The sequence below is a fragment of the Hypomesus nipponensis genome, chromosome 13 (genome assembly GCF_054491055.1).
Source record: "Hypomesus nipponensis isolate SF chromosome 13, ASM5449105v1, whole genome shotgun sequence".
NCBI lineage: Eukaryota > Metazoa > Chordata > Actinopteri > Osmeriformes > Osmeridae > Hypomesus > Hypomesus nipponensis.
This window is the reverse complement of record NC_140373.1, coordinates 15587872-15718243: the sequence shown is the minus strand read 5'-3', so window position 1 is coordinate 15718243 and position 130372 is coordinate 15587872. Positions and strand designations below refer to the sequence as shown.

The following is a 130372-nucleotide window of genomic DNA, read 5'->3' as shown; positions in this document are numbered from 1 at the left end:
TGCCAGTAATGGACCTACAGGTGGCCCAAACACAGGCTGAACTCCAAGACCTTGAGGAGCGCCTTAAGGTGCTGGAGTTCCGAAAGAGGTAGGTGTTTTGAGGTGCTGTGAACTATGGCTTACACGCAGTGTTCAACGTTCAAATTGGTGCTAACAATAAGTTCATGACTTCTAATTGCAGATGCTGTGATGAAGTGGAAGACGGGATTAGGAGAGAAGGCTGTGGAGCTCCTCACAGTGTAGACACTCAAACACGCCCCGGCAGCCCATTCAAAACAATCCAGGTGAATGAATGATGATGGCAGCTTCCCAATCCAACTTTTCACATGGCTATGTGACCAAAAACTAGAATCCCATAATATTTTTTGATGATGTATATTATTCTAGATGTGATTTTTTTATGACTTGTATAGCCCCTTTCATCTGTGCAATTATGTTGATAGGACACTAACTTATTTTGTGCTTCATTGTCAGGGCCAACAGACAGGACCTGTAGCGGGGACTGGCAGAAGATTTTCATTCACTGTTTGGCACTTTGTTTGAAATAAAATGACTGAATTTTACATGGAAATGTTGCCTTGTTTATGATTAGCTTGAGTTAGGCTACACACCACACAAACAAAGTCCTCCTGAAGTTGGCTATGTAGCCTATTATACAAGAACAAGTAGCATTTGGGGCAATGAGGTCTGCATATGAACCACCCCAATATAAGCAATAGAATTGACAAAAATATAGGTTAGTAATTAACGTCGCAGTTACGGACTGGCAACGTCGGAAAATGACGTTGCGACGACGTCGCGGTTACGGACTGCCAAAGTCGGAAAGTTACGTTGCTAGGAGGTTGCGGTTACGGACTGGCAACGTCGGAAAATAACGTTGCCACGACGTTGCGGTTACGGACTGGCAACGTCACAAGATGACGTTGCGGCAACCTACTGGCGCCCCACAGATGCACGGTCCCGCAACGTCGTCAAAGACGTTTCGGCAACGTATGTTTGGTCAACGAGTGACGTTGCGGCAACGTAAGGGCAACGTAACTGTGTTTGCTGGGACGGCGACACTTTGATGCAGAAGGATGATGGTGCACGTTTTGTCCGTTGACCATACAACGATTAATAAAAAGAATCATGTAGACGTGTTTGAGTAATCGCATTACTAATTACACATGTAAACCGAGTAATCGTAATATTGGCATAAACTGACAATGGCTATCAGGTTTCTCATGGACGAGTGAACGCACTCAGTGGCGTAGTAGAACAAAACAGTAGCATTAGCATAGTCGTTAGCTAAAGAGATATTAGCAGCATCTGCAGAATGAGTAGTGTGGCATAAGATATAGCAGTATCGGTAGTGGTTGTGGTGCTCTTAAGTCTTTTAATGAGACGAATTGACTGAATAGCTTGTCTTGTGTCTCCACTAATCAGGTAATACCTATCACCTGTGTAAGAGACTGGCGCTTCCCAGCTAACACAGTTACGTTGCCGCAACGTCACTCGTTGAGCCAACATACGTTGCCGCAACGTCTTTGGCGACGTCATCTTGTGACGTTGCCACTCCGTAACCGCGACCTCCTAGCACCGTAATTTTGTGACGTTGCTAGTACGTAACTGCGACGTTAATTACTAACCTATATTTCTCAATTTTATTGCTTATATTGGGGCGGTTCATATGCAGACCTCATTTTCCCCAAATGCTACTTGTTCTTGTATAATAGGCTACATAGCCAACTTCAGGAGGACTATGTTTGTGTGGTGTGTAGCCTAACTCAAGCTAATCATAAACAAGGCAGCATTTCCATGTAACATTCAATAATTTTATTTCAAACAAAGTGCCAAACAGTGAATGAAAATCTTCTGCCAGTCCCCGCTACAGGTCCCGTCTGTTGGCCCTGACAATGAAGCACAAAATAAGTTAGTGTCCTATCAACATAATTGCACGTATGAAAGGGGCTATAAAAGTCATTAAAAAAATCACATCTAGAATAATATACATCATCAAAAAAATATTATGGGATTCTAGTTTTTGGTCACATAGCCATGTGAAAGGTTGGATTGTGAAGGATTTAAATTGTTTGTGTCTAATCCAATATGTAATGATGGTATTCAATGACACAAATATGTGTTCTAGAAAGAGTGGTCTGGAGTCGCAGAGGTCCGATAATATCAGCTTTAATGCAGCAGTTGGAAATCAACAAGTACAGAGCTCTGGAGCTGTCTACGTTTTCCTACCCGCAACAGAGTTTGGGTTGGTTCACGAAGTCCAACTGGCTATCTGTCCCTGCCCCAGCATATATTATACAGTGCACTTGAAACAGAAATATCAAAAAGGGTTGAGCTTGTTCTCTCATGTATCAGGGAGTTTGTTCTTCCCCACGCATCCCACCTGCTCGGGTGCTATCTCAGCCCGGATTCAAGGTTGCTTCTGAAATGGAGAGATAACAACACAAAATACAGCCTGTTTCCCACACCCTGTGTGAGACACAATGCTTTAAGCCTGAGCACAGTTCTAAGTTCATAAGACATACATTTAATAAGCACAATACATAACTTTAATACATGCATCCTTTATAAAGTCTTACGAGCATTGTTCCCGTTGCTATATAGTGCACAGTGCCCATGATGCATTTGGTGATTAAGTTGCCACAAATATTAATAACTGGAATTATAGACAGTGCCATGCCCGTGATACAGCTAATGATTATAGTTCTAGAATTGTACTGTAATGTATTATAAATTCTTTAATTGGGAAGCTGCAATCATCATTCATCATTCACCTGGCTTGTTTTGAATGGGCTGCCGGGGCGTGTTTGAGTGTCTACGCTGTGAGGAGCTCTTTCCTAGTCCCGTCTTCCACTTCATCACTGCATCTGCAATTAAAAGTCGTGAACTTATTGTTAGCACCAATTTGAACGTTGAACGCTGCGTGTAAGCCATAGTTCACAGCATCTCGAAACACCTACCACTCTTTCGTAACTCCAGCACCTTAAGGCGCTCCTCAAGGTCTTGGAGTTCAGCCTGTGTTTGGGCCACCTGTAGGTCCATCACTGGCACCTCGCTGTCAGCGTGTTTGCCCTCATTGCCTGAATAGGAGAGCCTCTCGCTGGTTCTCCTCCAATGTCTCCATCTTCTGGAACATAACCTGTAATGTGTCTGTCAGTAAAGACAAGTAAAACAAGTTTACAAGAGTTAACATGATTGACACACACTGTGGTTCTTCTAGATTAGCTGTAACATTGATGTAAATAACACATAATACCTTGAATGGTTGTATACAAAGCATTAGTAAGACAACATTTGTTGTTTTGACAAATATATATTCCCCTGCCACGATCAGAACAACTTAAGTATGCCTTACAATGAGTTGGCAATGCTATTGAGAAGCTTTGAGTGTCTTATATTTGCACTTGCCTGGCTGCAAGCTGTTTTCCTGGACCCCATATGGGTTCTCCTCCACCAGACCAGAGTTGATACCTAGGGGTCTGGTGATGCAAAGGTTTTCAGTCATGCTTTTGCTTCAAAACATAGCCTTTAGGGTTGCCATGGTTCATACAATTATTGTCACTGTTAAAAACGGTCATTCGTTACTTTACCATAATTTCCCAGGGACACAGTGCTCGGCCATGTGACGGTGGTAGGATACTCTGTACAGAAATGAAAGTGGAATGTAGTTTAATTACATAGTATTAGCATTTTGATTTAAATATAAAAGGATCAGCATTGCACATGTGTGATCGTTCGAAAGCAGGGCCCCACAGCGTAGCGTCGCACATGTGTGATTCTGAACATTACAACCGACTATTTTCCGATAGACAAACAATGTGACAAACGCTATAGTATGGCTTCAAAATGTACAATTAGTAGGCTAACAAGTAACACTAGCAGGTAGAAGCATAGCTACAAGTATTATGCTAGGTTGCTAGGTAACGGAAGCTAATAAAAGCTACCTAGCTGCCGTTTTGGAAAAAACTCACTCGTGGAAGCATCGGAAATGTTTAGAACTCAAGCATCTTACTGTTAAAACGAATAAACTTATCCAAAAACAGATGTCATGTACAAATCGGAAGAATTAGTGTCCTGACCATCCCGCTGGTGACAAACAGTCGTGCGGTTGGGACAAGGAGGTCACTAGGCAACTGACCTACAAATGACAGGGGCTCTAAAAAACAAGAGGGAAGAATGTACCCTAATTGCTGATGGCAGGTTTTATGGACAAGTCTCATTGAACCCGCAAGGATTCGTACCGCAGGACCTTTCTGAACTCTAGCCAAGCCCACCCGGCCCGTCTCCAAAGTCTGTTCTAGATGTTGACACATGGTGAGAGTGTTGAATAAAGGGGGACTGGAACAATGCGTGGCCATGCTCAAAAAATAATTCACGATAGCATTCACCAATGATGTTCATGCCGAGGAGGCCAGGGACTCGCTCCCGTCGAGATTGCATGGCTGGGTCAGTGGAATCCTTAAGAACTAGGATGCCCATGTTAGGTAATGTCTTTCCAAAAATACTTGTGTGGTTTCCAGGTATCCCAGATACGGGATATCTAAGCCATTGGCAGCCTTAAGCTTAAGCCAGTGAAAGGGCTGAAGTTGAAACTGGGGCTGCAACTGCTGCTCAAAAAATGTTTTAGTGACTGTAGTCACCATCGATCCAGTGTCTAGTAGACAGGCTATCGGCACTTCACCCATACGAATCTCCACCACGGGACATATCCTAATAAGTTGGGGTGCTATTGGGAAGCTAGAGCCCGAAGATTACCCACCCGACGATTGGGCCATAACGTCGGAGGGGGTTAGTTTTCCGCCCACTGGGTAGCGGGGACAGAGGGGACCTTACAAAACCGTGCAATGTGGCCAGGCTGACTGCAGCGCAAACAAATAGGTCTACCATCAGCGTGAAAACGATATCGAGAACCACGTGCCAGAGCTCCAGAGGTTGGGGGAGCAAGCACCCTAGAATGTGCTGCCTCTGCTAAAAAACTAGGTGCATCGAGACGCTTCAAGATGGTATCTAGCTGAGCTTGTTGTTTACGAAGACTTTCCTTTACCTCGGCTAACTCTTTAGTGGATGTTAATGACACCGTTTGCGAGTCAACAGATAACTCTGTGATGCTATTGGTACTACATGACTGTGCCTGAGGACGCTGGGCACCAGAGTGTTCACCCTCTTCTAGCCAACGGATTGCTTCCCGTCGGATATCCAAGAAACCAAGTCTGGGGTTAAGCCTAGTGTGACGGCATAACTCCCGACGCGGCATACTATCTCGCACAAATTCTATGAATTGGTCACGTAAAACAATGTCTGGATTACAAAAACAATCTGGATCATTGCGATTTACAATCTCTATCAGGGACATAAGAGCATGGGAGTACTCCCGCAACGACTCTCCCTCTAGTTGCCTTCGCTGAAAGAACTGCTTTTGAAGGTAGACATTACTAAGGATGGTAAATATTTTCTCTGGGTCATCTCTGTCCACAGCAGGACGAAACTTTATCTATGTTCTAGCCTCACCATCCAACAAATAAAAAATGGCTAGGGCTTGTTCGGAAGTGGCCATAGGCCGTAAGGACAGGTGGTTGCGGGCCTCCTCAACCCAATCTTCCACAGTTAAAGAGTCTTGTGACAGCTTTCCTGAAAACCTTGGACACTTGCGCTCTCTTGGAACATAGACAAAACGCTTCACTGTCCCACTAGGGGCAGTGACTACCGTGTTACTCCGTGCGCTAGTGTTAGGGTGGCTGGGTGGTGAATTTACTGGTATATGGGGTGAAGGGGCTGATGATACCTCTGCTCTAAGCTTGATCCTATGCCGCAGAGTTCCTCCAGCGACAGACAATACGCGCCAAACAATTCAAATGATTTGCTCAGTCGGGCGGAAACAAAGTATATATACACCCCACCTTTGGGGGGCGTGCCCAATGCACTGCAAATCAGCCCTACCACATACACCCCTGGCTTAAAGTTCACCGTCCCGGTGAACAGTAAAGGTTTACCTATTGCCAAGGCCTAAAGGGAGTGAGGGTCATGTCAGCGTCGGAAATACACGAGGGCAAAGGGCAAAACTGCCCCCAAGAAATATCATTTTGATATCACTAGGAGAGGGGCAAAAAATGCCCCCAAAATTTCCTCTAATAATAATGATAATTTAATTAACTTGTCAAAAACATTGTGACCTGGTCCAGTTGCTATATAATGCTTTTGAGTTTCACCATGACTAATGTGCGTGTGCGTAAAGAACCCAACGTTCAAAAAAATGGAGCGCTTCTTAATCAGACCTGTGAGTGACTGCGAGTGTGAGGAGAACTGATGAAGCAGTAAACACAGTCTCCGTCACCATCTCAGGTTCCAAAGATGAAATTCACTCGCAGCGACCATGGAAAAATGGAAGCTAGATTGTCTTGGAGTGGACCCGATTTTTTGCGAAGCATGTTGAACTTGTGGACAACGAGTTGCCAAAGTTGTTGTCAATCCGGCACAGGCGAGTTTTTCTGCTGAATCTAGTTGAGCTAAAACATTAAGTGGCCTTTCGTCACCAGCGACCAAGCAACACGCCATCGGCTACGGTGATAATTAGTAGTAATTATTTGTTAATTATTTAGTTCGCTTTAGCTAATTTAACGTTAGTAAGCTAACGTTAGCCAGCGCTGATAGTGCGTTAGTCACAAAGGCTTGCTTGCAAGTTAGCATAGCTAACTTGGCTAACGTTAGACAGAGTGCAGTCTGTCAATGATTTTCTCCCCATCCTCATAAGTAACTGTCATCTTGTACTTGACAACCAATCCTCTATTTGGGGAAAGTTGAGTGTGCAGTTGAAAAAAAGTAAAAAAAAAATGAATGTAATAATAACAATTAATAACCACAGAGAAATAAGATAAAATTGAATATGATGGTCTGATTTATGTTTTCTGTTCAAAAGAAATAGAAGAAAACAATTTGAATCTGTAGACTACTGCTTACCGTAATAGTAATATTATTGCCATTTGATGAAAATTGCTCATACTGTAAGCCTAAATAAGCACATTTATAATCTTGAACAAAGGTTAAATGTCGTATTATTACATTTAGTAGACGCTCTTATCCAGAGCGACTTACAGTGAGTACAGGAACATTCCCCTGAGGCAAGTAGGGTGAAACGCCTTGCCCAAGGACACATCATTTTTCACGGCCGGGAATTTAATTGGCAACCTTCTGATTACTAACCCAATTCCCTAAACCGCTCAGCCACCTGACTCCCTCTGGATAAAAGCATCTGCTTAATGACTAAATGTTGTTTCAAAAAGCCCCCAATTAAAAAAAAATGCCCCTGGATTTCAGTCAGTGGGGGCAAAAATTGCCCTCTAAAAAATATGTAAATTTCCTACCCTGGGTCATGTTCACTTCAGCCACATTGACAGATAGTGCTTGGGTGACAGCCTGTGGCAGGCGGAAGGGATTTGGATGTTGTCCAGCTGTGCTGCGGGTGGTATGTCTGGGGGATGGAATGGGGTCAAAACCCAGATCCAACTCACCAGGGGGCTGTACTGTGGGGGTGTCGGCACCCGGTATACTCTGGGCCAGCCCTGGTCCTGTAATGGGGGCAGTGCTCACTGGTGTTGTGCCCGTGGGTTCCGTATTGTTTGTGGGGGGATGGGTGCCCAAAGCCTTTTCTGAGCGAGCAGGGGTCTGTGGGTTAGGTGCGGAGCCTGGGGGATTCATCTCTGCAGGGCCAGCGACCAGACACTATACAAAGCTACTGAATATTACTGCCTCTGACTGTGGACCCTACTCGCAGCGCCATTAACACACTACAAATCACTCCATTTAAGTGGACTAACAGAATCCAGAACAATGAGTCGATGCTAAAACACACTCCACACAATAGTGTTAGAGGGATCTCAAACACACAATGTCGGACAGTAAATTCACTGGACCTAATATATCCAGAGGGTGGTAACACCCAGGTGGCAGTCAACCAAAAAGGACACGCATACATACAAACAAACGGGAAACAAAAACCCAAAAGAACTATGTTGGTGGTTCTCTCACAACCTAATCAATCCAAACAAATTAATGTCAGGGAAAACAATGGTCAACCACTTCGCTATGAGCGTCTTTCCTGCTAAAACACAAAAGACATCAGGTTCGGACTGATCTGATACACATTACACAATCTTTACCATAACAACCTTTACATAATTTAGAAAGAAATACACAACTAAAACCATATACCTTAGTCAGGCTTCCCGCACACAAACCTCAGCCAATGCGCCAGCACACAAGCAACGCGCAGTCTGCAATGACAAGATTTAAACGTTGCGTTAAAAAAGCGCATTTGTAAGCGCTACATAAAAGATAAATTGAAACCTACCAGTGTTCTTCCAGCGACACAGAACCACAGACAACATGCGCCTAACAATTCAAAACGACTTAGGCGGAAACGGCGTATTTATACACCCCACCCCTAAGAGGGCGTATAGACGCCATTTCTGTGCATGCCATGACCGACTGATCAAAACGTGATCAGCCACGAGCTAGCTCCACAGTCTGAAAATCCAGGGCTAAATAAACTATTTTCTGATCGTTTATTTTCACTGATTCTTTTGTGGTTGATTTGTGAGACGCTAAACTTTGTATGTATTTTCAGTATTTAACTTTCTGGAGGGTTTAGCCTTAACTCTACAGTACCTTATACTAGCTTTACTACTAGCTAGTAGCTAGCGAAATCCTAACGTAAACAATGTTAATCTGAAACAGATAACACGGTTTAACAGCGTAAATTTCAAACTTATACGTAATAGCATGTTCCATCCAATTTCAGAAAATATGTTTATATATATCTATTTCTGTAAAGAAACTCAACTTTGAAGTAGCTAATTTCCAGTTGAAATCCATGAGTTCAAGACGTTAGAATCCCTGCAAACTCTTTTTTGAAATCCCAGTTTCAGAGATTCATTGAAAAGGGCATGCGCAAAGTTGTTGCTCAGGAGCAGACTGAGGGGCAGCTAGGTTTGCTAAGGAAGAATTGTAATATTCTGTGATGACTTTGGAAATAAAACGTAAGAATCGCTTGCCTTTTGGTCACATTTAACAATTTTGTATTACAAAATTATTGCAGCTCAAGGCTAAGAATATAAGAATTATATTCCAAATTCAGTCTTTTATTTCTACTTTTATTTTATGTTCCTGCATATGAGAAAATTGATGACCATGCTGGGGCTGAGCTGCACATGAATTACATACATTGTGTACATTGATACATGCTGGGTGCAACATTTAATATTGTGTGATTGAAATTCATGTAGACAGGCTACATTATAAAAGTGTCAGAACTGAGAGCAGTCCAGTGTGATCTCTCCATGGATAAACCACTGCACTCGAGATCCGTTGTCCTGCGACCAAAGAGCGACTAAACGGCAACTTAACCCATGGTACCAAAATGAATGTATCCAGCCGACCAAGGGACAACGTCACGGCAACGTTGTCCACGGGACCAAAATAACAGTATCCAACCGACCAAGGTACGACGTCGCAGCAACGTTGTCCATGGGACCAAAATTAACGTAACCAGCCGACCAAGGTACAACGTTGCGGCAACGTTGTCCATGGGACCAAAAAATAACTTAACCAGCCGACCAAGGTACAACGTCGCGGCAACGTTGCCCACAGGTCTAAAAATAACGTAACCAGCCAACCAAGGTACGACGTCGTGGCAACGTTGTCCATGGGACCAACTGGCAACATTCCCTTCATAACGTTGCTACGACGTTGCCAGAAGGTAACGTCGCGGGTTACCAACTGAGCACCTACTGGCAACGTTGCCGCAACGTCATGTGTTAGCTGGGTTGTTTGTGTGGTTGCCACGGTGATGGTGCAGCTATGGCTGCTAATGCGCTGAGGGCAGAGAATACCAGAAATTTTGCAAGAATCCACACCTCAAACAAGTTAACGTAGACGCAAAACTATACGTCCAATCCAAAAAATAAAGATACTAAAATAAAGACTCTGCCGAAACCAGAGATGTCCTTTATATGTCTGTGCGTTCAGAAATACGACTATAACCGCAGTTTCTAAATCTTGTTGTTTTTTGGTTTCTGTGACGAATTTGTCACCACATTTGCATTGGACTCTATGGGGCGAGAGTTGGACTTTGTCTCGCTTTCGTGGGGCTCTGAACAAATGTGTAAGTCTTTTGGATTCCACAGACAACTGTCTACGACCAGCACAAATTAGCTATTGATCCAAAAACGAAGCATGAAGAGCGAAATTGTGGCAATGCTGGCAAACTAGAAATATGTTTTCAACGACATCCGAAGCTCCCCTCCGCTCTAAGCGATTCGGTCTACACTCTGGGCTTTCTCGTAAACACCCATATAAATCTCAGAAACGGTTTGAAAAAGTCTCGTCTCGTCTCGTCATCTTCCGCTTGTCCGGGGATCGGGTCGCGGGGGCAACGACCTAAGCAGGGAGGCCCAGGCTTCCCTCTCCCCGGCCACTTCCACCACCTCTTCCTGGGGGACCCCGAGGCGTTCCCAGGCCAGCCGAGTGACATAGTCCCTCCAGCGTGTCCTGGGTCTTCCCCGGGGCCTCTTCCCAGTGGGACGTGCCCGGAACACCTCACCAGGGAGGCGTCCAGGAGGCATCCTAATCAGATGCCCGAGCCACCTCAGCTGGCTCCTCTCGACGCGGAGGAGCAGCGGTTCTACTCTGAGCCCCTCCCGGATGACCGAGCTTCTCACCCTATCTCTAAGGGAGAGCCCGGACACCCTGCGGAGAAAGCTCATTTCGGCCGCTTGTATTCGCGATCTCGTTCTTTCGGTCACTACCCATAGTTCGTGACCATAGGTGAGGGTAGGAACGTAGATCGACTGGTAAATAGAGAGCTTCGCCTTTCGACTCAGCTCCTTCTTCACCACGACGGACCGATGCAGAGCCCGCATCACTGCGGACGCCGCACCGATCCGCCTGTCGACCTCGCGCTCCATTCTTCCCTCACTCGTGAACAAGACCCCGAGATACTTGAACTCCTCCACTTGGTTCAGGATCTCCTCCCCGACCCGGAGATGGCACTCCACCCTTTTCCGGTCGATAACCATGGCCTCAGATTTGGAGGTGCTGATTCGCATCCCAGCCGCTTCACATTCGGTTGCGAACCGCTCCAGTGAGAGCTGAAGGTCACGGCCCGATGAAGCCAACAGGACCACATCATCTGCAAAAAGCAGCGACCCGATCCTGAGGTCACCAAACCGGACCCCCTCAACACCCTGGCTGCGCCTAGAAATCCTGTCCATATAGGTAATGAACAGAATCGGTGACATAGGGCAGCCCTGGCGGAGTCCAACCCTCACCGGAAACAAGTTCGACTTACTACCGGCAATGCGGACCAAACTCTGGCACCGGTCGTACAGGGACCGGACAGCCCCGATCAGGGAATCCGGTACCCCGTACTCTCGGAGCACCCCCCACATGAGCCCCCGAGGGACACGGTCGAACGCCTTTTCCAAATCCACAAAACATGTGTAGACTGGTTGGGCGAACTCCCATGTACCCTCCAGGACTCCGCGGAGGGTATAGAGCTGGTCCACTGTTCCACGGCCAGGACGAAAACCACATTGCTCCTCCTGAATCCGAGGTTCGACAATCCGGCGGACCCTCCTCTCCAGGACCCCCGAATAGACTTTCCCAGGGAGGCTGAGGAGTGTGATCCCCCTAAAGTTGGAGCACACCCTCCGGTCCCCCTTTTTAAAGAGGGGAACCACCACCCCGGTCTGCCAGTCCAGAGGCACTGTCCCCGATGTCCACGCGATGTTGCAGAGTCGTGTCAACCAAGACAGCCCTACAACATCCAGAGCCTTAAGGAACTCCGGGCGGACCTCGTCCACCCCAGGGGCCCTGCCACCGCGGAGCTTTTCAACCACCTCGGCGACCTCGGCCCCAGAGATAGGAGGGCCCCCCCCGATGTCCCTAGACTCTGCCTCCACGTCGGAAAACGTGTTGGTGGAATTAAGGAGGTCTTCAAAGTATTCCTTCCACCGATCCAGGACGTCCCCCGTCGAAGTCAGCAGCGCACCGTCCCCACCGTATACAGTGTTGACAGAGCACTGCTTCCCCCTCCTGAGTCGCCGGATGGTGGTCCAGAACCTTTTTGAAGCCGTTCGGAAGTCATTCTCCATGGCCTCGCCGAACTCCTCCCATGCCCGGGTTTTTGCATCCGCGACCGCCAGAGCCGCGTTCCGCTTGGCCTGCCGGTACACATCAGCTGCCTCAGGAGTCCTACCAGCCAATAAAGCCCGATAGGCCTCCTTCTTCAGCTTGACGGCATCCCTCACCTCCGGAGTCCACCACCGGGTCCGAGGGTTACCGCCGCGACATGCACCGACCGCCTTGCGGCCGCAGCTCCGGTCAGCCGCTTCAACAATGGAGGCCCGGAACATGGCCCATTCGGACTCGATGTCCCCGGCCCCCCCCGAGACATGATCGAAGCTCTCCCGGAGGTGGGAGTTGAAGCTCCTTCTGACAGAGGGTTCCGCCAGCCGTTCCCAGCAGACCCTCACATTACGTTTGGGCCTGCCAGGCCTGACCGGCGTCCTCCCCCACCATCGGAGCCAACTCACCACCAGGTGGTGATCAGTTGACAGCTCCGCCCCTCTCCTCACCCGAGTGTCCAAGACATGCGGCCTCAAGTCCGACGACACGACTACGAAGTCGATCATCGAACTGAGACCTCGGGTGTCCTGGTGCCAGGTGCACATATGGACACCCTTATGCTTGAACATGGTGTTCGTTATGGACAAGCCGTGTTTAGCACAGAAGTCCAACAACAGAACACCACTCGGGTTCAGATCGGGGGGGCCGTTCCTCCCAATCACGCCCCTCCAGGTCTCACTGTCATTGCCCACATGAGCATTGAAGTCCCCCAGGAGGACGAGGGAATCCCCGGGAGGAGCGCTTTCCAGCACCCCCTCCAGAGACTCCAAAAAGGGTGGGTACTCTGAGCTGCCGTTTGGTGCATAAGCACAAACGACAGTGAGGACCCGTCCCCCCACCCGAAGGCGGAGGGAGGCTACCCTCTCATCCACCGGGGTGAACCCCAATGTACAGGCACCGAACCGAGGGGAAACAAGTATTCCCACCCCAGCTCGACGCCTCTCACCAAGGGCAACTCCAGAGTGGAAGAGAGTCCAGCCCCTCTCAAGGAGACTGGTTCCGGAGCCCGTGCTGTGCGTCGAGGCGAGGCCGACTATATCTAGCCGGAAACTCTCTACCTCGCGCACCAGCTCAGGCTCCTTTCCCGCCAGCGAGGTGACGTTCCACGTCCCTAAAGCTAGCTTCTGCAGCCGAGGATCAGACCGCCAAGGCCCCCGCCTTCGGCCGCCGCCCGTCTCACACTGCACCCGACCCCCATGACCCCTCCTGCGGATGGTGAGCCCACTGGAAGAGGGTCCCACGTTGTCTCTTCGGGCTGTGCCCGACCGGGCCCCATGGGAAAAGGCCCGGCCACCAGGCGCTCGCCATCGAGCCCCACCCCCGGGCCTGGCTCCAGGGGGGGGCCCCGGTGACCCGCTTCCGGGCAGGGGCAACTGGGAACCATTGTTGTGTTTCTTCATGGTTGGTTTTTTGAGCCACGCTTTGTCTGGTCTTTCACCTGGAACCTGTTTGCCTTGGGAGACCCTACCAGGGGCATAAAGCCCCCGACAACATAGCTTCCAGGATCACTAGGACACGCAAACCCCTCCACCGCGGTAAGGTGGTGACTCACGGAGGGGGTTTGAAAAAGTCATGAAACATAATCAGTGATATAAAAAAAATTAATAGATAGATATCAAAAAGCTGAATTATATGAAAACAGTTTAGGGTTTTGTCAACGTTTTAAAGTTTAAATGGTGGCTGTAGCTGAAAGATTGAGGAAGAAGAAGGATTTGGAAGTTGAAGAAGTTTTAAGAAGTTTGAATTGGAAACCCATGTTAAAAATATTATGAATATTGATTTATATTAATTCAACCATAAGAGGTACAAAGCTGAAAAGTCACAGCCCCTATGGCCAGAAACTGCTGAATTTTTTGATAGTTGAACGGTTTTATTAGCTGAAGATTTGAAGGCGCTGAAAGCAGTAGCGGCCGGCTCATAGAGGGCGCTAGGGCGCCGCCCCACCACTGCTGCATCACATTCCGACCTGAAACTTAATTTAATAAGACTTAAAAATAAATAAAAACATGTCTAATGAGTAAAGTCAATATTATATAGCTAATAGAATATTGAATCTGCAAAACATGTGGAAGAAATCTAAATCTACGTATAGCTGAGTTCGCTCCTCTCCATGCCAAGAGATAAGACCTCGCCGGGGCGCAGAACACCTGCGCCCCAAACTGCTGATTTACTAGAGTACTTATCAAATACATTACGATAGGGCCCGTTATGTCTGTCACATCCAATCACATCACTCAACACATTTAAGAAGTTGTTTATTTACGTTGTCATGGTGTTCTCAAGCTTGGTTAATGAAATCCGAGATGCTTTCTATCTTCAGCAGGCTTGTATCTACGATAGGCAGTCCTCCCTGACGTTTCTGGTGTATAATGGAGTGAAGTACAACATTGTGTACACTGCCAGTGAGTGACTAGTCTGACTGAGGCTAACGTCAAAAACAGTGTAATGGGGACAGTCTCACTCAGATTGCCAGTTTAAACAAATCACAAAAATAATCGGACCAGCTGGCTAAAAGCAGAATTCCAATCTCTTGAAAGCTGCCCTGCTCGACTTTTTAGATGTAGAATTGACGGTAAAACTGTCAAATTATGAACTTTGGGACATGACGTAAAGACATGGCTGCCGCTCGATGCGGTCTGTACCGGGCAACATTCTCACTCAAATGTCAAGACTTTCGTGACCCAAATCAAAATTTTGATGCGACAGATCAATGGGGAATCGCTTTCTCTCTTAAAGGCTGTCCGCCTCGACTTTTTTGGTCTTTTAAAATCTAACTATTTGTATTATCCTTGTGGTCCTTTTGCCGTTTTAAATGCTATCCCCTCCCAGTTTTCTGCAGCCATATTGCACGCGCATCCCGGATGTTTACAAACTAAAAATTGGTCTATTAATTCAGCAACAGTCGAATGACAGGGGAAGACAATTATACACTAGGTCGTTTTCATCACTTCAATTGACAAATTAGTAGGAATGCACCAAAATACTGCTTTCTGGTGTTGAGATAGCATTTTTTTTTCCCGGGGGGGGCATACCCCCGGACCCCCCTAGCAAGGCGAGATATAGCCTAAATATACTTGTAGCCCCCCCTGGAAATAAATGCACCAGCCGCCACTGGCTGAAGCAGCATTCCAACAATAAAGATTCAAAGAACAATACTTGGAATGCTGAAGCAGCATTCCAACAACAAAGATTCAAAGAACAATACTTGGAATGCTGAAGCAGCATTCAGCAACAATAAAGAGAAACAGGAAAACAATAGTAATAATATATATGTGAGAGAACAAAGGTTGTGCCCTTGCCGAAGGCAAAGCACACCCAATAATACTACCAATTACAATAGGTGCCTCGCAGCTTCGCTGCTTGGCCCCTAAATATAGTTGCAAGCAGCGATGCGGGTTCCTCCGCAAAATATTATCAAAATATACATTGTAGAAGATGGACAACAAGAGAGCAAAACTACTTCATGTTTGGCCAACAAAATAGGCTGCTGGGGATTTGAACTCATGAGCATTAGGTTACAAGTCAGTCTCTCTATCCTCTCTGCTACACATCAACTTTTATGTTTTTAAGAATAGAAAGGGCAGAGTATTAGCTTTGGTCAGTTTTGGGACAAAGGTTAAAGGGAGTCACTTGCAATCTGAAAGCCTCCATTTAATTACAACACACAGGAAATTCCCTGGTGAATGGAAGAGGTGCTGATAAGGGTCTGAGCCCAAGTGATAACAGTTCTGAAACCGGAGCCAGTCCACAAAATTGACTTATCATAAAAGGGCCCATCTGCAAGTCTGACCATCTGATTGTGCTGCCAACCTGATTCATAATTAATATAGTATTTATCAAGTTATCACTGAAAAAACCCGGCTGCTAGGTCTGGACTTCTTAACAGCGGTCAGATTCATTCCGGTGACTCTGTTTACTGCTAATAACGGTCCTGTCAGTGTAATGGGCCCAGGAGGGGGCAGGTGTCCTCTGAGCCCATGACAGATCAAGTGCTCCTCTGTGTAGAAATGATATGGGGAATTTGGAAGGGTTTGGGGGAGGGGGGACGACGACATGACAACAGCTTTCTTTGTTTGGAAAACCTGAATTAGGTATCTGCTGGAAATAGTTAGGATTCCTCCATAGGGAGGAAACCTATTGTTATTATTAGTTTTATTCTTTTTCTTTTTTTATTCTTGCACCATGTGGAAGTCAATGGCAGCCCCTCGAACCCTTCGATAACTTTTTGTGAAATTGGCACACTCATTAAGGACAGTTCCTTCTATACCTACACGCAACTTTTGAACCTTATGACTGATTTTCAAAAAATGAGGTACCATTGGATTCCTTGGATAAAGCCGAGTTCAACTCACACCATGGTGTCAATTTCCGGTTATATACATTTTCAGCTATTTCCGGTTTTATCAAAAACCTTTGAAAGCCAACTCCTCCTAAAAAATTTTTCCAATCTTCCCCAGAATTGGCACACATCCTCGTCAGAGCAAGCCTCACTCAGGCCTTATAAAGATATTTGATATTCAAAACTGTTTGTCCGGTACAGCCAATCAAATTCAGCAACAAAGCATCCTAATAGGAAATTGGATGAAATCTTGGCAAATCTTTCAGATGTCAACACCAAACTTCGTAAGATGACTCGGAACCCTCTTCTGAGGATGTCCACACTATTTGGTGTCATGTGATCACCGGGTGTGGCTGCAGGATGCAAAAGTGTGTTTTGGCCAATAACTATTGATTTGTTTGCCTTGATTAAGTGATTCCTTTGTCTTATGATATCTTGGGACATCCCGTGTGTGACTCATAAAAGTGTGTGATAATAGCCAAATTGATGTGGCCGCCATTTTGAATTGATTGAAAAAGTTGTTTTCTCTACTCCTCCTACACATGTTGTCCAATCTTCACCAAATTTGGCAGAGATTATCTTCAGACCAAGCCTCACAAAAGCTATCACATGGTTTTTTGATTTTCGAAATCGTTTGCCTGCTACAGGCAATCAAAATGTGCTGCTCAGCCAGCAAACAGGAAGTTGGGTTGTATCTCAGCAAATCTTTGATGGATTCACACCAAACTTGTAATTTTTAACTCGTTCATGATTTTTTTTTTGAAGAATGCCATTGCCTCTGTGATCTCAATAAGCTAGCTCTGTTAAGATTAATAACTACTTACTAACCTTGACCGTTCAGTCATGCCGGGAAATATCAAACCTTGGCTTTGCCGTATCGATACGGCAAAGCCGAGGTTTGATATTTCCCACCATGACTGAACGGTCGAGGTTAGTAAGTAGTTTATTATATGGCAATTTTAGGTTATTTTCATTTTGTAAACGAAAATAAATGGTACCTCTAGGCTAATTGTAGGTTGGAGGCTAGCTCTCAAGTCTTCTCACGGTGTGTTTCATATGTTGCCTAGCAACTCATTACTTTTGATAGAAAGCGGACAACATGGTTCTGCTAAAAAGGCTTTAATTTCAACACAAAATAACGACACAAGTGATTCAAAGAGTCTAGTCTTCATCCTCACTTTCGATGACAAATCTTTTCAGCATCATCTGGATAGTAAAACTCAGCAGCTTACTCGTCGATATCGCTCATTTTGAAGCTGACGTCAGAGGGCAATACGGATCCGTATTGACCGGCAAGGAGGGCAATACGCGGCTGCCATGATTACCCATTAGCCAATCACAAAGCTTGTACCGTCGTTGCCATATAATATTTAATGTTAATGGAATCTGTATCTATTTATGTAAAGTAGCTTTGGAAAAGTATTACCAACATTATTTCATGTTAACTCACTAAATAAGCAGAGGTAAATTCCATGTTGAATACCAAAACAACATCAGTCTTCTACTGTGGGCTCCATGACCTCCTTCAAGGGGATGAATGGTGCTCATTGAGGGGTAAAATGTATCTTTTTCACCAGTTTAAATGGTCCACCCAGTTTACCATATTGCCTCTATAAAGGCATAACCTCCTTTCAGAGGACCCATAGAGGGCACCATAGCTCACACACATCAGAGGACAGGACATGCAATCCTGGTGAGCCCCCTTTAGGGCCCCTGGAAAAGAAAAGGTGGGGGGTCTCCCTTCCTGCCTCCCTCCTGAATCTTTGACAAGACCTCCATTCATGTCAACCTCCCTTCCCTCCATTCCCATCTAGCCTAAAACGATGTCCCTTTAATCTGACCAAATGTACTACAAGCTGTTTGAACAGCTCAAGAGTCATGTAAGCTCCATGGGGGTCTACTGTAACCAGAGGTAACAAGAATACCTGACCTCCATACTGTCCAGGTTGTTTATTTGAAAGAGCGTCAGGAAAAATGTGTCAGTTATTTATGTAAATTACTCCTACAAGGAGAGGGTGTATGGAGTTCAATCAGTCTTTTATGCTTCAAAAAACTAACTCTGACACGGTGTACTTATTTAACCCTAGTTGAATAATTAGAAGTCTTTAGCATTGCACCTGCTGGTGATCCACTGCTTTTCCAACCATACTAGGTCAAAATGAGATCACAGAATTACATTTCCCACAGCTTTATAGAGTAATGCTTAACAACATTTAATGTTTTTGTTTTCTCATTGAGCTCAGTTATATCTTTTTGCAGCTTTTGCTTGATTACTGCTTCTAGAGGGTGGGCCTTTCACCTCTTTTGCCAAAAGATCAAATTGGGCACTGAAAACATATGGATAGAATAGGACATAGGATAAATGGGGCAAGTAGAACTTTGTACACCAAAACACAATCGGGTTCTTAGAAAGGCATGAAATTAATTGTATTGGTCATCATCCCGGGTCCTCAGAAACTGATTCTGTGGCTGATGATAAAAGTCTGTATTACACAGTGTTTCTTATCCTGACAGCTGCAAGAGACTAGGGATGGTGAAACATTGGGGGACTCATTTATTGGTCTCCAACACATCACTAATCCCTCAACAATAAACCTTAAAGCCTGCTTTGCCACTCTATTTTTCATAACAAGCTATAGTTAATCACTTTGCCTATATAACCACAGTCCTTCTTCAGTTGATTACTTCTGATTACTGGTTTGGTATGAATCAATATAAATTCCATTTGGCACCAAGCAAAATTGTATTCAGTTGTTTCTTTAGGAAAGCCATCTTTGAAAGAAACAGAATAATGTCCCAGCATTATAACAAATGCGTAATGAGTAATTACGCAATGCAAAGTTTGAATTGGACAAACAAGCAATAGGAATTCATAGCTACATTAACATTCTAAACTGTTTGTACTGAAAAACACCAGACCCAGAAATCTTGGTAAATCAATCTTAAATCAATCTTAAGTTGTGATATACATGTCAAGAATCTCTTAATTGATACAAGAGTATGATAGTTTATTATGAAATAACATTATTCACAAGCTCATTTAAATTCCTTACTGAATCCTCCACACAATTACCTTGTATGTTATTATCTTGAGAAAAACTACATTTGTGAACATAGAAAGGTGCCAATGCATAGGTCTCATTATCAAGAGGTGGAATGAGCTGTCGTAAATATGTGGTCAGTGTGAATTATGTTGGGCTAAGAATAAGTCACTGGTATGTCTCATTTAACCCTAGTCTCCTGGCTGCAGTCAAGATTGGAGTGTAATTCCTATCTGAATTTAATTGACCAGGCTCTTTAGGAAGATGAAAGAGAATCCCACAAAGAGACATGAAATAGCAGTCCTTGTCTCTATCTGAACCTGGGAGATCAATTAAGAGAGTTGAAAGTAGTATGACTGAACTTAATATTTATTAAGTGAATAGCATTGTGGGCATGAGGAATGCCGTTTAGCATAAACTTTTTTTCAGGTTTTTGTGGGGCTTCAACAAGAGGGGAGTGAAAGCAGGTTCCATGGCTGAGTGTAGAGAGGGGTTGCAATTTACCGCAAACAACTGATCCAGGCTGTTAAGCGCATACTTTTCAATAGGGTCTGTCTGCACTGGTAACAACTTTGTGAGAAGGACCTCTCTCTAATTGCAGACCAGACCATTACAACTAATGGTGGTGGTGGTGGTGGTGTGGGGGGGGGGGGGGGCGGGGAGGTTCAACATTATTTTCAAACAATGTGAAATGGCAGCAAGACATCCTGTCAATGTAAAATGCTAATTGAACAATTAAACTTCAGCATGCCAATTACCTCTTTACTATTCCCGACTGTATAACTAATTACTGTAGCAAGCCTGTTAAATGAAAGGTACCCATGATTGCCCCTCTTCAGTTAATATAACTGCTGCTTTTTAACAGTCCTTTGGCATCTGTGAATTTCGTATCTGTTCTGTTTTTGTTTCAGGGTGTCAATCGGGCTACCTGTGTGTTTGTCTGGAAGGCTACCTCTTAGGAGTTAGGAGACATAATCCAACCTCTCAGGTTGGCCAGCCGCAACCCTAATTACCTTAATTGATTAAACATAATTTAATAAGTCAATCTATTTGGTTGCCCCAGTTAAGCTACTTATACTCTTCACTATATGATGGGAATAAACATATTCACCTCCTCTTGGAACATATGGTGAATATCACTCATATTAATTATTAAGGGAAATCTTTTCTGCGATCTGTGTGCAATTCAGCGATGTGACAGCGCTATGAATTTAACAAACATTTACCTTTAGTAGTAAGGTAAAAGCCTTCCAAAATATCCCTCAATTTTGTTAAATACTCTGATGGATACTTTTCTGTCATTATGTTATTAGTCGTAAGTTTTGATCAGTTACTAAATGTGTATATTCTGTTTCTGTGTATCTTTAGTTAGGAACATTCATAGACCAAACAGGGATATGATATACACACATTTGCAGAACGTTACCAATATTTGGATCAATTTCCTTTGTCCTTCTTACTGCTTAGTAAGTGTAAATAGCCCTGCAAGCAGAGAAGCTTCACAAGCTATCTTCTGATTACACCACAGAGGACACCCTCTAGGCCACACTGTACGGACAGATATTTAAGAGGGCTCTCCAGGGTGCATTAGGAGGAAATGACCTAACCCTAGACAATAGTAGGCTACAGGCTTCAGCTGCCACAGAGGGCTTGAAATCACTGTTTTTTCATTTAATCCGCAAAACAAGGCTAGAATAAGGGGAAAGGCACGGGATAGCCATAGGCAATGTTTCAATGTTAACCTTATTCCCAATATCAGTTGTTGACTATAAAAGGCATAGAGAGGACATTATTATTTTACGTTGCAGGATGACAAGAGATGAGGCCAAAGTTGAAATCACGCTTAGAAACCCTCTTCATTTCCGCAACTCAATTCCATGTGAGAAATAACTTATGTAATTAAAGACACAGTAGAAAGTCAAAGACAAGAAAGATTGTAATTTGATACAGAATTCAACTGAAAGGACAAACTAGGAACTGAGATATGAATGTGGCTCAATGCAAGTAATTTACAAGTTCCAATAAAAGGTGATTTTGGGTGTTGATAAGAAGGCTGGGAGATGAGGATGATTGTATATGTATTATGAGGTGATTGGAGTCAATATTACATCTCACAAAGAAGCTATTTTTAATTATTTTATTATTTTACACCATTATTGGAATTTTATTGAGGTTTTGCCTGCTTTATCAACCCCATCTCAACCAGAAGTGAAGGCCATGAGAGCCAGTGCTTCTGTTTATTGACTTTCATTGAGTCAATATGAGCTGATTTGGCTATCTGCTTTTGATACTAAGCCCTTTCACATCATTTTGAGAATTCTGGATATTGTGTATCACCATTTTGAGACATTCCCTGTACTTATGGAAGAATTAGGTATTCTGCATCCTTTTTCCAATATCCTCTTTTAGAACTCATGTAGTAATGGCAATGTTTGAGATATTCTTATTGTATGTCCTTGTGTGTCAGCAAACAGAGCAAATTATACACCCTACACTCTTTGTGTTTTGTGTTTGTCTCATAAAAATCTTACTGTTAATGGCCGGGTTTCCCAGATTCGTTAAGAAGCTCTTAACACTAAGAGCTTCTTAGGAGCGTTTTAAGAGCGTTCTAAAGCGCTCTTAGGACCTTCTTAAGAAGCTCTTAGCGTTAAGAGCTTCTTAACAAATCTGGGAAACCCGGCCAATGTTAATACCTCAAAACCAACTTGTTTTGAGGTATTGCATATTCATATTCTTATTTTCTATATATTTATTTTATTTTATAATTTACATTTTAAATTGTTTTCTGTTTTGATTGTTAGTTCTTAGGATTAGTTGAACTACTGTACTTCTCGACTTTTTGATTGAAGATCGATATATATATATATATATATATATATATATATATATATATTATTATTTGCACCATTCGGCTACAGTCAATTCTGTGTTTGTGTAAACCTACAGGTACAGTACATGGCGAATAAAACCAGATTCAGATTTAGGCCAGAACTTTACATTAAAAGTTCCGGTTTATTCAGTGTATGAATGAGAGGGTGGAGCAACATGCTGTTTCAAGAGTGTGTTCTTAGGATGCTTTTAATACATATCAGTCAGTGGTTGTTCATACCACATTTGTCAAGGTAGGCTATACAATGTATTCAAATAAAACATATAAACGTGAAATTATTCACACAAACATACTCATGCCTTTTCTTATGGATCATTGTTTTACACAGCAACGTGATTATTTTTCACAAATACGTATCATGTTTGTTGATAACTATATAGATATATTTAGATCCAAACAGCAAAGTAAATTAATTAAAAGGGTATCTCACTGCATGTGTGAAATGCATGGGTGAAATCTGATGCTCCACGTGGTGTGTTGTTTACTTCTTCCAGGAACACTCCGTTAGTAGAGATTTGTGATTGTGAAAGAGCGTTCCAGTTTATGATTTCATAGCTCAGCTGCTCAAACACAAAAATATATTTTGCCGAAACTGAGACTCCACAACGTAAGAACTTAATATTCGTGCGCCTTTTGTTCTAGAGAGCTATTGCTAGCATTTTATCTTCCGAGTTTCCTCCAATTTACTTTGTCTTGCGCTTTGAAGCATTGTTATGTTTAAATAGATACTCGACGGCTGTTGTCAAAACAAAGATATTCGACTGTAATCGTACAGAGAAAGTATAAATTATAGTAGTTAGCTACTGTTAGTAATACAGTTAGGTAATCAAATTAGGTGTCACAAATGTTTGTCAGGTTTGAATCTTGTAAAATATAGTTTAAGCAAACAGCCCACTTGGCGTAGGGACGTTGTTACAAACTGTAGTGGAGATATTTTATTTCGTATGTCATTCAACTGACTTGTTTGGATTTTGGAACAGCCTTTTTTGCTCGCAGTGTGCCTCACTTGAAGTGACTAATAATCAAACTATTTGTTCTTTCAGACACTGTACAAAAATGTTTACACTTGGAAGCAGGCTAGCTCAGTTTCACATTTCCTCAGGTACAACTGCATCAGAGGATACCAAAGAAGAAAACCCCCAACCTACTCAAACATTTAATGAATTTCTACAGTACGTCAGGTAGGTTATAAACACAGAATACCATAACTTAATATCCACTGTTTTCACTAATAGATAAACATAGGCATTGGACTAGAATGTCTTCAAATAAATTTCACAATTTGTGAGGTATGTTTCACAATTTGTGAGGTATGTTTCACAATTTGTGAGGTATGTTTCACGACTCAATAATCCCTACTTCCTAGGCAAATTGGTGGGTTGAAAAAAGAAGACATTTTCTGCAACCTTCGTATCTCAAACTCCAACCATCCATCCAAAGATGACATCAGCGTCATCATCCTCACAGGTGCTCATTCATGCACAAAATGATGTATGGCTACTGTAACTTCAACTGCCAATGCAACACAGACCTACACAGTAACAATTATGAAACACAATTGTTTTCTTTAACATGATGACCCTATGATTGCCTGATGTTTTACTGACACAATAATTACATAATGCAAATGGTCATAGATATTCCAGACACTTACAACCCTCTTTCACAAAGGCCATGGTGTGTTCTGCATTGACGTGAAACTCTGGAGGGGAACTGTGTCTGCACAGAACCAAAACTGGCACGTTCAACTCAAAGAAGATGACCAAAACTTAACTAACACCTGCATAGAGCGTGTGGAAGACCCCCTCAAAGCTATCATGGTAAATTGATACATTAGGTCCCAGGGTGAATCTCACTCTGAAATTGCTACGCCTCACTCATATACATGCATCCAGAAAAATTTCACAGCGCTTCACTTTTTCCACATTTTATGTTACAGCCTTATTCCAAAATGGATTCAATAAACACTTTCTCAAAATTCAACACACAATACCCCATAATGACAAAGTGAAAAAGGTTTCTTTAATATTAATAGATTTGGCCAAAATTAAGAACGAAAATTTATGAAGAAAGTGTTTTGTCCGTTTCTTCATAAACGGAGTGACTAAGTTCAGTTGAGTTTTGGATTTTAATAAGTATTTATCAATCTGCAGATTGGGAGAGAAAACCAGACCTCTGACAATAAATGACAACACCAGGTTTAGGTCTCAATCATGTCTCTCTCTGCTCTGAAGGCCGGAGGACCATCTTTTATAGGGCACAAGAATGTAAACAGATAGTGACAGTCAGGCAGTAATGACGTTACAACAGTCTCAGAGAAAGAGATTCACAGCTCCCAACACATGACCACCCAGACTGAAGAGTTCATAGTTGGAGCTCTCCTTGTAGTCATGACAAGGAACATTTAGCCAGTACTTTCTCCTGATCTCAAACATCTATTAACTGTGTTTATCCAATGACTAGTTCTCTTGATTAGTGAATAATGTAAGCACACAGGAAATTAAATTTCTTCCACAAAATACATGTACATAAGTATTCACAGCCTTTGCGCCATACTTTATTGAAACAGCTTTGGCAGCAACTAAAGCGACTTTAGCAGTTTTCATTAGTTTTTATTTTCATTTCGTTAAGACTTTTTGTTTTCAAATTCAGTTAAGTTTTAATAATTTTTTGAAGCGGGTTTTCTAGTTTAGTTTAGTGTCTATTTTTTGAAAAAGCTTAGTTTAGTTTTTATTAGTTTTAGTGTTAGTTTTAGTCTTTTTTATTAACATATTAACCAACGCTTCCTCCTTATTTGCTCTATGAAAGACATCGACAAAGACGAAAACTAAGGACATTTACTCAATAATTGTATTCTATTTTAGTTAGTTTTGTGACCAGAAAATACAGGTATAATTTTCATTTTTACATTTAGCAGACGCTTTTATCCAAAGCAACTTACAGTAAGTACAGGGACATTCCCCCTTAGGCAAGTAGGGTGAAGTGCCTTGCCCAAGGACACAACGTAATTTGGCACGGCCGGGAATTGATCTGGCAACCTTCAGATTACTAGCCCGATTCCTTGACCGATTCCCTAACCGCTCAGCCATCTGACTCCCTAGTTTGTTGTCATTTTTGTAATGCCTTGTTTTTATTTTTATTTCAGTTAGACAATGTTTTTTACCATTTAGTTTTCGTTATTTTGTTCGTTTTCGTTACTGATTATACCTTGGTTGTATGGGGAGTGTTGGGGCACAGCCATTTTCAGATCTCTCCAGAGATGTTCAATCGGGTTTAAGTCTGGGTTCTGGCTGGGACACTCGAGTACATTCACAGACTTGTCCCAAATACACTACTTTGTTATCTTGGCTATATGCTTAGGGTCGTTGTCCTGTTGGAAGATGAAAAATGAGTTTAATCCATTTTGGAATACGGCTGTAACAAAAAGAGCTGTGAATACTTTCCGGATGCACTGCATATTTTATTATCGAATGTTCCACAAAATTGTCTTGAGTCATCATATGTGGTGGTTACTCAACTAAATGTCTGGTTGATAAAATAGAATATAGATTTCTATGTAACCCGATTTCTATTTCCCCATCCTACAGGACAAGACAGCCCACCTGTGGCAGTACATGAAGAGGAATGGAGTTTCAGTACGCCAGAACCTCTTTTTCCACAGAGTGGTCTTTCTGGCCTCAGACTGTGAGCTGGATGAAGAACTCGGGAAGAAGAAAGAGATGGTTTCCCACAGCCAAATGGATGCTTTCTTCCGTTCTTTCAGAGAGGGATATGTGGCCTGGATATCAGATGCAATGACTCCCTCATGGCTGACTGGTGTGTGGGCCCCTAGTGATTTTAGAGGGGATAATAGTGTTTTAGAAAGTCCATATGTACCCCTGTAGTTTTGGAATGAGATGTACAAGAAACTCCTATTAGGTGTGATGCATTTGTGGTGTGACACACACATGCACTCAAGCACACACACAGATCAAGTTAAAATAATGTAATATTCAATTGTACTTGTCATTCATTGATAAAAATGTGCGTGTGTGTACCTGCAGGCCACCTGTCGTACAGACAAATGGGGGAGCTGAGGGAGGCTCTGAGGAGGGTGGGGACCTGGGACCTAGTGAAGCTACACTGTGGAGAGCAGCTTAGGGGAGACTACAAGGGATGCCAGTACATCGCTCTCAACCGCCAGGACACTGACATGTTGGAGTTCTCCAGGGTCAAGACCCTGTCTGCTGACTCACTGTGGGCCCTTCTGGGGCATGCCCCTCAGGTCAGTACACTGCAACCATGACAGACACCACAAAACATGACCAGTGAGGGATTCACTTAGGGCTGCAGCTAACGATTATTTTAATAATCGATTAATCGATGAATCGGATAAAAATTGGGCTCAAGCCTTCGGCGAGCACAACCATTGTTTTCTCTCATATACTGTATATTTATTATTATTATTTTCCCACACCAAAGGATCCCTCAATATCTGGACTCCATAGACGTCGTTGTCAAAATGTTCGTCTTGGTCTCGATTGCGTTGCTTGTATGGGGATTTACGTTCCGTTGCATGGTTTAGGCTGAAATGAAGTTTTTGTGGCGAAAAGTGCCTTGTGTGGCATAAGGGACCTCAGTGCTAGCCTAACATCACAATTTCAGCACCTGTTAGCAACAACGCATAGATACGCGTTTTAGTAAGACAGACAGCTTTATCAGCGAGCCCTCAGCTTTCCAAGTCTTGGAAAGTTTGGCGTCATCGAGCCGACCAGCTAAATATTTATTTAGCGCTAGCGTTGCTACCTGCATATAGATGGTAGCTGTGCTCCATTTTGCTCCTAGATTCAGACCTAGCCCCGGTAAATTGTAGAGCTAGCTACTACACTTCTGTTGTGTGGGAATCACAGCAGCTAACCAGTCGAAGGACGTACAAAAATACAGGAGCACACCCCACAATGTCCCCAATTTCCCTAGAAATTGTACACTCTCTAGTTTAGTGTGAAATGCTAGCACACCTTGGATGACTTAGGTCATACTGATTTCTCTGCCTCCGCCATGTGTTTCAGAACAACGTTACGGGTCTCTCCGATGGTCTTTCCTCTACCTCAGCTCTTTTTTTGTTTTCTTCTTTCTGCTCTGCTCTCAACTTTTTTTTGTTATACTCAAACATCTCCGCGACTTATTGAGTGGTATGGTAGTAGTCGTGCGACACAACAAATCAATAAGGACATTTGTTGCAGACTCTTTTAATAATCAAATAATATCTATTTTATCGTTTCGTTGTTGCAGCCCGAGATTCACTTTTACTCATATTGCATAATTTAGTAAGAACACCCTTTGAAACAAGGAACCCCCTTTGAAACAAGCTACTGTTACGGTGCGTGTGCACTACAGCGGAGCGGAGCAGCGCGGAGCGAACGGGGCGGGGCGTCGACGCTCGCGTAGGGTTTGGTGGGAAGGCGAGCGGGGCGTCCAAAGTTGGATTTTCTCAACTTTATATAAATGAGGAGCGTGAAAAGGCTAGAGTTGGCCAATCAGGTTGGTTTCTTGTTTCTTGTAATGTAGCAACTGTTTGTCATGGTAAACATTTCGAGGTTTGACAATTTGAAGATGGAAGAGCAACTCATCGTATGTGTGTCTACATACTCAGTCTTGTTTTATACTCCTCTGTACGATTAAAGAGACGTTAACAAAAAATGTTTATTAGGGAAATGGGTTTGCTTTTTATTATGTTTGAAGATATAGACCAATATACTAGATGGGCACCCCTGGCCATCATTGCAACGGTGGTTTGAGCCATTCAATGTTATGAAGAAAATTGGGACATCATGTGACACTCTATTCTTAAGAAATAATATTGCGTTTCAGTCATTATGTTCCCTATTATATGACTACATGCTATGGTGAATATTTATCAAATGTGAGGAAAGAAATGCAAATGTATGCTAACGTATGCAGTACCCGCATATAACTTGGCGATACGTAATGTCCTCAGAATACTGTTTATCGGCAAGCTGAAGAGTAACAAGAAACCAGTAGATGGCAGTAATGCTACAAGGTTTCTGAAAAGCTTCTGTACTGTGTGTGACTTGCACAGTATACACCACGTTTGGGATAAAAATATGTGATTTTTGCTGTTTAAAAGACTTGTATTTTTGTTTGTGTCTTAGAAACCACATTCAGGAGTATCCTGAGCAGTGAAACATCTTGAGTCATGCTTGTCCTACTATCACTTTTTTTATCTGATAGCCCCCTCCTCCTCGTGGTTCTCCCTAGCCACCTCGCTCTTCACTGAGTCAATAATTTCTCTGTTCACTTCCATTAACATTGGCATGCTGAGCACTAATTATTCATTCAGTGTTCAGGGCTGTTAGTGTCTCGTTGAGGTATAAGCATTGCTGCCCGCTCGCAAGATGCTCATTAACTAAATGCAGCTAATTGTTTTAAAAGGTATTAGCTCAAGGTATTTGATTGATTTATCTAATTACTAGTGCTGTCAGTTTAACTAGTTATTAACCGCGCGCTATTAACGGCGTTATTAACGGCGTTATCGCAAACCCAAATTAACGGCGTACATTTTTTTATCGTGCGATTAACGCTCTTTTTGGCCTAGCAAACTTTGTTGTTTTTTTCACATGCTGTTGCAACAACTGCCGACGTTAGAAAAACTACAACACCACACTGGATCTAGATAGACCGGAAACAAAACAACAGGCACGCCACACACACTTGTTTGGCTTGCGAGCCGGCTAAAGAGTAGTAGCAGAGCCAGTTTACGGATATTTACATTTACATTTAGTCATTTAGCAGACGCTCTTATCCAGAGCGACTTACAGTAAGTACAGGGACATTCCCCCCCGAGGCAAGTTGGGTGAAGTGCCTTGCCCAAGGACACAACGTCATTTTGGCACTGATTACTAGCCCGACTCCCTCACCGCTCAGCCATCTGACCATCTGACATGATATTAGACATTCTCTGGTAGTAGGCTAACGTTACGTCTTGAGTGGATGGCGAGCGTCACTGAATGGATTCTGAATGGAAAGTTTACTTTTCAAAAGTTGCCAAATGGTTCCATTGACAAGACAAAAGTGATCTGTGTGTTTTGTCGTTGTAAACTGAGCTATCAACGCAGCACGTCCAGTCTGAAATACCACTTGGTGGCCAAGCACACAGCTGATGCAATTCATGCGAATTCTCCGCCTCCTCGTCAAAGCCAGGCAATTGCAATGTTGTTTACAATTAAAAAATATTTGCACGAAGCAATCCAAACCACCTTTCCATGTTGATAAGAGCATTAAAATTTGAAAAAAGAATGGGACAAAAAGAAATCAAGGGACATTTAGAATAGATAAAAATGTGCGATTCATTGTGATTAATCGCAAGTTAACTATGACAGTAATGCGATTAATTGCGATTAAATATTTTTATCGTTTGACAGCACTACTACTAATTACATAAATGTCCTTGTAATTAAATACTTCTACCATCTATGAAATTCAGGAATTGTGGGCAGCCACATCAGCAGCACCTGGGGGCCAAGTCCAAGTGCTCACCGATGTCCTGGCCAGGGACATGGCGGGAAACTCTTGGTTTAGTTTTTGTCTGTGAAACTGTAAAAAAGTTGGGAGGGTTTATGCACATTTGGGTCTCCCATACCACTTTGATTATGTAGAATGTTGATCATTTCTATGTGGAAAGAAAGCCCAGCTCTTTGTTAGTTTGCAGCTGCTGTTCTGAAGAGACTTGAGTGTAAAACACCTTGAGCTGCATTTTTGTATGAAATGTGCTATATAAATAAAGTCTTACTTACTTACTTGAGTGTAGCACAGATTCTCGAAGGCTCCCCAGGCACATTTTCAACTCCCAAGAATAAAATGTGCCTTTAATTTGTTACCTTTGTGTAAACACATAGGCAAGAGGATCTCAATATGACCTGGATTTTTACTCTGGCATCTTTTTGGGTGGAGGGATTGCAACAGATGCATTCACAAAGCTACCACAGTTTTTGTGTGTTCTCTCAATCCATTCCATTATTTGTAGGAGAATTAGAGAACTTGCCAGTCCCCAAAGTAGACAATGATGGAGTGGAGTGGTTGTAATTTATTAATTATGGTCTATGTTCTTAGGCCGCTGTTCTGGCCTCATTCAATTTATATACATTTAATGGTAATTGCTTTGGGCATCCTGTGTGATTTTGTGGGTGATGTTTACTTGCTCATAATGACATGGATTAGGAAATAAGAAAGGTTCTTAGCAAGTTTAGAGACAGTGCTCTGAAATTTGGCATGTTCATAGACATTTTATTTTTTAGACATTTATGTTTTCAGTTTACTGTTTTGCTATTGGCCTGATTATATAACTACCATATTTTTCGACTATAAGTCGCATCAGTCAAAAAATGCATCATGAAGAGGAAAGAAACATATAAATCGCACTGGACTTTAATTTAGTCGCATGTATTTAGAAATGTATTTCACAAAATCCAAGACCAAGAACAGACTGGAAATTTAATCTGGAAAGGCAATTTATAAGTAAGAACATACCTGGGAGGCTGAATAGGTTTAATTAACATAACAAGCTAGCGAGTTTAACAAGCAAGTTACCGGTAAACTAGTTTACCAAGCTCCCAATCTCATTCCACATCACTGAATCTGTTGAACTCGTTGGTTCATGTCAGTCAGTATGAATGAACATTTTAAAACATGATGTATATTTTGATATATAAGTGGCACCTGAATATAAGTCGTAGTAATTTTTCCAACTTATAGTCCGGAAAAAACGATAGGTCAGTCTGGTAGCGGTAGAAGACACTCTTAGCTGAAGCAGTCCAATAGTAACAGTGAGGTCTGAATCACAACTATGGCTAATTGCGTATCTGAAGTGCAGCAGTGTAGGTCCTTGGGCTGTCCCCAGACTGCATCTCTCCGCCGTTCTGATTAATGAAGCCAAAGCCATGGGGCTAAAAACTGGTAATTCATCAAAGGTTTTTCAAGAAGAAAGCCGCTAGGGGAATGGAAGAAATAATCAGACAACCGTTGACAGAGATGCATCTCATTTCCAATGACGGGCCTTAGATTCCATGCAAATTTAGCTCGGTAATGCAACTCTCCACTGACATTCCTCTCAGCGATGCTTGTTTCCTGGGCAGCACGAGCCACAGACCTGAAGCAGACAAGGCCGCGTGAAGAGTGTTAAACTCAGAAAAGGCATAATCGAGAAGCATCAAGCGCTTTGTACTGTTAACAAATGGAGGTGCACAAAAAGTCATAACTGTGGCAGTGAAGCCTGCTCCTCATAGATCATATTGGCAGGCAACATAATTTTGGGATTTCTTTGTACTTGAGAAAGATTGAGCTATTTTGTGCAACAGCATAACCTTTATAGGATACTATCATCTATAAATCATCACACTATACATGTAAGCATGTGAATGCATTGGTCTGTCATTATGCTTTGAGGTGAGCACCTATATGTTCTAATTAGGGGTGGAACGGTACACTGAAGTCGCGGTTCGGTTCATACCATGGTTCAGACATCACGGTTTGGTACGAGTTCAGTACAACGGCGGGAAAAGCAAAACAAACCAGGTTCCTCTACGAGTGAATACGAGTTGAAGATGACATGTACATTCCGATTGCATCAGTAATTCTTTTGGCCCTATTTGTATGTGTATCATATGGCTGGTTAAGCACTGTAGGGAGAAGTTTACCTATTTTTTTTTTTGTTGTCCTTCCAGTGATTGGCATGCCTGGGTGATGGCGTCGGATATTTTTTGTCATTTAGCATACGCCAGATGCGTTATATGCGTTTGCATGTTAGATGTATTTATACTCACATACCCCACAACCAGTGACGTGCGGTGATGTCAGTAAGAGGCTAGGCACTTGAATGGGAACATGTGTCCAAACTTTTGACTGGTACTGTACATATTGAAGAATACAGGATCGAAGTGCGCAAGTGAGTTTTTCGCTTGTCGTCCGCAGTGAACGGACAGTAAAAGCACTGCTTAGTCTACATTTCTTTTTGTATTTGATTATGCGGGCCATGACCTTCAGCTCTCACTGGAGCGGTTCGCAACCGAATGTGAAGCGGCTGGGATGCGAATCAGCACCTCCAAATCTGAGGCCATGGTTATCGACCGGAAAAGGGTGGAGTGCCATCTCCGGGTCGGGAAGGAGATACTGAACCAAGCGGAGGAGTTCAAGTATCTCGGGGGCTTGTTCACGAGTGAGGGAAGAATGGAGCGCGAGGTCGACAGGCGGATCGGTGCAGCGTCCGCAGTGATGCGGGAGCTGAGTCGAAAGGCGAAGCTCTCTATTTACCAGTCGATCTATGTTCTTACCCTCACCTATGGTCACGAACTATGGGTAGTGACCGAAAGAACGAGATCGCGAATACAAGCGGCCGAAATGAGCTTTCTCCGCAGGGTGTCCGGGCTCTCCCTTAGAGATAGGGTGAGAAGCTCGGTCATCCGGGAGGGGCTCAGAGTAGAACCGCTGCTCCTCCACGTCGAGAGGAGCCAGCTGAGGTGGCTCAGGTATCTGATTAGGATGCCTCCTGGACGCCTCCCTGGTGAGGTGTTCCGGGCACGTCCCACTGGGAAGAGCCAGGACACGCTGGAGGGATGTCTCTCGGCTGGCCTGGGAACGCCTCTCGGGGTCCCCCAGGAAGAGGTGGTGGAAGTGGCCGGGGTGAGGGAAGCCTGGGCCTCCCTGCTTAGGTCGCTGCCCCCGCGACCCGATCCCCGGACAAGCGGCAGATGACGGACGGACGGATTATGCGTAACTGCTACATTCGTCATCGTAACGTCTAAACAATTGAAATAACACACATATTCCATATATAAATCCCAAGAATAAACAGTAAAAATACAAATACAAGTTTATTAAATAAAATGGCAAGGCAGTGCCTACCTTGCCTACCCAGACTGCACGTCACTGCCCACAACTGCTGAACAACGCAGACACACAATGCTTGTCTTATCCACCACTCTCTCGTCTGTACTACTGTAACTGAATGGGAAACCGAAGTTTTCCCAAACTTGCAATCTTAAAAAGGCCGGCGGGTCTTCTATTTCTCGTGGGTCGCCACCACTCGCCATACTCGTCCTTAGTGCTGCTACCTAGCCTATCTCTGACTCACGGCGGCGCAATCAGAGCTTCAGAGCTACAGATTAGATGTCCCTAAAGATTTATTTTTATACCGTGTATTCTCCGTGTAAATTCATACACCAAACCGCAATGTCCGAACCGTACGGTTCGGTACGAATACATGTACCTTTCCACCCCTAGTTCTAATGTTCAATTCTTAGCTTTAAATACATTCTATGTTACACTAAAATAGTATCATATCATATAGTAATATGATATTCACTTGTTTAGCATTTTTTTATATTGCTTTTTCAAATTTAGGCAGCAGAAAACTGTTCTTCAGTCATCTGTTTCAAAGAGGCCAGGTTAATAACACTGGCTTCCAGTACAGGAGATTGCTGTAAATTATCTGTGGTACCCAACAAAATTTGATAAGATATTTCCTCTACTACTGTTCTTTCAAAAAGTTTTCAGAAGACTTCCGGAATAATGCCCATCCATTTGTTTAAATATAGGCTGTTTTCAAGGGAGGAAAATTGAGAAAATTACCATAGTTTTCAGGTTTCTGTAATTGGAACAGCTCTTGAAAGGAAAATGTGATTGGGAATAATTTTCTCCAGAGCATGTGTATGAAGCTACTGAGACAGCAACTATGCCCTTACAAAGGACGAGGGTACTGCAGAATGCAAGGGTCTGTAATGAACTAGTTAAGACACTACGCATTTACGCACTTGTATGGCAGGAAGCAATGCCTTGAATTGGGATTAATTAAACTTTGTACTTGTATTTTCTCTCTGTGGCTCCAAGTCACGATGAAGAGTTACATGGAGTGATTTTATGTCCATCATTATGGAGATGACTTCATGTATTTTCTCAAAATTCACCCATCGGCTGTTCATTTTCAAGAGTTTCAAGTACTTTAATTTAGTTAAACATCAACACATGGCTTTACTGTTTTACATTAGGCTCAAGGGTCGAAGATGAGTACAGTACCGGTTGTAATTAGAATCAAGTGCCAATACATTTGAATACATGTTTAAAAATGCTTCTGGCAGTGGTTTAACGTTCATTACGAAACAAAGTTTTGCAGATTGAGTTATCGATTATAGACAATGATTAATGTCTAGGATATATGTAGTACCCATGTACCATATATGCAGATTTTCTGTTAATAGTTCATTGCTGGCCATATTTTTTTACTGGGATTATGTTTTTGTCTATGTACTAACGCCATATAAACAGGCTCAATAGACGAGTGCACCTGCACACCATGCCGTGTCCTTCCTTTGTCTTTTACAAACTCTTTGGCTACCACTTTAATCTGTTCAAGAGAATTGTTGTTCAGACCCCTAATTGAGATTTAAATGAGTTATTTGTTCTTGTCTCACATTGATTTCCTTTCTTTGAAAATATAACTGTAAAAAAAGGAGCTTCTGGTTTCCATGCTGGACAGCAGCTGTTATGCAACAGTGAAGAGCATAATCTGCAAGTGGAAGTGCTGACTAATTGGTCACATATATAAAAATTACTTTTCCATCAATAAGTAGTAAATGGTGTTAACATGATTCTGCTGAAATGGGGCAACATATTTGTTTCTGGGCTTTTCAGCATGTTACAGTAAAGGCACTGATGGGCAATAGGTTTGTGTCAAACATTAGCCAAACATTTAATTGCAATTTAAGAACACGGTTGCTTTAATTCGGAGGAATGAAAATGTTGAAGAAGCGAGAGTAGTAGAATTAGCATATCTATCAATAATTCCTTTCTGTTAATCTATGGCATGACCACTACACATGATTGATTAGCATGTCAAAAATGAGTTGGACATTCATCAGTTTTTGTGTTGCAGCAGGGGGTGCATGTGTGTTTTTAATGATCTAGGAGAGCAGTGTTTGATGTATTTAAATTACCTCAGTCGCAAATATTTAATTAATTCTGTCAATGCACTGTAAATTCTGGCAAAGCAGAAAGCTGCATTGCACAGTTCACTCTGACTCATGAATTGTAACTCACTAGCCTGCCATCTGTTCTAGTTCTGTGAAATTATAGATAAACTAGTTAGCAGACACTTTGCCCCATTGTCTGTTGTTTTGATAATCATCCTTAATAACGCACGGCATCAATATGGTCTTTAAACCAGTTTAGAACTTAATGGAGTAAGATAGGGGCAGTCATTGGATGTTCAGGGGTAACATCATTAGAGATGTTTGTGAAGAGCAAATAAAATCAGCCATAGATTGTGCTCTCTCAAGTCAACCAGACAACCAGACCCATTCAACAGGGGGAAAAACGGGGGATTCATATTTTAACGTCTCACAAAAAATGCACTTACATGGATAGAAGTAAAGTCAGGGACTCGAATGGATGTTATATTGCTGTAGCTCTAATAGCTTCCTTTTAACAGGGTTGGAGAAGCAGAAGCTGAGCCATTTTAAAGTCAACTGCTGGTTTCTAGTCATGGCTTCAAAGCAAACTAAATTATTGAGCTCTGTTATTAATGTTTAAAATGTTATGATGGCCAAAGTGTAGTACCATTATCATATGATATGTCACAGAAGGCCTGTATGACATTGCAAAATATTATTGCGGTCATAGAATACAATGCCATACCCAATTGTTAGCAATATCCTATTTTTTTCCTGAAATACTTGCGCCGGTGCTATGCACGCCAACGAGGAATTCTGCTGGTCATGTTATTGAGTGTGTCCGTGAGCAATTTTCTATCTGCTTCTGGTTTGACATAAGGTGGCAGTAAAGAAGCAGTTGTCTCTGCCTAGTATGACTTTACACATACTTACGTGTTCACCTGAAACATGGCAACCATGGCTCCAAGTAACACTGCTACCTACCTGACCCCCCCCCCCCCCCCCCCCCCCCCAAGGATTCTCTCACTAAATCAGGGGAAGACTTTGTATTTTCCAGTGTTTCCCACAGATTAGAAAGCTATTTGTGGCGGGGGGGTGGGTCGAAGTAATTCATTTGTTAATAATTTGTTACACTTTATTATATTAAATATTAATCCAAAATGATTCACACCTTCACAATCTCAACAACAACAAACAAATCATTTCTGCATATGCAGGTAGCTACGCTAGTGCTAAATAACTATTTAAAGCTAGCTCCTGAGACTTCTCACCAAAAGAATGAAGGGGAACCTTTGATTAAGACATGTTCGTAGGTACCTAGCGAAAAGTAGCCTCAACTTTTCTAGATCTTTAGCTATGGCACTAATGCTGAAGGCTCGCTGATATAGCAGTCGGTCTTACTAGAACAGCGTAGGTATGCATCGTTGCTAACGTGTGCTGACGTTGTGACTGTGTGCGTATGTGAGAAAGATGCCTGAGTGTCAGAGAGACGGAGGGCAGGGAAAGGAAATGCAGCTGAACAAATACGCTGCGTGTTTTAACCTAGTGTTATACTTTTTTTTTTAACAAAATGCTTTATGTGGCGGCTAGTGTTGATTCTGTGACGCACCGCCACAAATTAGTCTGTGTGGGAAACGCTGTTTTCTGAAAGGAGGCTATGACATGTCCGACCCAAGTGTGTCTCAAGTAGTTAACATACAACACCCAAAATGAATGCCATCTCACTGGCATTTGAGAAATACCTGGAAGGCAGGTGGAGGTGTAGTGGATCATACTGGACTCCCTTGACATTCTTCTCAGACCAGACTTGGTACCAGAGAATTACAGGCCCCAGCTGTCTCACAAATTTCATTCACCATTATTTGTAGTTCAGTCAAGACAATCACATATTAGATTTGAGCATTAATTGAGACAATGACATGGACATAGGTTTGATTTTGGTGGAGTGGATAATCTAAGGGAATGCTACGCATGCATACATGACATATGAGGCAGGGAGCAATAGAGATATAGGCCGAATACCAATACTCTGTCTTACCCCTACTCCTTACCCCTAGCCCTTAATTTACCTCTAGCCCTTGGTTCTTGAAACTGAGGGGTAAGGGCTAAATAGCCCTATGACATGAGAAACCACTTGGTTACGTTTACGTATGTTGATATCTCCAAAGCAAGTAGTGTTATGCACTGATATCAAATAAAATTAGCTGCTAAAGGAGTTTAGTTAAAACTGTAGACATGCTAGTGTAGAAATGCGATTTCCTAATGTTTCAATTAAGAACATGGTTGCAAATATATATATGCACAGGACTGTGTATAGCACAAAACAAGACTGTCGTCATTTTTTATCAATTATTTAACCCAAAAATATTACATTTATTGGACTCGCTGGATGATCTAGCCGCCATTGTTGCCGGTCGCACAGTATTCACATACCCCTAGGTTTCAAGTAAACTCCCGTTTTCACTTGGTTTTAAGGGGTGTACACTAGGGATGGGCATTCGATTAAATTGTCTTAATCGATCGTCGGGATAATTAACGATCAATTTTTGATAAATCATTACAATTTTTATATTAAAATTCACTATTAATAGGCTATATTAAAATGCAGTAAAAATAGAAAAAACACAGCGTGTTTCCGCATTGAGATCTGTAGCTATTACAAGAAGAATAACTATTTCTGTAACTCCTAGAAGCGGAGCCGACAGCTAGAAGCCGGTGCTCAAACACAACTGACCCACAACTGAGCTTCATAAAAACCTTCGCCCTCAACAATACTTAAGGGTAGCATATCCATCTCGATGGACTTGCAGATCCGTTGGGTAATTTTCTCTGCTCGTTGTGCATCGCAGCTCCTCCGTGCTAACACCGAGAGCAAGATGCACCGCCACTAACCAGGGTCGGATGTACGTTCTTCAAGTGGTACATCATTTGAGTTGTGGAGGAGTCGTATTTATACTCTGCTTTGCAGTGTTGGCAGTGAACAAAGTAATTTTTAAGTCAAAATAGTTTCACACTACACTTCGCCGTGACCTCTTCATGTTTACTTTTGAAATACATTGAAACTCGCTGATAACTGAGTAGGCCTGTGGAGTTTTTTCCCAAACCCCGCTTTGTTTGGTAAAATATTTAATTGCTGCCGCAGCGAAATCCATTGCATTCCTTCAAGACTCACACTATGCAACAGAACACGCATTTGTTTCATCAATGAACAAATAATGTCATCGACGAAATTCTTAATGATCGATCGTCAATTAATTATACCCATCCCTAGTGTATACCCCTTCGTCTTAGCCCTACCCCTCGCTCTAAAAAAGTATTGGGACACCATTTACTCTCACATGAACGTGCAAAACTAAGGGGTAGGGGTAAGACAGAGAGTATTGGGATTCGGCCTAAATCCCCCTGGTAGATACAACATACAGACAGCAAGGGGGAGAAGGGGATGGTGGCACTGGTCATACAACAACCGTGGTGAGTGTGTGCATATCCATGCGCCGTTTTAAGGCCGTCTTATCGGACGTGGCCCAATGGCCTTGTGCTGGCTACCACAGGTGTGGTAATAAGCGGATGAAGCGCGCAGCCCGATTGCCCTGCCTAAACTAGCTTCGCTCATTAGTTTAGCCTGTCATTCATTTCAAGGAGGTATTGTTTCATGTATGCCCAAATGAATCAATTCTCATTTATCCTGAGATGTCAGAGAATTGGCCAAAGCTGGTTCATGCAGGAGACACAGACACTCGCGCAATGTTACTCCGTCACAAAACGCAGCCTACATACAGCAGGGCGGTCTACTTAAGACCAGACTCACCCACACTCCGACATTGCTCAGCACGACACAGGATGTCTAGTGCGTTTCTCTTATTGCCTACACCACCCCGGCCTCCACCCTTGGTTCTGTGTACCCTCTACCTACGGGGAATGTGTATCAAGCTCTCTGCCATGATGTGAGATGGTGTCTCGTTGGGTTACCGGCGGAGCTGGTGCGAGCAGAACCATATTGCCAAGAACAATATTTGTATTCTCAAAAACATTCTTTAACTACTACCGAGTCTTCCCGCTTACATTTACTTGTATTCATTTAGCAGACGCTTTTATCCAAAGCGACTTCCAAGAGAGAGCTTTACAAAGTGCATAGGTTACTGATAATAACAACAACAAGACAGCTCCAAAAACATTGCGAGTAGCCAAAAGATGAAGCACATAATGTGAACAACCAAAAAAAGTGCCGAAGGGAAGAACCATAAGAGCATGTAGTTAAGCAAGTTACAATCAAACAACATGAACCACCATAAGTGCCAGTGTACTTGTAGAAAAACAACCAACAATAAAAAAAAAAACGATATATTATAGCGAGCACAAACATTTCAATCAGTTATATGGAAGCAAATCACTGCCTTAATGTTTTGAATTTTAAAAGGCATCGAATACTAACGACTCTCGTCTGGCCAACGACCTGAACGAGTTCTACTGTTGTTTTGACAATTGGACAGTCCTGTACAACTCCTTTCCACTCGTGAGGCCTCCCCCCTCCCCCCTCTACAGTGACGACCCTCTCCATTCAGGAGAGTGAAGTGAACAAACTGTTCAAGAGACAGAACCCCCGCAAAGCAGCTGGGCGGGACTCTGTCTCTCCAGCCACCGGTGTCTCCGGTGTTTACCTACATCTTCAACACCTCCCTGGAGACATGCCATGTGCCAGCCTGTCTCAAGTCCTCCACCATCATCCCTGTGCCCAAAAAGCCCAGGTCAACTGGACATAATGACTACAGACCCGTCGCCCTGACCTCTGTGGTAATGAAGTCTTTGAACGCCTGGTGCTGGCACACCTTAAAGCCATCACAGACCCTCTACTGGACCCCCTGCAGTTTGCCTACAGAGCCAACAGGTCTGTGGACGATGCAGTTAATATGGCCCTCCACTTCACCCTACAGCACCTGGACTCCCCAGCATCCTACGCCAGGATCCTGTTTGTGGACTTCAGCTCTGCCTTTAATACCATCATCCCCGCTCTGCTTCAGGACAACCTCTCCCAGCTGAACGTGCCTGATTCCACCTGCAGGTGGATCACAGACTTCCTGTCTGACAGGAAGCAGTGCGTTAAGCTGGGAACACAAGTCTCTGATTCCCGGTCCATCAGCACTGGATCTCCCCAGGGCTGCGTCCTTTCTCCTCTACTCTTCTCCCTGTACACCAACAGCTGCACCTCCAGTCATCCGTCCGTGAAAACTCCTGAAGTTTGCGGACGACACCACCCTGATTGGGCTCATCTCTGGTGGAGACGAGTCTGATTATAGGTGGGAAGCAGACAACCTGGTGACCTGGTGCAGCCAGAACAACCAAGAGCTCAATCCTCTCAAGACAGTGGAGATGGTTGTGGACTTCAGGAAGAACACAGCCCCACTCACCCCCATCACCCTGTGTGACTCCCCAGTCAACACTGTGGAGTCCTTCCGCTTCCTGGGCACTATCCTCTCCCAGGACCTCAAGTGGGAACTGAACATTAGCTCCCTCACCAAGAAAGCACAACAGAGGATGTACTTCCTGCGCTAGCTGAAGAAATTCAACATGCCAAAGACAATGATGGTGCACTTCTACACAGCCATCATTGAGTCCATCCTCACCTCCTCCATCACCACCTGGTACGCTGCTGCCACTACCAAGGACAAGAGCAGGCTGCAGCGTATCATCCGCACTGCAGAGAAGGTGATTGGCTGCAATCTGCCTTCCCTCGAGGACCTGCACACCTCGAGGACCGTGAGACGGGCGAAGAAGATTGTTGGCTGACTCCTCCCACCCTGGACATTCCCTGTTTCAGTCCCTCCCCTCTGGCAGAAGGCTGCGGTCCATCAGGACCAAAACCTTAGCCATTCAAACAGTTTCTTCCCTTCCGCTGTTGGCCTCCTCAACAAGGCCAAAGCTCACACTGACTGAATGTCCTTAAAAACTTTTTGCACTACACTCAACTCCTGTAATATTTGTATTTTATATTGTACGATGTTCCCATCGTATTTAAGACGAAATACTTTACAAGCAAGATGTTTGTTAATGTAATTGTATACATATCTCACTCATACTGGCTAATCAGCTAACATGTTAAAGTAGTTTGCATCCTGTGCTCATTCAACATAAACTAAAGTCTATGGCTCATTCAGCTCAATGTAAATCGGCTATCGGCCAATGTGATCTTCTGTGCTCGTGCCCTGTTAGTATACGCGTGCACATTTGCAGGCAACTTTTATGGACGTAAGCAAATAAATGGGGTGCTAGTTTACCCATTTCGGATTGGTTTCAAACTTAGCAAAAATCGGGAAAAATTATTCTATGAAAAAGCTAACGCTAGTAGTATGAGCCAGGTTCGAAAATCGAACTAAAAATATTGGGGGAGATAGTTTTATAAATGTTGACGAGTTCGAATAGAATAAAAACGACCGGAAGAGTCGGGAATCAAACCGTCAATACAATACCACCTACATCCACCGGGACCGTTGCTTCAAGCCGAGGGGTAGGGGTCTGGTCACGGGTAGCCATCGTTCTTTTCCTCTTTTTCTTGAGCTTGAAGGTTTCCCGCTTCCTCGGAGTGCTTGACTGAAGGTCTATGCTCTGATAGGTCAGAAGTTGGTTCGATTGCATTGAGGCTCGATTGCTCTACCTGTCCTCGATATCCCGGATGTTGAAAATCTGAATTTTTTAAGCTCTACATTTTTCGGGTAGAATTTGATAGGCTCGAATTGTTTTGCCTCGAATTATTTCAGCTCAAAAATGTTCGGATTGAATTTGATAGGGTCGAGTTTTTTATGGTTGAATTCTTAAGATCGAATTTTTTTGGCTCGAATTTGAGCAACCTGAATTTTATTTTATATTGAAATATATTCAGATGAGAATTCAGTGTAAATTTCAATATTAAGTATTCAATGCCTTTTAAAATTCAAAACATTATGGCACTGATTTGCTTCCATACAGTTACCACTAAACACAAGAGCAACAAGTCTCTAAGCAAGAGTCATTGTGATCCTTGTCGAAACTAACATCGGGTCAAGCAAACCATTCCTAAGTACCGCTGTACTCCCAGAACAAGTGCGTCTTGAGCCTTTTCTTGAAGGTGGAGAGACAGTCAGTGTCTCTGATGGAGGTGGGGAGTTGATTCCACCACTGGGGGGCCAGACAGGAAAAGAGCTTGTGTTGGGACCGGGTGGTCTTGAGCGGTGGCGGTTGTCTGAAGATGACCGTAGGTGGCGGGTGGGGGTGTAAGGCTGCAGGAGAGACTTGATGTAGTCGGGTGCAGTCCCGTTCACTGCTCGGAAGGTCAGTACCAGGGTCTTGAATCTGATACGGGCCATGATGGGTAGCCAGTGGAGAGAGATGAGGAGCAGGGTAACATGGGAGCGTCTGGGTAGATTGTAGACCAGGCGGGCCTGTAAATGGAATGCAAGCGCAGCTACACAGCAGGCAAAGGCAGACAAAGGCACCGTGACATCATTGGCCTTGTGCAAAGTACCTACGCACAGAAATATTCACATGTATAAAACCGGTCATACGCCAGGTTCTGCGCACCTTTCCTTTATAAATCACAATCAACGTGAGATTGACCGCTTGTGAACGAGCCACTGACCGCGCCTTGCTTCCTCCCATAAATGAATATACATATGACCTATAAATGTGCTCCTGAGGTCATTTCTTTGTCTGAATTATAATGGCTAAACACACAAAAAAGAAAATTCACAGACTGTGAGATCGAGGTTCAAACAACACAGAGGTGGAGGCAAGAAAATGTGTCCTGTTTGGCGGCCTGTCGTCAGGTATTAGCAACAAAAGAAAGTGGAAAACTGTCACTACTTGCGCCTTTTATTGTTTTAACCTGTAGCACTTTGAGATTTAGCTAAATATAAAGTGCACTACAAATACAATTATTATTATTATAGGGCCGTAAATGCTGTGCGTTCGGAGAACCGGACCATGGCCGAAATTAAGAAAAAATTGTCCAATGTAAAACTTGAAATTAAGAAATGAGTGGTGGCGCATCCTAACCGCATGGCAGCTATAGGGTTAGCGTGACATGCATTTCCTGAGTGATTTTGTTGTTTTTTTGACTCCCTCAAGTAACAGAAGTTCTTAAGTGGTGGCAAATTAAACAGTAGCATTTCCCATTTGGGTTTTGGCATTTTGATGTGATCATCCACATTAATGATCAAGCTTTTATTTTTATGTTTTATGAATAGTCAACGTCATAGACGTATGACAGTAACTGTAGTGGAAACTTAATTTTGTTATCTTTCGTGAGTTTTGGCACGTTTCAGTTAGAATTTGCCATGTTACAGAGCTAGAAAAGACTTTGCGGACGGTTCGCACATTCTCACGTCTGCTCCAAAGTTTCCGTGACGGCCCGCACATTCTCACGTCAAGTACATTTTTATACATCACATCGTGTGTGTATCAGCGTAAGCAAGATTTTTGCACATACGCAACATTTATACATGAGCCCCCTGGTGTTGCCGATGAACCCTCTGGAGGTGTTGTGGGCCTATCATCAAAACACCGGAGAAGGAGGGTGCCCACCTGATGACTCCAATGAGGCTTTTTAAACCTTTTGTCCCACAGACAGCACCATGACTCTTACCCGGAAACACCTTGCCTGTCTGCATCAACCCACTTCACATCTCAAGAGTGCAAATCAACCAGGGATTATACAAATTACACATTATAATAATCTAATTGTGACAATTACATGTAGCCTACAATATAGCGAGGTAGCTGACTTCACCACTGGCGAATTCGCCTTTCATCAACCCCAAGTTCGCGTGCTACAGATCTGTTGCTGCAATTTTTTAGTTGTGTTCCATAGCTAGCAGAAGCTTGTTAGAACGTTAGAAATACTTGGCTATACACTACCATAATACACAGGAGTGTAATATAATTCGCTTTTATTGTTTATTATTGACTCAATGTTAACGTATACCTTACAGCAGGGGTTCCCAATCCTGGTCCTCGGGCCTCCCTGCCCTGCATGTTTTAGATGTTTCCTTGTTCCAACACACCTAATTCCAATGAATGAGTCGTTATCTAGTTATGCAGAAACCTGCTAACAACCATTCATTTGAATCAGGTGTGTTGGAACAAGGAAACATCTAAAACATGCAGGGCAGGGAGGCCCGAGGACCAGGATTGGGAACCCCTGCCTTACAGGATTAGCCTGCCAAAAAGCCAATCATTAAATCTCTTCTCACAGTCCCACTTTGACACTCACCTGAACAGATGTGTACCAGCTGACAGGCTGGTACACATTGTAATCAGCGCTCTCCTGCCAATCAGGAGTAACGCTGACCTTGAGAGAGTTAACCAATTGTGGAGCAGAACATTTTAAAAGGCTTTTAAAAGGCTCAAAACGCACTTGTTCTGGGAGTACAACGGTACTTAGGAATGGTTTCCTTGACCCGATTGTTAGTTTCCTCAAGGATCACAATGACTCTTGCTTAGAGACTTGTTGCTCTTGTGGTTAGTGGTAACTGAGTTACATTTTTGTACTCGCTGTGATATATTGTTTCTAATGTTGCTTGTTTTTCCACAGGTACACTTGCACTTATAGCGGTTCATGTTGTTTAATTTTAACTTGTTTTACTACATGCTCTTGTGGTTCTTCCCTTTGGCACTCATTTTGGTTGTTCACAATATTTGCTTCATGTTTTGGCTACTCGCAATGTTTTTGGGGCTATCTTGTTGTTATTTTCAGTGACCTATGCACTTTGTAAAGCTCTCTCTTGGAAGTTGCTTTGGACAAAAGTATCTGCTAAATGAATAAATGTAAATGTAAAAGAATGAAAAAAATGTTTAGACAATTATTGGTGGGGACAATTACATGTTTCCTAAACATTGGTGGGGACATGTCCCTACCGACGGTCCCACCCTAAATTTACGCCTATGGGTACATTTACAGGTCTGGATCCATTGTGAGTTTAGTATCCAAAGTAAATGACCAAGGGTTGTGGGTTTGAAATTGTGGGAGCCTTTTTTTGCAGTGAAATTAGGTTAGCAGATAGGGTGTGCAGGTGTTGAGGGTGCGCTGTGTGCTCGAGATGTGTTATCTGCCTGCTCATATTCCAAGGGCCTTGGGGTTGAAGCACTTCTCAGTCTATCAGCTCTGGAACCCACCAACCTCTTCACTATTAAAATGATCACGATCTACAGCAGACAAAGGAAAGAGGAACCTAATCTCATATAGGGTGTGTGTGTGTGTGTGTGTGTGTGTGTGTGTGTGTGTGTCCTGCGCCTCCGATGCTTATCTGGCTTTTGATGTTTGAGAAATAAAAGGCCTTTTGGACGTCCAGTGACCTGCACAAAGGACAAATACACTGGACACTAACTGTCGCAAACATTAACTATTAACAACATTAATACAATTTGAAAGAATCTTAGAGGTGAAAGAACGCTGAGTAAAAAAGATTTACAAAATTGGTCTATAAAAGTACATGACTGCGAGAAGGCATCATAATGTACTGCTATCCTCCTTACCAAATGCAGCCAAACAAGATATTTTAAAATGTATTTTAACGGACTAATATTCAACATTTGGAATACGTCAATCAAATGGTATTTAGTCATGGGGTGCCACATGGATGTCTTAATCTTCCGTGATTAAAGTATATTTGCAATTGTTTTTCAGGAAAGGGAATACAGATTTGCTTTATGCTACTTTGATGAAGAAGTACACATTGTAAGACCATTTTTCTCCAACCAAGCATCCATCATGGTTTTTAGAAGGATCACGTAAACTTGACATATTGAGTTAAGGATCTCACTTATATTGGAGTGATTTTCAAAGATATGTCCGTGATAAATTACTTGGCATGTGGAAAGGAAACTTTGGCTATCAGTAAACCCAGTCCATGTGTGGAACAGAAGCTTTCACTAATCTTCAGCAGAAAATAAGTAACCAACAGCTTGTATAGGAAGAGCTCCGAGGTGTAGGCCATGAGTATCTGTAGAGTTCCAGACAAGGAGGTCAGGAGGTCTCAGTCAGGGCCATGAACCCTGAGAGGCCAAGGAAAGTGAATCTATATCCTATGGCCAGGGAAGTCCAGAGAGTTTTAAGTGGCCTTTCATTGAAAATATTATAAATATATTTACTAATCTCCTTGCACTTGTATCCTGTGGGAGGGGCCCTTCTCTGTTTGCTTGTAGGTCACAGTGAAGATGTATAAGCGTGGAGCCCAGGGTTGGCTGGGTAAACCTCTGAACGCCACCACCACCATCCCCTACACAACCCACGTGATCTTCAGAGTCAGTGGAGAAGAGGAAGACTTGATGATCCTGGCCAACACCATCTGCAGCATCACACTCAGTATATGACTCAGCACAGCCAGCAGACGAAGTGTATGGAGCTACTCTTGGTTTTCTACTAAAATAGTTTTTGCATGAAAATGGTTGGATATATGAATATACAGTTCCTATCAGATTTTATTAATATGAGTGCCTTTTAGTACTGTACGTTTTTGTAATATTTGTTTGTGGTTTTGCTACTCAGACTTTTATATATTTCACTGCTATAGCTACTTTGTCCTATAAAGGATATAAAGGTTTGGCTGAATATTGTGGCATGAATATTTCTAGTCCCCCTGTACACCAAACTCTTCTCTGTCATACTCAATGACATAATTATGGTACACTGTAAAAAAAAAAAACTTTTTAAAAAACGGGAACAATCTGGCAGCTGGGACGCCAGATTAAACACAGTAAAAAAATGTTTAATTAACATTAATTAACGCTAAAATAATTGTAATTTTCCTGTACCAATTTTACAAAATATATCTGTAATTTAACATTACAGGCTGTTCTTTGCCAGTAAATATAACTTTTATTAATTGAACTTCTAAATGAAACCATTTCTAATTTTAAATGTGTACTATTATCCTGAATAAACCAGATTTGCGGAGGAAAAAACGATTTGTAATTGTACAAACATGTACCTTGTGTACGTTCACATTATAAACCCATGTTATGACACGTTCCAGTACCAAATGTACAAGATATATCTGTAATATTTAGTGCTGTCAAACGATTAAAATATTTAATCGCGATTAATCGCATTAAAGTCATAGTTAATTCGCGATTAATTACAATTAATCGCACATTTTTATCTATTGTAAATGTCCCTTGATTTCTTTTTGTCCCATTTTTTTTCAAATGTTAATTCTCTTATCAACATGGAAAAGTGGTTCGGATTGCTTTGTTCAAATATTTTGTAAACAACATTGCAATTGCCTGGCTTTGACGAGGGGGCGGAGAATTCGCATGAATCGCATCAGCTGTGTGCTTGGCCATCAAGTGTTATTTCAGACTGGACGTGCTGCGATGATAGCTCAGTTTACAACGACAAAACACACAGATCACTTTGGTCTTGTCAATGGAACCATTTGGCAACTTTTTTAAAGTAAACTTTCCATTCAGAATCATATTGGCATCCATTTCGGCGTCTCGCGCTCGCCATCCACTCAAAACGTAATGTTAGCCTACTACCAGAGAATGTCTAATATCCGTAAACGGGCTCTGCTACTACTCTTTAGCCGGCTCGCAAGCCAAACAAGTGTGTGTGTTGTTTTGTTTCCGGTCTAGCTAGATCCGGTGTGGTGTTGTAGTTTGTAGTAGTTGTAACGTCGGCAGTTGTTGCAACAGCATGTGAAAAAAACTACAAAGTTTGCTAGGCCAAAAAGAGCGTTAATCGCGCGATAAAAAAAATGTATGCCGTTAATTTGGGTTTGCGTTAACGCCGTTAATAACGCGTAAAACTGACAGCACTAGTAATATTACATTACATACTGTTCTTAACCGGTAAATACTACTTTTATTAAATAAACTTCAATGTAAAAATACAGAACTTTCAATAAAAAAAAAAATTCAATAAAGCCAAAACAAGATATCACAACTAAAAATGTTCATTCTAAACAAGTCGTGTGCACAACATACAGCATCCAGATGCTGTAATCAGTATCCAGATGTTTACAATTGTAGCGCCGGCTAGCTGTCCGAATTAGAGAGGAATATTACTCGCAGCAGGTTTGTCTCATTAGACAGGTTAGATTGCCATCTAACTGGACAACATTCACAGTCAGGGTGAACCCTTAATTTATCCAAACTACAGACCATCACATTACACAAATCAAAACAGAACGAACACAACAGCAAAACTCCAAACAATGCTTATCAAACTAAGCTTAAACCTTTCCTTTGTTCTTCTCTGGAGTTAGACATTTATTCATTTAGCAGACGCTTTTATCCAAAGCGACTTCCAAGAGAGAGCTTTACAAAAGTGCATTGGTCAATGATAATAAACAACGAGATAGCCCTAAAAAGGCTTTTGCAGGCTTTTGTAGTCTTTGATATTGACTGGTGCACGCTAGGATTGCATGCCATCAACTACCCGAGCTCAGTTCACAATTCAAGGTCCCTATGTCTAAATAAAAAATTATGTTATTAAGAAGTTATTTGTCCGTGGGATGAAAGTAAATATCTGCAAAATAAGTGTTGAAATAGCTATTTTTGATCAAGTGAAATTATGTGTTTTAACTCAACATTTTGGTGAAAATGTTATTGTAAAAAAAAAAAAAGAGAGAGATTTTAGTGTATTTTTAAGTAACAATATTTTGCTTATAATTTTAATGTAAATGTATAAATGTACATTTTGCCATTGTCTTTCTATCTGTATTTCCTGCCATTCAGAAATACAGAAAAAAACACGTATACTTTACAAAAAAAGTACTGTAATGTAATATATTTTTTAACAGTGAAGATGGTTGAGTCAATCAGCCTGATCAACTTTCTCTTGTTTTGAATTACAGTTGTAGTGCCTGCCCACATTTAACTTAAAAATGAGTCTGTCAATTGTGTCATTGCAGTTCAGCTTTGGAGTGTCTAATGCGTTAATGATCATGATGGAAATCAGTGCCCTGGGCTCTTGTATGATGAGCATTGTCTGTATTGGTTTAATGGCCTATGATTGAAGGCCAAATTATACTTCTCCAACTCCGTTACGGACAGACGCACGCACGGAGTTGTACTGATTGATTGAATTTATACTACTCCGACGGCTCTGCGTGCTGAAAACAATTCACTGCCAGAAGAGTCGGTGGCGCTGCACTGCGATGCTAGCTAGGTTTTCGAAAACTCGGCTCAAATTTACAAATTAGCCGTTTCATCAATAAAATAAGCACATTTTCAGCAACTACACTGCCCATTTCTCTCGTCATATTTTAATTCAGATGCTGATTTACATGTACTGTTTAGCTGAAATATGAATCGTAAACTTACAGCAATGGCGGTCAAAGGATTATGTCTGTCTTGTTGGTCACGGCAACCCCGTCCCTGACGCAAGCGGTTCTTAATACGGACCAATCACAGCCAAGGGTATCTGTAAAATGACGGATGGACGGATAGTCAGGAAAATCAGGAGGTTCACGTAGAGCTCTCCGAGGGGCTCGGAGAGGGCACGTTCCCTGTCTCCGTCTCCGTAAAAACGCAGAAGTATAAATTGGCCTTTGGTGTGTTTTTGACTGGTCACTGCAAGGTGCTTTATTAACCCATTGGGGGAGAGAATTATCACAAGAGCTCATGTGTCCAACCAGCGGCGTCATTCAGCTCTTATTTCTGTTATTTCCCATCTCTAACCCTACAAGAGCTGCTCTAACAACTAGAAATCATATGTACTGTGCCTGGTATTGGCAGAAATTGAGTTATCTCCACCAAGATATCATTGCCTGAAGCTATTTCAAGAGAAAATGTTCTCTGTGGTTGCATGGTATCTTTCTGAATGACTTTACCTGACACTGTATTATACTGTGCACTAGTTCCTCACTTTTTCAAATGTCCATTTACAAATGGGCCTTGGGCACGAAACAATTTTAATACACAGTATGTATCACTTGCATGTAGGGCTGTCGCGATAACTACTTATTGATGTGCGATATATTGCACTTAAATTAATTGTGATAAATGCTAATATTGTAATTTTCCGACCATTGTATGCCACTGATTACATAAAGACAATATAATAGCATAATAATGCATAAAGTACACTCTTTCAAAGAACATTTTATTCTTCAGAATATTTAGACATTTGAATCGCAATGTGAAAAAATGTATCCTAAATAAATAAAACAAATAAATAATAAAAAACCTTTTTTGACAAAAAAGTGCAAGGTAACAAGAACTAGATCAAAACAGAGTACCATGTTTTACAAAGTTAATTTAGACTTTTAAAGTGTCTCACACAAAGGCACAGATGCATCAAAAGGCCATTTCTGCTGCCAGATCAGTTTTTTAATTGTTGGGCAGACTCAGAGAAAGGAACACCAACATGTTTACCTTGTTTTGCTTAAGGCAGGATATTTGTGGGGTCACAATGTTACCAGTTGTGCTAAACATTCTTTCTGAGCTAATGCTTGTTGCACTAATGCACATATATTTGTGTGCTAACTTGGCTATTAGGGGAAATATTCTATGGTTATCACACCACCACATCAAGGGATCAGATGATGCATCAACTGCTTCTTCCTCCAGGAACTTCGTCAGCTCCGTATCAGCCTGCACTCTTTTTGGAACCAATGCCCGAGTCTGGTGACTTGTAAGTTGGGTTCTTCTGTTCTGGGGAAGGTCACACAAGTCAGATTCAGATCCTTCATTTCCCCCTGCAGCTTTAACGCAGTTCTCACCACTGACACATTCTCCTTTTCCTTCTTCCTCGTTCATGTCGAGCAGTTCTTGCAAGAGCTTTTCTTTGACATCATCCAAGACCTCCGCATCCTCCATGGTACCACAATACCTTGGATCCAAGACGGTGGCCTTTGTCAGAAGGTTTTGGATTTCAAATGTATTTCTCTTTCAATAACCTGCACATGTTTGCCTTTATGTTTGCTGTCAGTGCAGTGAAGACTTAGGAAGACGCACACACATCCAAGGCTTTCTGAAAAGGGTGAGCTGACCAAACCCCCATCCTAACTCGGTGGCTTTTAAGCAAACGTCCTTGTGGATCTTGGTGTTATTGCATTTCCAATTTTGTATGCAATGGTAAAAAGTTCTAAAAATCCTGAAACATTGACAGTATAGGCCAGGGACTCATTTTCACCCAGGGCCACATCAGCATTATGGTTACCCTCAAAGGGACAGTTGTAACTACAATGTAACGTCAGTTACGATGTAAAAACAGTGTTTTATTTGTAGCTTTTGTGAACATAGAGCCTATTCTGCTGAAATTGCAGTCCGCGTTTTAATTCTTGGACAATCTGCTGTTTTTCTTGGAGGATACATTTGGCATATTTAGGGGCCAAGCAGCAGCAAAGCTGCTGTGGCACCTATTGTTTTTGTATATTTTATTATTATTATTATGCATAGCGATTGGTGCAAAATTTTGAAATTTGGCACACTGATTTGGAACGGTCTCCTGATTATCGTCAGCAGTTTCATGTCGATCCCTGAAGCTCTATAGCGCCACCAAGGCGTCAAAGTTGGAGGTGCGTTTACGCCCATAACTTTTGAATCATGAGACCGTTTTGTGAGGTTTCATTAGATTCCGTAGATGCAGACGATTCGACTAAACCCTATGGCGTCATTGTCGTCCCGAAGGTTTTTCCGGCCGTCCCGCAGGTTTTTTTTTTTTTTTTTTGTATTTTGATAAATGCCATCTTTTTCGAACTCCTCCTAAGCCGTAGCTCCAATTTTCATGAAAAATGTAACAAATCATCTTCAGACCATGCCTACAAAAAATCTTTAGAATTTTATCGCTAAGTTAAACCATTCACTAATGACGCGAAAAAGATTTGACAAAGAGCACGCAAAAGCGGACCGGAGGCCTTGTCTCTGCGAGGGTTTACCGTATGGAGATTAAACTTTGGAAATGTCATCGCGAGCATGTCATCTCATCAATTTCCTACAACAATCACCTTAAAATCTCAAAATATGACTGAATTACAGCTGTTTATACTTGCGTCAAATCTGACAAAGCTCGCCATGGCAGAAACGGCTTCCTTTTCTTAACCCGTTAATTAGTAGCGTCAGGTATATGTGATCGTTCGAAAGTGGGCCCCACAGAGTACCGTCACACATATGTGATTCTGAACATTCCAACCGACTATTTTCCTATAGACAAAAACTATATGACAAACGCTATAGTATGGTTTCAAAATTTACAATTAGGAGGCTAACAAGTAACACTAGCAGGTAGTAGCATTGCTACGAGTATTATGCTAGGTTGCTAGTTAACAGAAGCTAACTAAAGCTAGCTAGCTTTCGTTTAGAAAAAATAACTCACTCTGGTGGCAGCGTCGGTAATATTTAGAACTCACTCCTCTAAAGGTTAATAAAGTAACCAAACACTGAATTTCCCAGCAGCGAGAATAGCTCTCTGGGATAAGACGGGCTCCTTTGAAATGCATGGTCGTAGGATCAAATCCAGCCACAGTGGTCAGACATGTCGTGACAATGGATTATCTGTTTAGCGAAGCCATGTACGCCACAGCTGTCTAGCAGTATAATCATTTTGGCAATGATAATGTTTAATTCTCTGGAGATGTATATTTATACTTAGGACTAAGAGTCTATGGCAGCCCATAGAACCGATTGGTGCGAAGTTTAGAAATTTTGCACACTGATTGGGAACGGTCTCCTGATTATCGTCACCAAGTTTCATATTGACCACTGAAGCACTATAGCCCCGCTAAGGGGTCAAATTTGGAAGTGTGTTTACGCCCATAACTTTTGAACCGTAACACCGTTTTTCTTTAGTAAGGTTTCATTGGATTCCTTAGATGCAGACGATTCGACGGAACCCTATGGCGACTTTATTAACCTTTGTGTTCTCTTCGGATCATTCTGACCCATCAGTCAATGTGACTCACCGTCGTTTACGACAACTTTATCGCATACAAAAACAAAGTGAAGCATTTTATTTTAACTAGTGCTGTCAAACGATTAAAATATTTAATCGCGATTAATCGCATTAATGTCATAGTTAACTCGCGATTAATCATAATTAATCGCACATTTTAATCTATTCTCAATGTCCCTTGATTTCTTTTTGTCACATTCTTTTTTTCAAATTTTAATGCTCTTATCAACATGGAAAAGTGGTTCGGATTGCTTCGTGCCAATATTTTTTTTATTGAAAACAACATTGCAATCGCCTGGCTTTGACGAGGGGGTGGAGAATTCGCATTAGCTGTGTGCTTGGCCATCAAGTGGTATTTCAGACTGGACGTGCTGCAATGATAGCTCAGTTTACAACGACAAAACAGACAGATCACTGGTCTTGTCAATGGAACCATTTGGCAACTTTTTAAAAGTAAACTCTCCATTCAGAATCTTATTGGCATCCATTTCGGCATCTCGCACTCGCCATCCACTCAAAACGTAACGTTAGCCTACTACAAGAGAATGTCTACTATCCGTAAACGGGCTCTGCTACTACTCTTTAGCCGGCTCGCAAGCCAAACAAGTGTTTGTTTCTCTTTAGCCGGCTGTGTTTGTGGCGCGCCTGTTGTTTTGTTTCCGGTCTAGCTAGATCCGGTGTGGTGTTGTAGTTTTTCTAAAGTCGGTAATTGTTGCAACAGCATGTGAAAAAAACTACAAAGTCTGCAAGGCCAAAAAGAGCGTTAATCGCGCGATAAGAAAATTGACGCCGTTAATTTGGGTTTGCGTTAACGCCGTTAATAACGCGTAAAACTGACAGCACTAATTTTAACCTTTGGGCTGTCTCAAACCCCCCACATTGCGAAGGTTAAAAGAAAATTATTTGTATTTGCTTTTGTATTGGGTAAAATTGGGTAAACACAACGATGGTTCGTTATGAACCTTTTGGTCATGTGACCCAAAGGCAGCACAAGGGTTAAAAGTTTTGCTTTGCTGCTTTAGCTACTGAATCTCCATATTGAATGCTGCTTGGCCCCTTCATTGCTGCTTGCAGCTATATTTATCTCTGCGTTTGGTGTCAAAATGCCAACAGAGATTGTACTCCAATGACCGACATCGCCTTATAACACCAAATACATACAGTTTTTTTTCCTCGAAGCACAAACATTCGCTTTCCCATCTTTATTGAAACTGCCTTCCATCCAGGGCTGGATGCAGCCTGCTTTGACTGGGGGTGCAGTTAACGTTTTGGGGGGGTATAATGATTATGGAAGGGGATATTATTTTTTTTTATATTGATAGGCCTACCATTTTTGAGACTGCTTATTGATCTGAGTGTTAAAGGCGCAGAGCCAGGCGTTGTAAACATTCGGGGATTAGCCCAAACCTAAGACGTATTCTGGGTTTGTTGTGATGCTAGATAGGGACTTTTACACTAAATGCAAGCGCGCGAAACTTTTTGTCCTTCATTTGAACGCAGAATAGCTTTTTGAGCTTTATGTAAAATAAACATTGCCATTTTTCACTTGGTAAAACCTTGTCTCGTGAAGGTGAAGTCTTCATCATTTCTGGCTCCAAATTGTTGACAGGGGAAGCAGAAACATGATAGCTTGGCTGAGTACTCTAACCAAGTTCGAGAGTGATACCAACTTGGGTTGAATGCCCAAGGACCTTGGCTGAAAATGCGCATGGGGTACGTTTGCTGAACCGGCTGCATTGGAGTGCTGTCATTCAACCCATGCTCGCCTTCACCCAGTTAAACGTTGCGTTTAACACTGATGTGCGTACTGCTTTCTAGAGGTGGGATGTCGTCACTTTGCCGTAACAAAATCGAAATGCATTGTGAGAGATGTAGTTTATGGTCAATGAACGCTGTAAAGCAGCGTAGACTTATTTCAAATACACCATTTAGCTTCCGCGGGCCACATAAAAAGACGTGGCGGGCCACATTTGGCCCGCGGGTCTTGAGTTTGACACTTGGTATAGGCCATGAGTATCTACCACACCACAATTGGCCCACCATTGCCCATAGGTGGTGATACAGGCCACACCCCAATTGTCCATTTTCAAAGCCATTACATTTCCACCCCATGAGTCTAAAATGTTTGAAACTATACATGCCTTATTTATCATGGGTGCCACCTTTTTTTGGCTCTGGTCTGTACCTTTGTCACGCCCCAAAATTTGCTGTGCGCTGCTCTGTGTACTTCCACAGAATCACAAAGAACATTTTTTTGCGAGCATATTGAAAATGGACTACGGTGGAAAATGCAGTGTTCCAGGTTTTACAGGGAATGCTGACACTTTTCAGACTTCCTAAGGAACCAAACACTCCACGGGCTGTGATATCTCTCTATGAGAACATTCCTGTGCGGTTCCACCCTCAATTACACATTTGCTCGAACCATTTCACCGTGGACAGTTTTGAAAACCTGGGACAATGTAAAGCAGGATTTGCTATGAAGCTGTTGCTGAAAAGAGATGCTGTTCCGATTATGTTAATCACAACCGCAAGCTGTAGTATGATATTGTCGCTAACAGCTATTAGCAATGCTAACGTATCCTGTCTGTAGCTAGCATCGGTAGAATGTGTGATGATTTAGTTTATTGGCAATGGGGCTAACGTTGTTTCATGTTCCTGACTGTGTTTCATTCAAATAAATAATCTGTGTTGTCATTTAAATCTACAATTCAAGATGCTTGTTTGTGCAGGTCTATTTTTCAGCAAGATTATGGAGCTAAATCAGGGCCAAATGTTTTGTTAATTCAAAAAAATAATCCTTAATCAAAAAACTAAAGCTTGACATTGAAAATTTTAGTTTTGGTCGAAAACGTGAAAAATAAAACCATGTATTCAAAGAAAAAATAAGTGTAGCAATTGTTTTTCCAGGTTGAATCAAATTTAGATTAAATTCTAGAATTTATTAATTTTCACTTTAATATTTCCACATATTTTCACATTTCATGTTTTAAGATTCAAAACTTTTTTTAACGGCTTCAATTTTTTTTCTTCAGTTTCAGGTTTTTTTTTCTTCAGTTTCAGTTTTTTTTTTGAGTTTCAGACTTTGGCCCCGATTTTTGCGTAGAGGGCGTGGCTTGAACTCAGAGGCGGGAATTATGAGTGACAGCCTAACAAAGAGGCAAAGACTCAGCAGTTGGCATGGCGTCCGCTCCGCCAACTCAGTCTCATACTTCTGCGTAACTATGACACGGGTTTACACATCTATTTTGCGTGCCATATATACTCCAAATCGGAGATCACTAATTAGATGTGTGTGGTAAATATTGAGATGATAGTTGTCTCGAGTTATAAAGAGTTAAATCAGAAATCAGTTTTTAAAATCTCCACAGCCCACCCTTCCATAGCTGGTAAGAACCTGGCCTGTATATTTTCATTCAAAAAATATGAAAGTGAAAAATGAAAATGTATAACTTGTTCAAAAGAATTCCAGAATTTAATCGAAATGTTATTCAACCTGAAAATGGGTTCACTTATTTTTTCTTTGAATACATGATTTTTTTTTTCAAGTTTTCAAGCTTTTACATTTTCAATGTCAAGCTTTAGTTTTTCAACTATATAATTTTTTACAAATTAACAAAACATTTGGTCCTGATTTAGCTCCATACAAGATAGCTAGAGCTAACTGAAGCTGAGTTGAATCACGATAGTTTGTTTGCTAAGTTGTAGTGCTAACATTACCCACTTAAGTAGATCCCGTCTGCTTCGACAACAGTTCAGTCAAGACACTCACGTGATCGATTTCACCATTTATTTTACACATGACAAATGGTTTTACATTGGCGGAATGAATGTACATGGGGAAGCGCTCCCCGCCTTCACTGCAGCATGCATGACATGAGGCAGGGAGCAACAAGTTAAATCCCCCGCGGGGAGCACAGACAGACAACATGGGGGAGAAGGGGACGGTGGTGGGCGGCAGCAACGCAGACAGCGGGTTCGACAATGCGTGTGCGTGCATGAGTGATTTTATAGCGCCGCCTATTGAGCTCAGCCTATGGCCTGAGCGCACGACGATGGGTGATCTGACGCGCGCTGCCCGAGTGCCATGCCTGAACCTGCTTCGATCATAAGTGGAAACAACTAATATTATCATTTCAAATGATATCTTGTCAATCAGTTGAAAACAGTGTTGTGTAGACACAATAGATTTTTGTACGTTTTTATTTCAAGTCTCCACCTTCAATGCTCAGTAAGTGCTGTTGGTAGTGATGTGTCATTCGTGAACGATTCGTTCATTTTGAACGAATCCTTACAAGGACTCGGGAGTAACAAGTCCTCTCAAAGAGTGATTAGTTCATTTTCTCGTGGCATAGGTTCATCTGAAATTATTCATTCATTTCCCGACTCGGTCTTCAGGTACGAGTCTTTGGATAATTTTTCATGTGACCTGCGTAGGCTCTGTACTGGTAGCTAGAGGAAACAAACGATTCGTTAATTTCCCGATTCGGTCATTCTACGAGTCTTTGGATCATTTTTCACGATTCGTTCATTTCCCGACTCGGTCTTTCTACGAGTCTTTGGATCATTTTTCACGTGACCTGCATAGGCTCTGTACTGGTAGTTAGAGAAAACAAACAATTCGTTCATGTCCCGACTTTTCACGTGACCCGCATTGTATTTTTTAGTAGAGGAAACTGTTTCCTCATTCCCTTTCGCGTGGCTGCTGTTTTAGTAAGACGTGAATGATATGCGCTCAAGTCATCATATTGACTGGTTTTGTTATTTTCACTTTACATTTACACTTACAGTTTAGTGCAGTGTAATTGTTTGCCGTGATAATTAAATGCTGGTGTGATAATAAATGGCCAAATCAACAGACTGTCATGATACATTATTTTAATGCAGGAATTTCTTTTAAAATAGTATCTGCTGGTGCACATGTCATGCACTAACCTACATGAGAATATGATACGTGTTTGCAGTGGACAAATAGCCGCCCCCCCCCCCCCTCGTAAACAAACCAATCAGCGCACAGCTATCTATATATTCATGAGCATACCATAACAGGGAGAAAACCTCTTGTTTTTTCCCAGGGTTATTTCACAGGGTGCCTATGGGTGCACAGAACAGCACCCGGGCCATTTTCACCAATGTTACATACGCTATTCGGAGACCTTAAGAAACAGTGTGAAATACCACAAAAACCCAGTCAATCACCCTTTTAATGCTCAACACTTAAACGGGGGCTTATTACTTGAAAGACAAAGTATTTACTGTGTCGTCTCAGATACAATATCAGGGCTTGGAAATACAGTGACCTTGCTAAAGTAGGCAAATGGCTAGTAGAACATAACATTTCATAATAATTTCAGTAAATCAAACAACTGCAAGACACAGTGAAATGTTAAATACAGCTAGCAATCTAACGTTAGCTAGCATCGCTATGACATTGGCTAACTCAACTTCAGTAGTGTAACCAAGCTCTTTGTAGGTTTGTTTTAGATATAATTGTATATGGTCTTGTGGACAATAAGACACGGACCCAGTCTCTTTTCACAACTTGTATTTTCCCACTTCTCTTCTTGACATCGACATTTGAACAGCCTAGGTGCATTTGACATGGACTGCGGCTGCATGAAACGCCCGGCGAGTAGTAAACCTCTTAATATGAGTACATCCCCCCAAATAGGATGACTTCCTCACCTCCCCCCAATACGAAGACGCTCCCCCAAATGGGAAACGACATTACATTAACTCAAAAACACATTACATTAACTGAAAACGGAAATGGTTGGTACTGGTACTACACTTCGTCGCTCAATGGATGCAGTAACAAGAAATAAGAAATTGATCAACAGAAGTACAAAATGCAATAGCCTGACAGAGTTACATGCACCAGGACATTTACTTGGGTGTCAAAGTATGTAGCAAATAGGCTACTTATGCTAAAGAATAAATTGCGTGCTAAACGTAAAAATAGGTAGCCAAACAACTATCCTGGTCCACGTAACTCTGTCATTGTGGCATCAATTGTTACGTTCAACACGTAATTTATGCTTTTGCATGAATTAAAACTATTTGCTACATGCTTCGATACCCAAATAAATGTCCCGGTGAACGTAACTCTGTCAGGCTATTTCTTATTTATTTTTAGTTACTGCATCCATTCAGCGATTAAGTGTAGTACCAGTACCAACTATTTCCGTTTTGAGTTCATGTAATGTTGTTTCCCATTTGGGGGAGGGTACCTTTGTATGTAAGTTAGTAAGACTTTATTTATATTTCACATTTCATACAATAAATGTATCTCAAGGTGCTTGATAAAATCAATAATACAAGTGACAAAAGTAATAAATAAAATAGCAAATCTATAAGAACAATAATATACCTAATAAAAGTATTTGTATTGGGGGGAGGTAAGCACGTCATCCTATTTGGTGGGAGTTGACTCGTATTGGGGGGAGTGTTTTCATTTGGGGGATGCTTTCATGTTAGTGGGTGTCATTTGCACTTCAGGGCCACCGTAGGGAGGAGTTAAAAATGGCTCTGTGAAGTTGGACATTTAGCTTCTCGTGGTTTGTTGCGTTGGTGTCAGTCACAGCTCATTATGCGTTGTTTGGTTACTTTACTTTATAATTAAATGTGGTCTTTCCGTTAGTGAACAGACGGACTAAAACCCTTTCTCCAACATTTTTTGTATTCAATTAAACAGTTTGGTCCGGATTTTAACATTGGCGAAACGGAAGGTTTCAGAATAATTACTTTTAACATTGGCGAAACAGAAGGTGTCAGAATAATTACAAAACACGCGTCAAAGTTGGTGTGTGTGAGTCTGGCCAATCATGAAATCGCTGTGTCGTCATTAGAATCCGTGCAGTTGCTCTTGAGAAAATGCGCTCGGCTACACAGCCGGCAGTTCTCGAATCAATCTCACGGTACTTTGATGGCTACATCAGTAACCTAGCCTCGGCGCCGTCTCAAGTCTGACAAAAAGTCTAACCAGTATTCACTGTTTCAAGTCAGCCGGCTGCATGAAGTCAGTCCATGTCGAACGCACCTACTGACTTCACGTAATGCTTACGTTAGCATCATGCCTACAGCAACTCCCGAGGGACAAAACACCCTTTTCCATTAAACATAGAAAGGTCTGCTACAGGAAGCTATCCTCAAGATTTGCACGCTAGCTACATTTATACTATAGATAAAACTAGAGAGGGTACAATTTCTGGGGAAATTGTAGGGTGTGCTTGCTTGCTTCAGATGCAGGTGGGTCCGTTTTCCCCTTCTAGTGATATTTTCAAGCATTTAGCCTACTCATATTGCATGATTCATTAAGAACACCCTTTGAAACAAGGAACCCCCTTTGAAACAAGCTACTGTAACAACGTTGTCACTGGCAGTATTTCAGATAGAATTGCAATTCAAATAGTACCGTCTGCTAACTGAAAATAAGCCACACAAAACGTAAATAAGTTCGATATGAATTTAGGGGACATGGCTAATTCAAAAGCAGTTTGCTAGAGGCAAGCTAGCTGCCGTTCCTATCCACACTCCAATGATTGTTTGAAAGCGCAGGAAATTAGAACGTTTCTTTTGTAAGGGATAATTAAGCAATAAGCCCCAAGATTTTAGAACAGGTAAGGAAAGTTGTTTAGTTTTCGCCAGTTTTGTTTCGCCATGAAGGGGCTTATTTCCCAGATAAAGACCGGCGTTCTATACATTATCCCGCTTATTACACGGCTACTTGCCAACAAAAATAACTTAACACAGTGTGTCTTTTTACAATGTATTTGTTACCATTCATATTGATGATCAGCAGAGAAATAGTTCGCCAAAGACGTTGAACTTCATAGACTTTGAGCATTATTTTGGCTTCAAATCAGCTGACGTCGCTAAGCAACAGAGTACGCTGTCGTCAATGGAGGCTGACAGGCTCTCACGTAGCAAACAAATCAACATTTTTACAGCAATCTATATTAAAATCTCACCACCTGGCTGTTTTCACAATAGTCATATCGTCGTAAAAGTGAACTATGAAATTAGCTACAAAAAATACAACTATGATGTATGACTTTCTAGCATGGCTGCCGCCTAAAAGACGAGGCGGTCTCACGGGCGACCTGCGATCGCTCGAATTTCAAAGACTGTCACGACCTAAAACAAAAATGCGAGATTGCAGTTCCACTCGAAATCGCTTTCTCTACAAAGCCAAATGGTTGTGATTTTTTGGGGGTGGTATTTTTCACTAATCCAAGCTCCAATTTGCGAGCTAGAAAGTCTCTATCACGTTGTAGCCATGCGTCGTTGCTAACGTGTGGTGACGTAGCTAGCACAGGTTACCCTTCGTCGACAAAAGGCACTTTGTCCCCACAAAAATGTTGTAACCTCCTAAACTGTGCAACGGAACGTAAATCCAAATAGAAGCAACACAATCGAGACCAAGACAAACTTTTTGACATCGACGTTGTCTATGTAGTCCAAATATTGACTGAGCCTTAGGGGTGCGAAAATAAACAATAATAAATAATAATAATAATAATAATATATGTATGTGAGATAATAATGTTTTTTGCTCGCCAAAGGCAAGCACACCCCAATGAGGAAAAAATGTTTTAGTCAAGAAGTGGAAGTGCAACAAACCACACACACATAGGATTAAGAAAAGTAATGTGACACATTACTTACATACAAGTCTTAAATTGGCTTAATGTTATGGTGTTTTTTTCCCAGACAAGCTGTCAATAAAAATCCACCTGTTAAATTTGTGTTATATTGAGAATTTTGTTTAAAGTAGGCCAATCTAATCACAATATCTGATTGTCCATGTGCAACTGATATACTTTTCCAGACTTCCCACCTCAGCAAACCAGACAGCAGAGGTCTCACACACAGGTAAACACAATAGGACATATTTCAAAAGCATTGAAGTGTATGACTGCATTTCCAAGACCATTAAGTCCCCTTGATAATATATATTTGTAAAATTACATATATTACTCAGCGGGAGGAGTGGTGTTAGCCTACTGGTTGGTTGGAAGAGAAGGAGGCCAAATAAAGAGGCAGCGCTCAGGAGGAAACTTAGAAAGTAAATTATAATCAGATTTTAAACAACTTGTTGGTTGCACAAAATGAGGAAGACAGTCTGCTTCTTCAACGACTAATTAGTCCTCTCAAGGGCAAATGATTCAAAAATGAACACCCATCTTTGCTGTATTGAAAGGGTCCCGTGTAAGCTATGGATTTGTCTATTTGTAGGACCGTGTTTCTCAAGTGGTGGGTCCCAACCCAAAAGTGGATTGCAAGCTGGTGTAGGTCATGTTGATTAATAAAAGCATTTTAATACATATGTTTTATGTTATTTAAAAGCAAGCTCAGAAACGTATGAATGTGAAAAAGGCATCTTTGTAAACCATTCTGATCTGTTGTAATGTGTAGGCCTGTAACTATGTAAACCGAACATTTAACTTACTTGACTGTAAAGAATGACTTTGTAGTCTAGCTAACCAACAGCGCAAAGACAACAAAGCTGACTAGATGTTAAAAAAAATAATATATATATACATATCTGGCTACTACAGTACGGCACTATCTGGTGGCTAGACAAATTGTCAAGTAACCCCGAAAGCGGTCTGGAACGGAAGACAAAAGGTAGAAAATTAGCTGTAGGATTAACTAATTTGTCGTTATACCTGCCACTCGTATTGTACAGTACCGTAGGCTACTTCCCCAGGCCGAAGCGATCTGGAACGGAAGACTACAAGGTCGCAAATTAGCTCTAGCTCTAACTTACGGTCTAACACTTTTGGTAACAGATAGCAGAGATTTGCCGGGGAAACAGCTAGAGCTAACTCCTCTGTGAAAATAGGAGACCGTTTAGCGTTACTGTACACTGTTTACGAAAGTAGAGCTAGACTAGCTAGCTAGCTATCTCTAGCTATAATCATCAGATTACACATTTCAGAAGTGTTTCATATCACACTTTCATATCACACTTTTTTTACTTCAAGTATACTAGCAGTGTACTTATTTATATACTTTTTTTGTACTAAATAAACTGAATTGGCCCACTTTTTAGGTCATTTAGTACACTTTAAAGTACACTTACAGTGTATTTCAAGGTTTACTTTTGAATACTGCAAAGTAGCCTGTATAGTGCACTTTCAGTTCATCAAGTATACTTCCTCAAGTTCTTCAAAGTATATTTTGGAATACTCTAAAGTAGCCTGTGTAGTGCACTTTCAGTTCATGAAGTATACTTCCTGAAGACCTTCAAAGTATACTTTGCAATACTTTCAAATGCACTTTCATTTAATGTAAGTACGTCAAGAAGTAAACTTCTAAATTTAATTTTACTATTACTTACTAATGTATAAAAATGTTTAGGGGGCCTTCAAACGCCTCAGATCTTAAGTCACTTGGCGAGAACGGGGCCCTCGCAACATTTCACTGCAGATTCAGTGTTTCCCCTAGGATTTTTTTTAGCAGTGGGGGAAGGTCTGGCTGACCCCCCCTCCCTCTCGACCGAAATAAAGTTCTAACCCTATATTTTGGAGTAGGTTAATGTAACAGTCTAATAACAAATGTAATATTGCATATATTTTTGTCCCATTTTCCGTAAAGCAATACAGTTAGGCTACTTAAAGTATGTTCGAAATGGCAGAAATATGCTGCCAATTAATAATTGACTTAACAACGTATTGTAAATGGTCAGTAGCCTAGCCTATCGATCAAGGTACTCGAAAGCATGTACATTGTCAGCTTCATTTGATCTTGATAGGCTAAGCATTCTTTAGCAAATAATAACAATATACCCACTATTAATTAAAACTACTTCAGCATAATAATGCACCTAAAACACAAACGTGAGCAAGGGCAGCAATCGCTATCGAATCAACAGGCATGCAATTATGCTAGCAGGGGAAGAATACAAACAACGAAAATCACCAGTTAACTTAAATTTGCAATAACTGTAGACTAATACAATAACAGGCTTTAATGAACTGAAAACATAAGTTATAAGACTTACAGTTGTCATAGATGCACACACGCAATCTCAACTGCGCTGTGAAGTGCGTGTCTTGCTATTCTCCGACATACACTCTAACAATCACTGCTGATAGACGGCCTAAAATCTTGTACAGCCTTATTTCTGATACCTTGGCGGCAGAAATTTAGCCATGGCGGGCCACCACAACAAAATCAACATGGGGGAAACACTGAGATTCTTAGCTGAAAGAAGCTATTCACTGCGTAAGCATTAACGTTTCAAGAATCCAGCTGTTCTTATGAAATTTAACAGTCATTTAACTCATGGTTACAATGTTAAACCAACACAACAATGACAATTACCCCGCAACAAAACACTACATTCTAAGCAGACACATTTAAAAAACGAAATTCATTAAGTTACATTTGTATTTCGAACAAACGGCAAACTTATCAGCACATTTTAACACTATTTACCGCCTTGCATCATGGGAATTGACAAGCCAATGAGCCACACTATTTTCATTATTTCACGTTGTTTTTCCTTCAGTCAGTTTGACAGTATAACCTTCAAATGCATAATGCAACCCTTCTGTCTACTTCTTTCTCAATTAGCTTTTTATTTATTTTTTCATTCATACTCCAATTAATAATTATTAGTATACGATTATAGGGATTCAGAATGTTTTGGCAGTAATTAAGGTTATAGCTTCAATCAGGGGCGGTTTTAGGCACGGGCAGACCGGGCAGCCGCCCGGGGCGGCATTTTTTCATGTCACGTGGGGGGCGCACGTGCATGAAAAAAAAAAGAAATCTCTGCGCGGTTTTCTCTTATCGATCATTTCAGTTTGTGGGGAATTGGCATATTGGCGCCCCTTTCAGGCAGCTGCAGGCACCCCTGCTTGCCATGCAGCAGTTTCGTTTTCGTTTGTCGCAGCCAGGTAGTAGCGGTGCTCGTTCTGAGGGCGCTGTCGAGGGGCGGCCGACGGGGTAGGGGGCGGCACACGATTTCTTCCTCCCGGGGGGGGGGGGGGGGGTGGGTAAACTTGCCCTGGGCGCACAATGTGCTAGAACCGCCACTGGCTTCAATACCAAAAAAGATTCATTGTGCAATGCATAATAGATTTTCATAGACATTAATAATTAGAATGAGATGGATCTAAAAAATGTTACCTGTAATGTACTTGAAAATTATTTGGACTGTTTTTGCTGTATAATAATAGAAAACGCACATCCTAATCCAGAAGAAATGTATACCAGTTTTTAAGCACACGTCTTAAAAGTACATCAAAAGTGAACTATTTTCTAAGTACTTCTTACAAAAGTGAACTATTTTCTAAGCATACTTTTTAAAAGTATATCAAAAGTGGACTAAAAGTGTACTATCCATATTTGAGTATACTTATAGTATACTTTAACATACTTCTTTTTTGTAGGGGTATATTTGTGTGGTGTGTAGCCTAACTCAAGCTAATCATAAACAAGGCAGCATTTCCATGTAAAATTCAGTCATTTTATTTCAAACAAAATGCCAAACTGAATTCAAATCTTCTGCCAGTCCCCGCTACAAGTCCTGTCTGTTGGCCCTGACAATGATGCACAAAATAAGTTGATAAGTCATATCAACAGAATTGCACGTGCAAAAGGGGCTATATAAGTAATTTAAAAATCACATCAAAAAAAATAGCTGCAAGCAGAAAAAACATTTTAGACAACTTCAGAAGAGGGTAACGAATACACAAAGCAAGTTTGGTGTGAATCCATCAAAGATTTGCTGAGATACGACCCAACTTCCTGTTTGCTGGCTTAATGGCACATTTTGATAGGCTATACCGGGCAAACGGTTCTGAAAATGAAAAAAATCATGCGATGGCCTTTGTGAGGCTTGGTCTGAAGATAATCTCTGGCAAATTTGGTTCAGATTGGACAATATGTGTAGGAGGAGTAGAGAAAAAAACGTTTTTTAATGAATTCAAAGTGGCGGCCGCATCAATTTGGCTATTATCACAGATTATTAGGAGTCACACACAGAACGTCCCAAAATATCATGAGACAAAAAAAAATCACTTAAAGCAAACAAATCAATAGTCATTGGCCTAAACACATGTTTGCTTCCTGCGGCCACGCCCAGTGATCACATGACACCAAATTGTGTGGACATCCTCAGACGAGGGTTCAAAGATTTGCTGTGATATGACCCAACTTGCTGTTTGGTTGCTTTGTTGCCGATTTTGATTGGCTGTACCGGACAAAAGGTTTTGAAAATCAAATATCCTTTGATAAATTCTGTGAGGGTTGGTTAGATGATGATGTGTGCCAATTCTGGGGAAGATTGGAAAAAAATTGAAGGAGGAGAAGCAAAAAAAACATTTTTTCACAAAATTCAAAATGGCAGAAAATCTAAATAACCGGAAATTGACGTCATAGGGTGTGTTGAACTCGTCTCGATTCAGGGAATCCAACCGTACCTAATTTTTGAAAATCGGTCATACGGTTCAAAAGTTACGTGTGTAAACACAAGTCCAACTTTGACCAGTTGGTGGTGATAGAGTGCTCCAATGGGTGACATGAAACTTGGTGAATATACAACCTGACCTCACAGTCTATTCGTAACATAGTGTACGTCTTTTTGTGTCCCTCGATTTCGTATACTATGTTACGAAAAACCAAACCACAAGGTGGCGCTTCACCCGAAATGTCACCTAAAATGTGTGTAGCTTATCGTAAATTCAAATTCAAATTCTGCCTTCATATCCACAATAAAAATTATACAAATATGAAATATATATTACTGTACACTATTTACATATTTTTCTCTGCTTTAAAGCTCAATTCTGAAGTGTTTTGTGAGCACCCGTTTATGGCATTTTAACGGGACGGATCGTCAGTATTTTCAGTATGGAATTACGCCTTGACCTTCATCAATCGCCTGTCAATCAAAATGTGACATCCTTGGTTACGGCGCTGACAAGTGACGTCCATTGTTTTAGAAGTTGGCGGTAAGTAACCAGCTAAAGATGTTCAGATTATTTTTTATTTATTGTAAATGCAGCCTTTCATGCCAAAAATGTGTAATTTTATGTAATAGTTAAGCAAGTAAACTCAAGGTAACCATGGGGATGCTCCAAAGTGGAGTTGTAGCTTAAGTTTGTGAAAGTGCATGGTAATAAATGCATGTTAGCCATGCGTTAGTAAAAAGGCTAATTAACGGTACGCTAGCGTGGTCAGTCAGAGTATTCATGAAGGCATTCGGTTAATTCATTTAAAATACTAATAATATCTATTTATGTCTCCCCTGTCCTTCCCCTGTGTGTGTGCACCTTCCCCTTCTTTAATTGTACGTTTTGCTCCTTCCCAATATCTTCACCTGTCTTCCCCCCCCCCCCCCCCCCCCACACACACACACACCTGTCTCCTCAGATTCCTCTGTCATCTCTCTCTAACATTGCCCTCCATAGTCTATTTGTCTACTTGTTTGCCTCTCGTCTCATTGCCTGTTGTCCATCTGTCTGTCTGTCTTCCTGTACTGTATATTTATTGTCTGTCTGCCTTGTCCTTTTGTCCTTCTTTGTGCCCGCCATTTCTGGCCCGCCCCAACGGTTCTTTTAAGAACCAAAGTTCTGCTATCAAGTAAGTTTAACATTGAAACAATAGTAGGTACCATATTATGACCGTCCTTTATGCTACCAATATGTAATACATATACAATAGAAGTCCCCTGATATGTGTAGTGACCTACATTTTTTTAATTATTTTTTGACACAAATATTACAACTATCTAAGATATCAGTTAAGATTGTAATATGTTGGCCTGTAATTTACTTTTCCATAGAATGGCTTCAAAGGAAGATGCTGAGGATGCTCATCTTAGGGAGCTTCTGAAACAAGGTCAAGTTTATGCGAAGGACCTTAATCCTGAACCGGTAATAATGATGATGAAACTAAAACTGTGTGAACAGTACACTAGTACCTTAACTTGGTCATTATTCCAGTTAATTACATATATCTTTTTGTAGGCTAAGAACAAAAAAAGGACCCCAAAAAACAAGTTCAGGATTAGTTGGAGAAAGAGAGATGTGCGGGGAGTATTAGTCCCACAAACAACGAAAAGGCGATCTTCAACTGGTAAGTTGAATATTTAAAGGTTCTGGAGTAATGCAGCATTATAGGATGCATTTCTTCTGAATAATTGTTCTCTCAGCACCCAGGGCTGGAATGAAAAAAAGCAAGGACACTGTCAGTGACACACAGGACCTTGTTGAGGACAGGGATCATCAAGAATCAGTTCTTTGTGAGTAACAAATGTTTTTATTTTAGTTTGAACAGGTAATGCCAAACTCAAAAATACCTCTCCAGTTAATGTTCTGTACTACCAATTTCTTTCATCTACAGATTCCCTTCTTCAAGCGGTCAAAGAAATGTTACTCGATGGTCAGCCAGCAGCCCCTGAGTGTGAGAAACACACAGAGGCACAAGATTGGGGAATTCGAAATGCCTGTTCTGCAGAGAGGTGGAAAGTGTCCCGCCCGCATCTCATCAACAGCATGCTGTCAGATGAGGCAGTATTGCCCACCACCTGCCAGTGGTGTATGCAAGGAGTGGCTGTGATGAGGTGTAGTGAGTGCTTACCTCACCAGTATCTGTGCATGGCCTGTGACAAAGAGCAACACACCAGACATGTTCTGCACAACCGGAGATCCCTGATCTCAGGCTACCTCCACTCTGTGCCTCCCACCTCATTTGTCAGCCAGGATGCTGACGGGCAATATTCCCTAACCCACCAAGGTAAGGTGTTTGGTCATGAAACCTCCTCTAAATGTCTATTAATGTAATCTAACGTCAATACTGTAAAATGTTGGATATGGCTTGAGGCACTTATGCAATGACTATTAGGACATTAGATGCAAGATTACTAATACACAATCCCCATGCTGTGTCTTTTAAATATCTTTGTAGCTCAACTTCTACCTTTAGAGGTATCAGCCTGCCAAACCTGCCAGCTCCCCATGACTGTTAGTGTGGGGAGGTCCATTGTTTTAGTGACCATGAATGGTGAGTTTTACACATTTTCATTTAAGGATAACAATCATTTTATTAATCTCACATGTGAACACGCCTACTCTTGCAGGTAGCAGTGAATATCAACAAACACATATTGCCATTAAATTATGTCCTGTGACATTATTACCACTTTAGGTCGCTATGATCTTGTCCTCCCTGAAGCACATTGTCAATGTTGTGCCTCTCACTGGACACCTGCGCTGGAAGACGTTGTGCAAAGTGGGTACTGGCCAGGGACGGTCAACTTCAATAGCCTGTTTCATGTTGACGTTTTCCAGTCATACCTGGAGTTAAAAATGTCAGCACCTGGACTGTCCCGTCTGGCATTTACCACAATGCTAGACAAAAAAAACAGCCGCTTTGGAAGAGTGAGTACCGTGTGTGGCACTAATAGTGGATATATTCATCACTGCCTGGTAAACTATACACATTGTATATGTTTGGACAAATAAGATAAGAAATAACCTACATAGTATCAGACTATTCACTGATATATTTTTTTATTGAAACAGAGTGGTAAAATATCTGGAGACACTTTCCACCAGAGTTTCATGGAATGGGCCATCTGCAGATATGAGGTTGACAAGATGTGCCAGGAGCAGCCGTTTGTCTGCCCTCCATGCACTCCTGAAATGCTTGCGGTAGCAGTGGATGGCAATCGCAAGCATTATCGTTTCAAGAAGGCAGGGAGGTATGTAATGCAAACTATTTACTGGTAACTCCTAAGGTATCTGGACAGTAATCTTCCACTTCCACGTTAATAGAAATAATACAATGTAATAAACATTGTGTAGTAGAGTACCATCTGTTAACAGATTGAACTCCTTTGTGTAGTCAGGACAGTCATGGGCACTTGGAAGGTGTTTTCCTTTGCGAGGACAGCAAGGTGTCAGAGTTTGTAGACCATGTCCACAAGGCCACCAAGCATGTAAGTCATTTCTGTTGGTGACGTAGTTATTATTTGATTACAAGTTTGAATTTTAAATATTGTGTAGACCTTCATTGAACATTTTAAGGGATTTTGTGTGTGTTTATCTGAAGGTTCCCGGAAAGGGTGTCTGTGGTGGTGCTGAATTTGCTGCTGCTAAGGAGATCTCCAGAAAATCTAGCAGCAAGCTTGATGAAGAGGGCATTGAGCTGGCTGTGTGCAGGCATGGCACAATCCTTAGAGGCCTTAATATGTTTAGGGGGGAAATATATGCATATGCCCTCTACTTGCAGAAGGAATTGGGCAACACTGCAACTTTCTTCTGCACTGATCTTATGTGCAAGTACTGGCCCTACTTGCAGAAGGTCTGCAGAGTATGCCCAGAACTACAACATCTTCTAGGCATGAAGCCCTTTCTTTCTGTCCTCCATGCAAAGGCCCATGGAATGAAGTGTGAGGTACTGAACCAAACCTTTACTTCCTTACCTTTGTTATGGTTCCAGTTAACATAATCTGTACATATACTGGATATAATATAGCATTTCTTCTGGCCCAATAGATCAAATGGGGTGGGGGGTTCCAGGAGAATGCTGCCTGCACCCTGGGAGAAGAAGTGGAGCAGGCCAACGCCTTCCTCTCCAGGATCGCCATTTCCACTAAATATATGTCAAAAGCTGGTAAGCATATTGACTTATTTCACATCAACATGCATTCTAGAGGATGCCCTTGCACTGACCAATGTTCCTTTGCAGCTCGCACTGACATGATCACACTATTGTGCATGGGATGGAACCAAGCCAAGGTCCAGAACATGAGCTCCTACCTCAGCAGACGATTCCTGAAGGTACCTTGGAATGTTCTCAATGCAATAAAGCATATATATATATATATATATATCCTGTTGGTCAACCATCTCATTCAGCCTTTGTTTTAGTCATACGTCGTAAAGTGCATAAGCATTTGGGTTTTTCGTTCCTTATTTAGACCAAGCAAAGTCTGGAACAACAAATAAACAGCCTGGAGTCCTTAACGACAGAGCTGTCAGTTGACAACTCTACAATACTGCAATGGGTGACCGATGTTCAGGAGTGGGCTGAGAGTGGTATGTCCGTTCACAAAATGAACATTATATAATTTTACTACTGCTGATAGACTACAAATGTCATATGAATGACTGTCGATCTGGGTTTAGCAAGAAAGTGCATAAAAGTATTTTCTGTCCTCAACTCATGTTTGTACTTGGGTGTTCTCTTTTCTTAACCAGCACCAGTGGAGGACAGTGGTGCACCTGTGGAGTTGCAGAAGAAGATGGAGGAAATGTCTGCCAGCATCAGGCAGAGGACTCATCGGCTGTATAGGCAGAATGGTTTGTTAGAGAAAAAGATTCAAGAAACCAGGGAACCAGCCATGGCCATAATGTCAATCTAGGACACATGTCTATGTTAATGTTTTTCAGACACAAACAAGGGTCGCCACAGGATGAGAGCCAAAATAAGAGAGGAGAAAGGGAAGCTGGCTGCTCTGGTCCTGGAACACAGTACACTTGTCCAGCCATCCGAAAGAGTGGAGTCAGTGGAGTTAATCTTCCAGCCGGAATACATATTCCCCTGGCACGTTTCAACATCTGGTATGTAGCCTATAATTGTCATAAAAGTGAGCAAATCAAAGTAGTGCTTTTAATGTTGTCCAGCACTTTTCGCTCATGCTTCTTATGGTTACTTCAATTAAAGTTTCCTTCAAATTGTAATATATTTCATGATGTTTTTGCGATGAACTGTGCTGACCGTTAAACACTGTGTAACATTTTTTTGTTTGTTTGTTGTGATTTTCCTGAGTGCATTTATATAACATTTAGTCATTTAGCAGACGCTCTTATCCAGAGCGATTTACAGTAAGTACAGGAATATTCCCCCAAGTAGGGTGAAGTGCCTTGCCCAAGGACACAACGTCCTTTGGCACGGCAGGAAATCAAACTGGCAACCTTACGATTACTAGCCGATTCCCTAACCGCTCAGTCACCTGACTCCACCTGAGCAGTAAGTTATTTCCTAACTGCTTTTAGATAAAATTAATAGAAATTGGCGAAAAAGGTTTGTGGGTATTAATAGCCACTTTCGATACTTTAGAGGCAAAGGCAATTAGGAAATAACACTTAATACTTATGAGATAAAATAGTTTTACAAAATGTTATCATTGTATTAATGTATTCCTATTATGTTGTGTTCTTAACCACATAACTGTCTTTTGTACTTATTTTTGTTAAACAACTTTTTGCTTCAGATACTGACATTCTCACAAAAAAGAAGGTCTTTGAGAAGGTCATGGGTATCCGGAGGCTGGAGGAGGAAGAAGTGGTCCTCGTCAAAGAGATGAAGCAGCACTGGGAATACCTGAAGAGACGTCTCGAGGTCTTGGAGCAATCAATCTCTGGTAAAAAAAAAAGTGTGCATGTACCCATTAACTCATTTTACATTTTTGCAATTTAGTAGCAGTTTCAATTAGGTTACTCTTGTGTTTTCCGTTGAGGGCGCAAATGTTTAAATAAGCTTATTTATTTATTTAGGTGACTGTTGGAACCTGTCACCAAAAGGGAGGAAGGGACTCCAAAGTTTGCGCCAGAGGAAACTTACAGAGATGAAGTCTCACCAGGCTGTAGTGAGACAGACATATCTCCAACACCTTCACCTGGATCTTACAGAACCTGACCTGGACCTGGAAGAACTCCTGGAAGAGGGCCAGGAATGTTTAAGCTCTGACACCAGCTCAGATGATGACGACGATGTCAACACCTAGGCATCAACCAAATATCCGTTATGCATTTGAATTTGGGTATTGTGAGACAAATAAATGCTTTTCTAGAACACTTTCTTGACTGGAAATCAATACATTTTACTTTTCTTGCTTCAGGTCTATGTACTTGTTTTATCAACAACATGCTCTACATCAGATCATGTAGCCTACCACTGATATCCCATAACATCTGCTACCCAAAAAAGGCATTACAATATATTTGCATGTTTCTATTCCCCTTATTTCAGGCAGTAAGACTCAGTAGTAGTTAACGAACACTGTACAATACATATTTTGGCTCATATTTACATACTAACCCTTCTTTCTTTCTAACTGTATTACACCCTCCACAGACTCTGCCTGTCTTTCTGTTTCTGTCTTTCTGTTTGTCTGTGTTTGTGTGCATCTTCAGTGATCCAGTCCATCCTACCTGCACAAGATCCACACCTGCGGTCCAGTTTCCAGTTTCCCAATAACTTGCGGTGACATACCCTGGTTTGCCCTCCACTCACCGCCAGATCGTTGTTTTTACAACCTGGTAGCTACGTTCCCGGCCTCCTTGTACTTCCAAGTCTATTATCTACTATTTGTATTCAAAGTGTTCTAATATTGCACTTTCTTGTGTCCCATGGATTTTGTATTTTATTGTCCAATAAACTTTGGTATTATTTTTATAAACATTGACTCGTATGGTTGGACTCACTTATGTAAGCCTACAAGCAACCATCTGATCCTTTGCTTGGTGGAGGTAAGAGTAGACTACCTATGAAGAGAAGACCTAGATTAAAAGTTAGGCCATTATAAGCGGATGTAAATTTGTTATCCTATTAACACCACATTGCATACAATTTTAAATTATGGATTCCTTGTGGCTGAATATGAATGATCTGTACTGTGAGTGTGGCGCGATGACGTCACATTCTGAATAATCCATGCCTTTATAAAGGTGATATATAAATACAATTTATAATTTCATATTATATATATTAATAAATTATATATTCTCATTGAATATGTTGAACACGTGGTAAGACTCAAGTTTCAAGTAATTGAATAGGTCTTTACATAATGTGCGCTACACTTAACTAAAATGATAACCATAGTGAATTTACATGGACTACAAAAATGGCGCATATTAGCGTTAAAACACATAAGCGGGGTTCTGGGAAATGTAGTTCTATTTTTACTTTCAATTTAAAAACTAATTTTAGGAGAAGATCTTTGTCCTCAGTTACATTTAAATCACTTAATATGACAAATATACATTCATTGGTCTTTTATGAAAGACAAAATGTATCAGTACTCGAAAAGTCAACATTTAAATGTCTTTATCTGTAACCTTTACTAAACATTATTTCACATCATAATCTTCAAACATGGTTCCAGTATGATGTGAAGAGGGTCAATATTGGTCTAAATACAAAATCCCAGGCTGATCCTAGCCTCAGCTAAAAAAGAAAATTGAATTGAATTTTAGGAAATTACCTTTTCTAGGTGGCGCTGTTGATCCGCTGTAGGGGCTAGGGTTATGAAACTGAAAGACACAGTTTATCTAACCCCAAGTATTCACTGTACCAAGCCAGGACTATGTGCCATGAAAGGAACCCTAACCCTAATTACCATCCTACTACTAAATATAGGGCTTTAAGGTGACCCCTGGCAAGGGGTCAAAGCTCAATATATCAGATAAGGGTTTACAGGAATGTGTCAAACTTACATAAATGAACCTGCAAGCTAAGATCTTTCCAAAAATGGGTTTGATTTTGTCATACGACAAAGTCTTTTTAAAATCCAAATCTACCATTGCAGTGAGGATCTTTCCAAGTATAGATTCCAAGACCATTCATAATCTAAATAGACTACATCAGTGGTTAAAGTCAAATTATGTTTAGGTGGCACATAGTCCTGGTTTAGCACAAACAATATCAGGGTACAGACCCACTTGTGCATTTGTTTATCCCCAAACTTTAAAGATGACTATTTGCTCTGCATAAGACATGGTCTAAAAACAGACTGTGCTAGGGTTAGGGGTTTGTTGTCCTTGGTGGTACATGTTCGTGGCTTGCCCTGACAAATATTTTGGACTAATAAATACTTTTTTTCATATGGCCTTACCTCTAAGTCAGATAGAGGCTCAACAGCGCCACCTTGAAATGTTCATTTTCCAAATCTAAAATGTGTCTTGTACTCCAATGTATGCTGCTACCGGGCTGAAAATTTGCATGTTGCTTCATTGAGACATTCTATGCAGAGTGTGACAAAAACATTTAAAACTTGAATATAATATAAATAAAAAGTATGAAAAAAAGACATTCCAAAGTTTACCTTTGTAGTGCTGATTATATATAATGCTTATTGATCTATAAGACATGTACATTTTACATTTCTGATTAATCTGATATAAAATTGGAGATGATATTGGTGTAAAACACAAATTACTAAAAGAACTACAAACGTATTCCATTAAACAATAAATCAAGATGTTGAACGACGCCATATTTGTAGTTCAACTACATGTTTCAAAGTTTACATGTTTAGGGTTTGAAAACAGAACATCTTAACGATTTATCACATACGAAGTATGAATAGATTATAATATAATGGTGGTGTTTAAGAGTTAATCAATATTACGCATTAAATTAAGCATTAAATGCCTTAGTTGGCAATGTAGTATTCTAAATTAGATGACTCATCGAGGGATTAGCCTACCCATGAGACTTTTGGTGTATTTGACTTCATGCAGCACCGGCGGCACAGACAGCCGGCCTGGCTGACTTGAGGCAGTGAATGCCATTGGCTGGTCCGCGCCGCCGGCGCTGCATGAAGTCGAATACACACGGTCGAATGTACCTTTTGTGTAGGCTAGGCCTAATTATATCATGGTGTATGGCAAGAGTTGGTGGCTATATTTAGCCGGTTTGGTTTGTCATCATGTGTAATTTCGAATAATTAAACACATGTTATTAGAAACCATCCGATTACTTCGTTTTACGATTGTTTGGAATCTCGTTTGTTTTAAAGAACGACAGTTAGCTATCATTAGCTTTCAGCTAACTCAGGGTTCCGTTGGGATAAGCTACACAAATATTAGGTGACATTTTGGGTGAAGCGCCAACTTGTGGTTCGGTTTTTCGTGACATAGTGTACGAAATCGAGGGACACAGAAAGACGTACACTATGTTACGAATAGGCGTAACGATAAGATACACACATTTTAGGTGACATTTCGGGTGAAGCGCCACCTTGTGGTTCGGTTTTTCGTGACATAGTATACGAAATCGAGGGACACAGAAAGACGAACACTATGTTACGAATAGACTGTGAGGTGCCAAACACACGCAGAACTTCATTAACGCTCATCATTTTACGTCATCATCCAAACTCGGATTTTACGAAGGTCACTAATAGATATTAACGTGTGTGGTAATTATTGACATAGTTGTCTGGAGTTATACAGAGTTAAATCAGAAGTTTTCAAAAGAAATCTGAAAAATTCAAGACGGCTGCCAGACCGCCCTTCCAGAGCTGGCAAGAACCGGGCCTGTATATACAGCCTATATATTTGGCGTATATATGGCACGCAAAATAGATGTGTAAACCCGTGTCATAGATACGCAGAAGTATGGGAGACTGGGTTGGGGACACAGAAAGACATCCACTATGTTACAAATGGACTGTGAGGTCAGAGATCCTCGTCATATCAGACAGAGCCATAACCTTCAAAACGACAGCATTGACAGCGACACATTGTAACACTTGCATGTCAGGCAAAAAGATAGTCTGGACTAATAACATTCAGAACATATCACTCTCTTGTCCATCCTTGGTGAGAACTTGGACTGGGCCCCTGGCCGCCCTTATGTGTTGATCACTGCCTTTGTTTCTTCCTAAATGTTTCATCTTCCGTTAATGCAAATACATGTTCTATCAATTTTAAACACTGTTTAATGTTCACAGCTGTACTTCATTGTTTACATACTTTTAATGAACATGATTGTCTAATTACTGAAATACTGTCATCACAAAACCAAACCACACACCCACATTAAAAAAAGCAAATTTAATCTTTATTAATCACTTTTGGAAAATTGGCTGAAGGCTCCCAGGTGTCATCCCATTTTTCGCCGCTGTAAAACATATAAAAACATTTGAATAACTGTGAATTACGGCAGGGTGTTAATGTCCCCTACTCAGATATAACTCAGATAAAATACAGTATACAGATAAACACACACAGCTAATTAGACAGTTTACATACTTTACAGGAATTACTTACCAACCATAACAAGGTTGCCACCGCACGAGGACTTCTTCCCTGTCCTAAGCATTTAACATAAAGAAATCACATGGAAGAAAGGTTTTGATCTGGTAAATGTATGAACATACATTTATGTTTTAAGTATTTAAGAAACCCCAAAACGTTTTACCTCATTTTTCCTCTTGCCTACTACTTCTTGAAAGAGAAACACCTTCTTCTTTGCATGTACACGGCAAACTGCAAAAAAAGGTAAACAAAATAAAATAATGACTTATATTTAGTGGTGTTCTATGTAATATTATGACACATTAGGGTAAATAATGTACATTTTGGTGATGATTATAGAGTAACGTGTCTTTAATTACTCCCTATCCCTAAACATGGCCTCTTGTCTACCACTAACTCTGAAATCTAAACAATGCCAGTCTGTCCACTGTGGGAGGTGGTGTCTTATTAGGTTCCAATAAGAGTACAAATCTACTTCAAATAATGCCTTCTGGTATCTCTGGGAGACAAACATCAGTATAACCAAGAACATGCTTATTGAAAAGCATGGTCAACCTTTCTTTTTGGGGGGGATGGTTGAACCACTCTTTATAGGCCGGCTTCTCTTCCTTTCCTGGATTGCATGTTTAGAATGAGCCGGAACAGTGGGCCCCTAAAGAGGAAGTATAAAGCCAAATGCATCCATTACAACAACAGCACTTCCTGTATTACAATGGTGTGTCTAGTGGAATTAGTCCACCTAATCAGCAGCAAGCTTCGCAATCAACTGTTGTGTCATAAATAGACAGATTTGACAAATCTTAAACAACTAAACTATGCAGTGACTAGCATTTAAAAAATGTCTCATGCAATGAACGTGGTCACTGTACAAACTGTAGATATGATATTATACTGAAGTGAGTGAGACCAATATATTTGAAATATGTGTATCTATGGGTAAATTCCTGCCTGCCAAAGTAAATTCCTTGTCTGTGCAAACTTTCATGGCGATTGAAACCCCTTCTGATTCTGATTATATATTGTACAGTTTCATATATCCTTTTCTGTATTTCTCTGGAGAGCAGCATCTCTTACACATACAGGAGTGCGGGGGCTGATGTCCCCAGCTTCTGCAGGAAGGCGGGGACTGATGTCTTCAGCTTCTGCAGGAAGGCGGGGACTGATGTCTTCAGCTTCTGCAGGAGGGCGGGGACTGATGTCTTCAGCTTCTGCAGGAGGGCGGGGACTGATGTCTTCAGCTTCTGCAGGAGGGCGGGGACTGATGTCTTCAGCTTCTGCAGGAAGGCGGGGACTGATGTCTTCAGCTTCTGCAGGAGGGCGGGGACTGATGTCTTCAGCTTCTGCAGGAGGGCGGGGACTGATGTCTTCAGCTTCTGCAGGAAGGCGGGGACTGATGTCCTCAGCTTCTGCAGGAGTGGGGGGGCAGATGTCCCCAGCTTCTGCGATATCATTGTTTCTGTAGAAAACTGAAGAAAAATACATATAAATGCAAATGAGTATATGATAATTATGAGGTATGTACATTGTTGTTTTAAGTGTCCACTTCCTAAGAACAAAATCCGGGTATGTGTACACTGATCAGCCATAACATTATGACCACTGACAGGTGAAGTGAAAAACACAGATTATCTCATTATCATGACACCTGTCAATGGGTGGGATATAGCCTATTAGGCATGAAAGTGAAAGTTTTATGTTGTCAAAAAGTTTTATGTCTTCAAATTCCACAGATCTCAATACAATCGAGCATCTGTGGCATGTGCTGGACAAACAAGTCCGATCCATGGACTCCCCACCTCGCAACTTACAGAACTTAAAGGATCTGCTGCTAATGTCTTGGTGCCAGATACCACACACACTTGTTCCGGGAGTACAATGGTACTTAGGAAGGGTTTGCTGGACCCAATGTTAGTTTCCTCAAGGATCACAATGACTCTTGCTTAGAGACTTGTTGCTCTTGTTGGTTAGTGGCAACTGATTTAAATTGTTATACTCGCTGTGAAATATCTTTTTACTGTTGCTTGCTTTTCTTCACGTACACTTGCACTTATAGCGATTCATGTTGTTTAATTGTAACTTGTTTAACTGCATGCTCTTATGATTCTTCCCTTTGGCACTTAATTTTGGTTGTTCAGAATAAGTGCTTCGTGTTTTGGCTACCCGCATTGTTTTTGGGGATATCTTGTTGTTATTATCAGTGACCTATGCACTTTGTAAAGCTCTCTCTTGGAAGTCGCTTTGGATAAAAGCGTCTGCTAAATGAATAAATGTAAATGTAGCACATATTCAGAGGTCTAGTTGAGTCGAAGGGTCAGGGCTGTTCTGACGAGGAGAAAAAGGGGGTCCTACAGAATATTAGACAGGTGGTCATAATGTTATGGCTTTAGGGACTCTACAAATTATCTTATCCTGAACCTGATAAAGTTATGAGGGGAAATTACAATTATTACATTGCCAACCCGAAGTATGCCTAACACATCTGTCTACATGTTGACATGTTTACATGACCATGCTCAACACATCTGTCTACAATATGTCTACACACATATATCAACACTGGGTCTGTCACCTACTTGTCAAAGCACTGTCAAAAATGTCCTTTATGGTTTTGATGGCTGTCCCATTCACATCCATAAATTCCTGAGGACACACCACCTCAGACCAGCCACAGGACATTTTGGACTTGCGTCCCAGGAAAAGCAAGGGGACGAACCCAAGCTTATCTAATTTGTGTACCTGAAACAATGAAAGGACAACATGTATTAGTCACTCATGCCGTTCACTTAGTTCTTGGTGAAGAGACAGGGACTGAAGATTTTTGTTATCCTACCATTAAATTGGCAGAGTTAAGGACTTTGGGGATGTTATTTCCCTTAAGAGTCGTTGCAGCCCACTGGGTGTCATAGTGTTTCTTCTGTGACTCCAATTTACTCTTCATGGGCTGGACTGCTCCACACAAAGGACACTTTTTGCATGCCACCCTGATGTGGCCTTTGCAGGAGGTGCAGCTCTTTTTGGTAGAACCGGCCATCTGAAAAGAAAGTTCATTTCACTTTTGTTGTGCAGATGTGCTTTTGATTTTCATTTCCATCAGTTTATCTTTCTGGCAACCATACTATGTTAAAGGTAGTTTGACAAGGCGGACATAGGCTTGAGATTTTATTATTATTGGATTATGACAATACTAAATTAAACATGACTATTGTTTAAATGTTAAACTTACTTGACAGCAGAACTTTGGTTCTTAAAAGAACCGTTGGGGCGGGCCAGAAATGGCGGGCACAGAGAAAGACAAAAGGACAAGACAGACAGACAGACAATAAATATACAGTACAAGAAGACAGACAGACAGATGGACAACAGGCAATGAGACGAGAGGCAGACAAGCAGACAAATTATGGAGGGCAATGTTAGAGAGAGATGACAGAGGAATCTGAGGAGACAGGTGTGTGTGTGGGGGGGGGGGGGGGAAGACAGGGGGAGGATATTGGGAAGGAGCATAAAGTACAATTATAGAAGGGAAAGGTGACCACAGGGGAAGGACAGGGGAGACATAAATAGATATTATTAGGATTTTCATTTAAATTAAATAACTGAATGCCTCCATGAATGCTCTGACCACGCTAGCTTACTAACGTTGCTAATGGCTAACATGCATTTATTACCATGCACTTTCACAAATTTAAGCTACAACTCCACTTTGGAGCATCCCCATATTTACCTTGAGTTTACTTGCTTAACTATTACACAATTATGACACATTTTCTGCCTGAAAGGCTGCATTTACAATTTTTTTCCAAAAATCTGAACATCTTTAGGTAGTTACAGTACTTACCGCCAACTTCTAAAACAATGGACGTCACTTGTCAGCGCCGTAACCAAGGATGTCACATTTTGATTGACAGGCGATTGATGAAGGTCAAGGCGTAATTCCATACTGAAAATACTGACGATCCGTCCCGTTAAAATGCCATAAACGGGTGCTCACAAAACACTTCAGAATTGAGCTTTAAAGCAGAGAAAAATATGTAAATAGTGTACAGTAATATATATTTCATATTTGTATAATTTTTATTGTGGATATGAAGGCAGAATTTGAATTTGAATTTACGATAAGCTACACACATTTTAGGTGACATTTCGGGTGAAGCGCCACCTTGTGGTTTGATTTTTCGTAACATAGTATACGAAATCGAGGGACACAAAAAGACGTACACTATGTTACGAATAGACTGTGAGGTCAGGTTGGAATATAAAGAGGGGACTGTGCTTAATGTGCCAAATTTCACAACTTTTTACCATACGGTTCTAGGGGCTGCCATAGACTCCAATGACAGAAGAAGTGTAATAATAACTAGAGAGGGCACAATTTCTGGAGAAATTGTAGGGTGTGTTTGCTTGCTTCTGTTGCAGGTGGGTCCGTTTTCTCTTCTCGTGATATTTTATATTTCAATCAAGCATTTAGCCTACTCATATTTAGTACTCATATTGCATAATTCATTAAGAACAGCCTTTGAAACAAGGAACCCCTTTTGAAACAAGCTACTGTAACAACGTTGTCACTGGCAGTATTTCAGATGGAATTGCAATTCAAATAGTACCGTCTGCTAACATAAAATAAGCCCCCCCAAAACGTAAATAAGTTCGATATTAATTTAAGGGGACATGGCTAATTCAAAAGCAGTTTGCTAGAGGCAAGCTAGCTGCCGTTGCTATCCACACCACTGATTGTTTGAAAGCGAAGGAAATTAGAACGTTTCTTTTATAAGGGGTATAGACCCGACAGGGCGAACAGCACAAAACGGAGGGGTTTAGTTTCGCCCTGAAGGGGCTTATTTCCCCGATAATGATCGGCGTTCTATAAATGATCCTGCTTATTAAACGGCTACTTGAGAACAAAAATAACTTAACACAGTGTGTCTTTTTACAATGTATTTGTTACCATTCGTATTGTTGATCAGCAGAGAAATAGTTCGCCAAAGACGTTGAACTTCATAGACTTTGAACATTATTTAGGCTTCAAATCAGCTGACGTCGCTAAGCAACAGAGTACGCTGGGGTTGAAAAGTTACCGGACTACTTGCGGAGTGCTACGAAAGACGTGAATCAGAAGCAAAAAGGCCACTTCCCTTGACAGCGGTCAAATTAACAACGGTCAAATATGAGAAAATTGTTCACCGCAGAATGTTGGGAAGCCCCATTCAAGTGAATGGAGAATTCTACAGCATTAAGAACAGCCGTGTAATAAGACATAATAAAGTTTAGCTATAGCTGTGGCATTGAAGACAGTACTGTAGCCTACTACACTGCCAGTATAGAGAGCCAAGTCTGTGACTCTGTGGCTAACGCAGTCTCACTCAAAGTTTTTCACAAATAACAAACTATGCTGACCCGCTGGTTGTCTTCGCAATCACCATATCTTTAAAACACTGCTGTCCATTTAGATGTAGAATTGACCCTGGTACGAAATTAAGAAAATACTCACCAGACGCAGATTGACAGTTGACTGAGTGACAACACTCTTGTTGCTGCCGCAATCGTCAATGGAGACTGACAGGCTCTCACGTAGCAAACAAATCAAAGTTTTTACAGCAATCTATATTAAAATCTCACCACCTGGCTTTTTTCACAATAGTCATATCATAACATTTCCCTCTTTCAGTTTTTCTGTGTAAAATTGAACTATAAAATTAGCTATCTACAAAAAATACTACTATGACGCTTTCAAGCATGGCTGCCACCTAAAAGACGAGGCAGTCTCACGGGCGACCTGCACTCGCTCAAATTTCAAAGACTGTCTCGACCTAAATCAAAAATGCGAGATTGCAGTTCCACTCGAAATCGCTTTCTCTACAAAGCCAAATGGTTGTGATTTTTTGTGGGTGGTATTTTTCACTCGTAATCCAAGCTCCAATTTGCGAGCTAGAAAGTCTCTATCACGTTGTATCCATGCGTCGTTGCTAACGTGTGTTGACGTGGTGACGTAGCTAGCACAGATTACCCTTCGTCAACTAAAGGCACTTTGTCCCCACAAAAACGTTGTAACCTCCTAAACTGTGCAACGGAACGTAAATCAAAATACAAGCAACTCAATGGAGACCAAGACAAACATTTTGACACAGGCATTGTGTATGTAGTCCAAATATTGACAAAGTTTTAGGGGGGCAAAAATAAATAATAATAATAATATATATGTGAGATAACAATGGTTTGTGCTCGCCGAAGGCAAGCACACCCCAATAAGAAAAGGTAGAAACACTTAAGTGGCTTCGCCGCTTGGCCACCAAATATAGCTGCAAGCAGCAATGGAGGGGCCAAGCAGTCCAGAGCAGGACATGGCCTCCATAGCACTTGCGCAACAATTAAGTAACAATAACCTGTTGCACTCATGCAACACACCAAGTTTGGTTGAATCTGTTTGCATTCAAGAGTACTGAGGGTTCAAAGTGTATTTTTTTGGTATAACACCACAGGCCTCCTCTGCTCCTCGTGGGAACGATGGAACCCAAGTTTGGTGACAATCGCACAGATAGTTGCTGAGATAGGCTTTTGTGTCTCGTTTGGCGGCTTTGCCGCTGCCTGAGTGTATGACACTTACATAATTGTGTGGGCAATATAGAATAGCAGACAGATATAAATGTATTGTTTAAAAGTTATGACCATTCTAGTGATAAATGAGAAAACTGGCTAAAGCATTTAGAATGACAAGATTCATTTCACATGACCACGTGTCAGATTCATTTGCATAAAATAAATTGTATCTGAAAATAACGGACACCTCCACTGAAATATGCATTTTTTGTGTTCAATAAAACACACACTTTATTTGTTTTAAACATTAAACTGTGAGGGGAATGATATCTCAGCAAAACATACAACAACAAACTTTCAAACTATATACTGTAAAAAAATTGTTTTATAAATAACTGCGAAACAGAAGATATATGAATGCATAAACTCAACTGCAATCCCTGTTGAGAGAGAGAGGGAGAAGACAGGGAGATAAAGAGGCAGGGGGAAGACAACACCAATAAACACATCCTTTTCCATCTAAGCCTTGTCGCGATACTGGTCACACTTAGATGACTGAGTGACTGAGTACTTTTACGATTAACATAGCCAGGCAGTGGTTCTCAAACCTGTCCTCAAGTACCACCTGTTCTGCATGTTTTAGATGTTTCCCTGCTCCAACACACCTGGGGCCCGTTCGTCGTAAGAGTTGAAGCTAAGCTAATCCATTGTCCCTTTAGCCCGTTAACATTAGCGAGCTAACTGAGAACCGCAAAAATCGGTTCGTCGACGGCTGATCCGCATCCAAATCATGTGGTTAATTTCAATCTAGCTAAACTTATCAGGGCAAGTGCACGAGCACGTCCTACTTCAAAAGGCAGGAAAGGTCGATCACCAAAACCGTGATTTTCTAACGGTATGATGGCGGAAAAGAGGAAAGAGAGAGCGGTGATATTCTCGCCATCTGAGCAAACTAATATAATGAGTCTCTACGAAGACGCATAAGCATATTATCATGGCTAAGTCAAACACCGCCACCACTGCCAGGGCAAGACAGGCATCTTGGCAAAAAAATTGCCGATAAACTAAATGCGTATTTTGGTAAAATGGCTCATCTTTAGTGCCTTATTACCCCGATCAATCAGATCACATTTCTTTAAATGTGCCTGCTGGCAGTAGGCTTAATGGAAATTAATCATTGAATGAGATCTTGCTAGCGAAAATTATGATATCAACTTTTTCAGAATAAGTATAAAAACAAGGCCAAAGAGTATAATTGATACGAATTCATAGACACTTATGAGGATATATGTAGGCCTACTGAAAGCGCATGTACTAGGGTGATATCAGGTCAAATGGGCCACTTTTTGGTAAATCGTTTGGGACAATAATACAATACCATATATGCCTTTTGCATGTATTTTTATGATTACTAATGACTGTTTTTGATCTTTTTTTTTAATGATGTAATAAAATATAATTATTTAGGCCCTACAGTTCTTGAAACATCAGCTGTGCCAACTTTTTTGGCACAAGCATTTTCAGGTAAAATGGACCAGCTGTTCAGGTAAAATGGGCCAGTGAAACTGCAAAGGGAAATTGTAATTTATCATCAAATTTACTTTTAAAACACAGTTGCTTATACAGCCACAAAACATTTAAACTGCATTAAACAAACATATTCATATGTGCCATAATTTAAAAAAAATGATCCTGAAGCCAAGACTCGTCACAGTTCCATATATATGTGACGATGTGCCCTCAATACCCAGCTTGACCAAAAGGCTCTCATACTGGTTAAACCACTGGCTAACCACCTCTTTGTTGAGTCCAGCAGCCCGTGCTGCAGACAGGACCTCTGGCTTGCACATCAAAAGCTCTGGGTTGTGCTTTAGAAAGTTCTTAAACCAGTAATATCCGGCCCTCCCTGCTGTCTTGGAGAAACCAGAAATGTTGTTCTTGGCTGCAAAATCAAAGGCCACTTGCCGGGCATCACGTTTTGTGAAGGGAAACCCCCTCTGCGCCAATGTGTTGAGGGTGGCAGCAAGCTCCCTTTTTGCCTCCTGTGGAAGGTAGGGCTTCTGCCCTGACACATGTTCACTGCCAGTCACCTTTCCACTGATGCGTCTTTGCAGTGTTGATTGCGGCACACCCCATGCTCTTGAAAAAGAGGTGCACACTCACTGTAATTCCTTTCTTCTCTCCCTCCATGTATTAATCTAAGGCCCCCTTCATCCTCTCCTCTTTCCACAGATTGTAATTGTTTGGCCTTCCTTTCCATCCCTGTTTTATCATTGTATCCTTTCCTCTCTGGTCCTTGCTCCTACTCTCTTTTCTCTCTCTTTCCTTCTCCCTTTCTCCTCTCCTCTCTCTTCCTTCTCCTTCGCCATACTCACTGTACATAAAATATCTACTACCATTATTACGGTTGGGGGGGTCATGGTGTGACACACACACACACCCTCACACACACTCCAACACGTGTATGTGTGTTTGTGAGTGACACAGATGATGGCCCATTTTATCTGAAACCATGTTGCCCATTTTACCTCAGTGGGTTAAGGTAAATTGGACCACCAAGAAAAACATAACTTTTTCAAAAAATAGGTTCATATACCAAACTAACAACATTATTTGTGATTGATGCCATCAAGACAGATATGCAGTTTTTATGTGCATGTAAAAAAAAAAAAGATTTATCATCCTTATAATAGTTTAATTAGATTTGGTATGCCAGGCTACTTACCATGCAGCTTTCTGGTGCAGTATTGTTTGAATTATTGGCCCGCCCACCATAGCAACCATAAAGCAATCAAATCCCCTGTTACTTGTCAGGGCTGGGATCCCCAAACCTTAAATGGCCCATTTTACCTGATATCACCCTATATATGTGTATATGCATGTAGGCCTATGTGTAAATCCCTCTTTGATTTCATTGACTGGGGCATGGCCAGGAATATGATCAATTGATTGATCAGCTGGTTAAGCGCCAAGTACACTTTTCTTACACCAACGCATGCTGTGGCTTTGCCAATGTTTTCTGCATCGCCTATACTGTATAAAAATGTAGCCTACCTGACGCGAAAAACCTGAAGGCTATGCAGAGAGTCTAAAGCACAGTAAAAGTTTCAAGTAGCTTTATTGTCCGTTTCTTCACGTCAAGACATAAGAAGGAATCTATATGACGTTTCCCACTCTACCACAGTGAAACATAAAAAGCACAGGCACAACAGATAAGACATTTCTTAGAAAATAGCGTTACATATTCACATACAGCAGCATAAGCTCATAAAGCATAGCTTGCTGCGGCGTGTGATATTTGCAATGTACGGCCCGAGAAGGTCTTGCAAATAAATGAGTCCTTGTCAGCTGAATCGATATTACTCAAACAAGAACTCATCCGTGTGAAATAAAGGATCTTGGCGATCGTGAAGAACTCTATTGGTATGGAAAGTTAATCGAACTATATCTCCTTGGTCAGCTGGGTCTCTCAAAAAGGGAGCTGCCAATTATTTTCCGGGGGTGTGGCAAGCTTATCCAGCTACACTTAAGTTAGCCTGCTCTCGAGCAGGTTAGTGCTAATTGATATGTTACTATGGTGATTTATCTAAACTTGCTTCTACGAACCAAAAATAGGGGCGTGTTTTATTTTAGCCTGAAAATTAGCTCGCTAAACTGCTTAGCGAGCTACGACGAATACCCCCCTGATTCAAACGCATGTTTGTTTGTTGTTCTACAGAGCTAGATAACGACCCATTTATTTGAATCAGGTGTGTTGGAGCAGGAAAACATCTCAAATATGCAGGACAGGTGGTAGCTGAGGACCGGTTTGAGAACAATGTGTTACAGGATTTTTTCCATTCTAGGGACATGGGTTGTGTGAAGTGACGACAAACGAGGGACTACATGGGCCTGTACTACGAATCAAGGTTTGGCGTTAGCGAGGTAACTTCAGGTTCAACCCCGGGTTTTCTTTACTACGACGGTGGATCACTTGTTACCGGGATAGATCGCCATGGTAACATATGCTGAACGGCTAACCTGGTCGGGAGCAGGTTAAGTTGGAGATCAGAGATCAACCGGTATAAAAACCCCGGCCACTAACTCATTCTTGACGATAATGTCGTCACCGTTCATAGAAGATCCTGTGGAGCTTGGTGCGCGGATAGTCAGAGGTGCGCTCAGAAGAAACAAAACATTTAGAGACTGACAAAACCCTTTCGCATTCCCTCATCAGTATCTTTCTGAAAGTTATAGGTTCTTAGCAGAGGGAATTACGTATATTGCCAGCTTCTTGAGCCGTATTTGGCCAATGCGACACATTGAAGCTGTGCACTCACAGTCCCACAGACTGTATGCATATCGTTTCGTTATTTCGCTATGGGTACTTTGATGGTGTGGGTGATGCAGCGAACCTGAGCAAGAACAAGGTCTGCTCTGCAATTTGCAACAGATTTTCTTTAATGGATGTTGCCACCATATTCTGATTAATGTTGTGATGAAAAAGAGATTTCCAAAGTGCCCTTTGTAAAAACTTTGGACTCTAATATGTTGACAAAATGAAGTTTTTCACTCAATGTTCTGATTTCCCTTCTGGAAATGTATGGAAATGATATCATATTTTACAACTGAACCCATTCTGTTGTCCTTGGGTTGCTTTGAGCCATTTTCTAATCATTTCCATATCAGAAGTTTGTTTTTTGTCCCCAATCAAAACCTTTCAAACCAAGAAGAACAATGGGTATCTGTACAAAGCTCTTCACAAGTGATGAATGATCATTTCACTACTTTCATTGAATTTTGATGTTTCATTCACTTTTATAGCATTTTTAGGACATTGAAAAAGATAAGTGGTGAAAACCCCCAGAAAAGATTCAAAAGGCACAACTAAAAAGCCACAAAAAGGTATTAAAAAGACCAAAACATAAAACAAAGTTGAACAAATACATCCTCATGTGTTCTCCTTTCCCTAGGAATACAGAAAAATGTGTGTCATAGTTTAGTGTCATTCATTCAGTCAATTACTATCTCTTCTCATATTCCAGTTTTTCTGTCTCCAGCCTTGTTTTTTTTATTAAAAGCCTCTTATAATCGAGCTCCAGGGTTTTTTTTTATACAGGGCCCCTCACATTGTCTGCTCCAACCTGATACAAAAGAACATTGTCCCTTTCCAAGGCACACTTGGTCAAAGTTGAAGGTGTCCATTTGACTATTACAAGGTTCATTGCTTATACCTTGTGTCTTGGCTTTGAAGTGGAGGCCCTAGGCTCAGGGGGAGGAAGACGTTCCTATTCCTGCTGAGTTTAACACCATAGCAATTTAATCAATTGAGTCATATTTGAAATGAGCACTTTAAGGACTTGTGTCTTATGTTGAGACCACCACCATTAGTAAGTTATCACAGACACTTCAATCACAGCCACACGTTCACACACTCTCACCATCTGTGTTGCAAGTGGTAAACACAACTCAAAAGTGTACCCCCAAAATGAGCAGGCAGACACAGTTTCCTTATCATCTAGGACCTCCACTTGAGAAAGTAAATGGTATATTGGATCCATATTCAGCAACCACATATGGCATACATACTGGCGTATGACTATTAGTTTCACTGTTACCTCTGTATGGCACAGTGGGACGACAGTCACTGCAGAGAACAGTAATACATTTCACTCCTACAATATTCATAAATAATTGTTGAATGAACATGGTCACATAGATTAGGCTACTTGAAACATACATATGCCTGGGCTTCCAACCTGCAGCCACCAGGGTCTGAAGAAATGCCCCCTTCCACTCCTTCCATCATGGGGTGACCCTGATAGATATCCTAAAAAAGGGACTAGTTCAGGCAATTCAGCCTTGTACTTGTTGGCCTTAGAATATGTACAAGTATTGGTTTACCGTTTTGAATTATGGTTTTATTTTTATTTTTTCCCACAATCGTTTGCCACTACAGGGTTGCCACTGCAGGGTTGCAACTAAAATAATACAGCAACAAAAGTTTAACATTGTGGAATGCACACGTGTAATTATGATCACATCTTCAATAAGTCATGTAGCTTACGCATTTACAGCTGCTATTTTCTGCCAGATTGGCTGCAGCGACTTTGTTGAATTTTGCCTATATTATACGTCTCTATTCCTGATATGATTGTATTACAATATTTCACGCAAGAGGAGCAGACAAAGTTTGTAAGATTGTCTGCTCCTCCACCGTGAAATATGCGGTTCTTGTTTCGTCCATGTTTGCGATTGGACATACGGTTCAAACACCGCCCCTTTATGTGAACCGCACGTCTCTAGATTGGAAAGATCTGGGTTGAGTTAGAGAATTGATAACCGCAGCCGTAGTACCGCTTATCGTGACTGCGATTGTTAGGCTTTGCGTAGCCGGGTAACTGAAAGTAATCCAGAGCATGTTGATCTTGATTTGTAGTACAGGCCCCTGGTTTTAGCATAATAATCTGATTATTATGAGTATTAGTGTTATGGGAAACAGAAACAAATAATATACATTGACACATACCCAGATGATGTTCCTGGCTGGGTAAAAGGTTCAATCTAATTTTTCCATCTCCTCCTCTTCCTGGTCTTCCTCCAGCAGTTCCTGGTTCAGTAGATCCTGTGTGGTGGTAATCAACAGTCAGCTGCGTCCTCCTCTTGCAGGGAAAGTCTTCCTTCACCTCTACAACAGAAAAATCATCAAATTGGTAGCCTGCAGTGTGTTCTTCCCAAATCTGATAAACCATAATGTTGAACTGTGGACAGCCCTTTCACACCTTCCTTGCGAATAGTAAGATACAAACATCCTAAAATCATGTCTGTATGATGGATGGGTATAGCTATCTGCAAAAATATAGAAGGATGTTTCATGACATGAGAAACTCAACAAGCTAAACTTATCCAATTACAGTAGCACACCAGTTTCCAGACAGTTCTGAACCTACCTATCCCAACCTCAGGCAAATGTACGGAAGCAACAACATTGGCCCAAAAAGTTACTGATCTTTAGCAAAAATATGACACAGTATTGCTAGTAACTATTTACTTCACACACACAAAAAAAGTTGATATAAGAAGAGATTTGCTGCTTGCCTGTCAACAAGCACCGATTGGGTGACGTCAAAAAACTAACTAGCAGCGTAGTTACTCCTCCGCGTAACCACCAAGGTTTTACTATATTCCACAATCGACTAAATTGCCCAAAAAAGTTATAAATATTTAGCTTAAAGTGTACATGGTGGTCTTAGCTAATGTTTTTTATCCAGGTTTCCCAAAATTAGCTAAATCGTTTTTCTTTTTGCTCACGTCACTCCAGTCCTAGTTCTACAAATAAATACTTCGTAACTAAAAACGTTTGACTTTTATTTTGAACAATGTTGACAATATTGATAACACGTGAAGAAACTTGTCTTACCTTGTATGATCGACTCAGTTTTCAAAATGAAGCAGTAAATCCAGCTCTTGCGGTAATCTTATACCATACCATAGATATCCTTGATATGTCTGTGCGGTCAGAAATACGACTCTACCAGCATTTTCAAAAACGTGTTTGTTTCGTTGTCACGGTGATGGTGCAGCTAAGATTGCTAACAAGCTTGGCAGAGAGAATAATATACATTTACCTAGCATCCACACCTCAAACAAGTTAACATAGACACAAAACTATAAGTCCAATAAAAAAAATGAGGATATTTTCCGAGACCCAAGACTCTGCCGAAACCAGAGATGTCCTTTATATGTCTGTGCGGACAGAAATACGACTCTACTGGCAGTTTAGAAATCGTCGTCCTTTGTCTGAGAAATGTGTCACTAGATTTGCATTGGTCTCTATGGGCGAGAGTTGGATTTTGTCTCGCTTTCGTGGGGCTCTGAAAAAATGTGTAAGTCTGTTGGATTCCACAGACTACTGTCTACGACCAACACATAATTAGCTATCTATTGATCCAAAAATGATGCATGAAGAGTGAAAATTGTAACAATGCTGGCAAACTAGAAATACTTTTTGAAACTGATTTCGAAGCTCCCCTGCACTCTAAGCGTTTCAGTTAGCACTCTAGACTCTCACAGACACCCATGTAAATATCTGAAAGGGTTTGAAAAACTAATGAAACATAATCAGTGATATAAAAAAAAGTTGAAAAGATATCAAAAGGCTGAATTAAAGAAAAAATAGTTGAGAGTTTTGTCAACATTTACAACAAAGTTTAAATGGTGGCTGTAGCTGAAAGATTGAGGAAGAAGAAGGATTTGAAAATTGAAGAAGTTTAAGAGGATGAGAGGATTTGAAAAAAAAAAACATGTTAAAAATATTATGAATATTGATATTTTTCCATTAAATCCAAAATGGAGGCCGCGTCAGTTCGGTTATTATGAAAAGTTATCAATGGCCAGGCTTGATATCTCACAAGACATCAAGAGACAAATAAATTACTTTATTAAGGTAAACACTTCAACAGTTATTAGCCAGTTATTAGTTTATGCTTCCTGTTCCTGTTTGGCGGCTTTTCTGCAGAATTTGATTGGCTGTACTGGACAAACGGTTTTGAAAATCAAATATCCTTCGATAACTTTTGTGAGGCTTGGTCTGAAGATCATATCTGGTAATTTTGAAGATTTGACAATTTGTAGGAGGAGTAGACTTTCAAAGGTTTTTGATAAAACCGGAAATAGCCAGAGGTGTCAAAAGTATTCACATTTATTACTCAAGTAGAAGTATAGATACTAGGGTTTAAAAACACTTCTGTAGAAGTTGAAGTATCAATTCAACATTTTTACTCAAGTAAAAGTATAAAAGTACTGGTTTCAAAACTACTTAAAGTATAAAAGTAAAAGTAGTAATGTACGGAGAAAAAAATACATTAAGAACAAAAGCTTCTGCACAAGGGTCTATAATGCACGGTCTACAATCCACCTCCCCCCAAAATATTTTTTTCAAAGGTCATTATGACTTGTTATTGGTGGCCAAATCTCGGCAAATCTTTGAGACGTCAACACCAAACTTGGTATGATGACTCGGAACTCTATTCTGAGGATGTCCACACAATTTGGTGTCATGTGATCACTGGGCATGGCCGCAGGAAGCAAAAATGTGTTTTGGCCAATAACTATTGATTTGTTTGCCTTTATTAAGTGATTCCTTTGTCTCATAATATCTTGGGACATCCCGTGTGTGACTCATAATAATTTGTGATAATAGCCGAATTGATGCTGCCGCCATTTTGAATTCATTGAAAAACTTTTTTTCTCTACTCCTCCTACAAATGTTGTCCAATCTTCACCAAATTTGGCAGATAAAATCTTCAGACCAAGCTTCACATGGTTTTTTTATTTTCTAAACCGTTTGCACCCTACAGGCAATCAAAATGTGCCATTAAGCCAGCAAACAGGAAGTTGGGTCGTATTTCAGCAAATCTTTGATGGATTCACACCAAACTTGCTGCGTGTACTCGATACCCTCTGGTTCGCAATGTTTGGAGGAATCCGCCATTACTGCTTGCAGTTATATTTATTAGGGGCCAAGCAGCGAAGCTACTCCTCCTACAAATTTTGTCAAATCTTCTTCAAAATTCCCAGACATGATCTTCAGACCAAGCTTCACAAAAGTTATCGAAGGATATTTAATTTTCTAAACCGTTTGTCCGGTACAGCCAATCAAATGCAGAAAAGCCGCCAAACAGGAAGTGAAGCCATATCTCAGCAGTTCTTTGAGGCAGTGACACCAAAGTTGGTAGGCCTACTCAGAACTTTATTCTAAGGCTGTCCTCCAAAAATGGTGTCATGTGACTGAAAGGGGGCGTGGCCGGAAGCATAAACGTGTTTTGGCTAATAACTGTTGAAGTGTTTACCTTAATAAAGTAATTTCTTTGTCTGTTGATGTCTTGTGAGATATCAAGCTTGACCATCGATAATATTTCATAACAACCGAATTGACGCGGCCGCCATTTTGGATTTCATGGAAAAGTGTAAAAACCTTTTACACGCCCCAAATTTTGTCCAATGTTTACTAAATTTGGCACAGATGATCTTCAGACCAAGCTTCACAAAGGTGTCTGATGGATTTTCCATTTTCGAAACCGTTTGTTCGGTAGAGCCGATCAAAGGCGGCGGCGAAGCCACAAAAGACACGTTAGAGCGTAACTCAGCAACCATTTTAGCGATTGTCACCGAACTTGGGTTCCATCGTTCCCAAGAGGAGCAGAGGAGGCCTGTGGTGTTATACCAGAAAAAAAACACTTTAAACACTCAGTAGTTTGGAACGCAAACAGATATTTCAACCAAACTTGGTGTGTTGCATGAGTGCAACAGGTTGTTGTGACTTAATTGTTGCACAAGTGCTATGGAGGCCATGTCCTGCTCTGGACTGCTTGGCCCCTCCATTGCTGCTTGCAGCTATATTTAGGATTCCTCCGTAAGGAGGAAACCTATTGTTATTGGTGGTTTTATTATTTGTAATTCTTGTACCATGGGAGTCAATGGCAGCCCCTAGACCCCATCGACAACTTTTTGTGAAATTTGGCACACTCATTAAGGACAGTTTCTTCTATACCTACACCAAGTTTCATGTCTCCCATTAGACCACTCTAGCGCCACCAATGGGTCAAAGTTGGACTTGTGTTTACACACGCAACTTTTGAACCGTATGACTCATTTTCAAAAATGAGGTACCATTGGATTCCCTGGATCAAGCCGAGTTCAACGCACACCATGGCGTTAATTTCCGGTTATATAGATTTCCCGCCATTTCCGGTTTTATCAAAAACCTTTGAAAGCCTACTCCTCCTACAATTTTTGTCATATCTTCTTCAAAATCACCAGAGATGATCTTCAGACCAAGCCTCACAAAAGTTATCAAAGGAATTTTGATCCTCATAACCGTCTGTCCGGTACAGCCAATCAAATTCATCAGAAAAGCCGCAAAACAGGATGTGAAGTCATGTCTCAGCAAATCTTTGAGATATCAACACTAAACTTGGTAGATCGGAGGAAGACACTACAACATGTTACCATGTGCAAAGGCAAATTCATATCTCAAAAAATGATTGATATAAAGCAAATTGAACTTATCGCTAACGCTAAAATTATGCTTTACACATCAGCCATTCAAAAACTGATACTCTGATTCAATCACAAGTTCATATGAAAACTCTTGAGAATGTTCATAACACAAATCTGTGAAAAAGTTGACTGTAAGATGAAAGGTCGATTTTTGGTGAATATTTGAAACATGCTTGCTTGGCTAATTTCTAGGCAAATTTCCAATGAATGTCTCCCTTGCTCCTCCCCGCGCGTGCTCCAAAATCTCACACACACTCAGCCTTCCCTTGACACACGCGCGGCCAAGACGCACACGCAACATTTCAGGAGAGTGTGGGCTGACCAAGCCCCCACTCATTCCTTGGTCTTTAGCAAAGGCCCATGTGGCTCTTGATGGTATTGCATTTCCGATTTTGTATGCAATGGTAAAAAGGTCTCAAATCCTGAAACATTGATAGTGTAGGCCGAGAAACACTTTAACAAAAGCCCATGTGGATCTTGTTGGTATTGCATTTCCGATTTTGTATGCAATGGTAAAAAGTTATAAAAATCCTGAAACATTGATAGTATAGACCAAGAGTAACTACCACACCACAAATGGCCCACCATTACCCATAGGTGGCGCTACAGGCCACGCCAAAAAGCACAAATATACAAGGCTTTCTGGAATGGATAGGCTCACCAAGCCCCCTCCCTTCACTTATTGGCTTGAAAAAAAGGCCCATGTGGCTCTTGATGGTATTGCATTTCCGATTTTGTATGCAATGGTAAAAAGGTCTCAAAATCCTGAAACATAGATAGTATAGGCAAAGAAACACTTTAACAAAAAGCCCATGTGGATCTTGTTGGTATTGCTTTTCCGATTTTGTATACAATGGTAAAAAGTTATAAAAATCCTGAAACATTGATAGTATAGACCAAGAGTAACTACCACACCACAAATGGCCCACTATTACCCATAGGTCTTCCCTTGACACACGCGCGGGCTTGGCAAGACGCACACGCAACATTTCAGGAGAGTGTTCCTTGGTCTTTTGCAAAGGCCATGTGGATCTTGATGGTATTGCATTTCAGATTTTGTTTGCCATGGTAAAAAGTTATCCAAATCCTGAAACATTGATAGTAAAGGCCAAGAGTAACAACAACACTTTAACAAAAGCCCATGTGGATCTTGTTGGTATTGCATTTCCGATTTTGTATGCAATGGTAAAAAGTTAAAAACATCCTGAAACATTGATAGTATAGGCCAAGAGTAACTACCACACCACAAATGGCCCACCATTACCAATAGGTGTCGCTACAGGCCACGCCCTAAAGCACAAAGCACTTCACTTCTTGTGAAGATTAAAGCGCTTCACTTCTTGGCTTGAAATAAAGGCCCTTGTGGATGTTGATGTTATTGCATTTCAGATTTGGTATCCCATTGGAAATTCTGCAGCATTGATTTTTCTATACAGTTACAATTTGTCAAGAATATACATTTTTCAATGGTTCGCAATGCTTTACACGTAAGCCAGTCAAACAAGTTCATATGAAGACTCTTGAGAATGTTTAGTACACAAATCTGAGAAAAAGTTGACTCTAAGATGAAAGGTCGATTTTTGGTGAATCTTTGAAACATGCATGCTTGGCTAATTTCTAGGGAAATTTACAATGAAATGTGTCCCCTGCTCCTCCCCGCGCATGCTCCAAATTCTCAGACACTCATTCTTCCCTTGACACGCGCGGGCTTGGCAAGACACACACGCAACATATCAGGACTGTGTGGGCTGACCAAGCCCCCACTCATTCCTTGAATATCAGCATAGGCCCTTGAGGACCTTGGTGTCATTGCATTTCCTACTTTGTATGCAATAGTAAAAAGGTCTCCAAATCCTGACACATTGACAGTACAGGCCAAGAGTAACTACCACACTTTACCCAAAGCCCATGTGGATCCTGTTGGTATTGCATTTCCGATTTTATATGCAATGGTAAAAAGTTTTTAAAATCCTGAAACATTAATAGTATAGGCCAAGAGTAACTACCACACCACAAATGGTCCACCATTACCCATAGGTGGCGCTACAGGCCACGCCTTAATGCATAAAGATACAAGGCTTTCTGGAATGGATAAGCTCACCAAGCCCCCTTCCTTCACTTACTGGCTTGAAATAAAGGCCCTTGTGGATCTTGATGGTATTGCATTTCAGATTTGGTATGCCATTGGTAATTCTGCAGCATACATTTTTCTATACAGTTACAATTTGTCAAAAATAAACATTTTTCAATGGTTCGCAGTGTTTGGAGGAATCCGCCATTACTGCTTGCAGTTATATTTAGGATTCCTCCGTAAGGAGGAAACCTATTGTTATTGGTGGTTTTATTATTTGTAATTCTTGTACCATGGGAGTCAATGGCAGCCCCTAGACCCCATCGACAACTTTTTGTGAAATTTGGCACACTCATTAAGGACAGTTTCTTCTATACCTACACCAAGTTTCATGTCTCCCATTAGACCACTCTAGCGCCACCAATGGGTCAAAGTTGGACTTGTGTTTACACACGCAACTTTTGAACCGTATGACTCATTTTCAAAAATGAGGTACCATTGGATTCCCTGGATCAAGCCGAGTTCAACGCACACCATGGCGTTAATTTCCGGTTATATAGATTTCCCGCCATTTCCGGTTTTATCAAAAACCTTTGAAAGCCTACTGCTCCTACAATTTTTGTCATATCTTCTTCAAAATCACCAGAGATGATCTTCAGACCAAGCCTCACAAAAGTTATCAAAGGAATTTTGATCCTCATAACCGTCTGTCCGGTACAGCCAATCAAATTCATCAGAAAAGCCGCCAAACAGGATGTGAAGTCATGTCTCAGCAAATCTTTGAGATATCAACACTAAACTTGGTAGATCGGAGGAAGACACTACAACATGTTACCATGTGCAAAGGCAAATTCATATCTCAAAAAATGATTGATATAAAGCAAATTGAACTTATCGCTAACGCTAAAATTATGCTTTACACATCAGCCAGTCAAAAACTGATACTCTGATTCAATCACAAGTTCATATGAAAACTCTTGAGAATGTTCATAACACAAATCTGTGAAAAAGTTGACTGTAAGATGAAAGGTCGATTTTTGGTGAATATTTGAAACATGCTTGCTTGGCTAATTTCTAGGCAAATTTCCAATGAATGTCTCCCTTGCTCCTCCCCGCGCGTGCTCCAAAATCTCACACACACTCAGCCTTCCCTTGACACACGCACGGCCAAGACGCACACGCAACATTTCAGGAGAGTGTGGGCTGACCAAGCCCCCACTCATTCCTTGGTCTTTAGCAAAGGCCCATGTGGCTCTTGATGGTATTGCATTTCCGATTTTGTATGCAATGGTAAAAAGGTCTCAAATCCTGAAACATTGATAGTGTAGGCCGAGAAACACTTTAACAAAAGCCCATGTGGATCTTGTTGGTATTGCATTTCCGATTTAGTATGCAATGGTAAAAAGTTATAAAATTCCTGAAACATTGATAGTATAGGCCAAGAGTAACTACCACACCACAAATGGCCCACCATTACCCATAGGTGGCGCTACAGGCCACGCCCTAAAGCACAGAGATACAAGGCTTTCTGGAATGGATAGGCTCACCAAGCCCCCTCCCTTCACTTCTTGGCTTGAAATAAAGGCCCTTGTGGATCTTGATGGTATTGCATTTCAGATTTGGTATCCCATTGGTAATTCTGCAGCATAGATTTTTCTATACAGTTACAATTTGTCAAGAATATACATTTTTCAATGGTTCGCAATGTTTGGAGGAATCCGCCATTACTGCTTGCAGTTATATTTATTATTATTCTTCCGCCATGGGTGTCTATGGCAGCCCCCATAAGCGCTTGGTCGAAAGTTTTGAAATTTGGCACACTCATTGGGGACAGTCCCCTGGTCCAATTCACAAAGTTTCATGTCCCATGCTTTGGCACTCTAGCGCCACCAACGGGTCAAATTTGGAGTTGTGTTTACACACGCAACTTTTGAACCGTATGTCCCATTTTCAAAAATGAGGTACCATTGGATTCCCTGGATCAAGCCGAGTGCAATGCACACCATGGCGTCAATTTCCGGTTATATAGATTTTCCGCTATTTCCGGTTTTATCAAAAACCTTTAAAAGCCTACTCCTCCTACAAATTTTGTCAAATCTTCTTCAAAATTCCCAGACATGATCTTCAGACCAAGCTTCACAAACATTATCGAAGGATATTTAATTTTCAAAACCGTTTGTCCGGTACAGCCAATCAAATTCTGCAGAAAAGCCGCCAAACAGGAAGTGAAGCCATATCTCAGCAGTTCTTTGTGGCAGTGACACCAAAGTTGGTAGGCCTACTCAGAACTTTATTCTAAGGATGTCCTTTAAAAATGGTGTCAAGTGACTAAAAGGGGGCGTGGCCGGAAGCATAAACGTGTTTTGGCTAATAACTGTTGAAGTGTTTACCTTAATAAAGTAATTTCTTTGTCTGTTGATGTCTTGTGAGATATCAAGCTTGACCATCGATAATATTTCATAACAACCGAATTGACGCGGCCGCCATTTTGGATTTCATGGAAAAGTGTAAAAACCTTTTACACGCCCCAAATTTTGTCCAATGTTTACTAAATTTGGCACAGATGATCTTCAGACCAAGCTTCACAAAGGTGTCTGATGGATTTTCCATTTTCGAAACCGTTTGTTCGGTAGAGCCGATCAAAGGCGGCGGCGAAGCCACAAAAGACACGTTAGAGCGTAACTCAGCAACCATTTTAGCGATTGTCACCGAACTTGGGTTCCATCGTTCCCAAGAGGAGCAGAGGAGGCCTGTGGTGTTATACCAGAAAAAAACACTTTAAACACTCAGTACTTTGGAACGCAAACAGATATTTCAACCAAACTTGGTGTGTTGCATGAGTGCAACAGGTTGTTGTGACTTAATTGTTGCGCAAGTGCTATGGAGGCCATGTCCTGCTCTGGACTGCTTGGCCCCTCCATTGCTGCTTGCAGCTATATTTAGGATTCCTCCGTAAGGAGGAAACCTATTGTTATTGTTAGTTTTATTCTTTTTTTTTTATTCTAGTGCCATGGGAGTCAATGGCAGCCCCTAGACCCCTTCGACAACTTTTTGTAAAATATGGCACACTCATTAAGGACAGTTCATTCTATACCTACACCAAGTTTCAGGTCTCCCATTAGACCACTCTAGCGCCACCAACGGGTCAAAGTTGGACTTGTGTTTACACACGTAACTTTTGAACCGTATGACCGATTTTCAAAAATGAGGTACCATTGGATTCCCTGGATCAAGACGAGTTCAACACACCCTATGACGTCAATTTCCGGTTATACAGATTTTCCACCATTTTGAATTTTAAGGAAACACGTTTTTTCGCTTCAATTATTTTATTTTTTTCAAATCTTCCCCAGAATTGGCACACATTATCATCAGACCAACCCTCACAGAAGTTATCAAAGGATATTCGATTTTCAAAACGGTTTGTCCGGTACAGCCAATCAAAATCGGCAACAAAGCAACCAAACAGGAAGTTGGGTCATGTCTCAGCTAATCTTTAAGAAATCAACACCAAACTTAATATGATGACTCGGAACCCTCTTCTGAGGCTGTCCAATTAATTTGGTGTCATGTGATCACTGGGCGTGGCCGCAGGAAGCAAAAATGTGTTTTGGCCAATAACTGTTGATTTGTTTGCTTTTATGAAGGGATTCCTTTGTCTCATGATATGTTGGGACATCCCCTATGTGATACATGATAACTTTTGATAATAGCCGAATTGATCCGGCCGCCATTTTGAATTAATTGAAAAACGTTTTTTCTTTACTCCTCCTACACATGTTGTCCAATCTTCACCAAATTTGGCAGAGAGTATCTTCAGACCAAGCCTCACAAAAGGTTTCACATGATTTTTTGATTTTCAGAACCGTTTGCCCGGTACAGGGAGTCAAAATGTGCAATTAAGCCAGCAAACAGGAAGTTGGGTCGTATCTCAGAAAATCTTTGATGGATTCACACCAAACTTGCTGCATGCCCTCGGAACCCTGTTCTGAGGATTTCTTAAGTGTTTTATGGGTCATTTGACTGCTTGGCCACCACATTGCTGCTTGCAGCTATATTTATTATTATTATTATTACACATCTTCTTCTGCCATGGGAGTCTATGGCAGCCCCTAGAACCGTATTGTCAGAAGTTGTGAAATTTGGCACATTCTTTGGGATCAGTCCCCTCATCAATTTCACCAAGTTTCATGTCTCCCATTCCAACCATCTAGCGCCACCAATGGGTCAAAGTTGAAGGTGTGTTTACACATGTTACTTTTGAACCATATGCCCCATTGTCCAAAATGAGGTATCGTTGGATTCCCTGGATCAAGACGAGTTCAACGCATGACATCATACCCAGTTCCATAGATTCTCCGCCATTTTGAATGTAAAGAAAAAGCGTTTTTTCGCTACTCCTCCTACAATTCTTGTCGAATCTTCTTCAAAATTGCCACAGATGATCTTCAGACCAAGTCTCACAAAAGACATCACATGTTTTTTTGATTATCTAAACCTTTTGACTGGAACAGCCAAACAAAGTCTTCAACTAAGCCACCATAGAATAAGTGAGGTCATATCTCAGCTCCCCTGGAGCTTTAATTTTCGCAACCGTTTGTTAGTTACAGCCACACCAAATTTATGTGGCTAAATTGATGTGGCCGCCATTTTGAATATAACGTTTTTTCGCTACCTCTCCTATAAGGTTTGTCCAATCTTCACCAAATTTGGCACAGATCATCTTCAGACCAAGCCACACAAAAGATATCACATGTTTTTTTGATTATCTAAACCTTTTGACTGGAACAGCCAAACAAAGTCGTCAACTAAGCCACCATAAAATAAGTGAGGTCATATCTCAGCACCTCTTTACTGCATTGACACCAAATTTGGTATAGGGACTAGGGACACTGTTCTAAAGAGGTCCAAAATAGGTCATGCCATTTCACCTCTAGGTGGCGCTGCAATCAGCAACAATTTGGCACAATTTATCTTCAGATCAAGCCTCACAAAAGACATCATATTTTTTTGGATTTTCTACACTTTTTGACTTGAACAGCCAATCAAAGTCATCAGCCAATCAAAGTCGTCAACCAAGCCACCATAAAAGAAGTGAGGTCATATCTTAGCACCTCTTTACTGCATTGACACCAAATTTGGTATAGGGACTAGGGACACTATTCTAAAGAGGTCCAAAATAGGTCATGCCATTTCACCTCTAGGTGGCGATGCAATAGGCAAAAATTTGGCACCATTTATCTTCAGACCAAGCCTCACAAAAGACATCACATGGCGTTTTGATTTTTGCAACCGTTTGTTAGTTACAGCCAATCAAATTGAGCAACTGATCCGGAAAAAGGGAAGTGAGGTAATATCTTAGCCAATCTTTGATGCATTGACTCCAAACTTGGTGTATGGACTCAAGGCCCTCTTATTAAGAGGTTTGAGACAGGTAGTGTCATTTGACCTCTAGGGGGCACTACAATAGGTAGGATTGTGTGTTGACCAATAACTTTTGATTTGTTTGTCTTATTTAAGTGATTCCTTTGTCTCCTGATATCTTAGTATCCCGTTTCTGACACATGTTAACTTGTGATACCAGCCAAATTGATGTGGCCGCCATTTTGAATGAATGTAACGTTTTTTTCGCTACCTCTAGTTGTCCAATCTTCACCAAATGTGGCACAGATCATCTTCAGACCAAGCCTCACAAAAGACATCACGTTTTTTTGATTTTCTAAACCTTTTGACTGGAACAGTCAATCAAAGTCGTCAACGAAGCCACCATAAAAGAAGTGAAGTCATATCTCAGCACCTCCTTACTGCATTGAAACCAAATTTGGTAAAAAGACTAGGGACCCTGTTCTAAAGACGTCCAATAGGTCATGCCATTTCACCTCTAGGTGGCGCTGCAATAAGCAAAAAAGTATCTTCAGATCAAGCCTCACAAACGTTTTCAGATGGTTTTTGATTTTCAAAACTATTTTTCCGGTAAAGCTGATCAAAGTCGGCGATGAAACCGCCAAAACAGGAACTGAGATCATATCTCAGGAAATATTTGCTGAGTCGCCATCAAACTTGGTACAGGTGCTCGGGACCCTGTTCCAAAGAGGTCCACAAAAGGTTGTGTCATCTAACCGCTAGGGGGCGATCATGTGTCTGACACATGTTAAATTGTGATACCAGCTGAATTGATGTGACCGCCATTTTGAATGAATGATTGAAACGTTTTTGGTGAATATCAAAAATTTACCTAATTTGGCACAGATTATCTTCAAACCACAACCACCTTGACATGTCAAAATAAAACTGAATTACAGCTGTTTAAACTTGGGCCAAATCTGACCACGCTTGCCACAGGAAAAACTGCTAATATTTTTACCCAGTAACTGAAATATGTGATTTCCAGCACAGAGAATAGCTCACTAGGATAAATTGGTGTCCTGGAAACTTCAACGTTAGAGGTTCGAATCCAGCCAAAGCTGACAAGCTTGTCATGCCTCTGATTCTCTGTTTAACGAGACTGTAAGCCACTGCAAAGGAAGTCAGGTACACCACAGTCACTAGATGTCGAAAGTTTCTTCTCGGTCATCTGACCTGCTTGGCCACCACATTGCTGCTTGCAGCTATATTATTGAAATGTTATTGTTGAAAAATGTGGGCTGCACCTGTTTATGCCCATTGAAAATGAACGCATTTTAGTAGCCTACCTTATATGTGTAGCCTACTACTTAGAATTAACATGTGTTTCATGGAGCGGAAGATATGATGACTAACTAGTTGCCTATAAGTATTGTAATGGTGCAAAAAGTCAAACTTCAGAGGCATGTTATCAATAGCCTTTATTCAAATTAGACGGCGAGTTTGTGAAAGCCATTAGCTCGTGGTAGCCTACTTGGGTGCGCAGAGTTGTTTTTGCATCCAACATGTCAAAAAACTCTTCCAGGTACGGCCAGGGATGTAGAAGGGTTGGCTAATCTTCCTAGCTACCAACCTCCTTGCTGGTGCTTGGTTAGGACATTTTGCTCAAGTTCTCTTGAGTCTCTGCCGCGGACATCTTCATACGCTACATACGTCTGCTATTTCCTTGCTGGAGTTTGACGTGATTTGTGTCATGTACAGGTGATGCATCAAGTATAAACCAATAATGGTGTCGGAATGGTATGTTTATACTTCTCATCCAACCACAATCAAAGTCACTCTATCCGGATGGCGCGATTTTTCTGGATAATTTGTCTTTGTATGTGTTTTTAAGGACAAGCCGAAATGAAAACAAGCCGAACTGAAATTGGAGTAACGAGGCTATTTTTTTAATGTAAGGAGTAGAAAGTACAGATCATTGCGTGAAAATGTAAGGAGTAGAAGTAGAAATTCGGCTGAAAAATAATTACTGCAGTAAAGTATAGATACCCCAAATTTCTACTTAAGGTAACAAAGTATTTGTACTTCGTTACTTGACACCTCTCGAAATAGTGGAGAATCTATATAACCGGAAATTGACCCATGGTGTGCATTGCACTCGGCTTGATCCAGGGAATCCAATGGTACCTCATTTTTGAAAATGGGACATACGATTCAAAAGTTGTGTGTGTAAACATAACTCCAACTTTGACCCGTTGGTGGCGCTAGAGTGCCAAAGTATGGGACATGAAACTTTGTGAATTGGACCAGAGGACTGTCCCCAATGAGTGTGCCAAATTTCACAACTTTTAACCAAGCGCTTATGGGGGCTGCCATAGACACCCATGGCGGAAGAATAATAATAACTAGAGAGGGTACAATTTCTGGGGAAATTGTAGGGTGTGCTTGCTTGCTTCAGTTGCAGGTGGGTCAGTTTTCCTTTCTAGTGATATTTCAAGCATTTAGCCTACTCATATTGCATAATTCACTAAGAACAACACCCTTTGAAACAAGGAACCCCCTTTGAAACAAGCTACTGTAACGGTGCGTTCACACTGCAGCGGGGCGGGCAGAGCGGGACGTCGGGAAACGAGGGGGAAAACGCTGGCGTTGGCCAATCGGTTGGTTTCTTGTTTCTTGTAACGTAGCAACTGTATGTTATGGTAAACATTTCTAGGTTTAACAATTTCAAGATGGAGCAACTCATCCTATGTGTGAGGTTGTCGGCGTCAATGGTGTGTATTTTGTACTTTAATTCAGTTTTGTCGCATTACGTAACTTTCTTCTGTGCTAGCTGCATAGTCTAGCTAGCTCACCAGGCACACAATTGACATCCAACGTTGAAATGCTGGCTGGCAGCCACTCGCTATCCATGCAGTGAATGTGTAGTGGCAAGTCATAATTTAGCGATTGATTTGCAGAGATTTCAAGTAATATAATAAAAGGGTACACATGTCAACGTTTATGTCTGATGTATCTTTTTTGTAGATAAGATCATGTCAGATCGAGAAAGCGTATCGGATTTTTGCTTAATGTGTGTAAAAGTTGTATTTTGTCTGCACATTTGCCATGACATTATACGAACTACAACAGTGATTTAAGAGAACTACAGCTCTGAATTACAGTTTTTCACAATTGTTCGTTTCTTAGCATGGTTTTCCAAATTAATTATAAACATTTAAAACTGAAAGCATGCAGCCAAGGAGCTCTCCACCTTTATTACTCATTTAAAAACTATTTGATCAATCGAATATAAATGCATCATAGAATGTAAAGTAAAGTAACATCTAGCTGGCATCAGTTTTTTCAAATGCATAGATAATGTTTAACAGTAAAATCTCAATTTAGTTTGCACCTAACATATTTGAGTGTGCTAAAATTAGCAATAACGTCAGCTAGTTCGAGGTGTATGCATAGGCTAACTATAAGTTAGCAGCATATTTCCCGTATTTAACAATAATTAATATGGACTTACCTGAAAGTGATGCACGGGCATCATCTTGCAGTTTTTTTCTTTTTCTGCCCCTGACTCCTGTCTTTTTGAGGCCATTTTCGAAAAGTTTACCTAGCTTACTGTCAAAGTTCGTCAGGCCACTGAGATAGAAAAGGGCACCCACGGCGAGCTTGGAAAGTTGAGTGTGTATTTGTTTTTTTGTGGGGTGGGAGTGGGGGGGGGCACCATCGTAACGTTTTTTGCGCAATTAAATATTTATCTTGTTTTGCCTGTTTTGTGATAAACATGCCTAAAAGGTGCGTAATATTTACATAGGCCTACTGAAATAATGTCGGCATTATAATTATAATAACTATGATGATTTTTCAGTTGGCAAATTTTTGGTGCCCTCTCAGGACTTGGTGCCCTACGCACAGCGCGTAGTGCGCGTTATGAGAGCGGCGGCACTGGTTAACACACAAAAAGCAAAACTTTGGCACAATTTTCACAACCTTAACGTCATGTACCAATTGCTCGACCCAATTTATCACTACTTTACACTCCCTTATCTGCATTAGACTTGGACTTTCCTTGTTTACACACTGATGTCAATTACACATCACCTTGTTGTCAAAACACTACATACAATGTTCAGTTGTTGTACACACTTCTCAAGTAAAGTCTCAAAGCATCAACCTACAACACACAACTATTCAAATCTCTAAACACTCAGGTCTGGTGAGCAATGTGCGATCAGGACTGCAGCATAAAAAGGGCCTTGAGCCTCTGTTTTGTTTGGTGAACAATGGAGAACTTGGAACATATCAACAACCAGAGAAGGAGAGGGGTAAGAGTGAGAGGAGGAAGAGGAGGACAAGGAAGAGAACAAGGAAGAGCACAAGGAAGAGCATAAGGAAGAGCACAAGGAGGAGGAGGAGGAGGAGGAGGAAGAGGAGAAGAAGAAGGAGGTGGAGGAGGTAGAATAAGGAGAACGGCGATCTCTAATGAGAATCGGGCCACCGTGGTTGACCATGTGCTCAACCATGGTTTGAGCATGAGGAAGGCTGGCCAGAGGGTCCAACCAAATCTCAGCCGCTTCACAGTTGCTGCCATCATTAGAAACTTTAGAATGGAGAACAGGTATGAATTATATTTGCCTTGTGTACTGAAATACTGCATATCAATAGAATACAGTGTGCTCACTGTATTCGTATTTTGCAGGACTGAAAGAGAACCACAACGTGGAGGAAGAACATGCACTTTCACAGCCGAACAGGAGACTGACATTGTGAAAATGGTTTGTGAAAACAACACTATCACACTCCTACAGATACAAACCAGGATCCTGGCTGACCATGCCACATTCAGAAACATCCAGACCATCAGCCTCTCTACACTGTACCGTGTTCTCCGCAGGAATGCCATGCGGATGAAACAAGTGTACAGGGTCCTATTCGACCGGAACACAGACCACATCAAGGAGTTACGGCAAGAGTTTGTAAGTCCCATACATTCAGCACTGACACATGCATGTATTGCACCTGTAATGTGTCTCACTGTACCCCACTGTGTTGACCCATCTGTGTCCATACTATACAGTAACTGGCGTTATCATGCTGTCTGTTCCAGCAGACCAGGGAGCATGACACAGCTAATGATCTATATGAAGACATGAATACATATTCATTGATGAGGTTGGATTCAACTTGAAGAAGAGGCGCCGAGGAAGAAATGTAATTGGCCAGCGCACCATTGTTGAGATCCCCGCCGAGCGTGGTGGGAACATCACTTTGTGTGCTGCAATGGGTTGAGCAGGCCCGTTGACAGTACTGTACTCTTTTTTTGCTGCATATGTGTGCTGTTTTATGTTTGACTATGAAAAAATGTGGCCTACACTGAGACATTTTACAAAAGTTGAAATGGCTCATTCTCCAGAGTGATTGTCATTCATATGGTGTGTTCCATTTCGAGAATTGTGTTTTCAATTTTGCACTACTGTGTGCTGTGAATACTTGGTAGTGTGCAGCAAATGCTTATTGTGTGTACTGTTATGAATGGTATGTGTGTGTCATTTGAAAATAAGGCTGTGTGTACCAAATGAGAACACAAGTTCCATTTTATATACAGGTGAGAGATTTGATGGCAGAGAGTCATCTTGCAAAGAGAGTGTCAGGTTTTGCATTTTGTGTGTGAAGTTTTCAGTTGTGCGTGCAGTTTGAGAAAGACGTTATTGTTTTGAGAAACGTGTGTTAACAATTGTGAAAAACTGTAATCTGTCTGAGCGTGGTGCACTGTGGGAAGGCCAGCGGTGCAGAGCGGTAAAAACCGCTGCAGTGTGAACGCACCGTAATGGTGCGTGTCCACTACAGCGGCGCGGCGGCTTCCAATTCATTATCAATGAAACCAGGCGTTGACGCTCGTGTAGGGCATTGTGGGAAGGCGAGCGGGGCGTCAAAGCTCGCATAGGGTATTGTGGTAAGGCGAGCGGGGCGTCGAAAGTTGGATTTTCTAAACTTTATGTAAATGAGGTGTTTGAAAACGCTAGCGTTGGCCAATCGGGTATGTTTCTTGTAACGTAGCAACTGTATGTTATGGTAAACATTTCTAGGTTTGACAATTTCAAGATGTAAGAGCAACTCATCGTTTTTGTGTCTACACACTTAGTCTTGTTTTATAAGCCTCTGTACAATTAAAGAGACATTAACAAAAAATGTATACCTGGCGCAGGGTTGCCGACGGTGTCCCTGGTGTGTTAACTTCAGTCTCGTCACTTTAGCTACCTACAGTACGTAATCTAGCTCTAACTTTCTTCTGTGCTAGCTGCATACTGTACTAGTCTAGCTGCAGTAGTCTAGTTTACCCGGCACACGATTGACATTCAACGTTGAAATGCTGGTTGGCAGTCACTCGCTAGCCATACAGTAAATGTGTAGTGGCCATAACAATGGCAATGCTGTACAGTACTGTACCCATAGCCTAGTTGACAAGATCATGCAACATCTCGTCAGCGTATCTGATTCCTTGCATCATGCAGTGTAAAAGCTGTATTTTGATCGAGACAGGAGCACCTATATTTATATCAATAATGATCGATATTGTAAGTACATGAACCCAAGTCTGCACACTTGTCCATGACACCGTTTTACACAAACTACAACAGTGACCTTAGAGAACTACAACTCTATCACTTCTCTTTATCTAACACGCCCCCAAGCGTGGATCACTGTGGGAAGGCAAACGGTGCAGAGCATTAAAAAAACGCTGTAGTGGACACGCGTCATTGGCAGTATTTCAGATGGAATTGTGATTCAAATAGTACCGTCTGCTAACTGAAAAAAAAAGTCCCTCAAAACGTAAATAAGTTCAATATTAATTTAGGGGGACATGGCTAATTTAAACACAGTTTGCTAGAGGCAAGCTAGCTGCCGTTGCTATCCACACTCCACTGATTGTTTGAAAGCGCAGGAAATTAGAAAGTTTCTTTTGTAAGGGATAATTAAGCAATAAGCCCCAAGAGGCCGTGGTTTGCGCTGATTTTAGAATAGGTAATGGAGGTTAATTGTTAGGCACGACGCAAAGCAGAGTTTTTGCCAGTTTTGTTTCGCCATGAAGGGGCTTATTTCCCCGATAATGACCGGCGTTCTATACATTATCCCGCTTATTACACGGCTACTTGCGTAGCTAGTACAGGTTACCCTTCGTCCGTTGCCACAAAAACGTTGTAACCTCCTAAACTGTGCAACGGAACGTAAATCCAAATACAAGCAACGCAAACGAGACCAAGACGAACATTTTGACACAGGCGTTGGTATGTAGTCCAAATATTGATTGAGCCTTAGGGGGGCAAAAATAAAAATAACTAGAAAAGGCTGTTCCTGCGAAACAGCAGTGAGAATGCTGAAAACCTGAATGGGGATAGCTGACCATGCTAAAAAATCTGAACATTTTGTAGAAAGTTATAAGCTGAAGCTTCAAAGCACCCGAAAGGTATTTTAAATAGGGGCTGGACAAAGGCATAAAACTACAAAAAGAGGAGAATAATGCAAAAAGAGAAATAATTCAGAAGAATTTGAAAATTTAGTAGAAAGTCATTTGCTCAGGGTTCAAAAGGCCTGAAATGTTTGTTAGAAAGGACCTGCACCGAGATGAAGGCATAAAACTACAGAAAAGAGAAGAAAAATGCTAAACAAAGTGAAAAAAATCAGAAAGAAGAGAAACAATGCATAAAAATGTGAACATTTAGCAACAAAAATATTTGCTGGAGTTTCAAAAGGCCTGAAATGTATGTTAGAAAGGACCTGCAGCAAGATGAAGGCAGAAAAGTCCAGAAAAGGGAAGAAAAATGCAAAAGTACTGGCAGTTGGAAGATACTGCTGTGAAATGTATTTTTGAAAAGATCTGGAGCAAGATGAAGGCAGAAAACGGAAGAAAATAATAAGAAAAATGCTAAACAAAAAGGAGAACATTTCAGAAAGATGAGCTGCAGGAAAATGTGAATATTGAGCAGAAAACCAGTTGCTTAAGTCTGGGTTGAACAAATTTGAAGGTAAGAGGACAACACTGGAATGACTGGAACTTGCTGGAAAAACGTAGCAACTGCTGGTCATTGACAACAGACTGGCAACATTTCTAACCTAGAATCTCAAAACGGAGAAGAAACTAATCATGCGTGCCTGCACACCCAGTCCTGTTCAGACACTTAATTTAATTTGACATCAAAATAATAATTCATAGTGCAGGGTTGCCAACTGTCGTTGTCCCTGGTGAGTTTTTTATAGTAAATAACAAGATCATGCTACATCTAACCACCGGATCATTTCTTGCAAGTGTGTCAAAGTGGAATGTAGATCTACTACTTCAAATTAAAAACGGAGAAGATATTTAGATTAAAGACAAGTTACTTTACATCTGTGTTCAATATCGTCAATTAAAAGTAAAAGCTTTCCAGTTATGAAGCGTTTGTTCGTAGGATTAACGCCAGCTGCAGCAAACACTTAGCTAAGCTACCCCAGCCCTGGGGGGTGTTCCATCAACGTCGAATAAGGGAAAGCGAGACTTATTTCGCCAAGTCTCACTTACTTTAGCGAGAGTTCCGTTCCATAAAGGTGGATTATTCTAGTTTGAGCTTTGAGTTTAACCAAGGATCGGGACTAGCCTGATCCGTGTCAGGCTAAAAGTCAAGCTAAACTAAAATGTGTTGCAAATAATTTTAAACAGGCGGAAACGGAATCTCAAAAGACAGTTCCATTGAGTAAATTCCTGCGCTCAAAGCACTTTAGTCCGTGTTCAGGAACGTAAATTCAGACTTTTTGAAGTGCAGACATGAATGATTTGGGTGTTTAGGCCTACTTCATCTCCAAAAAATATATTAATGTAAATTAACAAGTTAATAAATAATGTCACTTTATCTGTTTTTAAAAGCCATTGGTTAATTGACATAAAATAAGGCCTTAGAAACTAAGCAGAGCCTCAAGACAAGTTACAATCAATTATGGCGTATCCGTTCTTTGACAAGCCTGTGGTGGGTGAAGGTGCTCAGAGTAGACAAAGAGCGTTTATCCCACCAGCCCCAAGGGTCTTCAGAGACAGAAGTAATGCTTCCCTGACCAGTATCTGTGGAAGAAGTATAGGTTCAGCAGGCCGAGCATAGTTTATCTAGATAGATTTAATAGTCATTCTTAAATAAAATAAAACATATATATATATATATATGGAATCACACACAAGGAAGCAAACCCACTGTAGCCAAGCCTTGACATTGTTCGGTCTGTCTGCATCTGTCTATGTCTTTGCATGTTGGACATTCTTGAACTATGCCAGGAAATATGAAGGGTATACTTTGCTCCAAGCAGTACCTGAATATTATCGTCAGTTTTTCAGGTAATCGTGAAACACAAAGAATCAAGGAGACTTTTTATTCAATTGTATAAAGTATTTTCATTGTTTAAGGTAGCCTATATGTTGACAAGCCTCTATATTACCTCTCCTCTGGCTTCCCCAATATTATAGGTGCAACATACTGTCCCCATGGGTGTTTCCAGGCCCATTGGAAGACTCAGGGGGTGACTGCCTGGTTGAAAGTATTTCTAAAATGCCTTAGAGTGGCAAAAATTAGACCAAGTGCCCTACTGTCTGCCATTCACATTGTGAAATATGCTTGAGTGCCCAGGATGCCCCACGCAATAAATGACAGTGCGGTCTATAAATGTAAAAACATGTCTTAATGAGTTCCTTTATAGTATAGAAAATGTGATGCAGTACCCTATATGGTGCCATTATAATGGCCTAAATTGGACTGTTCCCATGCCCTTACTTCCAATGGAAAAGGGTGCTGTTATGAAGTGCCCTTTATGCTGCCCCTACATGACAGTGTCCCACATGTTGCCTTTCCAAAGAAGACAATTAGATGCTGTGCCAAACAGTCTCCCCTAATGTTCCCAGTAGGGCATGCTTTCCCAAAGTGAGTCTATCACTGTCCAAGCCCCCTCTGGATCTGTGGAGGCAGACTATGTTAATTGAAAATACTCGTGATATAATAATGGTAGTCATGCTGAGCAATTTAAAATTACTGTTCTGCCAAACAAAGTGTGCAGTTTGGGTCACCTTCTGATCTAAAAAGTCAGTGCTGGATCTGTGCAATACTAGTCATTTCAGTGAATCCCTATTTCAGTCATAATTATCTTTCCTTTTTATCTTAAAGCTCAGCATTTAGCCTATCAGTTAATAGCGTGTGGCAAAGTTATTTTGAAGTAATTTATTGATTTTGTTCAAGATGTGAAGACAAAAACATTATTAGCCCACATCAAGTGCATGGCTTTCTTCAGTGTTGAAGAAAGCCATGCACTTTGAATTTTATCCTACAATTTTCAATTGCTCCCGCATTCTTTTTTGGGCTATTATTCTAAATCTCCTGTTGAGAATATCGGCCATAGGCTAGCCTGTCAGAATGGTTTCAGACAGCTCATCAAATTACGCTAATTATCAGTAGGCCTAAATGTATATATATATATATGTATATGTATGTATATATGTTAAGTAGATTTGGTAGGTCTACAATATACGCATTTTAACGGTCGTAATGGTTTGACAAGTTGTCTCCCTTGCCATGTTAATTGCGGCAACATTGCCCTTTTTGGGGAAAACTCCCAAAAAACTCAAAAAATCTATTTACGCTGCTGAAACAACACCTTTACGCTTTGCTTTTTGCGACATAACTCCTATTTTCGACGATCGCCTGATCTGGGCTGCAGAGTCTAAGCTTATTGAGGTCTAGCTTGAATTAGCATTGCCTGTTAGTGGAACGGAACGTTAGTGGAACGGCTTCAGGCTTAAATCTAAGTTGACGTTGACCCAAGTGAGACTTATTCGTGTTAGCGCGACTTGCGTTAGCGACGTTGATGGAACACCCCCCAGGTTTGGCTGTTCGTGACGGTCAGCTATGACAGTCGCGCCTCGATTTTTGCATATTTCTCTAAACTTGCAAAAATAAAAACGATCCTACTAGATTATGTACACTTTAAGCTCAATGTACATACCTTGTTTGGCCAATTTGGTCGATTGTGGGGAAAAAAAAGTCGAACCGTTTTTAGTTATGGAGAGAGCCATCGCGCTAGCTCGATTGAGAGATGTAGCCAGAATCCACACCTCAAACAAGTTAACCTAGACACAAAACTGTACGTCCAATCCAAAAATTTTATTAAAAAAATATTTTCCTTGGCCGAAACCATTAATGTCCTTTATATGTCTGTGCGGTCAGAAATACGACTCTACCGGCAGTTTAAAAACACGTCTACTTTCAAAATTCTCTGACGAATTTTACCCACCTCTCCATTGAAGTTAGTGAGAGAACTTGAAAGGCTACTCTCGCTTCAAGGCTCAAAGCTGAAAATCTGTAAATGTGAGCTCTTTAGTAGTTACATTGGCTGAAAGAGTACAAGTTTTCCTACATTTTAAGGTATAACTTGTTTCTGTAAGTTAAACTATAGGAACGTCAGAGGAATTTGTTTGACAATTTAGTTGAATACCAGAAAAAGAGCAGCCAGCAGTGTGCCACTCTGCTGGCTGCTCAATCATAAAAATCAAGAAGGAGCTAAATGTTTAATTTGCACAAAAACCTTAATTCTTTAAAAAGTATAAAAGTGAGAAATACCAGAAGTCATAGCCATCATCTCCTGAATGAGCTGAACGTTTTGATACAAAAATTGTAGGAATCGGTGAAAGTATGCAGGACGACGGCCTGCGTTCCTTGGAGGTGGATGTTGAAGTCCCCAAGGACTATCGGGGGTTCCATTATCCGGGAGGACGCTGAGGAGCATGTCCAGCTCCTCCACAAAGTCAGCTAGCAGTCCTGGTGGGCGATAAAGAACAATTAAGCATGCTTTGATAGGATCACATAATGATGTTCAAATGATTTGGCAGTAAGAGGGAGTGGTGTGGATGTGTATTTAATATGTGGGGAAAGAAGCAAACCTGTCCCACCACCCTGCCCGGTTGAGCGGGGTGAGTGAGTGAAGGAGTGGTTGACGGAGAGAGCAGCTGGAGTTGCAGTGTTCTCTGGGCAGATCCACGTCCTAGTCAGCGCAAAGGCATGAAGAGAAGCATGGGATGCAAATGCCGGGATGAAGTTTGCCTTGTTCACAGCAGACTAGCAGTTCCAGAGCCCTAAAGAAAGAGGGCAGAGGGCAGGTGGAGTCCTGCAGGTAGACTCCCTGTCTTTGTTCGACCGAGTCTTTGTGCACCAAGGCTGGCAGGCAAGGCTGCCTCTGCAGTGCTAGCTGCCTTAAATATGCAAGGCGCAGCTGACAATGACCCTAATTATGAAACAAAGCCAGGGTCTCACGCGGCGCTAAGTACCCTGGAAAATACCCTGAAACTCAATCTCTACCGAGCTACTGTGGTGGAATTTTCTATGATTGAATGTCTGAAGTCAGAGGATTTTGTCTTTATCTGTTTATTCTTGAAATCAAGGAGGAGCCATTCCAAAACAGTATCATAAATGAGGTCTGGAGTAGAAGGGCTCTCTAAAGGTGTCATGATCAGAACACTCTTTTATACTGTAATTCCAGACAGTTACATCATTAGTTCAATAGTCTATCAAAAGAAGAACTCCAGCCAAGCACTTAAGAATGCTTGGCTGGACTTGTTAGTTTCCTCCAGGATCACTATGACTCTTATTGAGTGACTTGTTGCTATTGTAGGTTAGATATAACGAAGTTAAGTCTTGTACTTGCTGTGTAATATTTTACTGTTGATTGTTCTTTTACAGGTACAGTCCTGCACTTTTGTGGTTCATGTTGTTTTAATTTGTAACTTGTATAACTACATGCTCTTATGGGTCTTCCCTTTTGGCACTTGTTTAGCTTTTTCACAATGTATGCTTCATGTTTTGGCTGCTTGCAATGTTTGGGACTATCTCGTTGTTATGATCAGTGACCTATGCTCTTTTGTAAAGCTCTCTCTTGGAAGTCGCTTTGGATAAAAGCGTCTGCTAAATGAATACATGTAAATGTAAATGTAACTCTTCAATAACAGAAAGTTAAAAGGGAAATAGGTTGCAGAACTGGATACAGATGCTCAATATTAAAAAACAGAGCTTGAGACAACAGAAGCAGAACTTCAGCAATACTGTCTTTGGCAAAAAGGTTATGCTATTTTTACAGAAGTTAAAACCTCAGCAGTAATTGTTCTAGGCCAAAGAATATTATAGACATCTTAAAGAATAGTAATTTTCTATTACAATTGACCCCTTTTGATCAAACCCTTGATCAACATAAAAATGATATAAAACAACTACATGGAATACATCAAATGTGTTACCCTTGTTACAGTTGAAAACATATCATCATTAACCAGTAGAATAAGCAAAAGCTGTTTTTGCGAGACATAGACGTCTCTGAGTTTTTTGAGCAAGCAGAAAATATACAGAACATTTTTGACCATCTACCCGGAAGGGCAGAAAAGACACAAAGGTGTCCAACATATATGGAAATAAAAGGACAGTCACCTATTATAATCATATTCCAAATAAAAGTTGGTCGTGATAAACTGATGAGAGCACGTACTCTAGCCTGATGATGTACTACACAAATTGTAGGAAACAAGGGAAAATCAGAGCTATCAGGAGACAAAGAAATGTAAGTGTCATCAGAGGATACAGTATGTATTGTAATATCAACATTATCATTGTGAAATAAATTTTAGTCATATGTGCAATAAATGTGTTTTAAGAGAAGTTTACAGTATGTTAAACTTGATGGCTGTGGAAAACTCCATTTGGTATGGATGCCATTTGGAGACGTGAAGTCTAAGAGACGGGGAGTCTGGGTGACCTGAGAGTACTTGTCACCGCGGGGGGAAGAGACAGTTGGTCTAAGGACAGTGTGGGTTTGGTGGTATTGTTCTTGTCACCTTTGATGAGATAGATAAATGGATCAAGCTGCCCTGACTCTTCCTGTTTCATAGGTGATGTTAATCAAGTTCTTGTTTGAAGATGGTCACACAAAGACAGTTGACCATTTGACTGGTCAAACTCCCATGGTTGTATTATCTGTTGGTTTGGGGAAATTTGCCACACAAAGAACAGTGAGACATTTGATATGTAAATGTATTGTTTTAAACTGTCACTGTGTTGAGTGAGCCAATCACAGAGTTGGCTACATTTGATTGATTGACTTTATAGAATGCCATTGATCTCAAGTTTCTATAAGTTTGTGCATGTGTGATAGTCGCCATCACTCTTACGAACGATCTGTGTAGATGGCACCTCCTTCTTTAATGACTGATCACAAAGTACTTTGTTTAATCATATGAAATTGTATAGTCTTAAGAAATTAAATTGCAACCACCATCTTCGACTATTCATATCTACACAGACCAGATAGAATTTTCTACCACAATCATACGAGCCAAAATGCAAATATCGTAATTCAGAAGGGTAAAATGTCCAAGCACCAATAGGCAAACGTTCCAACAAATCAGAATGTGACACAATTATGATCAAAAACAAATTAGACTTTAACTGAGCCATCATCAGAGTTGGAATCAGAACCAAAATCAAAATCAAAATCAGATGGACTTGCCCAGAGCCTCCAAAGGTCAGTCGGCAGAAGAGCGAGAGTGGGGTTGCGGTCAGTAGCCACAAGATTGAGGAACTGGCTGTTAACAGATCTGTCAATGGCCTTAACAATCATTAGCCAGAGTCAGCTATCCTAACTGGGGAAAATACAATATGAATCTCATAGTTATCCCCATCCTTCCCCCCCACGTACAGTACGTCTGTTGTTCTGGAAGGTTTTAGTCAAGGTGGGTGGGTATCTAAGAATATAAGCAATGTTGCAAGAATCTTTCACTATTCTTATATATGTAACAGTTTCAATTCTGGTTAGACAAGAGTGTCACAGAACAATCTCCTTCTGTTATATCGGTCGGGCCATACATCACCACAAGCTGATCAGTCCGTTCCTTTGGGAGTCTCACCATCTGAGATATTGTACGATGAGTGAGATACCACAATAGTGGGGATCAGATCAGGGTGAGGATCAAGGCCAGCCCCATCATGGTACCTAATCGGGGAACGGTTGCTGGATGTTTTCATTGTGGTCGGCGGTCCCACGTTGTCCCTCTGAGATTGCTTGGTGACAACACATGTGGGTGTATTCTCTGGAATGTGTATGTGCATTATGTATTTCGCCTTTGCAGTTCAGAGCAGCGTTCTTTGTACACTCTAGAACTGTGATGAGTCAGCGCAGCCCTGCCGTGTAAGTGTGGGGCAGGTGTGTGGTTACTCGGGAGGCTCAGGAAGCTTTCTGCAGTGATTGGCGTGGATCCAGGTCGCTCTTTCAGCCGTCTTTACAGCAGTGTGTGTAGTTAGCAGGATCTGGAACGGTCCCAACCACCTCTTCAATCACCTGGTTTAAGGTTGTGTAGAGTACCTTCAGCTGGCTGGGGCAATGCGTCTTTTACCTGTGTAGAAATTTGAGAGAGCACAACCGACAAGTTTTTACAATACTGTAACATTGCATCCTCACAGACAGAGGTGGAAGGTAAAGGCCTTCTCTCTGCATTCACCACCAATGTAGGAGGTCGCCAAAAAAGGATCTCATACGGACTGAGATTATTTCTGGTTCTCATTGTCATGTAGGTCAGTGCAATGGGCAGTGATTTGGTCCATGAGAGACTAGTGTCCTTACAGCAGTTGGCCAGCTTCATCTTTAAGGTCCCGTTCTCCCGCTTGACTACTCCCCCACTGGCCGAATGGTATGCACAATGACACCTCATGTCAATACCTAGATATTCTCCGACCTGATCGAGAGCAGAGTTGACAAAATGTGCACCATTGTCGCTACTGACTTTTGCTGGTATACCCCATCTAGGAACAATCTCAGTTAGTAGTGCTTTTGTAACAACATGGCTGGTGGCATGTTTTGCAGGGAAAGATTCAATCCATTTTGACCATAAGTCTACCATAACCAAACAGTACAGTTTTCCCTCAGATGGTGTTAACTCAATAAAATCCATCATGAGGTGTTCAAATGGATGTGATGGTGGTGGATGTGCAGCCTGTGTAGTGGGTATGCCTCGTCCTACATTGTGATTTGCAAATATCATACATGACTGACAAAATCTCTGTGCATATGCTGTAAATCCTTTTGTGAACCACTATTGTGTTAGCATACTTATCATCCCCGCTTTTGACGCATGGTCCCGCCCATGTGTCAATTTTGCAAAATGGGGGAAGAAGTGTTTGGGAAGGCAGGGTTTTCCACACTCACTGCGCCACACTCCTTTTGTTAGTGTGCAGGCAGATGACTTCCACAGGGCTTTCTCCTGGGGGTGGCGAATGACTGAAGAGCTGCGAGAGAGGAGGGAACCTCAGAAGAAGGAACCTCAGAGTTCGAGGCTTGTTCAGAAAAGAGGAAGGAAGTGGTTGAAGCCTGAGCCTGAGCCTTAGCAGCTTTGTCAGCTCTGTTTTTCCCCTAAAGACACAGGGTCAGATGAATGAGTGTGAGCTTGACATTTACACACAGCAATTTTAGATGGAAGGAGGATTGCATCCAACAGGGCAGCGACTTTAGTGCGGTGAGAGATGGGTTTACCCGAGGAGGTGAGGAACTTTCTGTGTTTCCATAGAGCACCAAAATCGTGAACGACACCAAAGGCACACCGGGAATCGGTATAGATGGTAACAGATTTACCTGCAGCCAGACGACAGGCCTCAGTTAGGGCAATCAACTCAGCTACCTGAGCTGAGAGGTGGCTTGGAAGAGAGCCTGAAACAAGAGTGTCATGTGCAGAACAAACAGCATATCCAACTTTGTTAACACTCGTAGAGGGGTCGCGAGAGGTGGACCCATCCACAAACCAAATGAAGTCAGGGTTGACTAATGGTGTTTCCTGGAGATCAGGGTCCTCATGTAAAACGTTGCGTACGCACAAAAAGCTTGCGTACGCTGGTTTTCACGCACACTTTGTGATGTATAAAGATTTACTTGACGTGAGAATGTGCGGGCCGTAACAAAAAAAACTTTTGAGCAGACGTGAGAATGTGCGGGCCGTTTGAAAGTCTTGTCTGGCTCTGTAACCTGGCAAATTTGAACTGAAAAGTGCAGAAACGCACTAAATATTACAGAATAAAGTTTCCACTACTACGTTTATGACGTTCACTATTCAAAAAACAAAAAATAAAAGATTGATCATTAATGTGGATGATCACATCAAAATGCCAAAACCCAAAACAGGAAATGCTATATAGCCTTCTGTTTAATCCGCCACCACTTAATAACTTCTGTTAAACTTGAGGGTGTCAAACAAACAATAAAATCACTCAGGAAATGCATGTCACGCTAACCCTATAGTTGCCATGCTGTTACGATGCGCCACCACTCATTTCTTCATTTAAAGTTTTACATCGGACCATTTCTTCTTAATTTCTGCCATGGTCCGGTTCACTTAACCCACAGCATTTATAGCCCTATAATAATAAGAATTGTATTTGTAATGCACTTTCCATTTAGATAAATCTCAAAGTGATACAGGTTAAAAACAAGAAAGGGCACGAATAGTGACAGTTTTCCACTCCGCCGACTTTCTTTGTCGCTAATACCTGATGACAGGCCGCCAAACAGGAGACATTTTTTTGCCTCCACACTCGGTTGTCAGAACCTCGATCTCACGGTCACCACATTTCTTCGAGTAAACGCAGCGGAGTTTAACGAGTTTGGTGCAGCATTTATTTGAGGGCGGCGTTTATTCGAAGAAATATGGTAATTCAGACAAAGAAATGACCTCAGGAGCGCATTTACAGTCCATCAACATATTCATTTATGGGAGGAGGCAAGGCGGGGTCAGTGGCTCGTTCACGTGTGGTCAATCTCACGTTGATTGTGATTTATAAAAGAAAGGTGCGCAGGACCTGGCGTACGACTGGTTTAATACATGTGAATATTTCTGTGCGTAGGTACTTTTCGAGTTTTGGCCGTACGCCATCTTCTGGTATGAAAGCTGCGCAATCCTTTATACATAAGGCCCCAGGTCTGGGAGTGCAGGCCTCCTGGAGGGTAAGCACACAGTCATGGGGTTCGCCATCCAGAATTGTGGGTAAAAGGGTAGCAGGGTTAAGAACATTGCTTGGTGGTGATGTTAGGCATATTCAACAATGAGGCATTGTAACGTAACCACCTAGCTGCGGACAGATGAGAAGTTTTCTGTTCAACCAGAATTAATGAAACAGCATGTGGGACAAGAAGGGTTAGAGGTGAATACCCGTCTCTTGATGCCATGACTGCTTTCTCTGCAGCAGCCACAGCTCTCAGACAAAGCAGAAGTCCAGCTGCAACTGGGTCAAGTTTAGCAGAGAAATAATCAACCGGACGTTGCCGGCCCCCATGCTCCTGCAGGAGAACAGAACTCATGCACCCATTTTTCTCTTCCACAGCTTGAATGAAAGGCCTAGTTGGATCTGGAAGACCTAGAGTGGGTGAAGACTGCAGGGTTAGTTTCAGTTCACAAAAACTGTCATACGCTTCCGGTGTCCATGTAACTTTGTCATTTGAGGAGAGGCTCTGGCCTTGAATCAGTGCACTGAGTGCGGCCTCCAGGATTGCATAATTTTGAATGAACTGTCGACAGTAAGAACGAATTTACAGAAATGACATAACTTGCTTTTCTGTAATTGGCTTTGGCATGTTTTGAATTGCTGCTTTTCTCTTGGGAGAGAGAGATTTGCCCTCAGATGTGATCACATGTCCCAAAAATGTTACAGACTCTTTAACAAACTGCAGTTTTGACAAACTGGCTTTGTGGCCTTCTGAGGCCAAATGTTTAAGCAAGGTGATGGTGTCTTTTCTGCACTGGTCAGCAGTTGGCGTGCAGGTCATGAGATCATCGACGTAGGTCAGCAAAACTTTTCCTGGAGAAAGTTCAAGTGTCTCAAGGCTGGTCTTTATGGCCTCGTTGTAGATCGTAGGCAGCTTTGCCGTCAAAGTTGAATGCAAACCAATAGTGGCTGTCCTTATGAACAGGAACACTGAAAAAGGCATTGGCCAAGTCAACAACAGAAAATAATCTATCTGTGGGTGGGACTTGTGATAGAATGGTGTAAGGATTAGGCACGTGTGTAGCACGTGGCTGCACAGCAGCATTGACAGCTTGCAAGTCCTAAACAAAGCGCCACTCAACAGGAAGGCCCACGTCACAAATATTTTTAACAGGAAATAAAGGGGATCTGACAGGAGATGACTCACAAGGCACAATAACTCCAGCATTGAGCAGAGACTCAAAAACAGGTCTGATACCGGCAAGAGCTTCAGGTTTAAGTGGGTATTGTTTTCAACAAGGCCGGAAATCAGACTTTGGAGTGATAACCACAGTTCTTGATCAAACCAACATCATACTTGCCAGTGGCCCACAAAGTTTTAGGAACTGAGTCAAGTGCTGGGTCAGGTGATAAATCAGACTGTGTAATTGTCAGAACAGGCAAGTGAACAGACTCCTTTACTATTTGTACGTGACGAACCACAGGCACATCAGCAAGGAAAGACTTCTTGAAACAATTCATAGTAAGTGAGCAGTGCCGCTGCTAGCCATTTTGGTGCCCTAAGCATAATTCCCCCCCCACCCCCCGGAAAAACCCAGATTGTTTTTGCCAGTTTAACTTTTTATTACCAAACATATAACTCAATACCAATAACGTAACAGCAGCATCGCAACACTTTTTGAGAGGTGGTGGTTCTCTGCTGTGGGTCTGTCCCTAAACAGCTGGTTGAGGGTGGTTGATCAGGGCTTGGCAGGGACGGACTGGGAGTAAAAATAGGCCCTGGACTTTGATCCAGACCGGCCCACCGGAACCGGCCCCCGTATACGCCACCATATCTGCCCTGCCAATGCATCTGCATTCGGTGTTTGACGTGATGCTAGTTACGGAGTTTCCGAGTTAATGCAAGCTTTGTGCGCAAGGACATTTTTTTTTCCCTTATTTGAGCGAGTTTTTGAGCTTCATGTAAAATAAACATAGCCATTTTTCAATTGGTAAAACCTTGTCTAAGGTGATGTCTTTTTGTTAATTTTTCAGCTCCACCTTTACGTTTCTTAGTCTTTTTTTCCAAATTATAAACATTTAAAACTGAAAGCATGCAGCCAAGGACCTCTCCACCTTTATTACTCATTTAAAAACTATTTGATAAATCGACGTAAAAGCATCATAGAATGTAAAGTAAAGTAACAGCTAGTTGGCTTCTGTGAAATGCATAGATAATGTAAAATCTAAATTTAGCTTGCACCTAACATATTTGAGTGTGCTAACATTAGCAATAACGTCAGGTGGTTCAAGGTGTATGCATAGGCTAACCATTAAATTAGCAACACATTTTCCTATTTAACAATGATGTAACATGGACTTACCTGAAACTGGTCATCATCTCGCAGTTTCTTTCTCTTTATTTTTTCTGCCCCTGACTCCTGTGGTCTTTGAGGCCATTTTCGAAAAGTTGACCTAGCCTACTGTCAAAGTTCGTCAGGCCACTGAGATAGGAAAGGGCACCCATGCCGATATTGGGAAGTTGTGTGTATTTCTTTTTTTTTTTTTTTTTTTTTGGGGGGGGGGGCACCATCGTAACTTTTTTTGAGCAATTAAATATCTCTTGTTCTGCCTGTTTTGTGATATACATGCCTAAAAGGTGCCTTATATTTCTATACTGAAATAATTTCGGCATTATAATTATAACTATGAGGATTTTTCAGTTGTCTATTTTTTGGTGCCCCCTCAGGCTTGGTGCCCTACGCGCCGCGTGTAGTGCGCGTTATGGGAGCGGCGGCACTGTAAGTGAGTAAGAAACGTTGGGGTCTGTTGTACTGACCCAGTCAGAGACCTTCAAGCATTCAGCATAAAAAGGGCCTAAATCTCGCCACTCTTGCCCAATGAGATATGAGAAGTAGAATCACAAACATCAAAGAAACTCCGTTGATCTTCAGAAACACATCAAAAATCCATATAATACAAATTAACAATCTGCAAACTCTCTGATTTTACAGCCAGAAACCAGCTGATTTCATAAGCTGTATCTGCTCCAATACTAATATGAGAAGTACAATGCAAATCCTCCGGCATCATAAAATCAACATGAACAGAGGAGACAAGTGACCTGGCTATCTCTAACAGTCTCCCCCCCACTGGAGGGTCTGTTACTTTCCACTGATAGACATACAGCTGATCTGTAGAGTTGAGAGCAGATCTGTAGAGTTTTGTACTATGGCACTTGAGAGTGCCATAGTACAAAAAACCTCTGATAATTCAGTAACCTTGATGCCCTCTGGTGTAGACTACAAACAAATACCCAAATGACACATCAAATCCCTACCCATCAGATTAATAGGACATACATTTGATAACAAAAAAGAATGCTTCAAAGGGTCTCCGTTTGGAATGTTGCAGGGTAAGGGTACAGTAAGATTTTCTTTAACAACCTGACCTGAGGCGCCCATTGAATAAACAAAACAACCACTAAGCTTGGGTAAACTGGGGAACTTTGTACTTTTAATGACTGAATTTGAAATGTAATAGAGCGTCCTGCTATCGTCATGGTAAACTGAGGAAAACTCTTGTATGCTTCAGATGAATAAGACAAGTAAGTGGGTTGGGGTTCAAATTTTTCTGATAAATATGAAATACATCTGGGGCCTCATGTATAAAGGATTGCGCAGCTTTCATACCAGAAGATGGCGTACGGCCAAAACTCGAAAAGTACCTATGCACAGAAATATTCACATGTATAAAACCGGTCGTACGCCAGATCCTGCATACCTTTCCTTTATAAATCACAATCAACGTGAGATTGACCGCACGTGAACGAGCCACTGACCCCGCCTTGCCTTCTCCCATAAATTAATATGCAGATGGACTATTAATGCGCTCCTCAGGTAATTTCTTTGTCTGAATTACCGTATTTCTTCGAATAAACGCCTTCCTCGAAGAAACGCCAGACCAAAAATGAACATTAAACGCTGCAGAAATACGGGGACTGTGAGATCGAGATTCTGACAACAGAGGTGGAGGCGAGAAAATGTGTCCAGAAAAAAAAATACGGCGGCAGAGTGGAAAACTGTCACTATTTGCGCCCTTTCTTGTTTTTAACCTGCAGCACTTTGAGATTTATCTAAATGTAAAGTGCATTACAAATTAAATTATTATTATTATTGGGCCATCAATGCTGTGGGTTCAGAGAACCGGACCATGGCAGAAATTAAGAAGAAATGGTCCGATGTAAAACTTTAAATTAAGAAACGAGTGGTGGCGCATCGTAACAGCATGGCAGCTATAGGGTTAAGACCGATTTATGCTTCTGTGTCTCCGTTAACGGACAGACGCACGCACAGATTCGGACGGATTGGTTGAATTTATACTACTCCGACGGCTCTGCGTGCTGAAAGCCTTTCACCGCTAGAACAGTAGATGGCGCTGCATTGCAATGCTCGCTAGGTTATCGAAAAGTCGGAGCAAATTTACAAATTAGCCGCTTCATCAATAAAATAAGCACATTCTTAGCAACTACACTGCCCATTTCTCTCACATTTTAATTCAGATGCTGATTTACATGTACTGTTTAGCTGAAATATGAATTGTAAAAACTTACAACAATGGCAGTCAAAGGATTCTGTTCTCTTGTTGGTCACGGCAACCCCACCCCTGACGCAAGCGGTTCTTAATATGGACCAATCACAGCCAAGGGGTATCCGTAAAAAGACGCACGTACAGACGGATAGTCAGGAAAATCAGGAGTTACACGTAGAGCTCTGCGAGGGCTCTGCAAGGACACGCAGAGGGCGTTTCTTGACGGAGAGGGCGTTCCCCGTCTGCGTGTATAAATCAGCCTTTAGCGTGACATGCATTTCCTGAGTGATTTTGTCGTTCGTTTGACAGCCTCAAGTTTAACAGAAGTTATTAAGTGGTGGCGGTATAAACAGAAGGCTATATAGCATTTCCCGTTTTGGCATTTTGATGTGATTATCCACATTTATGATCAAACTTTAATTTTTTTGTTTTTTGAATAGTGAACGTCATAAACGTAGTAGTGGAAACTTTATTCTTTAATATTTGGTGAGTTTCTGCACTTTTCAGTTCAAATTTGCCACGTTACAGAGCCAGACAAGACTTTACGTACGGTCCGCAAATTCTCACGTCTGCTCAAAAGTTTCCGTGACGGCCCGCACATTCTCACGTCAAGTAAATCTTTATACATCACAAAGTGTGCGTGAAAACCAGCGTACGCAAGCTTTTTGTGCGTACGCAACGTTTATACAGGAGGCCCCTGGATACTAGCTGTCCCTCATTATTATCAGCAAACATTTCTTCATTGCAGTGAGCAAGCAAATCTTTATTGCAAATGGAATGTGTAGCAAGCAATTCTTCCTTGCAATGTACAGGTGTGTGCAAGGTACCTCTTTCATGCTGCGTTGAGGCCAGTGGTCTGCGCTCAGCTCCTGTCTCTTGCCCTCTTAGTCAATCGGATGAATGAAAGCCGTTCTTCTGGTGGGAGAACTCATTCTTCTCCCCCCTCTTATTAGGACAGTCCTTTGTCCAGTGTCCTTTTTCCCCACACTTGAAACAGGGATCAGGGTCTTTGTGGAAATGTCGACCCTTGTAGGTTCCTTTACCGCGCCCTTTTTCCCTTCCTGCCCTTCTTGTTGAAGCCGCCTTTGCCTCCATGTTGCTGGGATGCAGTCTGAAGAAGAGTCAGTGTGGCTTGATGAAGTTCCTTCTCAGCTTTGATGGTCCTCTGTTGTTTCTTGGCCATTGGCTGAGCTTGGTTATGTCTAGTGTGTCGTCATAGTTCGTCCAAGCGGGCTTCCTCATAACAGACACAGGAGAGTTTGACAGCAGCAGTGATCTCTGGTAACAGTCAATTCAGAAAAGCAGAACAGAGATGGGTTTCCCAGGGTGTCATCTGGTTGGTATTGTTGGGTCGAGATATGCTGCTGTGGTTGAAGTCAGTTGCCTGAACAGAAGTTGACTTCCCCTGTCCATACATCTGGCAGAGATGAGAAGAGAGTTCCTCTTTCTGTAGCGGAAGAAGGCCCCCTCTCAGTGTGTGCAAGTGCGTGTGCACCGGCATGTATGGTGGCTATCTCTTCATCCTGACATTTGTCTGGTTCAGTTTTCAATACCTTCTGTAGTCTGGATCTCTCCCTACGGTCAGACTCTTTGTTCCACAACTCAAAACATTTCTTGTGTTTTTCAACCATTTCTAAATCTTTCATATTCACTCTCTTTTTTCCTCTTAAATCACTTTCTTGTTCCATCAATTTCTTTCTTAATTGACTCAGCTGGTTTGTACTAAAGGATCCGTTCAGGAAAACCAAACTTTTCTGACCAGACATGCAAACAGTCCAGGCTGGTTCGTTCTTTCCACAACAAGATTAAAGGAATTCTTCTCACGAATGAGACTTGAGGAAGATGCTTACAGTGTCAAGCCTGACTGTTCTGTACTAAATTCCGAATTAAAAAAGTTATGAATATTTCACACCGTTAAACTTTTGAGGATTTTGAAGATGTCATAACAGGTCATAATTCCAACGGTGACAATCGGGGGCGCGACGGCCGGTCCTCCCCTCTCTTTGAAAATGTTGAGGTTTTGGAGACCAAACACCTTTGTTTGGGATGATCAGTCCCCGTCGCTCCCGACGATCACTCGTGGAATCTTGTTCGTGACGTCAAGTTTGTGGTGGAATTTTCTATGATTGAATGTCTGAAGTCAGAAGAATTTGTCTTTATCTGTTTATCCTTGAAATCAAGGAGGAGCAATTCCAAAACAGTATCATAAATGATGTCTGGAGTAGAAGGGCTCACTAATGGTGTCATGATCTGAACACTCTTTTATACAGTAATTCCAGACGGTTACATCAGTAGTTCAATAGTTCATGTCTATCAAATGAGGAACACTTCAATAACAGAAAATTAAAAGGGAAATAGGTTGCAGAACTGGATACAGATGCTCAATATTAAAAAACAGAGCTTGAGACAACAGAAGCAGAACTTGTCAGCAAAAATCCCTGGAGTATGGGCAAAACAGCCAGGGTCAAACAGTCAAATTGTTAGACATTTGTCAGCAAACGGAAACTGAAGCAATACTGTCTTACGCAAAAAGGTTATGCTATTTTTACAGAAGTTAAAACCTCAGCAATAATTGTTCTAGGCCAAAGAATATTATAGACATCTTAAAGAATAGTAATTTTCTATTACACTAATTAACGGCCTGGATAGCTGCTGTCTCTCTCTTCCCAGACACGAGATTTAGCAAAAACACAACAAAAAGCTACAAGTTTGAAGTCACTTACTTAGTCAGGAGATAGTCACAATGCACGCTCAGTAAAAACACTATTCGCTTGTTTATTTGAAATAGAGCTCAAAAAACTATTTTGCGCTCAAATGAATGCCCAAAAAGATGCCCAATCAAGATTTGGTTCACTTATTTTTTTTACTCAAATTTGGCTAGGTGTTAGGTAACACATTTCAATGTGGTGTGACAAACTCATACAAACACATATTATACTGTCACTTTACAGGAACTTTAAACGAGGATAACAATTAACTGTCTCTGTGGGACGGATCCCCACCCCTCTTGATTGAATCACAGTATATAGAAACTGCCTGTACCTGTCGGCCCATTGCAAGTCATTAACACAATGCTAGAGGTTCTACATTTTCAATTGGAATTTGTTTTCTGAAGAGCAGGTATCTTCACCGTTCTCATGCACTCAGATAGGTGGTTCTCTGTGAGAAATTATTCCATCAAGGCATAACTTCAATTAGAGAGAGTGCTTGCGGCTGTTGCATCTGGGGCACATTTTTTTGTTACTAGGCTATATCACCTCCATAACTTTTATAAAACATTGAAACATTTGGAGACATTTTAAAGCATTGCATATCACAAATACAAATAAACATAGCAAACGTATCAAACAACCCTTAGACTACACAATTATTTGCATGAATGTATCAGAGCATTGGTAATATGTTTAAAATAATTTAAAATTGCTTTTATGACATGCATAAGTGACTAAAATAGAAGATGTGGAGATTGAACAAGTACTTCAGAAATGACAGAGAATTAAAGTTGTGGTCTGAGAAATATAAGTAGGCCTACCAAAGCCACTTATAAGAACTGTCATCACCAGCTGCATCACAGGCACTATCTATTTATAATTCCACAAATCTGTGTCAACAACATAATCGCGGACACTGTGCCCTATCTATAGTTAAATTAATCTGTATTTGTGTTTCACTGTCATCTTAATCATGACTGGATCACGGGCACTGTGCCTTAGTTCCTCAAAAGAATGATTGACTGATGAAATTATAGAGAAAGACATTCGTTTTTTGGGTAATTTTTTACCCAAAATTGACTTTAAGACATTTCAGTTTATTGCATACTGTAGCAACTAAAAAACAAACACAAATAATTAATTTAACAAACCAAATAGCTTTCAACTGCGTTTAATATAACAGGAAGTGGTCTTCTATTACCAAATTAGCAATTTTGCATGATTACTACAACTATAACTATTATTTAGAAAGATGAAGTGTTTGAGTTATAGCTGCTGGAAATGGTCCTTGTCTAGATTTCATCAAAAGTGACTTGTTTTGACTGGTGGTACTGTTTACATTACATCAGTAATGTCCTCACTAAACGTTGTGACCAGTTTGGTGAATTAAAGTACTACACTTCTTTCCATAAGAGCAAAATATGTTACTTTCCCCCAAGCGTATATATTTATTTTATATAAATCTAATAAAAAGAGGTTTATTTTCTTAAACCAACGAACACAACTAGCACAGGGTAGCATTCCCCTAGAAGCATTGTGTTGAAGACAGAACAAATATCAGAACATATATCTAACAGAACTATCTAGAGACTGTTCCCACCCATCCTTCAGTCTCTTTACCCCGTTGCCTTCTGGCAGGCGTTACCGCAGCATCCGGTCGCGCACACGCAGACTGGACAACAGTTTCTACCCAAGGGCCACAGGCTTCTGAATGGACACTGATATGGACATTGATTTACTGCACACTAGTCACTTATACACTATCAGTAACATTGCACTACTGTACCTCACTGTACCGCCACCAGGCTCCTGTATGGTCATTGACATAGTCACTGATCTGCAATTTTGCACTATACTCCACTTAGGTTAGAATAGGTTATAGGGTTGAAATAGGTTTTATGTGCATTTAGGGTTAGTATAGTGTATTATTTATTGTTATCTGTAATTTAGGAAGTTTTAGTATTAGGGTTAGTATAGTCGATTATTTATTGCTATCTGTATATTTAGGAAGTTTCACTTATTTAAGCTCAGCATAGATGTAAATTATGTTCTGTGTACTTATATGTTATGCCAGGTCCTTGCGTTGTCTTGTCTTAAGAATTTCAGTGCCCAGTCTGACCTTGTGTTGTTCTGTGTACCTGCAAATAAAAGACTTGGATATATGGCTCCTATGGGACCTCCAACCTAGGTTTTTCACCTAGGTTTTATTTACTTAGCCAGGTCTCAGGTGTGCCTCCCTCCACAGCAAAGCATTGTGCAGCCTGAGATGGATGGATTGTAGTGTGAAACCTGACAGTTCAATACATGGCCTTCAGCACTGTTGTCTAATTAGGTCCCGCTGTAACTACACTGCTCTTAAAGAGATGTTGTCTGGCTCACCAAATGTCTTTTAAAGCATCCCTGGGGCAGTGGCGGGATGGAGGAGATGCTGCGGCAGGCCACAGCCCAGGCCAAGGGGAAGGCTGAGGTTTTTTCTGCTTGTTGTGTACAGTTGGTGGGAGGCCAAGCCTCCAGCTTCCAAGTCTCTTTTTATACTTTTGCTCCTGGTCACCTCAGTTACTTCCTAAGTTGTAGATTTCAGTTTCATCAGCTGATACAATGTTGGGATCTCATTAGGTTCATTCAACTGATCATTGGTTGGAAAGTTAAAGCATTGACAATGTCCATGTGACATGTCCATTGGCATATGTTATGTAATGGCATATGTTATGTATGTTATGTAACACCAAATAGTCAAATATTTTTGAAAAAGAATTTGCAGTTATTTCTTGGTGAATATTAGAATGGAGTCACCACCCCTGAATCCGTATGCCAATGACTATAACAGATTACTTAAG

At 41.3% G+C, this 130372-nt stretch overlaps 5 protein-coding genes and 2 long non-coding RNA genes across 27 annotated transcripts in view; 4 read left to right on the top strand and 3 right to left on the bottom strand.

Annotated features, from left to right (window-relative positions):
- The window catches only part of LOC146260418 (uncharacterized), a 4232-nt gene extending 3662 nt beyond the window's left edge, over positions 1 to 570 (top strand). For 8 of the 9 annotated variants that reach the window (XR_014729540.1, XR_014729539.1, XR_014729541.1 and 5 more), the window contains 3 exons: positions 1 to 88; positions 182 to 284; positions 475 to 570. The exon at positions 1 to 88 is cut by the window's left edge. Coding sequence is in view for 1 of the 9 variants with exons in the window: in XM_084670386.1 (XP_084526512.1) it covers positions 1 to 88; positions 182 to 284; positions 475 to 543 (260 nt within the window). In the remaining 8 variants the exon portion in view is untranslated. The remainder of the gene's footprint in view (positions 89 to 181; positions 285 to 474) is intronic. The other variant, XR_014729543.1, reaches the window with a different exon arrangement.
- Positions 571 to 1829: 1259 nt separating this feature from the next.
- On the bottom strand, positions 1830 to 3253 carry LOC146260417 (uncharacterized). Of its 2 annotated transcripts, XR_014729580.1 has the most exons (3): positions 2961 to 3253; positions 2775 to 2867; positions 1830 to 1889 (listed from the first exon to the last, which is right to left on the bottom strand). It is a non-coding gene; the product is annotated as an uncharacterized LOC146260417 (long non-coding RNA). The 2 variants fall into 2 exon arrangements; XR_014729579.1 differs by lacking the exon at positions 1830 to 1889 and having other exon boundaries at positions 2154 to 2867.
- A 19656-nt stretch (positions 3254 to 22909) lies between these two features.
- Positions 22910 to 90587, top strand: LOC146260414 (uncharacterized). Of its 5 annotated transcripts, none has more exons than XM_084670022.1 (8): positions 22910 to 23057; positions 23494 to 23631; positions 23817 to 23917; positions 24122 to 24270; positions 26038 to 26266; positions 26494 to 26714; positions 62085 to 62128; positions 90380 to 90587. In XM_084670022.1, the coding sequence occupies exons 2-8, from the start codon at positions 23507 to 23509 to the stop codon at positions 90570 to 90572; spliced, it is 1062 nt and encodes a 353-aa protein (XP_084526148.1). In that variant the 5' UTR covers positions 22910 to 23057; positions 23494 to 23506; the 3' UTR covers positions 90573 to 90587. The 5 variants fall into 5 exon arrangements, with proteins under 5 accessions (XP_084526148.1, XP_084526153.1, XP_084526152.1 ...); XM_084670027.1 differs by lacking the exon at positions 90380 to 90587 and adding an exon at positions 62492 to 62580; XM_084670024.1 differs by lacking the exon at positions 22910 to 23057 and adding an exon at positions 23083 to 23392.
- On the top strand, positions 65702 to 73074 carry LOC146260416 (uncharacterized). 2 transcript variants are annotated; one of them, XM_084670020.1, is made up of 18 exons: positions 65702 to 67221; positions 67643 to 67852; positions 68055 to 68145; positions 68239 to 68347; positions 68424 to 68513; positions 68615 to 69007; positions 69179 to 69274; positions 69419 to 69651; positions 69796 to 69974; positions 70118 to 70211; positions 70325 to 70669; positions 70771 to 70888; positions 70964 to 71055; positions 71196 to 71313; positions 71476 to 71577; positions 71668 to 71838; positions 72492 to 72641; positions 72775 to 73074. In XM_084670020.1, exons 1-18 carry the CDS (start codon positions 67121 to 67123, stop codon positions 73002 to 73004), a joined length of 2922 nt encoding a protein of 973 aa, XP_084526146.1. In that variant the 5' UTR covers positions 65702 to 67120; the 3' UTR covers positions 73005 to 73074. The 2 variants fall into 2 exon arrangements, with proteins under 2 accessions (XP_084526146.1, XP_084526147.1); XM_084670021.1 differs by lacking the exons at positions 65702 to 67221; positions 67643 to 67852; positions 68055 to 68145 and having other exon boundaries at positions 68431 to 68513.
- On the bottom strand, positions 77047 to 83080 carry LOC146260415 (uncharacterized). Of its 5 annotated transcripts, XM_084670029.1 has the most exons (10): positions 82751 to 83080; positions 81101 to 81272; positions 80489 to 80698; positions 80096 to 80296; positions 79839 to 80001; positions 78340 to 78731; positions 77821 to 77917; positions 77429 to 77496; positions 77278 to 77321; positions 77047 to 77128 (listed from the first exon to the last, which is right to left on the bottom strand). In XM_084670029.1, exons 4-10 carry the CDS (start codon positions 80294 to 80296, stop codon positions 77062 to 77064), a joined length of 1032 nt encoding a protein of 343 aa, XP_084526155.1. In that variant the 5' UTR covers positions 80489 to 80698; positions 81101 to 81272; positions 82751 to 83080; the 3' UTR covers positions 77047 to 77061. The 5 variants fall into 5 exon arrangements, with proteins under 5 accessions (XP_084526155.1, XP_084526154.1, XP_084526158.1 ...); XM_084670028.1 differs by lacking the exon at positions 82751 to 83080 and having other exon boundaries at positions 81101 to 81753; XM_084670032.1 differs by lacking the exon at positions 82751 to 83080 and having other exon boundaries at positions 78346 to 78731; positions 81101 to 81753.
- LOC146260413 (uncharacterized) lies at positions 83921 to 91776 on the bottom strand. Its single transcript, XR_014729508.1, has 3 exons — positions 91196 to 91776; positions 90305 to 90463; positions 83921 to 84236 (listed from the first exon to the last, which is right to left on the bottom strand). It is a non-coding gene; the product is annotated as an uncharacterized LOC146260413 (long non-coding RNA).
- A 14882-nt stretch (positions 91777 to 106658) lies between these two features.
- On the top strand, positions 106659 to 108454 carry LOC146260412 (uncharacterized). 3 transcript variants are annotated; one of them, XM_084670764.1, is made up of 4 exons: positions 106659 to 106862; positions 106944 to 107019; positions 107139 to 107220; positions 107352 to 108454. In XM_084670764.1, the coding sequence occupies exons 1-4, from the start codon at positions 106777 to 106779 to the stop codon at positions 107366 to 107368; spliced, it is 261 nt and encodes an 86-aa protein (XP_084526890.1). In that variant the 5' UTR covers positions 106659 to 106776; the 3' UTR covers positions 107369 to 108454. The 3 variants fall into 3 exon arrangements, 2 of the variants coding, with proteins under 2 accessions (XP_084526890.1, XP_084526889.1); XR_014729576.1 differs by having other exon boundaries at positions 106659 to 107019; positions 107355 to 108454; XM_084670763.1 differs by having other exon boundaries at positions 106944 to 107220.
- Positions 108455 to 130372: the final 21918 nt, after the last annotated feature.

What these genes read in the sequence shown, in the direction of transcription:
- LOC146260414 (XM_084670022.1), top strand. Translation starts at nt 23,507, where the DNA reads ATGTTTACACTTGGAAGCAGGCTAGCTCAGTTTCACATTTCCTCAGGT. An exon ending in GACTCCCTCATGGCTGACTG is followed by an intron (nt 26,267 to 26,493) that starts GTGTGTGGGCCC and finishes GTGTACCTGCAG; the next exon opens with GCCACCTGTCGTACAGACAA. An exon ending in AGCAGAGGTCTCACACACAG is followed by an intron (nt 62,129 to 90,379) that starts GTAAACACAATA and finishes GTCTTCCTCCAG; the next exon opens with CAGTTCCTGGTTCAGTAGAT.
- LOC146260416 (XM_084670020.1), top strand. Translation starts at nt 67,121, where the DNA reads ATGGAATTACGCCTTGACCTTCATCAATCGCCTGTCAATCAAAATGTG. An exon ending in AACCAAAGTTCTGCTATCAA is followed by an intron (nt 67,853 to 68,054) that starts GTAAGTTTAACA and finishes ACTTTTCCATAG; the next exon opens with AATGGCTTCAAAGGAAGATG. An exon ending in AAAACAGCCGCTTTGGAAGA is followed by an intron (nt 69,652 to 69,795) that starts GTGAGTACCGTG and finishes TTATTGAAACAG; the next exon opens with AGTGGTAAAATATCTGGAGA.
- LOC146260415 (XM_084670029.1), bottom strand. Translation starts at nt 80,296, where the DNA reads ATGGCCGGTTCTACCAAAAAGAGCTGCACCTCCTGCAAAGGCCACATC. An exon ending in TTAACTCTGCCAATTTAATG is followed by an intron (nt 80,002 to 80,095) that starts GTAGGATAACAA and finishes TCATTGTTTCAG; the next exon opens with GTACACAAATTAGATAAGCT. An exon ending in TGGCAACCTTGTTATGGTTG is followed by an intron (nt 77,129 to 77,277) that starts GTAAGTAATTCC and finishes TATGTTTTACAG; the next exon opens with CGGCGAAAAATGGGATGACA.
- LOC146260412 (XM_084670763.1), top strand. Translation starts at nt 106,777, where the DNA reads ATGAGGAAGGCTGGCCAGAGGGTCCAACCAAATCTCAGCCGCTTCACA. An exon ending in AACTTTAGAATGGAGAACAG is followed by an intron (nt 106,863 to 106,943) that starts GTATGAATTATA and finishes CGTATTTTGCAG; the next exon opens with GACTGAAAGAGAACCACAAC. An exon ending in AGGAGTTACGGCAAGAGTTT is followed by an intron (nt 107,221 to 107,351) that starts GTAAGTCCCATA and finishes TGTCTGTTCCAG; the next exon opens with CAGACCAGGGAGCATGACAC.